This window comes from Narcine bancroftii, chromosome 10 (assembly GCF_036971445.1).
Source record: "Narcine bancroftii isolate sNarBan1 chromosome 10, sNarBan1.hap1, whole genome shotgun sequence".
Lineage (NCBI taxonomy): Eukaryota > Metazoa > Chordata > Chondrichthyes > Torpediniformes > Narcinidae > Narcine > Narcine bancroftii.
This window is the reverse complement of record NC_091478.1, coordinates 12,528,985-12,673,163: the sequence shown is the minus strand read 5'-3', so window position 1 is coordinate 12,673,163 and position 144,179 is coordinate 12,528,985. Positions and strand designations below refer to the sequence as shown.

General features: G+C 39.7%; 2 protein-coding genes and 1 long non-coding RNA gene across 8 annotated transcripts; 1 reads left to right on the top strand and 2 right to left on the bottom strand.

Moving 5' to 3' along the window:
- Positions 1–38,259: 38,259 nt before the first annotated feature.
- Positions 38,260–82,692, bottom strand: LOC138744173 (regulator of G-protein signaling 10-like). Of its 2 annotated transcripts, none has more exons than XM_069899881.1 (5): positions 82,404–82,692; positions 53,250–53,368; positions 50,606–50,692; positions 47,212–47,355; positions 38,260–41,825 (listed from the first exon to the last, which is right to left on the bottom strand). In XM_069899881.1, exons 1-5 carry the CDS (start codon positions 82,453–82,455, stop codon positions 41,676–41,678), a joined length of 552 nt encoding a protein of 183 aa, XP_069755982.1. In that variant the 5' UTR covers positions 82,456–82,692; the 3' UTR covers positions 38,260–41,675. The 2 variants fall into 2 exon arrangements, with proteins under 2 accessions (XP_069755982.1, XP_069755980.1); XM_069899879.1 differs by lacking the exon at positions 82,404–82,692 and adding an exon at positions 81,793–82,152.
- On the top strand, positions 81,727–93,215 carry LOC138744174 (uncharacterized). The gene is made up of 3 exons (XR_011345343.1): positions 81,727–82,016; positions 88,716–88,843; positions 92,349–93,215. It is a non-coding gene; the product is annotated as an uncharacterized lncRNA (long non-coding RNA).
- Positions 93,216–107,116: 13,901 nt separating this feature from the next.
- tial1 (TIA1 cytotoxic granule-associated RNA binding protein-like 1) lies at positions 107,117–142,884 on the bottom strand. 5 transcript variants are annotated; one of them, XM_069899874.1, is made up of 12 exons: positions 142,745–142,884; positions 138,475–138,571; positions 132,009–132,158; positions 130,662–130,716; positions 129,403–129,490; positions 121,807–121,882; positions 116,364–116,472; positions 112,378–112,473; positions 112,200–112,284; positions 109,264–109,387; positions 109,016–109,158; positions 107,117–108,773 (listed from the first exon to the last, which is right to left on the bottom strand). In XM_069899874.1, exons 1-12 carry the CDS (start codon positions 142,867–142,869, stop codon positions 108,653–108,655), a joined length of 1,269 nt encoding a protein of 422 aa, XP_069755975.1. In that variant the 5' UTR covers positions 142,870–142,884; the 3' UTR covers positions 107,117–108,652. The 5 variants fall into 5 exon arrangements, with proteins under 5 accessions (XP_069755975.1, XP_069755976.1, XP_069755977.1 ...); XM_069899875.1 differs by having other exon boundaries at positions 132,009–132,107; XM_069899876.1 differs by lacking the exon at positions 142,745–142,884 and adding an exon at positions 133,768–133,891 and having other exon boundaries at positions 138,475–138,562.
- Between the last annotated feature and the right edge of the window lie 1,295 nt (positions 142,885–144,179).

Sequence of the window (144,179 nt, the reverse complement as noted above, 5' to 3'; positions counted from 1 at the left end):
TTGGCTGAATAACAGGAAGTGATGGAGATTGAGAGTTTGCTCTCAATGTCAATAAGACCAAGGAGCTTATAGGAAAGGAAGGTTGAGCAACTGTGCACCTGTCTGCATTAATGGGATGGAAGTGGAGAAGGTTAGAACTTTCAAGTTCAAGGGAGTCCATATCTCGGAAGAGCTCTCCTGCAGCCAGCACATCAAGGCCACATGAAGAAGGAACACCAATGCCTCTACTTTCTATGAAGTCTGAGGAGATTTGGCATGTTGTTGAATACTCTTATCACATTTCTTTGGGTGTTCTGACTGGTTGCATCACAGCCTGCTTTGGTCATTCAAGTGTCCAGGAACACAGAAGGCTGGAGACGGTAGCAAAAATGGCCAAGTCCATCGCAGGCTCTGACGTCCCATCCATTGAAGGCATTTATGCGAAGTGCTGCCTCAAGAAGGAAGCCATCATAGAGGATCTCCGTCACTCTAGTCACAACTTTTTCTCGCTGCTACCTTCAGGGAGAGGGAACAGAAGCCTGAAATGCTGCACTTCTAGGTTGAAGAACAATTTTTTTTTCCCCAGTGCTTATCAGTCTCTTGAACCTCCCCTTCCTACCTTAGTCATAAACCACTCTGAAAGCACAGAAAGACCTGTCGACACTATTGAAACATTAGGTTCTTTCCCTGTAACTATGAATATTTATTATCTATCTTTGTTTTATATTTATTATCTCCTATAACGTAATCTGATATATACTATTGGATTTGTTTATTTTTAACAAAGTACCTGTTTGGATGAAGAGTAGGAATTTCTGTGCAAATAAACCTTGTATGACAATAAGCTCCTTATCATTAGCCCATGTCCTGTAGATTTCGACACCTGTTGTGAGGGAAATATTTCCTTCGGTGTACCCTGTCTGTAGCCTGCCTAATTTTGTATATCTCAATCACATCCTCCCTCAACTTCAAGGAAAACAGTCTCTCCTCATGAAATACTCCAACCCCAACAGCATGCTGGAGACCTCTGTCCAGTGCAAGCATATTTCCTTCCCTCCCACCCCCAACAACACAGTAACTAGAAGTGCATGAAGTACTGTGGTCTAACCAACTTTTTAAAAGCTATACCATAATCTCCCTGCTGACATATTCAATGGCCTGGTCGATGAAGACATTGGCCAAATCTGCCTTCTCTACCTATGTTGTCACTTTCAGAAATCTGGAACGTATGCCAATATCTCTCTATTCCTCACTACTCACTAACAGCGTGGTTTTTTTTTAATGTCCTACCCTTTTTCAGTTCACTAAAATGGCATCATCTTTCACTGATCAGATTAAATTCTGTTTGTCGTCACTCTGCCCTTTTTAACCAACTTCTCAATGAGACCCAAGACTACCCCCTTCACATCACCAATTCATGGCGACCTTGCCCAGAAATCCTTTTTTGGAGCCCATCCAAACACATTTCTGACCAGTCACATCATCAAAGAGCTCTGAGCAAAGTGACAGAAGACCACGACAGAAGTATTTATATCTTCTTATCTAAATCAACTTTCAGCGTGATGAATCACACCAACTTCTCTGTACCATTGTCCATCCAGCTGGGCCACATTCTTACCTGTCCAGTTGTAACCCATGAATTCCCTCTAATGAGTCCTCTTCCTGTGGTTTCACCATCACCCCTGTATTCCCCAGCCATCTGTCCTTCAATCCTTATCTCTTCAGCAGCAGGCCCCAGAAATTGGGCAGCACCAGTCAATCTGTGGACTCCCAATACTTGGCTTTACCTCACCACGACTTTGCTGTTGTTCCTTCACGATATCAGTTGTAAGAATTAGAATCAGAAGTTATTGTCATGAACAAGTCATGAAATTTGGCGTTTGTGGCAGTACCATAGCACAAACGTTCATGTCAACCACTTTACAACAGTAAATAAAAATAATAGTGCCCGTAAAGTAAGGCAGCGTCTTTGGTTCGATGATTATTGCGGAATCTGATGGCAGCGGGAAGAAGTTGTCCTCGTGTAACTGAGTGCTCGTCTTTAGACTGCTGTATCTTTTTCCCGATGGCCTGGGTGGTGGGGGTTCTATGAGGACAGAGGCTGCTTTTTTAAGACACCGCCTCATGTAGATGTCCTCAATGGAGTGAAGTTGCAGGCCAAGTTAACAACCCCCGGGATTTTTTTTCTTGTCCTGAGAGTTGGCGTCTCCATACCAGACAGTGATGGGTATTTGTCACAGGACAGTGGAGCAGCAGAGATTTGGTGCTTAATGTTCAGTCCTTCCCCTGGCCGTCGCCGGCAACTTAATCTGAAGTGTGACGCCAATGCAAGTTGAGGATGGCAGTTACCGACAATTTCATTCCTGCGCTTCAGTGATTTCTCAAATAAACCCTTGTTATCAGACCACGCATTTCTAACTCTCTCATTCTACACTCTCCACTCCCCTGCACACTTAGATTCACTAACTAAAACATCAAACAGTGTAGAATAGAAACAGGCACCTCCTGTTGACTGTGATGGCAAATTTTCAATTTTTAAAAAAAAATTTAGACCTAGAGCACAGTAACAGGCCCTTTCAGCCCACGAGCCCGTGCCATCCAAATATATCCAGACCTATACTCCCCAGTACGTATTTGAATGTTGGGAGGAAACCATGGGGCCTGGAAGAATCCCAAACAGACACAGAGAGAATGTACAAACTCCTTACAGACAGTGCGGGATTTGAACCCTGGTCGCTGGCACCGTAATAGTGTTGCACTAACCCACTACACTGACCGTACTGCCCTTATGCTATAAGTGTGCTGCATTATTTTTACATTTAAACTGCACATGATCCACTTCCTACCTCTTACACATTCCTATCGTATCTGCTTCCACCACTCCCTAAGCAGCATATTTCATGCACCTATCACTCGCTGTGTTTTTTTTTTAAAAAGGCTCATAAATCTCCTTTAAACTATTCCCCTCTAATCTTCAACGTATGCCCTTTAGTACTGAAATTTCACCCTTGGAAAAAAGACTGCCCATTGAACCTATCTATGCCTCGCTTAATTTATAAATTTCCATCAAGATGGTCCTCCACCTCTGACGGTCCAGAGAAAACAATCCAAGTCTATTTCAACATTCCCTTTTAACTAATGCACTCTAATCCAAGCAAAGTCCTGGTGAACTGCTTCTGCACCCTTGTCAAAGCCTCCACATCCTTCCTGTAATGCAGTGGCCAAAACTGTTTAATAGCACCTCTGTTTTTAGAGTACCCTTTCTCATTTTTCATTATCACTCTTTTATGTCACTGTAACCTCCTTATCCTTCTGCATATTATCTTCACTCATTCTCTCGAGGGTCTTCTATCATCTCCAAATAAAATTGCTTTCATTTGCTAAATAGCGAGTTTCTGAAATTCATTCACATTTGGTTTAAGATCGTGTTCACTTCTTCTCAGGGGGCTGCAATATATTGTCATGCTTTTATACAGAGTCTGGTTGTGTTCTTGGTGTTTGCTCCAGAGCCAATGGGCATTTTAAAAGAAACATTGGAAAATACTCAGCAGGTCAGAGATCATCCACAGAAGTGGAAGCAGTGATGTTTCAGATGTCGTCATAAGTGGAGGTAAGTCGGTTCTGAGAAGCAGAGAAAAGGGGGTGGGGGTGGGATGGAGAAACCAAAAGACAATGTGTGATCGGGTAAAGGGCGGAAGAGGTTAAATGAGAAATGCAATGGTAAAGCTCGTTGACAGCGAGTGGTATCGATGATTAAGGGACTGGAAAAGTATTTTGAAAGGGGGTAGTAACAGATCAAGAAAGGGGAGAAAATCAAGATTAAAAATAAGCTGTGGGGTTTGGAATTCAAATGCTGGGAGTACTCAACAGGTCAGGCCCCATCTGGGGAAAGGGAAACAGAGTGGACCTCATCCTGACAGGCTGAGAACTTTGCAGCATTTTGCTATTTTTGTGAAAGACCTTCAAATGTGAATCATAGCTTGAAGTTGCCAAAGGAAAATAATATAAATACTGGAAAATCAGTGATTGTAAATTTACTGTGGCTTATTTATTTTGAAGTTAGCTAATTAGAAGTGTCAGGCGGAGGCTCCATGTAGCTTAAAGCTTCTTTGATAAATATCTGAATAATAACATCAATTCTCCGTTGTGTGAGGTAATGCATAGAACTGCTAAAGTGCATTAACAAGTGCCAGGATGTTCAAGCAGATACTTTACATCATGGTGCAAATTTGCATTTCATTCTGGAAAATTTACAAATGTAAATTGTAGTTCTCCTATTTCCTTGGCATGACTTCATTTTCACCAAAGGGAATTGAGCCTCCTGCAAATGTCCATTAAAATAACAAGGGCATGGCTTTTTTAGGCTTGCATCCCTTGGTTACAATGCCACATTCAAACATGACATCAGCTCCCAACCAACAGCCTCACTTTGAGAACCAAATCAACTACCTGATTAAAATAAAAAATGTACTTGGCATTGAGGGCATGCAGTGTCATGTTTCGAGGGAGGTGGGTTTTCTGTGCGAAGAGAAGTTAGACCTCTCTTCAGTGGAGTTTAGAAGAGTGAGAGGAAATCTCATTGAAACTTACAAACTCCAGGGCTCAACAAGCTTGATGCAGGAAATATGGCTTTCCTGGTTGGAGAACTTCAAACCCAGGCGGGGGATGGAGATGGGGGGGTTGAGGGGGTTGCAACAGTCCCGCATCACTGGCGAGCCGCTTAGCCCGAGAAGATCATTTATTTTTACTCAGTGGGTGGTGAAATGTTAGAATTCTCTGCCCCAGAGGCCTATGGAGGTTTATTTAAAACAGAGATCTGCAGTTAAGGGATGCAAGAGAGATGGGAATACTGTAGTGCAGGGAAACAGCACTGTGGTAGAGACAAGCCATGATCTCATTGAATGATGGAGCGGGCTTGAAGGGCTAGATGGCTGACTCCCCTCATATTTCATATGTTCCAGCGGTCTCAGCACATTGCAGTTACACAGGCCATACCCTACTTTGCTAAAATAAACAGCACATGTAATCCAAGACATCAAAACTGAAATATTTCTCCAATCCTGTCTGCAATAGTCATTCAGCCCCTACTGACCTTTGTTACTAATTCACTGGGTCTTTTCATAAAATTCCTCTGCCAAGCTGCATTTCCCCAGCAGGCTGTTTCTACTAACTCATCAAAGTCCCTCGATCAGCCTGAAATTTAATGCTGGAAGTTTGGTGTGACTGTATGACGTTGACCTCCATTACAATAAATCACTTGTCTGAAGCTTGCAAATCTTGTTGAACCTAATTCCAATTTGAACTTGCACCTTGAGTGCTCTGCCTTGATCATGCAAAGTCAGGGGTCATAGGACATTACCACATGGAACCCGGCCATCAAATCTGCACTGACCCATTTTGCATTAATCCTAGGTTGAATCCGTTTTTAATTCTCTCCACATTCTCCTCAACTGCTCCCAGATTCTACCCACTCACATACACACCATGAGATATAGCTCATTAATCCACCAATCTGCATATCTTTGAGGTGTGGTAGGCACATGGCCGTGGATGATAAACCGCAGAGATTTGGTTTAAAAGTTGGACGGCACAATAGTGTAGCTCATGGAGTTGATGTTGCAGTGTCGGAGACTAGGTTTCAATTCTGACATCTGGTGCTGTCAATGTTGTATTTGTACATTCTCCCCACAGATCGCTCCCTCATCATTTGTAATGTGCATTCTCAAAATAACCCATCTCAAGGCATTGGACAAATTAACCAACCCCTACTGTTTTAACATTGCTTGGGATGGGCTCTTTTGAGAATGCTTTAAGAATCACCTTTTGATTAGTTCTGTTGAGAAACACATGCAGGTTGTTTGTGTGCTGTATGACTCCGAATCTTCCTTGACTTGATCCACCCAATCTATGTTCAAGTTAGTGACCCCCATGACAACTGCCTTTCCATTCTTTCATGTGTCAGATATTTCTTGATTAATCTTAACTTTGTTTATGATGTTCTTGTACTGGTCCCACCTCCCCAGAACTGGTTCCAATCTGACACCCTCCCTCCACACTACTGCTCAAGCCACGCATTCGTCCTAGCTCTCCTGCTATTCCTACTCTGACTAGCACATGGCATGGGCAGTAATTCTGAGATTACTATCATTGAGGTCCTTTTTATGTCCTGGTTCCCTAACTTAGACTTGTAGGACCTCATTCCACTTTGTTCCTCTATCATTCCTAAATGTTCACCCTCCCTTTCAGAAAGCCTTGCAACTGCTGAGAGACATCCTGACCCTTCTTCCCAAATGTGTCATGCCTGATGGGGAGAAGGCTGAATACAATATTACCCTGCCAATATGCATGGCAGGCAGATCCTGGTATCCATTAGTGCACAACATCCATTTAATCCCAATGCTGTCAAACTGCAGCTGAAGGTGTTGGGAAGGAAATACACTGCATCAGAAAGGATCCCCCTACTTAAAGGGAACCTGCTGTGATTACCAAATACTTAGTTGCTGATTGAGCTCCACCAGGTATTCCTTCAGTTTGATGCTTATTGCTTCTGGCCTTCTCTAGTGCTGGTAACGTCTACAGAGAATAACAAAGAGAATGCAGCATGTTGAACATGGAAGAGACTCCAGGAGCTCAAATTACACTGAACAATTTTTTTCAAAAGGTTTGCTTCCTGAAATAAAATTTGGGGATTATGACAGACAACTTCAAGATTAATACAATAATTTCAGATTTGCTGTATCATGTAGCAATAAATTAACTTTTATTGAATTTAGGATGTTTAATCGCATAATGATGTTGACACATTGCATTTCTTCAACTGACCTAAAAATATTTTGCCACTGATTTTCATTTGTACTCGGCATCTGATGCCTCTCGCATCAGTGGCCAACAATAGTCAGTCAGCATTGATGGATTCCACTTCCACTTTTCCATTGTCACAATGTCCGTCACTGACTGCACCAAGATCAGCTGGGAAGAGGTCCAAGTGCAGGAAGTAAATTTTTAATGACATGTTGGACTTCATGTTGTATGCTTAAAGGAGAATTAAACTATGACAGAAAATCACAAAAAAAATTCCATCTAAAAAAAAAAATGTGGTACATGATTGGAAAATTTTAAGGTGATTTTCATGATTAGCAGCCCAAAATCCATAAAATACACCCAAAAGTGTTCAGGAAGTAAAATCTCTGTTGTCCAGTGAAGGTTCTTCAGCAAGCAATACTCTCTCATACTGTTGGCAAAGATTGATTGATGGAGATTCTTCAGTACACTAAGAATCATGCAATCCAGCCACAGGGAAGTGCTTTGCTTTCAACTTCCATGTGTCTACGGATTTCAATCCAGACTGGATATATTTGCATCATCTCCAGTTTTTGCCACATTGTGATGCTTTGGAGAAGCTGAACTTGCATTATATTCTTAGGAAGCCAATGTTTACTTATTCTTTGCCAGAGAACAGTAGAGAGAGAGAGAGAGCGTGTGGCTGAACCAGTTTTTTGATATCCCATGTTTTAAGTTCCTGGGAGTAAGCAGCTCAGTGACTTGTCCCAGTCCAACCATATTGATGCAGTGGCCAAGAAGCACACCAGCACATCTACCTCTTCAAAAACCTGGCATGTCGCCTTCATATCCCTTCACGACCTCCACATTGAAAGCATCCTACAGGGTGCATCATGGCCTGGTAGGGGAATTGCTCTGCCCAAGGGCACAACAAACTCAGGACATCACACAACCCCCCATCCCTTCCCCTCCACTGACTCCACCTATAACTCCCACTGCCTCGCAAAAGCAGCCGGCATGTTAAAAGATTCAACGCTCTCTGTCCGCACATTTTTCACACGTTCCCCCACCCCAATCAGGAAGAAGATTCACAAAGTGTGAGATCACGTATGACCAGATTCAAGAACGCTTTCTTTCCCACTGATATCGGATTCCTGAATCAAGCCCAAAATAGTAAAACTAGCTCCATAACTAAACTCACTCTGTAACTCTGTACTTTTATATTTTGTCTTACTCGTTGCACTATGTACAAGGTGTCTACTGGCCTGCTCACGAACAATGATCGCTGCATCATGGTTTATGTAACAATAAGCTTGAACTTGAGGTTAAATTCCTTCAAGAAGGGAAACATTGCTTTGTGTCCCCCGACAGCTGTGTTTTCTCTCTCAGTTTAATGGGATGTTCCCAGATCATTTGTTCGGGAGTCACTTACCAAATAAATCCACCATGCTTCTATATCTACAATTATCCAAGTTACGTTCATGAATCATACATTTGTAATTTATTAATTTCTTCCGTCAGGTGGAGTGGGGTTATTTATTTGTGACCTTGGAAAATTTTGGACCATCTTTTATTAAATGGATTAAATTATTATATTTATGTCCTACTGCTTCAATTCTTACTAATCTACAGCAATCAAAACCTTTTAATCTTCCACTGGGTGCTCGTCAAGGTTGTCCTTAAAGTCCATTTCTTTTAGATTTGGTATTAGGACCATTAGCAATTGCCCTTCAGGAATGTAGAGACTTTACAGGAAGGGCATTGAACATAAGGTTTCCTTATATGCAGATGATCTTTTTTTGCTTTTTGTATCTAATCCAGATGTTTCTTTACTAAGCATATTATCTATGTTACCTCAATTTAGCCGAATCTCAGGATATGTTGAATCTACACAAGAGTGAACTTTTACCTCTAAATGGTCCTATACCAAGGTATTGCAGCGGGCTGAAAAATGCTTTACAACAGATCGGCTCGTGGAGGTTTGAGTCAGCAAGAACAGAAAGCCCTGAAGTACCGGGCTTGCTGCCAATCATCAGGGATGACATCGTTTCCGGGCCGAGCATCACGAAGGCCGTCGGGAGCAAGGGTGTTCTAAAAACGCGCATCAGTGTTGAGTAAGGCAGTTGGTCTTAACTATAGCAACCGATGAGTTTAGTTCGCCACTAAACAACTACCATATTATAATTTTCCTTTTAAACTTGTGAAGGTTCACTTATCTTGGTATTAGTAGGAATTATAAACATCTTTTTAAGGAAATTTTTTCTATTTTGTTTAATAATGTTATATTATTCCTATCAAGATGGTCACCTTTATCTATTTTTAATGATTGGCCACATTAATTCTATGAAAATGAACATTTAACCTTAATTTTTGTATAGTTTCCCATCTATATCAATTTTTATTCTTAAATCTTTTTCCGATTCATTTGGTTCACTCGTATCTTATATATGGCAAGGAAAACGCCCCCGTTTAACTAAAGTTCATCTTCAAAAGGCTAAAAGGAATGGAGGTTTGGTGTTTCCTAATTTTAGATTTTATTACTAGGGAGTTAATAAATGTAACTTGATCGTTTTGCTACAATTTGATATTTGTGTTGACCACCCTACATGATGGAAGTGGAACTTAATTTTGTTAAGAATACTTCCTTGTTGGCAATTCTAGGGTTTTCCTTATCTTCTTCTTTATACAAACTAGCTGATAACCGAATAATTAAACATAGTTTGAGAATATCAACACAATTTAGAAGGTTTTTTGGATTTCAGAGTTTTTCTCTTGCCAGCCATATTATATCCAATCATCTTTTCCTACCTTCTTTACAAGGCTCTGTCTTCAATGACTGGCACAGATTGGGTATTAAATGTATTAAGTACCTTTTTATGGGCAACAATTTTGCTTCTTTTAAGCAATTGGTATTTAAAAAAAAACATGAAAAAAATGTACCTTCTTCAGTCGTAATTTGGATGATTTAAGACTAGTCCCCTAGTTAAAATCAAGAACGCCTGGGAGCAGGATTTGATTCTTTCATTGTCTGATGGGGTTTGGGACTCCATTTTTAATTTGATTAACACTAATTCCTTTGGTGCATGGCATTGTTTACTCCAATTTAAAGTGGTGCATAGAGCACATATGTCTAAAGTTAAATGATCTTGTTTCTATTCAGACATAAATCCTCTACATGACAAATGATACTTCTTTAATTTTTATGTTCTGGACCTGCCTTGACTTAGAAGAATTTTGGAAAGATTTTTTCAAACACTATCGGTAATTCTTAAGTTAAAATTGGAACCTTGCCCTTTAATTGCTCTTTTTGGACTTCAATTCAAAGCCCATATTTATCTTTTACGTCATTGTTAGCCAGATGTGCAATTTTGTTAAACGGAAAGATAATACTTCACCTAAACATGCATAATGGCTATGAGATATTACAGCCTGTTCAACTCCAGAAAAAAATTATATCTTCTATTAATGAATCAAATGTTAAATTCCAAAAGACATGGGGCCCATTTATAGACTATTATTATAATCTTAAGATTTAAGGGTGTTCTGAAATTTTGGCGCCGTGTTATCCCTCTCCAAGTTGACATCACTTGATTCATACATATCAACTTTTAGCCTTGCCTAGAGGAAGGGGTTTTGAAGTTTTTTTTTGTTGATAAATCTTATTTTATTGTTATGATTTTGAGAATATTGTAAAATCTTTTAATTTTTTTCTTTCATGAATCTTGTAGCGTATTGTATAAGTTGTACTGTTTAATTGCTTATATGAGTGGTGGACTAGCCTCGCCAAACGAACCCAGCTCAGCGCGGACATTGGCGACTTCAGGGGTTTTTACGAGGCTCTAAAGGCTGTGTACGGCAAAGTCCTCCTCAGCGACAAAATCTCCATCCTCAACCGATGGTCAGAACACTTCCAATCTCTTTTCAGTGCCAACCGCTCAGTCCAAGAATCCACCCTGCTCCAGCTCCCTCAACAGCCCTTTAGGGACATATAAGGCAATTGAACAACTGAAAAGTGGCAAAGCAGCAGGTATGGTTGGAATCCCCCCCCCCACCCCCCCCAGAGGTCTGGAAGGCTGGCGGCAAAACTCTGCATGCCAAACTGCATGAGTTTTTCAAGCTCTGCTGGGACCAAGGAAAGCTGCCTCAGGACCTTTGTGATCCCATCATCATCACCCTGTACAAAAACAAAGGCGAGAAATCAGACTTCTCAAACTACAGGGGAATCACGCTGCTCTCCATTGCAAGCAAAATCTTCGCTAGGATTCTCCTAAATAGAATAATACCTAGTGTCGCCGAAAATGTTCTCCCAGAATCACAGGGCGGCTTTCACGCAAACAGGGGAACTACTGACATGGTCTTTGCCCTCAGACAGCTCCAAGAAAAGTGCAGAGAACTAAACAAAGGACTCTACATCACCTTTGTTGACCTCACCAAAGCCTTCGACACCATGAGTAGGAAAGGGCTTTGGCAAATACATTCATTGGAGCGACTTCATCTCCAACGTCGAAGTACTCGAGATGGCAGAGGCCGACAGCATCGAATCCACGCTGCTGAAGATCAAACTGCGCTGGGTAGATCACGTCTCCAGAATGGAGGACCATCGCCTTTCCAAGATCGTGTTCTATGGCGAGCTCTCCACTGGCCACTGAGACAGAGGTGCACCAAAGAAGAGGTACAAGGACTGCCTAAAGAAATCTCTTGGTGCCTGCCACATTGACCACCGCCAGTGGGCTGATATCGCCTCAAACCGTGCATCTTGGCGCCTCACAGTTTGGCGGGCAGCAACCTCCTTTGAAGAAGACCACAGAGCCCACCTCACTGACAAAAGACAAAGGAGGAAAAACCCAACACCCAACCCCAACCCACCAATTTTCCCTTGCAACCGCTGCAACCGTGTCTGCCTGTCCCGCATCGGACTGGTCAGCCACAAACGAGCCTGCAGCTGACGTGGACATTACCCCTCCATAAATCTTCGTCCGCGAAGCCAAACCAAAGATTGTAAAATACCAATAAAAATATTTTAAAAAGAAAAAGAATTTCTTCTATTGTGATCACCCCTTGAGGCATCTCAATTTTGTGACATACATGCCGTTGCACACATCCACCACCAGATGGGCATTGGAAAGAGCTTCCACCATGACTAAAGTAATGCATTTTCAACTTTAATTTCTAAACTTGGAAAGATTTGCTTCTGTGCTAATTAAATGGTCAACTCCATATACCAAGGCATCAAATGGATTGTGGTTCTAAATAATCTATTTAGTAAAACCACCTGTTTGTGATTGAAATGGTACTATGAATTGAAATGCTATTCATGACATGATGAAAGGGGTTAACAAAGAAGTCTGAAGACACTGGGATTGAGTGCAGTACAAAAATGTGCTGGAGAAACTCTGCAGATCACACAGCATCCATAAAAAGCAAAAAGTAACCAACATTTTGGGCCTGAGCCCTTCGTCAAGGTATGATTAAAAAACAGACAGGTTCTTGAACAAAAAGATGGGGGGGATGGGGGTGGAGAGAACGTTTGAAGAGGCGGGGGAGGAGTACAGGCAAACCACACATTTAAATGGTGGAGGAACTCAGCTGGTCTTGCAGCGTCCATAGGAAGCAAAGATATATTACTGAAGTTTCAGTCCTGATCCCTTCTTCAAGGTATAAGCAAAGATCAGGCAGGCATCTCAATAAAGACAGAAAGAGGAAGGTGGAAGAATGGCAGGAGGAGGTGTAAAGACCCACAGACAAAAGGTGTTAATTGGATATGATAAGAGGAATGTTAGGAATTGGTTTTGGCTCTGTGAAGGAGACAAAGGGAGAAGAGAGACACAGAACTAGAGGAAAGGAGACAGGGGAAGAAGATGGAAGAGGGGAGGTTTAATGGATGTTAATGTCATCTGACTAGAGGGTCCCCAGGCAGAAGATGAGGCGTTGTTCCTCCAATTTGCAGGTGGTCTTAGTCTGGCAGTTCACGAGACATATGGACAGACATGTCAGCAAGGGAATGGGACGGGGAATTTAAATCAGTGGCACTCAGACACCTCCTTTCATTTACCCCTCCAACAGGACCCCACCAAAAAAAGAGTTCTGTAATAGGTAAGAGGACATAGGTAGAAGGGTAAAAGGGAAAAAAGGATGAGGTGATAGGGGTAGAAGAAGGGGAGGGATAAGGAAAAATAGAGAGACCCTGGAGAGGGGTTTATATGGTTACAGCTGATCATTACTACACCTTAAATGCTGAATGCTGTTTTAATCTCAGTGCCCTGCTGGTTGTTCCAACAGAGGGCGCTGTGATTGGCATTTAAAACTGGCACTGCTGTCTGCAATCAACTTCTGCTCCTCTGGAAGCAGTGGTAAGGTGCTATGAAAGTTTCTCATTCAACTGGAAAAAAAATTCCATACATTAGAACTCCGCCGAGGGATTGAGAATTCATTACTTATGGGAGAGAATGATGGCATGTACAATCCATCTCAAATTGTCCCTGAGCTGAGGCAATTTAGAGCAACTACCAATTTATTTAAAGACACATATAGGCCAGGCTGGATCGCTGCTGTTACTATTTTGTTAAAATTTCCTGACTTATTTAATTGCTTAAAATTAAATTCCCCCTTGCTATTTCTACAGGTGCACTGTGGAGAGCATTCTGGCTGCTTGCGGAGATGCCAGCACTCAGGACAAGAAAAAAAAATCCAGAGGGTTGTTAACTCAGCCTGCACCATCACAGGCACCAGACTTCATTCCTTCGAGGACATCTACAACAGGCGGAGTCTTAAGAACACTGCCACTATTCTCAAGGACTCCCGCCACCCAGGCCATGCCCTCTTCACTCTGATACTATCGGGGAAAAGGTACAGGAGCCCGAAGACAAGCACTCAGCAGCACAAGGACGGCTTCTTCCCCGCTGCCCTCAGATTCCCGAATGAACCACAGATGCTGTCTTTTTATTTGTAAGGTGGTTTATATAAATGCTGCTGCAAAACAATGAATTTCATTACATGGTCACGTCAATGAATTCTGATTCTGACTGTGGCGGGATTAAAACTTGCATCTCTGGATCAATGTCTCAGAACTCTGGCTGCTTTGAACCCTGATTTCTCACAGAAGATTGTTGAAGCAAAAATCAGCTATTAATTGTCACTTGGAGAAAGTAACTAAACAACAGCTTTGATATTATGACAAGAAATAGGGCCTACTTTAACATAGATTATGAATCTACAATTTCCTTTTCACCATTACCTTTAAATCCCTTCCAGACCGAAGAAATGAAAGTGTGGACGAGAAAACCATCTTTCATTGTGAGGACCAAAGGGGCTGGAATATTGATTTTCTGTCATGATGTCCATTTCTTAGCCTGTTTCCACAAGGGCAACAATCAGTACTCGATCATTGCTGAAGGAATAATGGACGTTGAATCGCGGCAAAGTCAAGGAGAGGAGCAACAAATGGCAGAGAGAGGTGAGTCAAGTTAGGGTTTAAAAAGAGTTAGAAAGGCAACTGAAGGGTAAAGCAGAGTGTTGATTTGTGAGAGTGAGTAATTCAGTAATTAAGATAATTGGCAGGGACAAATAAAAGGAGGGGTAGCTAAAGAGGAGAGCCCAGTATGTGAGTGGCTCAGGGTAGGAGTGGAGCTCTGAGGCTTTGGTGAGCAGAGGCTGAAAAAGAGCTTGCTTGTTAACAGAGAGGTAAAGCCAGATGAGGTAGTTGAATCCTTTAATTAAGTTTAGATAATGGAGTCAGCTAGGGCAGTGGATTGCTCTGGTTGCAGGGTGTAGGAAATCATGTCCCTGTTGACTACACCTGCAAAAGGTACATCCAGCTGCAGCTCCTTAAAAACTGAGTTATGGAACTGGAGCTGGAGTTGGATGAACTGCAGATCATAAGGGAGGCAGAGGTAGTTGGAGACAGGAGTTCCAGGGAGACAGTCACCCTAAACATTCAAGAGGCAGGTAGCTTGGTGACTGTCAGGAGAGGGAAGGAGACTGTTGGTGCGGACAACCTACCATGGACAAGTCGAGGTGGTCATGACTCCAGCACAGAGGCTGACCCCCCCCCCCCAGCTCAGAAGGGAAGGGGGAAAATGTACTACTGCCTATGAACCTGGGTAACAAAATATTGAATTCATGGTATGACAAAGGAATACGATATGTTGATAATTGTTCTATGGAAGGATCTCATGTCTTTTGAACAATTAATAAATAAGAATGGAGTAGTTAAAGGGACATTCTTTTGCTTTCTCCAGTTAAGATCATTCTTAAGAGAAAGATGGGGGTTCAAATTTGGCCCCACCTGGAATTAGTGAGACAGAAAAAATGATTTGGCTACGTTTATATCTAAGGTGTACTTCGCTCTCAAATGAAAGTGCAAAGCCGAGTTTACGGAGATCAAGAGAGACGGGAGTCGCAATAATGGAACGATGCTGGTCTGATTAGTGTGGATAGCATGACGTCAATTATAAATGCAAGATATGGATTAGTACACTATGATTTTATACATCAACTTTATCTCACACCACAGAAATTACATAAATCAAATTCAGAAATATCAGAGATGTAGTTGTGGAATAGAAATAGAAATGTTTTGTACATGCAATGTGGTCGTGTGTGAAGGTGAGACATTTCTTACAGGATATTAATGAAATACTAACCAGGATAACAGGGGTGGCCTTCACAGACAATCCGGAGCTTTATCTTTTGGGCAACTTTATTGTAATAAACTAACTAAATTCCAAATTTCATTTGTGAAAATAAGTTTTAGCTGTGGCTAAGAAATGTTTTGCGATTACTTGGAAATCTAACTCCCCTCTTCAGATAGCACGACGGAAGACAGATGAACAGTTACATACCTATGTGGGGTGGGAGGGAAATTACATATAATTTGAAGAATAAATGTGATGTATTTATTAAAAATATGGCAACCATATTTGGACTATATGGGACCCAAATATAAATAGCTGCTACTATTATAAAAGTATGTGACCTCCTCAAAAAGATTTATTTTTTAAACACAATTTTAAGCCCTGATGGTGTACAGATTTATACAGAGGGAGGGAAGGGGTTGTTTTGTTTTGTAAAAAAAATATAAAAGTTATATATACATATATATTTTTAAATTTTGAAAATGGAAAATATTGATATGTATATTTATAGAAAAAAAATTTTTTAAAGGGAAGGGGAAGAAGAGGAGAGCGATGGTGATTGGGGACTCGTTGGTTAAACAAGTGAATAGGGGATTCTGTGAATGAAATTGTGTCTCCAGGATGATATGTTGCCTCCCAGGTGCCAGGGTCAGGGATGTCTCCAATCGAGTTCATAAGCATTCTGGAGGGGGAGCGTGAGCTGCTGGACATCATGGTCCATATGGGGACCAATGACATAGATAGGAGTGGTGATGAGGTCCTGAAGAGAGAATATAGGGAGTTAGGAAATAAGTTAAAAAGCAGAATCTCAGGGGTGGTTATCTCAGGATTACTGCCTGAGCCTTGCGCCAGAGAGCGTAGGAACAGGAAGTGTGGCAGATGACTGCATGGCTTAAGAGTTGTGGGCTTAAGAGTTGTGGAAGGGGGCAGGGATCAGATTTCTGGATCATTGGGATCTATTGGAGGGGTCCAATATCCTGGCAGGCAGGTTTGCTAGAGCTGTTCTGGTTGGTTTTCGGTTACTAGTAGTATTCCTCAGGGGTCGGTGTTGGAACCGCTTCTTTTTACAATGTATATTGATGGTCTCGATTAGGGATTAAGTTTTCACATGTCACCAATTGGTGGTGGAGTAGGAAGTGTTGAAGAAACAGAAAGGATGCAGAGACTTAGACAGTTTAGGAGAGCGGGCAAAGAAATGGCAGATGAGATACAATGTTGAGAATGTTGTACATTTTGAAAGAGGAAATAAACAGGCAGATTATTATTTGGACGGGGCTCTATGGGGCACTGGTGAGGCCTCATTCAGAGAACTGTGTGCAGTTTTGGGCCCCTTAGAAGTGGTGTAATGACATTGGAGAGAGTACAGAGAATATTTACCGGGATGATTCCTGGAATGCAAGGGCTAATGTATGAGGAATGTATTCATTGGAGTATAGAAGAATGAGAGGGGATCTCATAGAAACATTTCAGATGCTGAAAGGATTGGACGGAGTAGGTGTGAATATTTCCCTTGGTGAGTGAATCTAGATCAAGAGGCATAGTCTTAGAATTAGAAGGTACCTATTTAAAACAGATGAGAAATTTCTTTAGTCGGAGGGTTGAGGATTTGTGGAATTTGTTGCTACATATAGCTGTGGAGGCCCAATCATTGGGTGGTGGGTTGGGGGGGGGGGGGGAGGTTAGAGTTTAAGGAAGAGATGATGGGTATCTAATTAGTCAGAGCATCAAGGGATATGAGGAAATGGCTGGAATTTGGAACTAGATATGAGAACATTTTAGGTCAGGGTGGATTTGCGGAGCAGACTCGATGGGCCAAATAGCCTACTTCTGTTCCTTTATCTCGTGAAATCTTTTTTGGGTTTTGATGAATCCATCAGATATCAATTTCTGTCACATTTTTTTAAACTTCCTGATCAACATGATTCATAACCAAAAAAAAAACCTAACAGATAAACAATGAAAAAAATAGAATTGGTGTATTCAGCAAAATGATAAAAAGTATATTTTAATAGCCTCTTATAATCTTGCAGACCTCTATTAAATCACCTCTCACCCTTCTTCGTTCCAAAGAGAAAAGCTCTAGTCCAACCGGATGTTCCTGTACCAAGTTGTGATGCATCTGTACAAGGTACTTTCTATGTTGCAACGATAAAAGCTGGGAAGGTATATTTGGGTCATGGCAAATTTCCTTCGGCTTCTGCAGAAGTAGGAGCATTGGTGTGGTTTCTTGACTGTAGTGTCAATGTGTTTGCACCAGAACAGATTTTTGGTGATATTCACACCTGAAAATTTAAATCTCTTTACCCTCATCACCTCAGCACCATTGGTACAGACAGGATACTCCAACTGTTTCCCAAAGTCAATTCTCCTTAATTTTGCTGACACTGAGGGAGAGGCTGTTGTCCTGATACCATGCTACCAGACCCTCCATCTCATCATTGTTTGAGATTTGGTCGATGACAGTGGTGTCATCAACAAACTTGTCAATTAGGTGACGGCATATTTGGCCACCTAGTCATGAGTGTATAAGGAGTGTAGTATAGTTCAAAGCCCACCTCACTGACAAAAGGCAAAGGAGGAAAAACCCAACACCCAACCCCAACCAACCAATTTTCCCTTGCAACCGCTGCAATCGTGTCTGCCTGTCCCGCATCGGACTTGTCAGCCACAAACGAACCTGCAGCTGACGTGGACTTTTTACCCCCTCCATAAATCTTCGTCCGCGAAGCCAAGCCAAAGATAGTTCAAAGTAAACTACAGATCAAGAATGTTTCTGTCAGTGAATTAGGGAGTATTTTCATTATACTGAGCTTAATTAAGAACCTGTTCAACATTTCTTGACACAGAGTTTTTCATTGTTCAAATTTGTTTAATGTTACCATTATTTTTTTAAAATTTACTTTGTGTACCCCTTGGTGTGATTCTAAAATTCTGCAAATATGGCAGAGCCCATGAATTCTGTGATCAGTTTTACTTTCTTTCATTGTAGATTCCCAAATACAACCCTTTTTTTTTCATTTAGCCTCATAATTACATCAGAGCTGCAGAGTTCACAGTTTTATAAAAGTGTTCCATTTGTATTACATTTTATTATTTTTCCTGCAGCAACCTCCATTTCCATTTTCACCCCAAACTTTCAGGACAGCAAACTTTTCCCAGAAGCTTTGGCATTTTGTTAAGCAAAGTCACATTTACCAAAGGCTAAACTCTCAGGGTTCAGAGCAGCTTAAAAAAAACATGGTCAGAAATGAGTCAAAGGAAGTGGTTCAGTGATGACAAGCTCAAAGTCTCACTGGATTGTGGGTACCAGAAGGACTGCAGCAGTTCATAAGGGCAGGTTCATCCCCACTGTCTCAAGGGCAAGGAAGGTTGGACGATGAAAGCAAGCTTGGCAGCCACACGCCGATTCCAAACTTTAATCCATTTTTGAAAACGCATGAAATCAAAACCTTGCAATTACTGCTTTGAAATACAATTATAACATTATAGAGTTTATATATGTTGAGGGTAGGGCGATAGATGTGGTTCATATGAATTTCAATAAGGCGTTTGATAAGCTCTCCCACGAGACACTCATCCAGAAGGTCAAGAGGCATGGGATCAGTGGAACCTTGGCTGTCTGGATAGAAAATTGGCTTGGAGGAAGAAGACAGAGAGTAGTGGTGGAAGGGAGGTACTATGTGATTTTTATAAATGATCTGGATGATGATATGGATGACACGAAAATTGGAGGAATTGTAGATGGAGCTGAGGTTGTCAGAGGTTGCAAGAGGACATAGACAGGATGCAGTGTTGGGCAGAAAAATGGCAAATGCAGTTCAGTCCAGACAAGTGTGAGTTGATGCATTTTGGCAGGACAAATCGAAAAGCTGAGTGCAGGGTTAATGGTCGGTTAATTAAGTGTGTGGATGAATAGAGGGATTTTGGGGTTCATGTCCATACATCCCTCAAGATAGTTGCTCAGGTTGATAGGATAGTTTTAAAAGCCTATGGGACTCTGGCCTTCATTAATAGGGGATTGTGTATAAGAGTAGAGAAGTCATGTGGCAGCTTTACAACTCTCTGGTGAGACCACATTTGGAGTATTGTGTCCAGTTCTGGTCACCTCATTATAGGAAGGATGGAAAGGGTGCAGAGGAGATTTACCAGGATGTTGTCTGGATTGGAGGGCATGTCTTATGAGGCAAGGGTGGCAAAGCTGGGACTTTTCGCTTTGAAACATAGAAGGACGAGAGGGCACATGATCGAGGTCTACAAAATAATGAGAGGCAGAGATAGGTTGGACAGCCAATTCCTGTTTCCAAGGGTGGGAATAACAACCACTAGAGGGCACATGTATAAGATTAAGTGAGGGAAGTATAGGGGAGACATCAGGGGTGGGTTTTTTTTAAACAGAGAGTTGCTGAGGCCTGGAATGTCTTGCCAGGAGTGGTGGTAGAGGCTGAAACATTAGGAGCTTTTAAAAGACAATTACAAAAGGAGAGAGTTATGGGGTAGGGAGGATTTTTTATATGGTTTGGCACAACATGGAAGGCCAAAGGGCCTGTATGGTTCTGTAATGTTTTAATGTTTAATATATCATTTGATTATGAATTTAAATAAATGTTGCTGAATATTGATGTTATTCCTTTGGATTTACCTTTGCTAAATTTTCACATCAGTAAACTCCCACTGTTTAATTACAAGGTAATGTAGCCAATAAGGCTGATTTCCCTTTTATAGTCATTAAGTTCAAAACTGTAAGTAAAAACCCTCATTTCAGGATAAACTGCAACACTTCCTTTCTGCTGTTAAAATAGTTCTCCTTTATCAGACGAGCATGTGAATCACTGTTTCTTGCACAACCAACAACTGTGCTCTTTTTTTTGCTTTAGTTAGATTGTAGCATCAAATGCAAATTCTGTTTAAGTGCACAGTTCGTCAACTTGCCCACATTAGGCCCATACCTTTCAAGCCTCTCCCATCCATGTAGTTACCCAAGAATTTATTAAAGGAAGCGAATGTACTTCCCTCTATCACTTTGGCAGCTTATTTCATATGCCACCGCCCTCAGAGTGGAGAACTGACCCTCAGTCCTTTCTAAATCCCTCCCTCTCATGGTATAGTCATGGCCTCTTGTCTTAGATTCTCCTGCTAGAGGAGGAGAATCTTATCTATGTCTCTCGTGATTTTATGGACATCAATAAGTGGACATCAATTCCTACGCTCGAGGGAAAATAGACCTTTCTTATGATAACTCAACTTCCCTTATCCTGGCCACAACTTTGTAAACATTTTATATACCCTTTTCAACTTTATAATATCCTTTCTGTAGCTAGGCGACCAGTACTGCACACAATATTCCAAGTGTGGCCTCACCAAAGTCTTCCCAACACTTGTATTCAACTTCCCGGCCAATGAGGGAAAGCATCCCTAATGGCCTCTCCAGTCATCAGTCTACCTTTTAAATTTTTTAAAGTCTTGACATACAGCACGATAACGGGCCCACGAACCTGTGCCTCCCAATTACGCCTAATGAACCCCTGGTAAATTTGAAGGGTGGGAGGATGCCCACGCAGACAAGGTGAGAAGGTACAAACTCCTTACAGACAGTGCCATCTTTAAAAAGCTAGGTACTGCGGCACCCTCCTCAATACTCTTTTTTTTTAAATTTTTTTTTTTCACACTGTGAACCATATCAATCAAAATACATACAAACATTTCTCCTCAATACCCTTTAGGGCACTGCTGTCCACAGACAAAATCCTGCACTCTTAATACACCAATCCAACTTAAATACAGTATGCATTGATATGCAGAGCCTTAAGTTTGGTCTTTAGTTAATTTTGTAAACTCTAATTAATATTGAACTCAGTGCAGAACATTCAGATGGTCTTCAATAAGATGCCACATAAAGGGGCCATAAAACAAATTTTGAGACATTGTATTGGGAGGGGGATGGAATGGGGGTGGTAAGTCACTGGCAAGCACTAACAATTATTTGACAAAGATAGAAAACCGAGGGCAGGATTAAGCTGGTGGTTTCCAGAGAGGAAGTCTGAAGCTAGTGGAATGCTGTCAGGATCAGTGTGGAGATTCCAGCTGTTCATAATCTGGAATGGTCTGGATGAAGGAACTGAATGTACTATAATCCAAAGATGGGTGACAATACAAGTGGGAAGGAGGATGCAGAGAGTTTTCAAAGGACCGTAGATGAATGTACAAGATCTGAATGTGCCAGGACACGGCAGGTACAAAGTAATGATAAATCATCCACTTTGATCAAAAAGAAATTCCAGTTTTCTTTTAGATGGTAAATGATGGTGTTAAATGGACCTGTGTGTTTATGTCGGCACATCACCCCTAATCAATGTGCAGGTACAGCAAGCAATTAAAGAAGGTAAACCATGCTTATGGTACTGAAACAGTGAGTTGACATGGTCTGAAGACTAGTTGTCAAATCAGAGACACAGTTGGAACCATTGGATTTTTTTTTTCAGGCCAGGGTTTAACTAGCAGAAGGAAAGTTCCAAGAAACAGTACTCTTTGCTGCACAGATTGATAGGGTAGTTAAGAAGGCTTATGGTATTCTGGCCTTCATTAGTGAGGGGATTGAGTTCAAGAGCTGCAGCTCTATGAAATTCTGGTTAGACCACTCCTGGAATATTATGTTCAATTCTGGTCACCTCATTAGAGGAAGGATGTGGAAGCTTTGGCAAGGGTGCAGAGGAGATCTACTGGGATGCTGCCTGGTTTGGAGAATGTGTCTTATGAGGCAAGGTTAATAGAGCCAGGGTTTTTCTGTTTAGAGCAAAGAAGGATGAGAGGTGACTTGATAGAGAGCGACAAGATAATGAGAGGCATAGATAGGGTAGACAGCCAGCACCTTATTCCTGGGGTGGCAGTAGCAAATGCCAGAAGACATCTGTACAAGATGAGAGGATGAAAATTTAGGGGAGACATCAGGGGTAGGTTTTTAAACACCGAGAATAGTGGGAGTCTGGAATGCAATGCCAGGAGTGGTGGTGGAGGCCAAAACATTTAATAGGCACATGGATGCAAACAAATGTAGAGGGTTATGATGTGAGGTAGGGAAGGTGTAGATCAGCCATTCTCAATTAGGGCCTCTACAGCAGCAACCTCCCCCAGAGGCCACACCACATTTAAGTAAAAGCCTTGTTTTCACTGCATGTAACATAATTTTTTTTTGTGCAGTTTGTAGGAGAGAAGTACGGAAGAAACCAAAACTTGACGAGTTCACATGGGAAGGGGCGCATAATCTTTGAGCAGAATCCTTCAGGGGTTGGGGGTGGGGGAAAGAGATAACATAACCTTAAAAAAAAGGTTGAGAATGGCTGGTTTATATAGGCCAGCACGTGGGCCAATGGGCCTGTACTGCGATATAATGTTCTATATTCTACCTTCTATTAATACTCCATTGTTGTGAAATATTTCTCAATGCAAAGTCCGATAATCTGAATTGTAAGAAAAATAACTAAAGCTGTAGTTTTATTTGGCCATAGTGGGGTGCATCGTAATAATGGTGAAGGAATTTTAGTACTGACAGGGTTCATTTGTTTAACCTCAAACCTTGTATCGTCTCCATGTTCCACTGAGCTTGTAATAGTTACGATCTCCTTCCCACACAGCTCTGAACAAAAACGCAAGTTAAATGACTTGTCAGCACATGTAGGCCCGTTGAAAGAGTGGTCTCTTTCACAGATCATTCCTCAATGAGCAACAACATGTGTTAACAGGTATTCTGAAATCCCAAAACCACAGCTACAATTTGAGGGTTTGGCACAAAAGCTGCTGATCATAATAAATATACTGTATCTGCCAAATACCTTTTGTTTAGAGGTGGAGGTTATGTATTCATTGCCTCATGAGGTACATTTCAAACTTCTGTAAAGCAAATTTAAGCACAGAAATTAAATTCATTCATGAGACGCAAGTATCACTGGCATGGTGAACAAGCATTGCCATGCCTAGTTACCCTAGCAATGAGCTACCTTCTTAAAATATGTGGTGTCAAGGAATGATACAGCTTATACTTCAGGTGCCAGCAGCGCACGTGGGACTGGAGTTCCACAGGAAGCCCAACAAGTTCAATGGTGGCCAGAGATTGACAAGTATCAGAGGTAGTCAGTACTAATATAACCACAAATGCAAGAGCACATTCTTGATCACTTTTTTGGTCTGCTCCAACCTTCCCATCAACCCACTCCACACTTCACTAATAAAGCAATGTGTTCTCATTAAAGTTGCGCTCAGTGTATCCCTTAATGTGCTGTCATCCATTGACTCTGACGGCCGATCAAGTCACTTCCCACTGATACTGCTCGACCCAGTGATTTCCTCGCTCACATTGTTTTGTGCTCCACTACAATGTCATACCTATTTGCACAGGTTTGTCAGTTCTTATTTAAAAAAAGTGTATACTTAAATACTTTAATGAACTCCTGTGGTACAGGTAACAAGACAGAATAAGAAAAAGATCAAAAGATGAGACAGCTGGTATTTTACTGTTCATCTATCCAAATCTATAATTACACTGTGATTCCTATGAATAGCCAGCTAATAAATGCGCGCAATAGTTCTCAAGAAACTCAGGTCCTGCAGTGTCCAGAGCTAATACACTTTGACAAAGGGCGCAGGACTGAAATGTTGGTTATATATTTCTGCCTCCTATGGACGCTACAGGACCTGCTGAATTTCTCCAGCACTTTTGTGTATTGACTACAATCACAGCGTGTGAAGACTTTCTTGTTTCATTTCAATAGACCACTATTAATATTTTTTATGTTACAAGTGATTTGGTGATTATAGCTACCAATTGGCCATCATTGATTTTCAATTTTTACAGTGAAATTAAATGGTTGGAACAATACGTTTTCTAACTCTATGCCATGTAGCAACACTGTTTTGTTACTGGTTATTTAGGAATTATATATATATATATTTTTTAAAATTTTTTATTTTTTCACACTATAAACCTCATTGATCAAGATACATACATTTTCCTTTTCAAATATATACAGTGTCGTTTTCTACCCCCCCCCTCTTCCCATCCCACCCTCCCTACCTCCCCTCCCATTCATTTAAAGTTCAGAATCTAAGATACATTAAACCCGTCAAACAATGTTGTCACTCAATAAAAACAAACAAGAAGTTCCACTGAGTCAATTCTTTGCATTTCCTTCTCCTTCTGTCATTTTAGGTGGTAGATGTCCCCGGTAGGTTTTCTCTATTGTGTTTCATGTATGGCTCCCATATTTGTTCAAATATTTCAATATTATTTCTTAAATTATAGGTTATTTTTTCTAATGGAATACATTTATTCATTTCTATATACCATTGTTGTATTCTCAAATTATCTTCTAATTTCCAGGCTGACATAATACAGCTACAGCTACAGCTAGGGCTATCCTAACAAATCTTTTTTGTGCTCCATCCAAATCAAGTCCAAATTCTTTGTTTTTTATGTTACTTAGGAGGAAGATCTCTGGGTTTTTTTGGTATATTACTTTTTGTGATTTTATTTAATATCTGGTTTAGATCTTCCCAAAATTTTTTCACTTTCTCACATGTCCAGATTGCATGAATTGTTGTTCCCATTTCCTTTTTACAGCGAAAACATCTGTCAGATACTGTTGGGTCCCATTTATTTAACTTTTGATGTGTAATATATAGCCTGTGTATCCAGTAAGGAAATATATTTTTGAAGTATTAATTTAGATGTTGGAAAATATGCACAGATAGTAGATGGAAGACAGCTCATGGTCTCTTCATCCAATCCAAAAAAATCATATCCTGTCCTAGTAAAATGGTTTGAAATGAGGTTTATGCTCTGTCAAATAAAATGATTCATGTCCTATCACACCGAATTAGTTGTGATGTGGCTTGCTCTTGTCCTGCTCTGGAATTCTGAAATATGACGTGTTTTGTTTTCTCAAGGTGGATTGAAACTTGGTGAATATTCTCACACACAAATGGAGCAACAGTTGAAGCAGATCATGGGGCATTGGATTGGGAGAAGTTTGAAAAATGATATTTCAATGAGTCATGCTGTCCTGGAGAAAGGAAATCTCCATTTAATCAGGATTCTGGGATGACTAACAGTACAATAGGATGATTAAAAAAAATATTCAGGTACTTTTTATATATATCTATATATATTTGTATCATAGAGTTGTAGAAATTTATGGTGCTAAGGAAGGCTATTTTGTGTAGTTTATATGACTCCTTAAGTAATAATCTCAGAAGGTTTTAAATGTAGAGAGGGTTTTCAGGCAGTGACTTCCAGCCAGAGTGAAAAAAATATTTCCTCAATTCCCCTCTGGGCTTTGCATTACTAATTTAAATCCGTATTCCTTAGTTGCCCTCTTTTCTGCTACGTGAAATAGGTTACTCCTATCCACCATGTCTATGAATCTCATAATTTTATGCCATATCAATCAAATCTCTTCTCATTATCCTTTGTTCTTGTGATTCTAGTTCTCCAGCCCTGCAACATCTTTGAAAATCTCTTCAACAGTTTCACATCCTTCTCGAAATGTGATGACCATAAATGTATATAGCAATCTATCTATGACCAATGGTTTTTACAATTCTAGCTTGATCTTTTTGCTCTTATATTTCTATCTTGATCAACAAAGGTTAGTATCCCATTTGCCTTCAAAAAATGTTTTTTTAGACATATAGCATGGTAATGGGCTATTTTGGCCCACGAATCCATGCCGGCCAATGACACCCAATTAACCTACACCTCTGGTGCGTTTTGAAGGGTTTCGAACGGGAGGAAACCGGAGCCCCGGGTGGAAACCCACGCAGACACAGGGAGAACGTACAAACTCCTTATAGACAGCGTGGGATTTGAACCCCATTCCAGTCGCTGGCACTGTAGTAGTGTTGCACTAACCGCTACGCCAACCGTGCTGATCAAAATCTTCAGGGATCTGTGAACATGCATTTCAAATCCTTCTGTCCTGCTGTATTTTTTATATCCTGTGTCCCCGTTCCCTTTTTGTACTGCCCAAATGCATAACCTCACACTTCCCACTTTGGGCTACTTTCTGCCCAAACTAATTTATTGATATCTCCTTGCAGCCAAGAACTTGTCTCCTGTCAACCAATGACCAATTTTGAAATCATGGCCCAACCGTGTCATTTTGAGTCCTGCCTTTGTCCAATTCATTCGTACATACCTAGAGCCTAGTATTGAGCCTTGCATAACCTCACTTTGACCATTTGTTTTCTGTTTTCGCACCAGTGAGCTAATTTTTGATTCAATTTACCTTTCTCTTGTAACACAGGATTTTAGTTTCCTCATCAATGTTGTGTGAGAATTTGTCAAATGCCTTACTACATTCCATAAATCCTATGCCCAACCCTAACTGTTTCTCCCTGTAACTTTAGAAAAATAAATCAAATCCATCACATATTCAGGCAGGGGCAGCCAAATTTACTTATTGTAAGAGCCACATATGATAAGCTTCAGATGTTTGAGAGCTGCAAGACATTTAAAAAAGTATAACCTACACGTTTTTACACTTACATGTATATTTTGTTACAAATTTTAAGAAATATATGTTCATAATAATATTTACGTATGTAGTTTTTAAACTGCTAATTTGTGTTAGTTTCAGGAAGTACACATACCAAATATTTTCAAAATCCTGGCAGCCTTTGTGGAAATCTCTGCCCAAGGAAGCAGTAGAGGCTGCCTCATTAAACATATTTAAGACACAGTAAGATGGATGTTTGCATCATAGGGGAATTAAGGATTATGGGGTAAAGGTGGAGCCATATCCACAGCCAGATCAGCTGTGATCTCACTGAATGTAGGAGCAGGCTTAATGGGCCGGATGGATGACTCCTGCTGCCACTGGTCTGTGCAGGTATCTGCACCATTGCAGGGTCCACAACTGAGAGCATGATGCAGGAATCAACCTGATGCAAAGTTGCCTCCTGCACAGGGTGAGGTTAGGGGACCCACAAATCTGCTTCTCCCCATCCCACTCTCCACTCCCCTCTTCCCAGTCACCAGCAGGGTGGGGGAAGTGGAGGATGAGGTATGGAGCGGACTAACCTCTGCTCTGCCTGTGACTGACTCTCCATCTGCGGGGCCAGGGCTTGCCCGTGGCTACTGACAGGACCTTCACAGCTGCTGCCAGCTCCTTCCTGGTTTGGTGCCTGGATGAGATCCTCATTGGGGACCCTCTCCTCCTCATGTCTGTCATCTTGCTTCCGCCCACCCCACCCCCTAGAGTGCCTGTACAGATACCCTATCTCTAAAGCAAGCTATGCCTCAGCATCCCGACCTCCCTGCCACTCTGCAGACACTCCTAACGTCGGCAGCACTCTACTTTGGTGTAGCTCGGCCCTAGCGAGGAGAACCCAACTCCGGCATTCACTGCGCCCTGTGCAGGGGCCGTTCCTCCAGTGCCTACTCCCTCTTCCCCCTCCTTGTCGTGCAGCCCAGGCTGTGGTTGTCCCAGGACCCTCTGGTCTGGCTCCAGGGATTGGGAGTATCCCAGGGCACCTTCAGAAGCACTAGTATCTCATCCAGCTAGCATATTTCCACAAGCTGCACGTTGCATGTCAATGAGCAGCATGTGACTCATGAGCCACAGTTTGCCATCCCCTGCACCAGGAGCTAGGTTATCCAGGCTCAACAACTGCAAACTCTAACCCTAACCCACCTGTATTCTGTCTGGGTGCTCTGGAGTAGATTAGCTAACCTTCCAAAACCAAGAGGTATCTCACAAGGTAGAGCAAATGGGTCTCAGGCATCATATCCAGAAGTCCATTCTGGCATAACTTGACCGCTTACTAATTTAAAGTGTCTCTGCTCGAGATGTTAAAATTATGTGCATTTTTGCAAGCATATTAAAATACTCCAGTATTAAAAATACTCAAAAATAATAATTAGGGCGACACGGTTAGTGTAATGATTAACTCAATGATGTTATAGTACCAGCGACCTGGGTTCAAATCCAGCAGTGTCTGTGAGGAGTTAGTATGAAGGTTGTAGCTGGACAGTTTAAAATAATAATATTTATTAATAATATAACAGCTTAATTAAACTTAACCCCAACTAGGCATGAATGTGAGTGTGTGAAAGAGAGAGAGACCCAAACCATTACAGCTTAGGCACAATTCTGGAAAGTCAAAGTTCAGTCTTAAGATTTTTTTAAAATCAGACTTTTAAACTGTTGTACAGAAGTAATTACAAAGTAGGTGAGAGAGACTGTGTGATCAGATTGCTGAAAGCTCATGAATCCTTGTTGAGTGGCTTCCAGAGAAATGTCTTTTCATACGAATGATTGTCACAACTCCCCTCTTCCTTGCGTAGGAGAAATAAAATGTACGACTTCCACGATGCTTCCAAAACCCAGGCATGAGTCAAATGAAATGACCATCAGAATGGTCATGATCCAAATGCAGGAATGATCCTGCTTCCTTTACCCAGATATGAGTTAATCAAAATGACCATTGCAATGGCCCCAGTGGGTCAATACTTCTCCTGACAAGAACTAGCAAAATTGTCCATTTCACACAGTGGCTTCTCCTTTGTGCATTTGCTCATTAATGAATTTTGCCTCTTCAAGAGTCCGATCACATAACTTTCAATCACATCTCACTCACCATCTGTTTCTCCTGAATAAACACCATTTTTCTTTTGTCTTCTTCCAGAGCATTACTTTGCTTATAGTCAATATTTAATGGTTCCTTTCTGTCTGTGAAAAGTTTTGCTGTGAAAGGTTTGCAACCTGTGTTAACCCTTAAAGTGACACTCACAAAAAACAGGAGCTTTTAATAAGTCATATTAGCAAACATGAACACTGGTCTGTGTGGAGACCCAGTGATTAGATAGTCTGTTACCTTCAGAACCAATCAGCAGAATTTAGCACCAGCTATTAATGATAGATGCTGAGGATTTCATGGCCCTATTCACAAGGTGCAGGAATGATCCTGCTTCCTTTACCCAGATATGAGTTAATCAAAATGACCATTGCAATGGTCCCAGTGGGTCAATACTTCTCCTGACAAGAACTAGCAAAATTGTCCATTTCACACAGTGGCTTCTCCTTTGTGCATTGGTGCACTTATCTGCCAATGGTCTTTCAACCAGGTGGCACGGTTTGCGCAAAGCTGTTACAGCACCAGCGACTCAAGTTGGAATCCAGCACTGTCTGTAAGGAGTTTGTACATTCTCCAGGGGCTCCAGTTTCCTCACACCATTCAAAACATACCATGGGTTGGGTGTAATTGTGCAGCACGGGTTCATGGACCAATATGGTCTGTTACCGCATTTAAATTTAACCATTAATGTTGAAATTGATTAACTGGTTAAAGGGAAACCCAAGTGAAAATTTGTTGTCTGCCTAAAAAAATATTAATCATTGCTTTTGAAATTGCTTAGTAGGAATTTTGAGACATTGCGAGGTTATATAAAAAATTTCACAACAGAACTATTTTTTTCAATATTACGAAGTTTGGATATAGAAAGCTGTGGTTTTGAACATTTTTCAGTTTTTTTGCTGAATCGGGATTGTATTTTGCTATTTAATCAGTTACAATCACTACATTCTACATATAAACATCTATCTGATCTACCTAATTTACTTATCAATGAGCAGGGTCCATTGTATCATTGAATCCATTAACATACTGGCAGAATTCCCATAGTGTGTGTTTAAGATTCCCTCCAAGCTATAATGAATAAAATATTCCATTATACCAGATGTGGGACAGTACAAAGAACGAGCAAAAAATATGCCTGAGATGTTTATCACTGTTTATTAATAATGTCTTGTGTATTACACAATAACATCTGTAAAAATAAAATTTGAACCTTATTTATCCAAAAAAAGCAATTTCAGCTTCAGTAAGCACAGACAGTGGGCACAAGCAGTTCATTCTGCAGCACATCTCCAATGAAAGACCGATTCTGGCTTGAGCTCAAAACCTCCTTCCATCACTACATAGTTTAAAAGTTCCCCCTTGTGCTTGACAAAGGCCCAGACAAGAATTCTAAAAACAACAATGTCTACAGACTTGTAGTTAAGATGGGAAGATTTTAATCAATCATGTAAAGTCTTACGCCAATGATTAACACTAGAGCAATTGGAGGAATGTTTCAAACAACCTAAAAATTCTTGAAGAATAAGAAAGAAATATGTTGCTCTGTTACTATCTTAGACATCCCACTAAACATTGTTACTCTCTTTAATTATTCCTAATCCAATGAACAGATCTTGGAAAAATCAATCTAGTTAAATTAGATAAAATGTCCAGAGGAAAGATCTTGATGCACAAGTAAAGCATGTCTGTTCCAATACATGTTATTAGTAAGATGGCTCCCGAATGACATGATTATTATGTGCAGCTACTTAAAACTAGCTTTCATTCTTAAAGCAAATAACTCTTCCTTTGTGCAGTACTTAAAGGTGCTGAAGGAACTCAGCAGGTCATGCAGCATCCATGGAAACCGATAGGCAGTCAATCTTTCAGGCCTGAACCCTTCTTCAGATAAGTAGAAAATCACATAGACATCCAAATAAGAAGGGAAGGGGGAAGAGTACAGGCTAATGGATGATTGGAGGATAATGTGGGAAGCTGAGAGGTGATGGGTTAGGGGCTTGGGGCTGAGAAAGATGCTCTCTGAGAGGAGAAAGGAAGGGGCTGGGAGCTAGAAGAAAGGGAGTCAGAGCAATGAGGAAACAGGGGGAGGGGTTTACCAGAAATTGGAGGTTGATATTGATGCTGTCTGGTTGGAGATTGCTCTTACCCCTCCCACCTGTATTCACCTATCACTTGCTATGTTCCCCCTTTCCCTCCCTCGTGTTCTTACCTGGGTGTCTGACTGATTTTTGCACTCTGGAGAAGGGCTCATGCCCAAAACATCAACTGCCTATTGCTTTCCATGGATGCTGTATGACCCTCTGAGTTACTCCAGCACCTTTGTGCACTGCACTATTTTCCCAGCATCTCCACATTTCTATTTTATCTTTCCAGATAGTCAAGGATGACAACACAGAAGAGTGGAGAGCAAACATGAAAAAAAGACAGAGAGAAGTAGAGACTATAAAGTCTGATAACAGCACTGGTGTACATTTTAGTTTCTTTCATTGGAAATTTTTACTGCTCTTGAAAAATATTAATAAGAATGGGCAGAATAAATGTAAATTCATGAAAGAAGAAGCGTGTCAAACTGGTGCCTTGTAAATTGTGGGAAGACACTGGGGCAGGAGAAGGTAAGCCACTCACTGCAAGATAAGACTGTCTGACTTGCCTTAGGATCTACAGAAATTACATGGTTGGTCTGGTTGAGATTCTAGGTGGTGGTGATCCCCAGGATGTTGATGGCAGGAAACCGAGAGATGGTAATGTCATTCACTGTTGGTGGTAAGTAACTGGACCCTCTCCTTGGAGATGGCTATTGCTTAACATTTTTATGGCATTATTTTCCTATTATAAACCTAAGCCTGATTGTTGTCCAAATGTTGTTACATGCAGGCAAGGCAGTGAAACTTTGTCCAGAATTGAACTTATTTAATCATCAGTAAAGATGGTTTGACACAGATTCTCTGCCCACTTCTGAAGGCCAGAAGGGTATTAATGAATCAGCAAAAAATGTTTGAAATTAATGGCAATTGGAATTCCTGTGGCAACGTTTGGGGACTGGGATGTTTGACCTTCAACAACCATACCAATCTTCCTTTGCAGAATGTACAACACAAACAACTGGAAAACTAAATGCTGTTCGATTGAGGTTCTTCCATGCTTTTGTATTAAGACCACTCACTCTCACCTGATTTCTGTAATTCAGCTATTTGGCCCAAATGTTCAGAGCAAAACATGAACCGGCAGCTGGTGAGTTGGTTTGTGTTGTTTGCTGGCACTGTGGAGAAGATCATTCATCACTTTACTGATGCCTGCAGGAAAACTAATTAGTCACATTGGATTTGTCCCAGTTTTGCGTGGATAGGGAATACTCAAATTATTTTTCCATATTAATGGTTTGATGCTAGTTTTTTTGTGCTTTGGTAGAGGTAGACTAATAATGGAGCACAATTCTTCTGTACTATAGTCTGCATGTTGTGTGGTCCTCTAATCTTGGCTATTTCCAGTGCTGTCTAAGTTTTTGATGTCATGTGGAGTGAATCCAACAGGTTGAAGACTAACTTCTCTGATGGAAAGGATCTCAAGGGGAAGCAAAGATAAATCACCCACTTAGTACATCTGACTGAACATACATACAAAAGCCACAGCTTTGACTTTAGCTCTCACAATTGGCCTCTGATAACGGGGATATTCCTTGAACCTTCTCCTCGTGTAAGGTGTTTTCCTGTCCAACACCATTTACAAGAAGTGGGAGAACTGTAGAGCTCTGATCTGATGTGGTGTTACTTGGCCCATTCCTTTGCTTGAAGTACTTACACCAGTCCATAGTTTCATTGTCTATTTCAATATGACAAAGTAAGAAATAGGCATTAACGCTGAGGTGTGAAACTGCTGGAGAAACTCATCAGGTCTTGCAGTGACAATAGGAGGTAAAGATATATTACTGACACTTCGGGCCTAAGCCCTTTTTTTAATATTTTTTTTCACACTGTGAACCATATCAACCAAAATACATACAAACATTTCCCTCTTAAATATACACAGTGGCATTTTCTCCCCTTTTTTTCCTCCCCCCTCTAAAACCAATAAACATTCAACATATACAATAAAACCATCAAACAATGTCATCACACAATGAAAAATAAACAAAAAAAATGTGTCATCTACTTTTACACACTGGATCAAGTTGTTTTGTGTTATCATCATTTTAGGGGGTGGATGTCCGAGGCAAGCCCTCTCTGTTATGTTCCATGTATGGTTCCCAAATTTGTTCAAATAATGTGACTTTATTTTTTAATTATATGTTTTTTTTTCCAATGAAATACATTTATTCATTTCCATGTACCATTGCTGTATTCTCAGGCTCTCTTCCGATTTCTTTTGTGCTTCATCCAGTTTGAGGCCCAATTCTTCGTATATTACTTAGAAGAAAGATCTCTGGATTTTTTGGTATGTTGCTTTTTGTGATTTTATTTAATACCTGATTTAGATCGTCCCAAAACTTTTTCACTTTCTCACATGTCAAAATTGCATGTACTGTTGTTCCCGTTTCCTTCTTACAGTGAAAACATCTATCTGATAATGTTGGATCCTATTTATTTAACTTTTGGGGTGTGATATATAACCTGTGTAACCTATTATACTCTATCATATGTAACCTTGTGTTTATTATATTCCTCATAGTTCCAGAACATAACTTTTCCCATGTTTCATTTTTTATCTTTATATTTAAATCCTTTTCCCACTTTTGTTTGGGTTTATAGGTTATTTCAACATTTTCCTTCTCTTTCAGCTTAATGTACATGTTCATTATAAATCTTTTAATTATCATTGTGTCTGTAATCACATATTCAAAGCTGCATCCTTCTGGTAATCTCAGTCTGTTTCCCAATTTATCCTTTAAGTAAGCTTTCAGTTGATGGTATGCAAACATTGTACCATGAGTTATTCCATATTTGTACTTCAATTGTTCAAATGTTAATAAATTATTTCCCAAAAAACAATTTTCTATTCTTTTAATTCCTTTTCTCTCCCATTCTCTAAAGGAAAGGTTATCTATTGTAAAAGGGATTAGCTGATTTTGCATCAATAATAATTTTGGTATTTGGTAATTTGTTTTTTCCTTTCTAAATGAATCTTCTTCCATATATTGAGTAAATGATGCAATACTGGTGAGCTTTTATATCGTATTAGCTTTTCATCCCACTTATAAAGTATATGTTCCGGTACCTTCTCCCCTATTTTATCTAGCTCTATCTTAGTACAACCTGATTGTTCCTTTGTCTGATAAATACCTTAATTGTGCTGCTCTATAATAATTTTTAAAGTTTGGTAACTACAAACCACCTTGGTTATACCTCTCTGTTAATTTATCTAACGTTATCCTCGGTTTCTCCCCCTTTCCATAAAAATTTCCTTATTATTCTCTTTAGTTTGTTCAAGAATTTCTCTGTTAAGGGAATTGGTAATGATTGAAATAAGTATTGTATCCTTGGGAAGACATTCATTTTAATGCAATTTACCCTCCCTATCAACGTTAGCAGTAATTCTTTCCAATGTTCTAAGTCTTCCTGCAATTTCTTTATTAGTGGCTGATAATTTAATTTGTACAAATGGCTTAAATTATTATCTAGGTATTGGATTGCTTGTGTTTGCCATTTAAATGATGATTCTTTTTTAAAATTCTGTATAATCCACCTTACTCATTGACATCACTTCACTTTTATTTGCGTTGATCTTGTACCCTGATATTTCCCCATACTCCTTCAATTTCTTATGTAGTTCTTTTATTGATATTTCTGGTTCTGTTAAGTATACTATGATGTCATCTGCAAATAAACTGATTTTATACTCCTTCTCCTTTATTTTTATCCCTTTTATTTTATTTTCTGTTCTTATCAGTTCTGCCAATGGTTCTATTGCTAAAGCGAACAGTGAGGGAGATAAAAGACATCCCTTCCTAGTTGACCTACTTAATTTAAATTGGTTCGATACATATCCATTTACTGTTAAACCTTCGCCAATGGTCCATTATATAATGCTTTAATCCAATTAATATATTTTTCTGGTAGATTGAACCTCTGTAATACTTTGAATAAATAATTCCATTAGATTATATGTAATTTGTTTGTCCTTTTTCCTTGATGCAAATACAGTTCTTTTAGCTTGTTCTGTTTAAGTTGCCATGCTAATATTTTGTGTGTTTTTTCTCCAAGTTCATAATACTTTTGCTTTATTTTCATTATGTTCTTCTCCACCTTATACGTTTGTAATGTTTCGTGTTTTTCATCCCTTGGTGTTAGTTCCTTTTCTGTACTTACTATCTCCCTTTCCAACAGTTCTATTTCCCAATTGTAGTCTTTTTCATCTTAGTTACATAACTTATTATCTGCCCTCTAATGATCTGCCCTCTAATGAAGGCTTTCATTGCGTCCCATAATATAAATTTGTCTTTCACTGATTCCGTATTTATTTCAAAGTACATTTTAATATGGCATTCAATAAACTCTCTAAATTCCTGCCTTTTAAGTAGCATGGAGTTTAACCTCCATCTATATGTTCTTGGTGGGATGTCCTCCAGTTCTATTGCTAATAACAGGGGTGAATGATCAGATAGCAATTCTAGCTTTATATTCCGTTTTCCTAACTCTCCCTTGAATATGGGCCGACAACAAAAACATATCAATCCTTGAGTATGTTTTATGCCTACTTGAATAATATGAGTATTCCTTCTGTCTTGGGTGCTGCCTCCTCCATATATCCATAAGTTTCATTTCCTGCATTGATTTAACCATAAATTTAGCCACTTTATTCTTTTTGCTAGTCTTTTATCCAGTTTTATCCAACATTGGATCCAAATTAAGGTTAAAATCTCCTCCGATCAATATATTCCCTTGCGTATCTACAATCTTCAAAAAAAAATCTTGCATAAACTTTTGATCCTCTTCATTAGGTGCATATATATTGAGCAAATTCCAGAATTCTGAATCTATCTGACACTTTATCATTACATACCTCCCTGCTGGATCTATTATTTCCTCCTCTATTTTCATTGGTACATTTTTATTAATTAATATAGCTACTCCTCTAGCTTTTGAATTATATGATGCTGCCGCTATGTGTCCTACCCAGTCTCTCTTTAATTTCTTGTGTTCCACTTCAGTTAGATGCATTTCCTGCACAAATGCTATGTCTATTTTTTTCTTTTTTTTTCAGGAAATTTAATAGCCTCTTCTGTTTAATTTGGTTATGTATTCCATTAATATTTTATAGTCTTATAATTCAACATGGCCATCTCATAACCTGTTTACACCTCATTTCCGCTTCCTCACCATCCCCCTTTTCATCTGTTTTCCCTTTTTAAACTCAATGTATGAAATAACATTTAAAACATAAAATACTTCAACAATCCCCACATCCAATATTCCCTTAGCCCCAAATGTTCCCCCCCCCCTCTGAGTTGCCCCTTATCCCTTGTCGGGCAACCACAACTCCCCTCTCCATTTGGATTGCGAACCTCCTCGCAAGCATCAATTGATTTCGGAGTGACAGTTATTCTCTCCCACCCAACCCCCTCAGAAGACTTTTTTTAAAAACACATATAACAAAGTTTACCCTCTTTTTTTTCCCCTGACTTCCCTTCTCTTTCCCTTCTTTAGTTCTGACATAAACATTATTTTTACATCTTTTTATATATTTTATCACCATTCTTCATTCTTGTTACAACTCTTCATCTCTCCTTCTTGTGCTTCCTCCGGATCTGAGAACAGTCGGTTTTGCTCCCCAGGGATAAATATTTTAAGCACAGCTGAATGTCTTAACATAAATTTATAACCTTTTTTCCATAGGATCGATTTTGCTATATTAAACTCCTTCCTCTTTTTAAGAGTTCAAAACTTATGTCTGGGTAAAAAAAATATTTTTTGACCCTTGTATTCCAATGGTTTATTGTCTTCTCTAATTTCATTCCTTGCCCGCTCCAGTTTATTTCCTCTTGTTGTATATCTCAAAAATTTTACTAAAATGGATCTTGGTTTTTGATGTGTCTGTGGTTTCAGAGCTAGTGTTCTTTGTGCCCTTTCTATTTCCATTCCTTCCTGCATTTCTTTCATTCCCAGGACCTTCAGGATCCATTCTTTTATAAATTCCTTCATATCTGTGCCTTCTTCATCTTCCTTCAGGCCCACTATTTTTATGTTGTTTCACCTACTATAATTTTCCAACATATCAATTTTCTGAGCTAACAATTCTTGTGTCTCTTTAACTTTTTTATCACTTTCTTCCAATTTTCTTCTTAAGTCATTCTCTTCCATTTCTACAGCTGTTTCTCGTTCTTCCACATTTTCTAATCTTTTCCCTATCTCTGTCATGACCACCTCTAATCTATTCACTTTATCTTCCGTACTTTTCATTTTTCTTTTAATTTCACTAAATTCTAATGTCAACCATCATTTTAATGCTCTCATTTGTTCTTGAAAAAAAAACTTTATCTATATTCTGTCCATCTGTTTTACCTTCTATTTCTCTGTGCAGATCTTGGTCTTCTGTGTCTGCACCTGCGTTTGTGTCTTCTTCTCTTCCTTGTATCTGTGTCTCTTCTGAATTTCCTGATGAGTTGCTTGTCTCACTTTGCTGGGCTGCTTCTTGCTGTTGGTCTTCCTGCTCCTGTTCTTCTTTCATTTCACTCCCTTTCCTGTCGCTTTCCTCTTCTTCCAGCTGAGAGCCCCGGTGTCGGGCATCCCTCAGCTGGTCGCGTTGTGTTTACCCGCTCCTCGGCTGAGCACCCCTCCTGTCGGTGTTCTCCTTAGTAAGCGCACTTTTGTTTGGCTCGGGGAGCCATTTTTGCGGTCGGGGGGGGGGGGGGGGGGGGTCGCGACTCTGCGGGGTCGTCACCAACCTCGGAGAATGGGCTCTCTTCTCTGTTTCTTCATGCAGGTAAGGCCTTCTTTGGTACCATTTTCTTTCTTTTCTCTACAACTTTATCTTTTATTTGTTATGTTTTGTGTTTCTTGAACTTTATATTTTCTTCACTTTATTTCTTCTTTTCTGGAGAGGGCTGGTATTCCCCTACTGGCCACTACTCCATCACATGACTCCCCTCGGGCCTAAGCCCTTCTGCAACCACAGTGCAGAACAGTTAATTTCCTTTAAACCAAATACATGATAAAATACACATGCATTGTCAGACTGTTATTAACTTCAAGTTAGAATATACTTGGGTTTTCCCCGATGTAATTAGCTCAGTATCAACAAAATCTTCTTCAGCAAGGCAACATTAAATTTAATACCCAAATGTAACATGGACTTATATACAGATACAAAATTAGTTCGACAATATCAAAACATAGGTGCAACTTAACAAAAAACATTTCTCAAAGTCCTCCTGAATTCAGTTTTTTGGAAACCTTATGCAAACGTTAAGCAACATGCAGGGCTTGACACAAATCTTTACTTAATTATTCTCTACACTAATTGCAGTATATTGTGTTTGAAGCAATTGGAAAGATTTTTATAGATCCATTGTCAGATTACAACAGGACACTATGCCATTTAATGCTCGTAGGTTTCTAGTTTCAATTATCCACAGAGTTCCTCATCACAGCCAGGACTATTAAGTACAAAACAAGAACTTGTTAATGAAGAAAGAAAAAGAAAATTAAAGTAAGCTTGTGTATCACCCAGTAGTTCATTCGAAAGTCATGTTGATAGATGCCACATAACTTTCAGTTAGGGCATGAAAGAGAGGAGAAGAATGCACAAAATAATCTCAGCTTTTCATTGCTTAAATCTGAATCTTACTTGACCTGGTCATCAAAAGGAGATTTGTCAGTAATGAAATCTAAAACAACATCGACCTTCATTTAAAATTGACCGTCAGAGAATAAATAAGACCAAAAGACACAAGGCCAGAAATGGACTATTTAGCCCATTGAGTCTGTCCCGTCATTCAATCGTGAGCTGATCTATTTTCCCCACTCAGCCCAGCTTTCCACTACCAAGCCTTCCCCACATAACCTTCGATGCCCTGGCGACTCAAAAATCTATCAATCTCTCCCTTAAATCACCCAATGACTTGGCCTCCTCAACTGCCTGTGGCAGCAAATTCCACAGATTTACCACCCTCTGGCAAAAGAAATTCCTCCACATCTCTGTTCCAAGTGGATGCCCATCAATTCTGAAGATGAGCCCTCATGTCCTAAGGCTAAGCTTTCATTCTCACCAGCTACACATTTCCACAAGCTTTTAACAATGCCAAAGAAAATTATAACATTAGCTTTATCATAATATGAATATATTCCATATGTAACACATATATTAGGCAGTGCATCATTGCCCAAATATCTTTCTGAAATGGTATAATGCAAACCTGCTCCAAATATTTCATTCAGCATTAGATGATTATATTTGAAATCTCTTCAATGCATTCAACAGTGTCTTACGTGAAAAGCATTTTTGATTTGTTATAGAAATCACTGCAAAGCATCAAATAGGTAATACCAGCTGTGGTAAAACACAAAAATCTGCAGGTACCATTAATGAAGTAAAAGTGTAATGCTGGAGGAACTCAACAGGTCACACAGTGTATCTGTAAGGATGAACTTGATGCCTTGATGAAGGGCTCAAGCCTGAAATGTTGGTTATATATCTTTATCTTTGCTTTATAAAGTACACTGACCTGCTGAGTTTCTCCAGCATTGTTTTTACTAATATCAGCTCTTCAACCACAGCTCATGAACATTGAATGCCAAAACGAGATATTCTCCACTAAGATTCCAGCAGTGGCAAAAATTGAGGCAACAAAGATGCAAGTCTGCTGACTTGACCATGTAAATGTAAACATCGAAGGATTGTTACAAAAATATCCTAAAGCCACACAAGCAAATAATAATACTACCTGTGGTTGTTCAAGTTGATGTGCAATTATTCAAAGATCAACACTTTCGAAAGACATTACCTGATAGAAAAGCAGCAGAAAATAAAGGAAGGCTCAGGTGAAAGATCACCCTAACACTACATTATATATGCAAATAAATTTTCAATGCACACTTCAGCATGAGTAACCTGTTGTTTGTAAAATGGCCATCATATTAATGGATAATGCTGCCATGTGGCAGATGCTGAAATTATTTAGGCTCTTCAGTATTTTTTTTCCTCCCATTTTTTTTATGTATGAATGGAGTTTACTTGGAAAACTGCTCCACGTCATTGCATTGTACTGCAGAGAAGAAACACTTCAAATTATGAATCCATATCAGCAACTAGGAGGGAAATATCATAAGTGCTTTACCCTATAGCCTTTGGTTTCTTTACTTGTATTTGCAAAGGCTACTTCATTCAAGCACAACATCAAGGTAGATGACAACAGGTCGTTTCAACCAAATCTAAAATGTTGTAATTGTTAAAAGCTCTTTTTGCTTTTACACAGCAATTCACATTCCTGCAAATCTGAAGAATTGGGTTCACTGCGTTCATAATTCTGAGAAGTACAAATGTAAAACATCGTGCTGTGGGAGATGAATGAAGACAGCAACTGAAAATTTGTAATGACCTAAATTATCCTTGGCCTTTGCAGCTACTAATTTCATAAAACTTATCAGAGATGAAACAAGTTCAAAGTAAGAGCACGCTGTGAGCAAAACACCCTGTTGTTCATGGAGATCACTGGCTACCTGTTTACTGGAACAAATCATTCACTCTCTCTTTAATTCAAATTATCTTTTAAAAATGGGATAAACTTGCAAAATAATTATGTGAATATGAAGATCCAGAATCCAAATTATATTTCTTCATCTGTTATTTTAATTACATTTAATCAGATTTCTCCAATGATTTTTTTTTGGCTTCATTGTAACCCTACACACTGACTTGGTTAGACAGGCAGAGATAATCAAAAATATTTTGCAATGATCAATGTAAAATATAGTCTGCTTTATATCTGTCTTATAAGTACCTCAGTCATAAACCTAACTATGCTACTTTATAGAAACTGACAACAGCACACATCTTTTTATAACAGGCATACGTACAGCAGATAATGTAATAAAGGTATGGCATATTTCCATCAGAAGTGCTGAACATCATTAGAAAGAAAAGGTACCAGTAGTGTATGCATTTATAGTTTATATTCTGTGTTTGACTCACAGTCTACTACCCTGTCCAGTTTAACATTCACCTAAACACTCTATTGTTTACAATTTGCTCCTTTTACTGGCAGTAAAAGGAGCAAATTGACAACAGTAGAGTGTGAAGTTACACTTGCATTTCTGAATGAGATTTTTTAAAGTAATTCCCAATTCAAAATTGTGAAGCAAACAAAAGCAATGATTGTCTTCATTTGTAAAGCTCAAGCCTAAATGCATTCACAGCAACAGGTGAGAATAGCGGTATAAGACAGTCTTAGTACCCAGCAAATCAAAATCCAAATAGGTGGCTTTCCACATTGGAGAGGTTGATGTGAACCTCTCATCCTGAAATGTGAATGTCCTTGTTATCAGCTTCGGTTCTGCAGTTGTGTGTTGATGCACCCTGGCCAAAAATGTTCAGCATCCTCAGAAAGCGAGTAAATGCACCCCTTTCTTCAACACAGTCAACTTTTAGCCAGACGGGCATCATCAAGATCCATTAGCAAATAAAGCAAAGAAAACACTCGGGTGAAGCTTTTCCTGATTTTCGCTATCGATTATAAATCCTGGATGCCCTTTTTGGTACAGATTCATCTACCTCTTGTGAGTTCTTTGCTCTTTCTTCCTGCTGCTTGACTTGTTGGCATAAATCAGATTTCAGGAAACGATTGTAACTGTCGTACTTCATGAGAGTAAATATCTAAAGGATAAAACATACAGTGCATCAAATAACGTGATCATCAAGCAGGACATATCTATTTCCTACGCAGTTACGTCTCACTGAAATGAAGCCATATAAACTAAAAATTGTTTAAAATTTCGATTTAAATTGGAAATCATCAGTTGTTCCTAAATCCTTCTGATTATTGAAATGCCAATATTGGTTTGTTCCAAATCAGACTGTTTAAATTAACCATCTCATGTGCTTCTAAGATCCTCAACACAAGATAAATGCAGAATGGATTTTAAAAAATGTAGTCTAAATTTTGTTTTCAAACAATAATTCTTCATTTCAGGAGCTATTTAATTTTTTTTAGACATACAGCATGGTAACAGCCCCTTTGAAGGGCGGAAGGAAACGAGAAAGCCTTCGCAGACACAGGGAGAATGTACAAACAGACCGCGCGGGATTTGAACCACAGTCCCAATCGCTGGCGCTGTAACAGTATTGCGCTAACCACTACGCTAACCGTTCTACCCTAGGATATTTGGGCTTTAAGCCCATGTTGCATCAACCTGTCTGGTCACCGTGCATGGCTTTATGCCTTGGCTGAGATGTTCCAAACATTATGGCACTAATGCATGTCAATGGGATTAATACATGTTATTAATCTGAAGATAAATAAACAGCTTTAAGATGACGCCTGCAGTAGCAGCAATGTACTAGATTATATAATTTTCAGTACCAGCTTTATGTCTGCAGCTCAAAGTTGCATAGAACTTTGTGGTGCATAACACACATGAATAATTTCACATAATCTAAGTTTTAATGTGCAATGAAGTTGAATTAAATTACAATTTCTCTATCCATAGATAATACTTTTCTTAAAATAATTCCTCTGACCAAATAGAAAACAGTTATTCTACGTATTTGGTTTGCACTTGCAGCGGGTACATTAACAATGTTCAGAAGGTATTTAGACAGATAATATAATATGAAACGCTTAGAAGGAAGTGACCAAATTCAGGCAAATGTAACAGATGTCAATTTGGTCGGTGTGGACAAGTTGGGCCTAAGGGTATGTATGATGCTGTATGGCACTTCCAAATAATAGTTTTCTTTTTTTTTAAAAAACCAAACCATTTAAAGGATAAGATCAAAACATGAAGTAGTAATGATCAAAATCAACATGAATAGATTTTTAAAAAATCAACCAAAATGAGACAGGCAGAAAACGCAGTCCCAGACCAGGGAAAATTAACACTAATTTCTTTGTTAATACCATAGCACAACAGAATTATTATAGATTTCTGTTCTTTTTTCTCAACTTTGGATCCCTAGTTCTTAAATAATCATGGTTAAAAAGAGCAAAGCATCAAATTCACTGAGATTTTCTTTTGTTGCAGAATTGCCAACATAAAAGGGTGTTAAGCAAGAAAGAACTCAAAGTTAATGCACAGTCTCACCACTTCAATGTGTTCAGGGCGTGAATATTCTGGTTTTTATTTTGATTTGTTTCATGGATGTATTTGTAATTTTTTAATTTGTGTTTGGCAAAAAAGGTTAATTTTGATTACTTGATAAAATTTCCAGTCAAAAATATGCATCAATTTTGTGTCACCGAAAGGTAAGAATGTCAAAATAACCCCAGTCGTGGGCTGATAATGACATGTCTGTACACCAGTACTGCAAGCTCCATGGTGAAGCTGGTTCGTGACCTCAATAAAAAGATAAAAATGCTGGGAACGGCTCAGCAGGTGACGCCGCATCTGTGACAAAAGAAGCAGGGCAATGTTTTTGGTGAAGAATCCCTAATCGGGCCTTGATAAATGGTCCTGGACCTGAAACAATAACTCTTTCACTATTCACAGAGGTGTTTGCTTCTTTTTCCAGCATTTTCAGGTTTTTTTTTCCTCTTTCTATTTTCCCTAACGTCAGAGAATTTCAATGTGGGACCATTGCCACTTCTTGGATATGGTCACAGGTTGGCCTTCGCTCTATTTCTGGGGCTCTATTCAAACTCACAAAAACATGGGAGTTAAAACCAGTCAGCTGATAATACAAACTCCCAGGAAATGAATATAGCATTGAAAGTAATCTATAATATCCTCTTTTTTTTCTTTTACATAGTCTGTTCAATCCTTGGTTGAATATTGGCGACAATTCACAAAGTATCTGCTTTGTCTCACCGCCTCCGTGATAAAATAGTCATTTTCTTTCACATAATTATGTTGGCCTATTCGTTTCTTACTCCACTTCTGACCATGCTATTTACCTCTTTGCCTTCACCCCACTGACTTTAGCGTTCCACAGGAAAATGCTCAGTAGTGAAATGGGCATTTTGAAAGCCATCTGCTGCCTTCTGAAAGCAAAGTGTTACCATATATACTCATGTAATAGTCAACCTCCCCTCCCCCCCTTCACTTTTGGCCCAAAAATCACGAGTTTTCCATGTTACCCATATAAAAGTTGACGCCCCAACTGCCCGCCCATCTGAGCTCCTGGTGGCCCGACTGCGAACCTTCACCTCGACTGCCCATTCATCCAAGCTCCCAAAACCCCAACCGCCCACCCATCTGAGCTCTCGAATGCCATGGTCACAGAGTCTCTTCTGGGCCCCGTCTGCCCAGCCATCCAAGCTCCTGATGCCCCAGCCACAGACTCCCTTGTAGGCCATGGTTGCCTGTCCAGCCAAGCCTTCCGATAACCTGCCCCATCAAGGTATGAGCAAGATGTAGGCAACCGCCTGCATAAAATAGTCGGGTGGGGGGGTAGGAGCATAATCCCACAGGCAGGTGGTAAAAAGTGGATAAGGGAGGGATGGCTCCGTGAAAGGAGAGGGTACAGATCTGGAGGAAAGAAGACAAAAGGATGCAGAAGAGAGAGACTAGGGATTAGGCTAGCAGAAACTGGAGAAGTCGACATTAATGCCATCTGGTTGGAGAGTGCCCAGACGGAATATTAGGTGTTGTTCCTCCAATTTACGGGTGGCCCTGGTTTTGACAGTACATGAGGTCAAGGACAGAGCAGGAATGGAAGATAGAATTTAAATGTTTGGCCACTGGGAGATCCCTGTCAGTGATACAGACAGAGCGAAGGTGCTCAGCAAAACAATCTCCCAGTCTGCGTCTATTCTCTCCAATGGGAGCACTGGATGCAGTAGATGGGCCTCCCCCATTCACGTGAAATGTTGCTTCACTTGGAAGGCTTCTTGCGACCGCAGGGGAAGGTGATTAATGGGAAGGGATGAGTGGACAAGTGAGTCATGGAGGGAGTGGTTCCTGCAGAAGGCGGAGAGGGGAGGAGAGCGAAAGATGTGTCAGGTGGTGGGATCATGTTGTTAGTGTCAGAAATTAGAGGGTATATTCATAATGTGTTGGATGCAGAGGCTGGTGAGTGAAAGGGGAATCCTGTCTTTGTTGCGTCTGGGGGGCAGAAGAGGCCAAGGCAGATGAGTAGGAATTACAGCAGAAGTAGAGCTAACAAAAAAATGTAATTTGGGTGTTGAGAAAGTAACAATAAATGCAATTTAGGTCTTTAAATATGCCTGGTCTCTAGTTATATTTGCCATGTTTAGGTTAAGCAATTTTTGATGTACGTTATATAAAAGTAAAAATTGACTCCAAAAGTTTTCGGAGAAGATTTCAGCATGTCACAAATTACTTTGCAGCAATAACAACTTAACGTGTCTGGAAATTAATAAAGTAAAAAGGGCCAAATAGTCTGTCCTTAAATAACACTATAAGAAGAATAAATATTGGCCATACAACTGTTACTGTTTAAAAAGTACCACAGGAACTTTTACATCCATCTGAGAGAGCCACAGTCTCAGTTTAATATTTCATCAAAAAAGCATCAGTGCTAGGGTACAAACTTAATACATATTCATGCCTCTCATGGAGTGTGAAATTACAGCCTTCTTACAGAGAAGAGAATAGCCGCTTTCAGGTGGAGTAGCTGGGAGGATGGGGCTCCGGAGCCGCCCGTGGGTATGCGCGAAGCGACGTTCAGGCACCTGAAAGGTCCACAGCGGGGAAAGGCGCCTCGGAGCGAACACCGGCTCCTGTCGACTGCGGCTGTAGTCCTGTCCACTTTCAGGTGCCTAGGGGGAGCGCTCGGAAGCGGAGAATACACCTACCTGAGGAGAGTTGGGTACGTACTCCTCAGGACAGGGTTCTCCGCTTTCAGGTGGCCTCCCAACAGCCTCATATGGGTATTTTAGGCAGCTTTGCATTGGGGTATTCTAGCCACCTGAAAGCGGCTATAGATATTATGATGGTATTGGACCATTCAGGAAAAATTCTGTGAAGAATGGACACTTCAACCTCTAATTTGCATTTGCACGGTGATGTATTACTCCAAGGAATCCAATTCTCTTCTCGAGAAGACAGTAAAATAGGAGTCCCTTAAGCTTGCCCCACCATTCAATATTGTGAATCTTATTCTTTATTCTGATCTTGGCACATTGGTTTCTGGCTCATTTTTAATGTTTAACTTTGGGATTAGGGTTGAAGACCAATTTAGAAATAGTTGGACCTCTGTAAATCATTTTGCTGCTGTTCTCAATATGATTAGCTTATTTTAAAATGTAAAAATATCTACAGATGTTAGAAATCAAAATAAACAAAAAATGCTGGTTGGTCAATAGTGACAGCACGGTTAGCGAAGCAGTTAGCATAATGCTGTTACAACACCAGCGATCAGGTTTCAAATCCCACCCTGTCTGAAGAAGTTGGTATGCTCTCCCCATGTCTGGGGGCTCTGGTTTCCTCCTAGCATTGAAAATATACCGGGGTTGTAGGCTAATTGGGTAACACAGGCTCATGGGCCAAAGAGGCATGCTACCATGCTGTATGTCTAAATTTAAATTTTTTAAAAAGTATCTATGCAGAGAAAAAAAACAAGGAAAGAGTAATCAGGTTAATAACCTTTAACCTGAAATGTTTATTCCATTTCATTTTCTCTTTCCGTACATGTAATTTCACCCTTGTAACTAAAGATTTCTACCCTTTCTAAGCATAGCCCAAACAGGAGGAAACAAGGTGTATTCAGAATACTAGGGAAATTTAAAAAAATAAAACAGTGGAAGATCTGAAACTAAGAATTATACACATGCTGGAAAGGTTTTGTGCTGCATAAATTAACAACTAAGATTCATTCAGAAATTAAACTCATAAATCTGATTCTAATAGTTATTGAAGTATTTGCTGCTTGAGTGATCCTTTTCAAATGAAAAATAAACCTCTGAACGGGAATAATACTGATCTGTAAATTACTTACAACAGTAGATATCCAAGCTAGCATTCATCTTTACTTATAAAGCCTTACTAAAAGAAAATCTGTACATTGTTTCTAAAATTATATATTTTATGCAATAAATACTTGATAAGATCTACCGGTAATAAAAATAAATATTACATGTTACCTGCTCTTGCAGTTTCTGAAACATGAAGGGATGTGGTTGTGCAAGCATACTCTCAGTGAGACGAGACTGTCCTTCCACGTTAACCTGTGTTGCAGCCTTATTGCACAGAAAAGTTTTATATATCTGCTGGGCCTTGCCACGAAGCTGTAATCAATAAAGAGCATTTGAGTAATTAATTCTCAAATATTATGCTTGAATTATAAATACATTAGGCTTGTTGAAATAAATTACAATTAAATTGAATTTTTTTGCTATAATGTCTGATAATTGCAGGAGCACATGTACATTTATGTTTTTTTCGTTTTGTAAATCTACATCAGTAATTTAATGCAATAATTCAGTGCCTGATAACAGCTTTGTGAGGTTTCCTAACTCTTGATCCAATGGTGCCCAACAAACATTTTAGAATTTCTCCATGAACTGTTGAATATGATGACAAGTTCATGTAAAAACATGAGTATCCAGAATTGTGCCAATTTGGTTATATTTTTAATGAGCAAATTATGTGTGAAACATTTCTTTCATGCATCACCTCTTGGTAATTACTGCTGAGTTGATTAGTAATGGCATAATTCACATTAGCATGTGGATGTTTGCCCAGAATCAGCCACAGAGTTAATGATCTCAAACATCCTCCACCGTCAGCAGAAGTTGGAGTTTTTAGGAGAAAGTTACAACCTTCACTTGGACCAAGGAGATCAAGTTCATAGTTCCCCAAAAGCATCAACAGTGATAGAAAAGATGGTGAAGATGGCATGCTTGCCTTCATAAGTCAGGGTGAGAGGGGAAAGAGTTAAAAGGAACCTTTACACAAAGGATGGAGGGTATATGCTACAAGCTGCAAGAGGAAGTGATAGAGGTGTAACATTCAAAAGGTGTTCATGGATAGAAAAGATTTATGGGGATATGGGCTGAACGCAGGCAAATGGAACTAGCTTAATCGGCATTGGCAAGTTGGTCTGAAGGGCCTGTTTCAGTCTCATAGAACTATGATTCTACAAGTTGGGATGCTGTGTGGCAAGCAACTTGACAAAATATTGGTTCAGTCACACTTGGAATATTGCGTACAGTTCTAGTCACCACATTAATGAAAGGTTGCTATTGCAATGGAGTCACTGAAGAGGAGAGACACCATCAGGTTACTTGGCTGGAGGACTTTGGCTGTGGTGAGAGACTGGGTTAGGAAGCTGAGGAGTAATTTGATAGAGCTATATAACATCGTGACAGGCATTGAGATAGGTTGGGTCGTCAGAATCTTTTTCCCATGGAAGGATATCCAAAACAAGAGTAGCTTTGAAGGTGAAGAAAATTTTTTTTAATACAGAGATTGGTTGATATTGGCAGTACATAGTGGAATCAGATACATTCACAATGTTTAAGAGGCATTTATAGGCATGAACTTGAATAGACAAATTATTAGAGAAGATGTGATAAGCATAAATGAGCAAAAGGTCACAGGATGGATGTGATAGGTCTGCATCTGTGCTGCTCTGCGGCTCTATCACAACACAAAGGGATGCAATGGTCTGACACACTGAAGTACACGTGTGGCCTCTCCTTCATGGCAATGCTTTCTGTGGCAGTTCTGAAGAGACTTAATTCTCGTCAGAATGAGAAGCAAGTCTAGAAACAAGTGGTAAGACGAACAAATCTTAATTTGTATTTATTTGAAATCATTGAAACCTGGAATTTTCCACCAGACCCTTTGACCATTTCTCTCTAATCGTCGTTTTGGTGCCATGTTAAGTGTGAGTTGTCCGAGGGAAAAAATGGCATGTGTCACTTTTGTCAAAGCCAACACTAACATTCTCAAATAATGGCTTATAAAAATTAAGAGCCATTGTTATTCCACTTCTACACTAGTTAGTAACGATACTTTAAACAAGGACAGTGTAAATTTCACGAGCTCATTCAAGCAACCCTGTGGTGCCAGTGATTGAATCAAAAAATATTGTATTAAATTACCTATGTTATCTGTCCATTGGCAGGAAACTTTAAATGATATCCACTGTAATTTAAAAGTAATCTTATCTCTGTAATCAACCCATTTCTCATCTCACACACACTGAAGCTGATCTTGCCCAATGGGAAGATCAACTTACAGCTGATATAGAGCAGTTTTTATTAAATTCAGCATCAATGCAGTTCGTTAAATTCAAGACAACTCAAAAATGGGGTTATTTAATTAAAGCATTAACCAGTTCATTTAAGTTCCAATCTATTTTCTACTCATAGAATTCCATTAATTTATGAATTTAATAATTTTAAATATCTTCATTTATTTTCATCAGTCTTGAAAGTTACAGATTTGACAGCCAGCTAAGCGAAGGATGCGATTTAACGTTCTTGCCATGAGATCCACAAAATGAGGATTTACAAATGTCAACAGCAAACACGGGCCTTTGCTTTTTAATCATTTTGTTAACATGCTCTATTCATGAGCTCGCCACTGGCCACCGTGACAGAGGTGCACCAAAGAAGAGGTACAAGGACTGCCTAAAGAAATCTCTTGGTGCCTGCCACATTGACCACCACCAGTGGGCTGATCTCGCCTCAAACCGTGCATCTTGGCGCCTCGCAGTTCGGCGGGCAGCAACCTCCTTTGAAGAAGACCGCAGAGCCCACCCTACTGACAAAAGACAAAGGAGGAAAAACCCAACACCCAATCCCAACCAACCAATTTTCCCCTGCAACCGTGTCTGCCTGTCCCGCATCGGACTTGTCAGCCACAATCGAGCCTGCAGCTGACGAGGACATTTACCCCCTCCATAAATCTTCGTCCACAAAGCCAAGCCAAAGAAGAAGATCTATTCATGAATTTAAAAATGAATGCAATAATTTGCCTTTGTATTTAATTGTACGCTAACTGTGGTCACTTGTTCAAAAATTCTTCAGTAAAAATTAACAAGCCCCCTGTCATGTGAAAATTTAGATTCTTCAGAGTGAGGATCTAATCTCACCTGAGCTGCTCAAAGAATAGGGGATGAAGGTAAAGCACCATTTTATGCAGTGAGAAATGTGAGAAATGTGTCATTCAATTTAGCAGAACTCATAGCCTGGGCCTCTTGGTCATAGAATTTTAAATGTTAGGATAGGTGAACTAGGTGAACAATAGAATAAGGAGATTTGGTTGATCAAAGGAAAGGTTTTCTGGTATCAAATGAAAACAAGTTCCATTACAAGTCATATTCAAGTGAAACTGTTGATGGAAAAGAGATTTCTTGAAACTTTGAATTATAATTCCTGTGCCCATCGAATTTAAAATAATTTTTTCAATAAGATGTTTGATTCCAGAAAAACAAATTGTTCAGGCCATCGATGTATTTCCCATCAATAGTCCTGTTCCCATTTGCTTTCTTTCCTTTTGTCATAAGTAATCTTAAAAAACACCTACCAGATTTTCATCTTGAATTTTCTTGAATTCTTCACAGGCTAACCAGAACAAAACATTTTCTTCACTAAATTCACGTCTTAGAAAATCCTATGAATAAAAGGAGAAAAATAACTCTCACGTTGACTGGAGCTAATTCAGTAGTAAGATTAAGAGTCTACACATTGAGGTTATTATTGAATCTGTCCATCTTATTATTTAGACTTGCTCATTTCAATGTTATATTTGCAATGTTTGATTCCTTACTTTCATGCTAAAAATAATAATTTTCAAACATAATCTAAGTTTGTAATTTTAGTTTCGAAAGATCCTTACAAAACAGCAACCTTCAATCAGCTCTTTAAACTTCTGGCACCAGTCTTAATAGCAAAAGATTTTCAGTTCTTGAGCTTGGACTCCTCACCACAAACATGCTGATGCATTAACACCTATTTGTGAAACTCTTCAAAGTACTCTTCCCATTGTCTCAGCAAAGCCAATTGGATAGATGAAGTCTACTCCTGCATGGCACTTGAGATGTTTGTTGGTGAAATGTGATCTCACAACTAAACCTCCCTCTAAGACATAATTTTATTAACCCATTCCGTAACAACTGATCTCTAGTCAATAACCAAGTAACGACAGAAAGTGATGCAGTTACACCAATGTAGAAGTAAAATAGAGAAGCTGCTTTTGGTATTGTCATAGTGCCATGGACTTGTTCCACAATACACAAAAGAACTGAAGAACACGCAGCATCTTTAGGAGGTAAAGGGTATGCAATGTTTTAGGCTTGAACCCTTCATCAAATTTATTCTGTGTATTTTCTGATTCAACAGTGTACTTGCTTGGCTAGGGCTCAGCATTTTCTTTTCGATGAGATACCGAGTTTATTTTTGTGCACTAGCTGTCTCATCAACAGGATATAAAAAGAAGTGAGGGTAGGGAGTGGTTGACTTAAGAAAAGTTCAGTCATGCCCCTTCATTGACCACAAACTTTGTAGTGTTTCAAGCATGCCAAATTAATGGCTGCATAGTCACATAGTGGCTTCTCAGCCCAAATGAAAAAAACTCATTATAGAATTAAAATCTATTAAATCAAAATTCCCACTCATCTGATCAACCTACAATTCAAAGGTTTATCCATCTATATTGCAAGGCCCTAATTAACTGAGTTCAATCTTGATCCATAATTTTATGAGATGGATATTTTAGAATCTGAAAAACAAAAAGTTTCCATCAGCATCTTTCAAAATTCCTGCCCTCAGGAAACACACACTATTATAAAGAACAGCCACAAAATGATTATTTATAGCATATCTTAAAAAATAGAAAGGAAATTAAATGTTTTGGGAACCAGTGTTAAATTTAAAAATGCACCTGTAGATATTAACTGGACAAACAATTCACAAAGCCCAATGCAAACAACAAGGCAAAATATCTCTCACATCTCAGATCATTGAATCAAATCAAGTACCCTGGATGTGTCATTACTGTTGCGATGTAGAAAATGCAACGATGACTTTGCACCCAGCAAATGCTCACAAACAGCAATATGGTCAGTTAATCTGTTTACTTCAGGATATCTCTCGTATTTTTGAAATAGAAAACCTTTGAAGTCCTTCTGAAAGGGTAGAGAAGACCTCACTCAAAAATGACGAAGAATCCAGAATGGAGCCACAATCTTCTAATTCAGAGGTGAAAATGGCACTTCACTGACTGAGACACAACAATTGGAGCTAAAGCTTAGCTCACTAAAGCAACTTGTACGTTTTTTGCCCAATATCAAAAAAGGGTCAATTTCAAATTCTTCATTGTCCTTGGTACCTGATGACATTTTCCTGAACATAAATCCTCAGTTATATCAATGGTAGTATATTAGAATAATGTTATAAATTAATAATCTAAATAGCTAAACATAATTAATTGGAATGCAAAATAAAATCACAGCACAGTTTGAATTTAAATTCAACTTTTAAAAAAGAAATCAAGTGACTAAAATTAATCTCAAAAAGTGACCATGAAGCTGCCAGATTGTCACAAAAATACAACTGTACAATTGTATCAGGAGATTTGTTTTTCTTACTTAGTCCAGTCCCTATACAACTCTAATCCATGACAACTCTTCATTACTCTTAAAAGTAGCCGCAAATTTCTCAGGGAAAGAGAGGATTGTTAATAAATACTGGCTTAATTAACAAATACATTTTAAAAAACTGTTTGATACTTTTTTTTCTTCATTTTAGATACATCAATTTAAAATTTGGCATGAGACTTCGAGCATAATGCCAGAAGTGGGGTGTCATCCATGTTAACACTGTTGCTTTGTACAATTTGAAGAAACAATGATGGGTCACCAAAATATACCATTCATTTTTTTTTAACCACAGGAGAAAACAGAAAAGCTGTCCATGGCCACATCAAGCATAAACATCCATTTCTGATATTCTGTGTTTCAGAAATCCCAGCAAACCATGAACTGAAAAGGAAGAAAGGAAGATGAGAGAAAAGTCTCTGAAAAACAGGAGAATAAAGGATAAGAACATCAGAAAAGAAACATTTATTCTATCAAAACACTCCATTATTTGAAATGGATGTCAAGTTTTCACTAAAGATATGTTTTTTTTAAATTGTATATATAAATTTAACACATTTAAAATGGACAAACCCTAAAAAGTTTTACTCCTTCTGGATCTTCCAGGAGATGTTCTAGTGAAATGGCCCATTTTGAGATTCCTGATGTACTTGGCTGGCTACAACCGGCATGCACGTCATTATCATGTATTTCTGTAAAACAAAAAGAAACAAAGGTTAATATTACTGTGGCAAAAATACCAAGAAATTTGATTTCACCCTTTTTTCTGATATGCTAAACCCGTGTTGCATATTAACAGCAAAACCACAATCAAATCCCCTTCAAAAAATTGTGGCGCTGGACAAAAATTCATTAACTGTATTGACGCATGGTTGTAAGTTTAAACCATCCAAAAGCAGTAGGTTATACTTGAGAGCTCCCTATGGGTCTAGGCCTAATTGAATGCAGCTTATAAAACTTTTTAACTATGCACCAATCTGAGAAGTACATCAGCCCTTAAAAACACAAACCCCGTGGCAACTATACAGCGGCAATACACATTATGGCAGTCACGGAAGAGACCTGGTATTCTCATCACTAAGGTAAATACCAAGAAGAAAGTCTCGTGAGTCCAGGAGGTGATGGAGGGGTAGCACTGGAACTGCTTCGGCAAGGAGCTTGACAGAAGGTGAGACCAACTTCCAAGTATGAGAGTCCCCATTCTGGAAACTAGGACCAATATCTGACTGAAAGGATAAGAATTTAAATGAGAGAAAAGATATGAAATGCCAATCAGTATTTGATAATTGCTGTTGTCAGGAACTCCTGACAGGACTCTCCCAGCCAAATTCATGGCACATGGTACTGACTTACAATCCAGAAAGGCTTCATTTCAGTCACTCGGCTGTACAGAGTTTACAGATCAATGGAAGAGACCATCATTAGCCTTAGTGACCTTATGCTTGGAAAGCTTCAGTCTGCTTTTATGCTCACATTTATTATTCAGGAACTCCTGCTAAAAGCTACGACAGGACTGTACATGGTGTTACCACCTATAACCAACAGTTACTGATCTCATCAGTGTTATTTCAACCTTCCTATCCTTGCACATTCAATGGTTCACGCTGAATCAGGCCACTGTTTTCCTGTTAGGTACAGTACTTTCAGCTGTAATAACAACATTCCTTTGTCCCTCATTGACCCCGCCAATGAAATTTACGTGTAGGCTTGAATGACGTGCAGTGTGGAGCAGACGTCAATCCAGCACGCTGAAAATAACGATTCTTGTACATACTAATGGCATATGAGAGAGAGAGCGCTCGCTCATAATTGCAGTTATAATCTTAATTCAAGGAACAACTCATATAACTATATAGTTATACATTGCAATGTAGAGCCGTTCACTCTACCAGATATCCCACTTTTGAAATTAAAGGTCAATCGCCCTTAAATTGTACTGCCCTTCCTACCCTTCGATATTTTTTTAAGCACTTTTAATCATCCTATTTTCAACTTAACCAAAATAGTTTGTAACTTTGAAGGATTACTTATAAATCAACTAATGGAAGTTTTCTCTCAATGATATTGGCTATGTTTGAGGGAAAATTTATCTGGTGAAATATAGAGATTGTGTTAACAAAGAGTCCCCTTCCTGTCAGTTGATCTGAAACAATCACTCCCCTTAGATGCTGCTTCACCTGATGAGTGTTTCCAACATTTTCTCATTTTGTTTTCTTTCCCATATTTCCATTGAAATCACTATTGGCCACTTCTTCCCCATTGATTTGGGACATAATAGGCCTTAAAATTCTCTTAGTCACACACCACTCAACCAAATAAGAAGCTTTTTATCAGCTCCCAAGCTGATAACAGAGAAAGGAATGTAGCCTAAAAATGCAGCCCATCCTCTTTTCCCTTCCAGTTACCATTTTAAACTTACATTTTATTATATTCTAATATCTACTTTCTCATAGTTAACAACAGATGCAAAGGTTTTGGAGTGAAGATCTTCTTAGGGAGTAAGAATGCTTTGTAGCAGCCTTCCCTCCCTCCAGTCTGCAGGAAATATTTACATGATGAAGAGCTAGGCCTCGGTCATGTCTTTGGACAGATGCAATGGCCCTCTTGACAGTGAAAGTTCCAAGAGCCTCCAAATACAGCCAGACACAAGAAAAAAAATGAAGAGTTTGAGAGAGTTCTTAAGGGGCAGAAATCAATCATAATCCACCATCAGGCTTTTTTTTCTGCCATCTCCCTCTTCCCCCATGCCCTCCCGACCAGTGGTTAATGTGGGTCTCTCCATCACTTTTTAAAACTGGCAGAGAGTTTCACCCCTGGTCAATTTATTGCTCATAATACATAGTCGTTCAGGAGGAGCTCAGATTCCAAAGTACATCCAGGACTCTCTCAATCTCAGCCATCTCACAACCTAACCCCACTGCTCCCCACCATCTTGTGGCAGTCTAACGAGTGAGCAAGTTGGCAAATCTGGTAGGCGAAATTCTAGGATGCGTGTGAGCTCATATAGTTGCTAAGTGCAAGGAAATGCAGACCAGAATATTTTCCCACTAATGAAAGATCTAGAACTGAAAGAGCCAAATTTGATCAATCTCACATTCACTTTAGGGGTGGCATTATTTACCAATTCCAGGGCTATTTTAAGCAATGAGAATTAAAGTTACGTCACATCCTCAGGATGCTGTAGAATTTTCACAGGCAGTGAAATACATTTCAAATATTAACAAATGAGGAAGCCAAGATGTGCACAAACAGAAAATGAAATAAATAACGAATTAACTCCTTGATTCGTAGTGGCAGAAGAATATGTTGGTCAGAACACATCTCATGTTCCTTGATGAAAAGGCACGTGAGGACTCAGTTTGGGCTTCAGAACAGTGAAGGGGATTCTTCGTACTGCTTTCTCTTCCAAACTCAAAATCACCTTCTGGAACCTATCTTCCTTGCCTCCTCCAATAAGCTGATCAACATTGTCACTGAGAACTAGACCTTTGGTTTCGCTGTCTCACCCATTTCCATCTCCTTCCCTAGTCCATAAACATCCTTTAAGGATTGGAGACACACAGGAGACTGCAAATGCAGGGGTCTGAAGCCAAACCTAATCCACTGGAGGAAGATGGCAGAGCAGCATCAGTGGGAGAAAAAGAATGGTTCATCAATCACAGAGTTCATCAATTCTCCGATTTCAGGTGACTCACAGGTTCCTTTCCCTCTCCTCTGATCCATCAGGTCATCTCGCACACACCCTTTGTACCAACATTTCACGCCCACTCCTTGTCCCAGATTCTTTCCCCTCCCCCATGTGGCTTGATCACCACATACTCCTCCAATTAGTTGCCCTCCCTCTACTGTTTCCTTCTGCCCACAATCCCTACTTTATCTGCTTCCACACATCACCTCCCTTTCTTATCACATTCCATAATCTGCAGCCCTTCGGTGTCTCCACTTATAACCTCCCATCATCTGTCACTCTCTCCGCTCTTCCCTCCCCAAAATGGATCTACCACTTAGCAACTCCTAGCATCACTTCGCCTCTTTGTACTAGCTATCTCCCCTCAGCCCTGATGCAAGGTTTCATCTCAATATTTTAAAAACTATTTTATTTAAATTTTCCATACATGTATTCCTGTCAAAAAAAGAAAGCAAGAAAGAAAGATACAAATAGTAAAGAAAGAATAAAGAGCAGACCTGGTTATCAAGGGATTACCACCTTTCACTTGATTTTACCCTTTTTCAATTTTATTTGTTTATTTATTCCAAGGAGTTAATGAGGTTTGACAATTTCAGGGAAAGCCAATTATAAATTTATATCTGTAAATATGGGTGCCAAATTTTCAAAAATGGATCATATTTATTTCTTGTCATATGTAATCTTCTCAAGAGGTTTACAACTACGAATTTCTGCATGCTATCTTTCCAAACCTAAATCAGAATCTGATTTCCTTGTCACTGCTATACATATTTTGCAATTGATAATGCAATTTTTACAAATTCTTTTTGATAATAAATTCTGTTTCAATTTTGGTGTTATCCCTGAAATTATTACCCAGTAAAAACAATACTGGATCTTGTGGAAATTTAACTCCTGTGACTTGTTCCAAAAAAGTTCCTAACTATCCAAAATGGTCTCAATTTTGGATATGACCATGTAGAATGTAAACAAGTACCAACCTATTGGCTCCATCAAAAACATTGCTTGGAAGGATATGACTTCAATCTATTTAATTTTTGTGGGGTAAGATGTAGTTGAAGTAAAAATTATACTGAACCATTCTATATCTAACATTTATTGTATTTGTCATACTATCTTGACTAGTTCTGACCAATTTTTCTCCCCAATAATATTTAAATCATTTTCTCATCTGTCTAGAATATTTTGACTATCTCTTGCCTTGCCTTTCTTCAGCAGTTTGTTTCAACTCCAGACGCCAGCATCTGTCGTCTCGTCTTGCATCTTTTTCTTGTTCCTCTAACCATATCCTCTCTCTGAGTTCACACCCATCTATGAGATCACTTCCTGCTCCTTTGACCTTTTCTCCCCAAACTACTGGCCATTCAATTACACTTTCTGATCTCTGCTCAGCTCTCTTCCCCTCTTTAAATCTTCAATCTTCAAAAAAGCTGTCCCAACCCCTCCTCTATTCTCATAAATAACCCATTTCTCAAATTTTCTTTCCTCCCAAGCTTATCATGTGTGGTCAAGCAACAATCTTTCTTGAATGAAAACCCTGTTCGCTCACATTCATGCGAATGTGACCATAGCAAAATATTCATCCTCAAATTATTGGCTTCAATACTCTTCATCTTCTGCCATAATCCAGCTGAGTTTCATTGCATGATCTTATTTGCATCTGTCCAGTTACAATGAGTTTCACCTGCATCACTTCTCTATCCTTTGCTCCTAGTTCAGTAACAGTAAAACTTAATTTGTTATCATTTCACCCCTCCTTATTAGTGTATCTCTTCCATCCCAATTATTCCCCTGGGTCCCTGTAGTGTGAAAATTCCAGTTTCTTGCTCACGTATGTCACCGGTTTTCCTATCAACGATGCACATATTGCAGCTGAGTGAAACGCAAAAGACTGCTGACACTGTGATCGTAGGAAAAAAACCCCACAGAAATGCTTAAAGGGCTCAGGCCCAAAAAGTCGGTTATCTATTTTTACCTCCTATGGATGCTGCAAGGCCAGCTGAGTTCCTCCTGCATTTCTGTGTGTTTATACACATATTGCAGCTGCCTCATTTCTGAGCTTTCAAGTTTCCTCCTCAAAACCTACCTTCACAATTAGATTTGAATGTCAGATGCTTGTTCTCAGATTTTGCCCAATGACAGGTGCCTTGGGTTAGTCTTAGAACCTTAAAGATAGTCGATAAATGCAAACTGCGTAAGCGTGAGGCAATGCATAAGGACCATACCTTCAGATTTCTTTTCTCCTCAGAATATGGCTTGATACCACCTGTTGTCTAAATGCACCCATTAATCTGCTCATGAAGCAGTGTTCTAAAAACAGGAAGGATTTTTTTTAAAAAAAATCATAAAACTGCCACATCCCATCTGATTGCAACCACAGTAAATTGTCCTTCCTCTTTGTGATAGTACAGATCTATCTCCAATGTATATAGTGTATATCGTTACAGTATCTAGACTGTGCTTACAGCGATTGGCTGAGAGCTAAGCCACGCCTACTGTCTGGGCCTTAAAGGGTTGTGTCCCTAGCCAGGTCGGGTCATTCCGGACTGGTCAGCCACCTGTGAAGAGCTCCTGTCTTTTGCTAATAAAAGCCTTGGTTTGGATCAACAAGTCTTTGATTCTTTCAACGAGCTCTACACTCTTATTTTATGAAACTAATATATTGCCATTTCAAAGGAGGATGTCGTGATACAATTTTCAAAGCCTCTTGCATTTAATTGTTTGTACTGAAGCTCGTACTTTAAGTTGCAAACATGTCAGTATCTTTCCTCATCTCAACTGTGTTGATATTAAGGTACTTGGCAATAGATTAACAAATATAGAACAGTGTGGCTCATCCGTTTTGACAGAATTTACCAGATGAATTGTCGAAAGATTATCATTCTGCTTTGAAGAAATTATTTCAGTGTTCCATTGTGCTCACTTGAGAAGTACAAATTTACCACTCCAAACTGGCAGTCGTCCAAATTCAAATATACAAGGCAAGTGAAACATAAGCCACTCAAGAAATGAACAGCTGAATATTACTGTCTTGCTCACGATAAACATTTAGCGGTAGACTGGCCAATCACCTCATGGCTGCTAACATAAAACTTAATTAAATATACTGCCATAAATCTGCCAAGTACTTTGAATATTTCTAAAAAAAATCTTATAAATTTTCGATCCATCTTTTGTTGAATATGAAGTTTTGTTTCAAAATATGGTACATTAAGGCTGGCAGAGTGAAGTTCAACAAATACTGTAGATTTTGGAAACCTAAAAAAAAAGCTGAAAACAATAGAAATAAAGTTTCAAGTCAAAGATCCTTTACCACGATTGTCAGTTTTGTTGAAGGTCTTTGGGCTGAAATTTTACCTCTGTTTCTTTTCCCACAGATGCAACCTGATTGGCTGCATATTTCCAGTGTTTTATTGAAATAAACTATTTGCTTCAATTCCAAAATATCAGTAATTGACCGCACATTGGAAATCATGTGATATTATGCAAGGATTCCTCTTCAAAACGTTTTACAAATGTAGAATGCTTTCTTCAAGAAATCCCACTACGGCAAAGCTGATTCATGTCAAGATAGTTCTTATAAATGACCGACATTGGAGGCTCTGGTTAAACTGCAAGGTGAAATTCAAAAAGCTGTGGCCAAGTCAGGCAAAATTGCAGAAAATGGTTATTTTCTGTTAATTGCAGTGATTTGCAAAGGTCAGTAGGCATAGTTGTTTCTGGAAGAAGAAACAGCTTAAACTAGATAAATATTTTATTCCTGCTAATGTTTCTGAGAACTAAATTTATTTTAGCTGCAAAAAGGATCTTTACGTTTAGTAATTTGCAAAAGTATTAGATGTATTTGTGTCTGCATTACTGTTCATTGCTCCATTTTCTTGGCAAGTGATTGTTTTGGTTCAGAGTCTGCTGCAGAAACAGATGGGTCCAAGTTCTGTGTAGACAAATAGCGAGACTTGGGAGTAGGCAAGAGAGAAGTTAGAAAACCAGGAGTGCATTGGAATATTCCAGACTGAAAAAAAATACACAACCTGTGACTAGTGGTGTGCCTCAAGGATCGGTGCCAGGACCATTGTTGTTTGTTGTCTGCGTTAATGATCTGGATGAGGATGTGGTGAATTGGATCAGCAAGTCTGCAGATGACACCAAGATAGGAGGCATTGTGGACAATGAGGAAGCTTTTCAAAGCTTGCAGAGGGATCTGGACCAACCAGGAGAATGGGCCAGAAAATGAGAGATGGAGTTTAATGCAGACATGTGTGAGGTGATGCATTTTGGAAGGGCAAACCAAGGTAGGACATACGCAGTAAATGGTGGGCCCTGAAGAGTGCAGAGGAGCAGAGATCTGGGGAAGGTGGGGATCACAGGTGGAACAGGTTTGTCAAGAAAGCTTTTGGCATCTTAGCCATTATAAATCAAAGTATTGAGTATAGCAGTTGGGATGTTATATTGAAGTTGTTTAAGACATTGGTGAGGCCAAATTTGGAATATCGTGTGCAGTTCTGGTCGCCTATTACAGGAAGGCTATCAATAAGATTGAAAGAATGCAGAAGATTTACTAAGATATTGCCAGGTCTTCAGGAGTTGAGTTACAGGGAAAAATTAAACAGGTTAGGACTTTATTTTTTGGAGCAAAGAAAAATGAGGGGAGATTTGATAGAGGTTTACAAGATTATGAGATGTATAGACCGAGTGGATGCGAGTAGGTTTTTTCCACTTAAGTTGGGGAGATCAATACGAGGGGTCATAGTCTTCTGGTGAGAGGGGAAAGGTTTAGGTGGAACATTAGGGGGCAAGTTCTTCAATCAGAGAGTGGTGGGAGCATGGAATGAGCTGCAATCTGATGTGGTGAATGCGGGCTCGATCTTGAGTTTTAAGAATAGATTGGATACATACATGGATGGGAGAGGTCTGGAGGGTTATAGAGTGGGAGCAGGTCAGTGGGACTAGCGGAATAGTGGTTGGCACAGACTAGAAGGGACGAACGACCTTTTTTTCTATGCTGTAGCTTTCTATAGTTCTATGATATGGGCAGCACATCCACCAAAAGCAAAGCCTGAGCATTGGTTGAAATGCAGTCAAAGAAATGGCACGGCAACAAAGAACAAAACTCAACCAAGCCCAAGTGTGTCCACAAGGCTGCAAACTGTCTGTTTAAGTTTCATACCATGCCAGGAAAAGGGATGATATCATTGCTGGGAAAAAAAGAGTTTCCAATCAGGAGTTAAGATGACAGCTTCTGACTTTCAACAATTAACTGAAGAAAACTGCTCATCCAGCCCTAAAACTAAGATCAAGAGTTGCACTATTTAATTGCATTGGAGCAGTCAAAAGGGGTGGTGTTTTGTTAGAACCAGGTGCCATTGCTGAACATGATGAAAATGATGAGAGATGAAGGGCAGCCATGCAGATGAGAAATAGGAGGGAATCAAGGGATTCCTTGTTCCCTTGTGGAACATCAGAAGGAATAAAGGTACTTGAACAAGTGCCATTGCTCATAATTTTCTTGCAACATCGAGAAGATACAGTAAGAACACAACCACATGTGTGGTCCTATCCAGATGGACTGAAAAAAGGAAATATTGGAGACAGATGGTGTGGTCAATGTCTTTATGAGAATTAAGACAAGAAAGGATACTTAACCTTGGACAGAATCATGTAGGAAATCATTTGTGACGTAGGTCCGAGCTGTTTGTGCACTGAGACAGAGTTAAAAAGCCCGTTTGAAAGATTCAAATAAAGTGCTCCAGGTAATACAACTCAATTTGTGGTTATAATGCATTTAAGGAAATTAGATTTTATTAGATTAGAAGAAGTTTTTAAGTGCAGCAATAACTATACCTATTATTAATTATTATTAAATTATATACCACTAGAGAAAATAACGTACAATTTACGAAATCAACCAGAAAAATTTGATAAGATTTGGAAACCCTATACAGATTTTATTGCTATGAACTTTACCTACAGAGTCCGCCAATCTCCCACCCATCCCGCCCTAATTAGTTCATAGTTTAAGATTATTACGTAAATTTCCAATTAATCAATTTAAAAGATATATATTAATTAGACAGGCTTTTTTTCCTACTTATTTAGGGAGGGGGGGGAGAAACTATGAAATGTATTTTGCATCAGTTATTATTATTCTTGTGATATTGATAAATATTGTTCATGAATTGATGCAAATGAAAATTTAAAAAAAAATGCATTTAAGGATTTGGAAAGGAAAAGAAGATTTGAGATAAAGTGGCAGCGTGCTTGGATGGAAGAGAGAAGGATTAATTTTTTTGAGGCAAGTGATGGCTTAAAAAAAAAGAGGCAGTATCTGAGGAGTAAACTCTTCCCTCTCATTGTTTGTTTCCTCTTCACTTACACGATCTCCAGACATATAAGACAGCAGCACCATCCCTCACTCTCCCCATTTCTAACCATGTCATAATCCTTAGATTTGTTCTCTCCACCTCTTTCCCCATTTCCTGCAGTTCTGAAGAAAGATAATTGACCCAAAACATTAACCCTGTTTCTTTCTCTCTGAAGATGTCTAATCTACTGAGTATTTCCAGAACTTTCTGTTATCTGCAGTGTTTTACTTTTGGGCCGACAGAGAGAAATCTTTAACCTAACTTCCAGGATGAGTTGTTTAATCTGGTATGTAAAATACACAACCAGTGTTTTCACTGGTACACACCAGAATTACAACTAGTTTTACCAGCAGAAATACATGAATTCTACAGCTCAGAAACAGACCCTTCAGCCCTTTATCCCAATCTTCCCATTTGCCTTCATTTGGCCCATATCCCTATAAACCTCAAACGCAGGGAAATGGATTTAAGAGGAGTATGAAATATATAAAAGAATGGTAAAATAACACAATACTGAAGAAAACCAAACTTGCAAGATATTGTCCTAGAAATCAAAGCACCTCAAGTTCTTAAACAATGTTTAAACATTGTTCTCACTTTCCCAGTTCTGTCTATGGGTATTCAAATTTCCAGCATTTTCTGTTTATATTATCACGATCCTGGTGTTTTAAAAAAAAACTCACAAGTCTAAAAATATACACAAGCCATGACTTTTTTCTGAAATATTTAGCGGTAACGAGAGGGCAAGTAAAACAACTTCATGCATGAGTAATGTTCTGATAAATAGTTTGGATTTTGGTTTTTAAATTTGTGCTGCGAACACCAAAAGTTGTTACTAATTTACTTGATAATAACGCGGAGTGCCATTAGCCTTTATGTCATTATCAATGCAAAATCTGTCCCAGTATGTGTGAGGGAAACCAAAAGGTAGGTGTTAAATTCAGAGGGGAAAAAAAATATAAAGACATTTATAGGTAGAGATAATTAATAAACCACAGGAACTCACCAGGGGATTAAAACCTCTGATCCAGATAAACTGCACCCATACATATTGGAAGTGCAAGAAAGACACTATGTCTCACATATATTTTAAAAAATCATTCAAATAAATCAGTGCCAAAGGACTAGTGGATATTGAATACAATTTCAGTATTTCAAAAGGAGACAAGCAATATCACTAGGTAACCAGAGTTAATGTTCTTCTTTGGCTTGGCTTCGCGGACGAAGATTTATGGAGGGGGTAAAAGTCCACGTCAGCTGCAGGCTGTCAAACATAATTAAAACACCAATATCCCTGAGCAGAAAGCCCTCCAAAAGGTAGTGGACACAGACCAAGACATTACAAGCAAAACCCTCCCCACTATGAAGTTCATCTACAGGGAACGCTGTCGTCGGAGGGCAGTGGGCAATCATCAAAGACCCTCGCCAACCAACACAAGCTGTTCTCGCTGCCGCCATCAGAAGAGGTATGGATGCCACAAGTCTTGCCCCATCAGATTCAAGAACAGCTGCTACCCTCCACCATCGGACTCCTCAACAACATATTCAATCGGGAACTAATTAAAGGGCTCTTGTGCACTTTATTGATTTTCTTTTCTCTTCCTGTATTGTAGGGTTTTTTTTACATTTGGCATCTGTTTACAATTCTTTTGATTGTTTACATGTTCATGGTGTGTACAATTTATTTTTTGCACTACCAATTAGTGGTAATTCTGCCGAGCCCACAGGGAAAAGGAATCTCCGGGTTGTATGTGATGTCATGTATGTACTTGGACAATAAATCTAAAATCTAATGTTAAAACCAGAAATGTAATAGAACCCAATAGTATTTAAAATTTAAATTTTTTATATTTAATTTTTTTTTAAATGTAGTCATGCACCACGGTAACAGGCCATTTTGGCCCATGAGCCCATGCCGTCCAATTTACACGCAATTAACCTACACCCCGGTACATTTCAAATGGTGGGAAGTCCCCGGGGAAAACCCATGCAGACACAGGGAGAACGTACAAACTCCTTACAGACAGCGTGGGATTCGAACCCCAATCCCGATTGCTGGCACTGTAAAGGCGCTGCACTAACTGCTACGCCAACTGCGCCTCCCACTGTAGGATTTTTTTTTAAATGGTCATGCTTGGCCAATAACATTTCATTCTCTGAAGTAGCAACAAAAAGAGCAGAAAAATGATAATGCAGAATTGTAAAATAATTTTGATTTTCCACAAGGCATTTAAAAGTTAAACAGGGGAACAAGCTGAGTTCATTCTTACCTTTATTAACCTTCACACTGGAAGTTCCACAATTGATGATATTTTTGCTCATCAACAATTCAGATTCAAATATACAATCACAAGATTTGCCAAGACACCAAACTGGATTAACAATTAAAACAAAGATAGTATGCAATAAAGTACATGTAGACTTAAAACTTATTGAACGGATATATAATTGACAAATTCCAGTGAAGACTAGTAGGAGGTGTTATATTTTGCTGTGAAAATGTTACTTACCCCCACAGAAATTACACCCATACAAACCTGAATTATCAAAGGTGTGTTTTAAGTGTGGTGTCGAGGTTGGTTTTACATTCTACCTGGTTTTGCACAAAGGTGAGGCCCTTCTGGTATGACTTCTGTGACCCTCTAACCAAGATCACAGGAGTTTACTTCCCAGTAGTCCCAGAGCTTTATCTTCAAGGGAACTTTACCATGGTTGGTAGATCATGAATTAATTTTCAAATTAAATTCATAGAAATCACCTTATGTGTGGCCAGGAAGTGCCCAGCAGTAACATGGAAGGTGGTCTTTGGAGATGAACAGCTGCATCCCACTTGAAAAGGTCACATGAAATCTCAGGAAGGGATACACCTTCCTAAAAATCTGGCAGCCTTATTTAGAGCAAACATGTACCTCACCGGCGCCAATATAGGGTTCTGATCACTACTGGCTAGCCGCTAGCCAGTAGACCTCTGTAAAGGTTTTAACACTGTGGTTTACTCTATATGTTTACTCCATATGTTTTACTCTACACACTGACAATGGGATGGTTTTTTGGAGTGTTTCTTTTTCTTCATTCTTTCTCTGTTTAATAGGACTCAAAACGGTCAACCTACCTCGGCTGCACCATTTCATCTGATGCAAGGATCGACCACAAGATAGACAACAGACTCGCCAAGGCAAATAGCGCCTTTGGAAGACTACACAAAAGATTCTGGATAAACAACCACCTGAAGAAACACACAAGATCAGTGTGTACAGAGCCGTTGTCATACCCACGGTCCTGTTCGGCTCCGAATCATGGGTCCTCTACCGGCATCATCTACGGCTCCTAGAATGCTTCCATCAGGGCTGTTTCCGCTCCATCCTCAACATTCATTGGAGTGACTTCATCACCAATTACGAAGTACTCGAGCTGGCAGAGTCCGCAAGCATCGAATCCACGCTGCTGAAGACCGAACTGCGCTAGGTGGGTCACGTCTCCAGAATGGAGGACCACCGCCTTCCCAAGATCGTGTTATATGGCGAGTTCTCCACTGGCCACCGAGACAGAGGTGCACCAAAAAAGAGGTACAAGGACTGCTTAAAGAAATCTCTTGGTGCCTGCCACATCGACCACCGCCAGTGGGCTGATCTCGCCTCCAATCATGCATCTTGGCGCCTCACAGTTCGGCGGGCAGCAACATCCTTTGAAGAAGACTGCAGAGCCCACCTCACTGACAAAAAACAAAGGAGGAAAAACCCAACACCCAACCCACCAATTTTCCCTTGCAACCGCTGCAACCGTGCCTGCCTGTCCCGCATCGGACTTGTCAGTCACCAACGAGCCTGCAGCAGATGTGGACATACCCCTCCATAAATCTTCATCTGCGAAGCCAAGCCAAAGAAGAAAGAAGAAATTATACAGAGGGGTGGGGTGGGGGGGTTGGAGGGAGGGATTCTCTTGATGTTTTGTATTTGATTGCTGATTGTTAAATATATTTAAAATGATAAATAAAATATTACCAAAAAAAAGACAATGTTACTTACTGCATTTAATTAAATTAGCAGGGATAGGAAAGCAAAATATTTTAGCATACAATTAATTAAAGGTTGTGACACACTTTAATAAAGCAAATCAAATGAACCAAGCACTAGAATACTTTTCTGAAGGAAAATAACTGAAAAAAGGTTACGTCAAGGTTGTATCAAACCTTACTCAGAATACATGGAGTACTGCACACAGTTCAAGTTTCTGTATTAACAAAAGGAAGTATTGGTGAAGGTTCAAAAAAGATTCAAAAAGATACTGCCAGAACTGTGAGGTTATATTTATCAAAATTGCCTGATTAAGCTTTCCTTTTCTTCAGAAAATAGACTGGTGGTGGTCTGATGTAAAATGAGGTCATAAAAAAAACAAATTGAGAGTGCAGCAAAAGCTCAACTTGCAAAGTGAAAGAAAAAACTATAGGGCACTAAAAAAGTTCAACAGACAATGGGAAGAAAGAGCCCAAAAGCTCATGGACCACCATGATGTGCACTGAGGTTTTCACCACGATCAACCCCATCCATTACCAAATCACCTCGGGGCCCAACCAACTAATCGGCAAGACCAGAGGCAAACTTATCAAGGTCATTAAGGCAGTCAACACTGGGTGGAAGGAGATCATCGACGATTTCCTCAATTGCAACCCTGTCCTCAAGGTGAACACCTTCAACTTCATCCCAAGATATTGAAAAGGTCACATCTCAATTTAAAAAAACAAGGCCATGGGAGCAGATAGTTTACCTTCTGATGATCTAAAACTCAGTCAAAAATCTATCATCTTGCTTTCCAAATCTGGAAGAGGAGGATGTACAGAGAACATCATTTTCAAGAAAGGAATCATGTTCAACTATAGTAAACACTGAAGGGTCACCCTGCTATCTGCTGCAGGAAAAATCATCAGCGAGGTTATCCTCAATCACCTCCTGTAGCCAAAAGAAGAAATTTCCAAGTTGTAGTGGAGAATAATCCATCTAGGGGCACAGTGGACATCATTGGCAAATAACTTTAAGTGAAATGCAAGGACATTAATAAAGTCTGACTCAGTAATAAGAGAGGTGACTGTAGATCAGGGCCCTCAGATTCAACATACAGTTGCTACACTAACTGCGATGTTGCCCTTGGAACTTTCCATTTATTAGCTCATTCTTCAGCGTTGTCTAGGTCTGACTGCATGCAGACATGGACTGCCTTATTTGCTGAGTTGAGAATGGAAGCAAACAGACCCACTTCTGAATCTATGTTGGATGAAAGGTCATTAAAGACATAGGTGAAGATGGTTAGGCCTTGCAGTGATATCCTGGAGTGAAAAGCCATTACATTGTGAAAGGTATAACTCAAATCACTGGAGTCTTTTCCCTGATGCCCACCAATTTCACTTTACCAAGGTTCCTTGATGCCACTCTCAGTCAGATGTTGCCTTGACATCAAGACTTGAGTCAACAAGGCAATGTTATTATTCCAAAATTTTTTCTGTCTTCTTATTGTAATGTTGTTCCTCACCTCCATGAAACCTCCTGCAACAGTGGAGGAATTCCAGATCAAAGGAACTGGACATAACAAACCAAGATCCCTCCGATCTCAGAACTTGAGCTGATGAATACAGACAATGTTTCTGTAGGTGTATGTTCAGGAGACCAAATGCCAAGTCATCACTGAAGTATATAAGATGGACTATACACAATATTTACAAGACAATGATGGTCTTTCAATCTGTTCCTTCTGTACAAAACTAACCTTAAACATTAAGGTTCGCAGCAAAATTCTTGAAAATGCTGCCTTCCCCTATCCTAGGAGCCATCTTTCAATGAAAGCAATCTTCAGTGTTGAAATTTACTATTGCTTTAAATGCATCTGCACAGCCTATGGTTGATTTGAGAATTTCAAGACCTCAAACTTGGCACAAAATTCAATAGATAATAGATCCAAAGTGATTTCTTGCATCCTTATGCTTCTGAGATTTGGACTACCTACTGAAGAAAGCTCAACGCATGATGAGGATACCATTAATGCTGTTTCAACATATCTTCCAATTCTATTGGAACAATGTCAGATTCATCTCCTCAACCAACATCCCTCGCATTGAGCCATTCATTTACCTCAACTAGATAGACCACATTGCTCTGAAAGATGTACTCCATTCCAACCTTTGTCTGTAATTATGAGACAGGGTTGAAAAACTGCAATCAAAATCAATTCACTGGAGAAACTTAGCGGGTTGAGTAGCATCAGTGGGAGATAAAGAATAATTGATGTTTCAGGTCAGAACCCTTCCTCAAGATTTCCTTATGTACACTCGAAAAAGCACAATTAGCTACCGCACCAGTGATCGAAACCTGGATTTGAATCTCATGCTGTAAGAAGTTTGTACGTTCTCTCCATGTCTGTGTGGGTTTTCCCTGGGGGCTCCGGTTTCCTCCCACCATTCAAAGCATACCAGTTGTTGGTCAATTGAGAGTAATTGGGCGGCACAGGCCTGTTAATGAGTTGCAGGTCTAAATTCAAAATTTAAGCAGATAAAGCATCAGTGCAATAGCCACTTCAAATGATTAATTACAAAGGTTGTGTGATACATCCAGCACTGTCTGAAAGGAGTTTGTATGTTCTCCCTGTATATGCATGGGTTTCCTCCCACCCTTTAAAATGTACAGAGATTGTAAGTTAATTGGGATATTTATTACCATGCTGTATGTCTACATTTTAAAAGAAATTAAAATGAGATTTAAAAAAATTAATGTTATTTTCCTGTGAAATAAGAAAGAAGTAGTACATTCCAGTTACTCGCCAAAGTATCTTTTTTTCAGGATTCATGTCATTTATTACCCATCACTCCTTGTCCTTGACAAAGTAATGTTGAGACAGGTCTTTGAATATACCCCAACATTGCTGTTGAATGAGAAATTCCAGGATTCGGATGCAGTAATGACAATAGCACATTCATCAAACAGACTGGTTTTTCTGGATGCGAAGAGCCTATTGACAGTTCACGTCTCCAGAATGGAGGACCATCGCCTTCCCAAGATCGTGTTATATGGCGAGCTCTCCACTGGCCACCGTGACAGAGGTGCACCAAAGAAAAGGTACAAGGACTGCCTAAAGAAATCTCTTGGTGCCTGCCACATTGACCACCGCCAGTGGGCTGATAACGCCTCAAACCGTGCATCTTGGCGCCTCACACTTTGGCGGGCAGCAACCTCCTTTGAAGAAGACCGCAGAGCCCACCTCACTGACAAAAGGCAAAGGAGGAAAAACCCAACACCCAACCCCAACCCACCAATTTTTCCCCTGCAACCGCTGCAACCGTGTCTGCCTGTCCCGCATCGGACTTGTCAGCCACAAACGAGCCTGCAGCTGACGTGGACTTTTTACCCCCTCCATAAATCTTCGTCTGCGAAGCCAAGCCAAAGAAGATTTATCAGTCAAGGGCAAAGTGTTCCATTATACATCTAACATCCCTTGTAATTCTAGAAAGGCTTTAGAGTATCAGGAAGCAAAGGACTCACCACAGAATAATCCAGCCTCTGATTTGCTCTCATGGCCGTGCTATTGATATGGTGAGTCCAGTTCAGTTTCTGATCAACGAGGATCCACAGGATTTGATGGTGGGGGGGGGGATTCAGCAATATAAAACCATTGAACATCAAAGTAGATTCTGAGAATTAGTCTAGTTGTGGAGGTAATCATTTTCTGCCTGGGACTTCATAGTATATTTTCTCACCTCACAAGGTCATTCAGCCCAGTTAGTCCATGTCACCTCATTTCCCTGTAACTTATTCTCTCTCATAAGCCTCTAATTTTGCTTCAACTAGAAGTAACCTACCGTAGCCAATAAATCTTGTAGTAGATTTTTGGGATGGAAGAAAAACTGGAGCACTCAAGGGCAACCCACAGAATGCACACTCCAAACAGAGAGCATCCAAGGTCAGGGCTGAAGTGTACAGTTGCTACACTAACTGCGATGTTGCCCTTGAAACTTTCCATTTATTAGCTCATTCTTCAGCATTGTCTAGGTCTGACTGCATGCAGACATGGACTGCCTTATTTGCTGAATTGAGAATGGAAGCAAACAGACCCACTTCTGAACCTATGATGGATGAAAGGTCATTAAAGACATAGATGAAGACGGTTAGGCGATATCCTGGAGTGAAAAGCCATTACATTGTGAAAGGTATAACTCAAATCACTGGAGTCTATTCCCTGATGCCCACCAATTTCACTTTACCAAGGTGCCTTGATGCCACTCTCAGTCAGATGTTGCCTTGACATCAAGACATTCTCTTATATCACCTCTAGAATTCAGCTTTTTTGGTTCAGGTTTGATGGTCTGGACCTGATCTGACCTGGCAAAACTGAAACTGTGCATCAGTGCAGTGAGAAGATTTTTGATAAGTGCCAAATGATAACATTCTCAATTATACTTTCCATTATCTTGCAGAAAGTTGAGAATAGTTGTATTGAGTAATAGTGAACTGGATTATCCTCTTTATGTGAACAGGACATAGCCGGGCAATTTTCCATCTTGTCAGATAGATGCCAGTGTTGTAACTTGGCTAGAGGCTCTGCTTGTTTTGGACTAGAAAGTTGCAATTATGTTACATTCATAGTTACTGCACGTCTGTTACTACACATTCATCTAAAGTTCTTTTACTGTTGCCACCGTAGCACAATGTCATGAAAACCTTCTCTTAACTCAGTAATGAACCAGTATCAATTTAGTGGCTCCCTTTCACCACAGCAATTATATCATGTTATTATTACATATCATCAAAACCTTGTTACACAATTTGCAAAATGTGAAGGGACGAAGAGTAATTTGAGAATACAGTGGTAACAAATTAATTTCAATAAATAATTAATATATAAATATTAAAGCATTAGGGTAAGATCACATTAGAAGCAATTCAATTTGATGATCAATTGTTTTATTTCATACTAATTCAAGGTTATATTTCTATTACAGACAGAACGAAGCCGACTGGTATTCATAATTCTCCTCAGTTAACACTTTTTGCTATTGATCTTCCATGATGTTAAAAGCAGAGTTTCAGAGAGATACAGACATAGAAAATGATACATCAACAGCGACAAAGTGTTTTGAGAGGTTGGTGATGAAGCAGATCAGCTCCTGTCTGAGCGGTGACATAGATCCATTCCAGTTCGTCTATCATGGCAACAGGTCTATGCCGGATGCCATCTCACTGGCCCTACACAAAGCCCTGGAACATCTGGACAGCAAAGATGTATACATCAGGATGCTCTTTATCGACAACAGTTTGGCATTTAACACCATCATCCCCTCAAAACTGATCAGCATTCTCCAAGACTTGGGAGTTAACACCCCACTGTGTAATTGGATCATGGATCTCCTCGCCTCAAGACCATAATCAGTGAAGATTAGTAATAACTTCTCCTCCACAATCTCCATCAGTACCAGAGCACACCAGGATTATGTTCTTAGCCCCCTGCTCTACTGAATTTACATCTATGACTGTGTGGCTCTGTACAACAATAACACTATCTACAAATTTGCTGACCATACCATGATAGTGGGTTGTATAAAGGTTGGGGATGAGTCTGCATGTAGGATTGAGATTGAAAACTTGGCTGAATGGTGCACCAGCAACAACCTTGCACTCAATGTCACCAAAACTAAGGAGCTGATTATTGACTTCAGGAAAAGAAAGCCAGAGGTATACAATCATTTGGGGATCAGAGATGGAGAGGGTGAGCATATTTAATTTCTTGGGAGTCACTGTCTCGGAGGATCTTTCCTGGACCCAACACACCAATAAGAAACCACATCAGTGCCTCTATTTCCTCAGAAGTTTGTGGACGTTTGGTATGACATCAGAAACCCTACAAATTTCTACAGGTGTATGGTGGAAATTGTGCTGACCAGCTGCATCGCAAATTTAAAACTGGAGCAGAGGTGTTGGTGTGGGAACACCAACGCGCCTGAGCATAAAGCCCTCCAAAAGATAGTGGACACAGACCAGGACATTACACGCAAATCCCTCTCCACTATTGAGGACATCTACAGGGAATACTGCTGTCAGATGGCAGCAGCAATCATCAAAGACCCTCACCACCTAGCACACACTCGGTTCTTGCTGCTACCATCAGGAAAGAGGTATAGATTCCATAAGACTTGCACCACCAGGTTCAGGAACAGCTGGTCCCCCTCCTCGACCACAAACTCCTCAACCACAAACTCAATCAGGGACTCATTTAAGGACTCTTCCTTGTTCACTTTATTGATTTTCTTTATTCTCCCTGTTTTGTAGTTTGTTTGCATTCGTTATCTGTTTACAATTCTTTTGATTGTTTACATATTCACGCTGTGTGCAGCTAAACTTTTCACTACCAATTAGTGGTAATTCTGCTATACCTGCAAGAAAAAGGAATCTCAGAGTTGTGTGATGTCATGTATGTACTCTGACAATAAATCTGAAATTATGCATAAAGAAAAATTTCTAATGATCCATATACACACATATACATACATACACACAACTATATATACATACACAGAGACGTACATACACATAATTGTATAGGTACAGAGCCCTCTATAATGTTTGGGACCCCTCTATAATGTTTGGGACAAAGGCATTTTTTCCTTTATTTGTTCCTCTGCTCCAGTTTTAAATTTGTTATCAAACAATTCACATGTAATTAAAGTGCACAATCCAGATTTTATTAAAGGCTATTTGTATGTATTTTGGTTTGACTGTGTAGAAATTACAGCACTTTTTATACATATCCCTTAATTTAGGGCATCATAAAGTTTGAAACATTTGGCTTTACAGGTATGTTTAATTGCTTCATTGGTGCAGGTATAAGAGAGCTTGGCTTGCTTCGAAGCTTTTGACCACCTTTGCCATTTTTCAACATGAAGAGCAGAGTTGAGTCAATGAAAGTCAAAGAAGCCATGATGAAGCCGAAAAACAAATATAAAACTGTAAGGGACATAGTTCAAACCCTTAGGATTACCAAAATCAACAGCTTGAAGCATCATTAAGAAGAAAGAGCACACTGCTGAGGTCAGTAATCACAAAAGGACTGGTATTCCAAAGAAGACCTTCACCGCTGATGACAGAAGAATTCTCTTATGTATGTCTGACAGATCATATATATTTATATACAGTATATATGGAGAGAGAGAGAGAGAGACAGACAGAGAGAGAGAGAGAGAGAGAGAGTAAGATACATACATACACAAACACACACATACAATTTAACCAGCCTAATATTCAAGGCAATTAGTTAATAATTAAGATAATACAAGGCACTGAATAACAAGAAAATAGCTGGAGAGGGCCATTTTAATGCTTCAAACCTCCACCACTATTCAACATCATGGCTGACCTACATCAAACCTCTTTTTTGCATCAAGAAAGCAGGGGTGATGTAATAAATCTGAAACAAACCATAAGCTACTCCAGAGCTGCAAAACTATCTGCCTGCACATGGAAACAATATATTTTTACCCAAACAGTAACTGTGAATATTTCTATCTTTATTATATTTATTATCTTTGTCTCATTGCACATCTGATCATTCACACTATTTCTGTTGGTGTATTCATACATACCAAACTTTTACTGCTTCAGTTCGTAAGAATTTCAGAGCATTTACACATCGTACTTATGTATATAACAATAAAGTCTCATATCATATATCAAGGCATTTGGTGCTATTTATAACATCATTCTACAATGCATCAATTACCTTCAGTTTATTTGTAATTATACAATATTATCAACCCTTTACTATTTACAACTTTTGAAAGCTTTACTGACACACAATGCTCACAAAGTATTGCATCCAAATTTATAATCAAGAAGCAATGGAAAATAATTAAAAGAGGGTTAACACTTTATTCTTTGAAAATAGAGTATGAGTAAACTAGGTAAATGAAGGAAATACACCACTTACCAAAAACTGTTTAAGACTTGATCAGTACAGACTCTTGTATCACTAAATAAATAAAATTTTTATGAATAAAATATTAGCTGTCCAGATAATATCCAGCCTCCTAAGCCTACTCTGCCATTCAATTAGATCACGGCTGATCTGATGATAGGCTCATCTCCACCAACTTGCCTTTTAACCATATCCCTTAATTCCCCAAATTTGTAAGTCGATCCAACCTTGTTTTCCTTGGAGTTCACTTAACTAGTGACCTATTGTGGACACACAGCATCTCCTCACTTGTCAGGAAGGTACAACAGACTGAAGCAGGAAAGCCTACCAGCCACCAATATGTCAACCTTCTAATGGGAACTCTATCAAGAGTGTCCTGGCCACCTGCATCACAGTGTGGTTCGGTCGCTGCACAGAAATGCATCGGAGGTCAATCCACAGGACCATAAGAGTGGCAGTGAGGCTCACTGGAGTTTCCCTTTACCCCATCAATGTTATCTACTGGGATCATTGTCTGAAGAAGGCAACGGAAAATCATTAAGGACCACTTCCACCCTGCATTTTTAAAATTTTTTTAAATTTATATTTTAAAAGACTGCGTCCCACTGTATTGGGTGCAGCGCCTATTCACAGGCACGTTCCCATTACAGATCAGCACGGGGGCTTTGACCTGCTCCGTTTCCGACCTGGGCCATTTCACCCCTCTTTATCGCACCTGGTGGTTCTTGGTTCCCCTGGAAGCACCATATGGATATTGAACTTAAGCGGATGCCCGATCGGCATACCCCACAGCAGCCCAGAACTCCTGGCCTCAAGCAGTCCTACAGCCTCAGCCTCCGAGCAGCCGGATAACAGGCGAACGCCACTACGCCCGGCTTCCACCCTGCACACAGCATCTTTCAGCTGCTCCCGTCAAGGAAGAAATACAGGAGTATCAGAACCAGCACCACCAGGCCGAGGACAGGTTCTTCCCACGGGCAGTAAGAATGCTGAATGACCAAAGGAGCTTCTCACACTAACCATCTGAGATTCTCATTTGTACAAAACAATATTTATTTATTTGTATAGATAAAATATTTGTCATGCCAATATATTTATTGTCTGGAAGTGTTGTCTTGTGTGTCTGCATGTTTTGCACCGAGGACTAGAAAACACTGTTTTGTCATGTTATCAATCAGATGACAATAGTCTTGACTTGAAATATTTTAACTGAGGTAGCTTCCACCACTTCAATGGGCAGCAAATTCCAGATTCATCATCCTCTGGGAAATGCATTTCCTCCTTATCCCTGTCCTAAATCTACTACCCTGAATCTTGAGGTTATGCCTCTCTTGTTCTAGTCTCCCCCACCAATGGGAACAATTTGCCTACCTCTATGTTATCACATTGGTCAGGCAACATACAAAATTGGTTTAATTATACACAAAATGTATTTTTAGTCAAAGTGAAATTGAAGGTGTTCTGATCATTTTGGGTATTGTTTGTTAATTGGTTTATATTATGAATTTTAAATTAACATCTAATTATTGCGCATTAAATACCTACTCTCTATGAATGAGAGATATTGATGTGTCATTATTTATCATGCACCCTGGGATTCAGATTGTACTTATTTCAGTTTGATATTCTGTTCATTCAGCACATTGAACATTAAAATTATGGAAAATTATGTTAAATTGTGTAAAAGATGTTCCAGCAAACAATAACTTAAAATTTGAAGCATTCATCTTTTAATTAACATAAATTGAAGCCGAATAGCGATGTTGAGAATCAAAGTACTGTATGCAAATTAAAGTAGCAAAAACACCATGCAAATCCCTTTAGTGGAAAAGCTGGAATTCATCAAGAATTCATTAGTGTTTTGGGTGGGAGGGAGGATGGCAAGAAAATAAATTAAAGTACTTTTTTTTGTATCACTGGCTATGGATATTTGATTAATGTTTTATTCATTTTTTCTTGCAATGATGCAAACAATTAAATTTTTAAAAATTTTTAAATATTCACTGGTGAAAATTACATATTCTCTCACTTCTTATTTTGCTATTCCAAATGGTGAGTTGTTAAAAATAATTGGATTCCTAACACAATTCTTGCAATTTTCTTCTCTCGTAATTTTTTTTTAAAATTAGGCAACTTACATATTCAAATCAGCATGGTTTAACTGATATTAGCAAATGAATAATGCAAAAGCCTTGCATCAATATTCAGCTTTTATTTTGAAATATATTAACAGGTGTAATAATTAGGCGGTGAATTGACAATTTAATTGCATTATGTTTAGCCATACTAATTTCATAGATCCAATGAAAATGTGAGGTTTTTTTTGCCACTTGGCCCTCTTTGCGCTACCATTCAACATGACCATGCTATCTATTCACTTCAGTACTCTGATTCCCCTCATATCTTTGGATTCCTTTAGCATGAAGAAATACATCTTCCACAACTCAGGAGGTGAAGGGGAGATTGGGGATAAATAAGATAGAAATAGGAGAATAAGGAAAATGTTGGATGTTGTAGGAATGTTGTCTTATAAAGAGTTGAAAATAAGAAAACAGAAATGGAAAAGGAGGAAAGGTAATGATGGAAAAACGGAAAGAGAAGATAAACAAAATATAAAAGGGCTACGCTGAACTATATGTCTTTAAATATTAATGGAATACATAACCAAATTAAAAAGGAAGAAACTACTAAATTTAAATGAATAAATGTATTCCATTAGAAAAGATAACATATAGGTTAAGAAATAATATTGAAATATTCGAACAAGTATAGGATCCTTACATTAAATACAATAGCGAAAACCTACCGGGGACAAACATTACCTAAGTTGATGGAAGGAGAAGGAAAGAAAAGAATGGTCTCAGTAGAATTTCTGGTGTAATTATGTTGAATGACAACATTGTCTGACTGGCTTAATGCAACCTAGATTGTATACCTAAAATGGATGAGAGGGGGGGGTGGGGGGGTGGTTTGGGAGGAAAGGGGGGGGGGGGAGAAAAAGTCACTGTATATGTGTGAAAAAGAAATAGTGTATATCATGGCTAATGTGATTTACGGTGTGTAAAAAAAAAATACATCTTCCTCCACCATTACTATATTTAATGACATGACACCCCCCCCCCGAAATTTTCCATGATAATTCCTCAGATTTATAATCATCATCTGGGAGAAGGTATTTCTCATGATCATGGTTCTAAATGGCATGTGTCATATCCTGAGGCTGTGACCCCCAAGTTAGGACTCTCTTGTATTTGGGGACTCCATATTGCACACAAAACGCTACATTGGGTTTGATGATACTATGAATTATTGTCATATACATTGTCATGTGCCGAAATTCTAACTTGCTGCAAACAAACAGGTAAAGAAAAGCTGTGATTGAAAACTCATTAAATTAAAATACGCAAGAGAGATAGAAATATTCAAATAATTCTAGTGCAATAAAAAGTGACTTGCAATCGTGGAAACAGTATTTTTGTGATGTCTGAGCAGTCTATGATCAGTGAACAAGAGTCTGATCACTGTTGGAATGAAACTGTGATTGAACCTAGAGATGCTGTTTTTCAGGCTTCTGTACCTTCTACCTGAACATGGCAATGAGAAGAGGTGTGACCAGGGTGACGTGCTTACCTTATGATGTTGGCTGCCTTCTTGAGGTAGCATCTCACATGGATGTGTGCAAGAGATGGGAGGTCAGAGTGGTGGACCTCTGCTTACTCTCCTCAGCAGCTTCTGCATTCCTAGGCAGTCAAATTCCCAAAACCAAGCTGTGATTAAACCAGCCAGCATACTTTCCTCAGTGCATCTAATGAAGTTTGATGGAGTATCCAATAACATGCCAAATCTCTTTAGATTCCTTAGGAAGTAAAGGCATTGGTGATCCTTCTTCTCAGGTAAGGACTTGTGAAATATAGACTCCAAAGAACTTGAAAGTTCTTCTCCTCCTCCATCCCATCAATGCAGACAGTTGCATGACCCCTCAGCTCCCCTTCCTAAAATCAACAATAAGCTCCTTGGTCTTGGTGATGTTGAGGAAGATTGATGTTCTGACATCACCTAACCAGGCCCTCTATCTTCATCCTGCATCCTCACACTTCATTTCCAGTTATCTGGCCAACAATGGTAGTGTCGTCAGTGAATTTGTAGTTTGAGTTGAAACAGAACTTGGAATACAGTTGGGGACAAAGCACAGAGCCTTGGCATGCCCATGTTGATTGTCACAGAGGAGAGGGTGACATTACCAATCTGCACTGATTGGGGTCAGCCAATGAGGAAGTCTCATTTAGGATTTCTATAGCTGAAGCAAGATATCCTCATTCCTCTACTTAACTCCAAAAGTATCTTAGCTCCTGTTACTTTGATTTCAGCAAATGTACAAGGACACCCAACTCTTGTTGCACCTTCCCTTTTCCCAGTCTATCACAATTCAGATTAGTCTTTCTGTTATTAGAACAAAAGTTGATCTCACATTCGTCAACTGTTAATTGCATCTGCCATGCATGTTCTCACTCACCCAATTTATCAGTCACATTGGAGACTTTTTGCATCCTCCTGACAAGTCGTATTCCACACCCACCCCTCGAGAGATGTTGCATTTAGATCGTCCAGCAAATTAGTCATAAATATTGTTCTAGAACCACACTAGTTACTGGCTGCCACTCAGTACAAAGACCCAATTTTGCTATTCTGCTTCTTCTGACAAAAAATTCTCAAATGACAGTATGCCATCCAAATCCCATCGGCTTTGATTTTGCGCACCAACCTTGCATACGAGACCTTAACAAAGGTTTTCTGAAAATCCAAAACGTCCACGCGTTCTCTCTTTTTAGTCTATTATTAGTATCTCAAAATATTCTCCAGTGGAATTGAAAATAATAATTGAGAATGTCACGAGAAGGTCAACAGCATTCCTTCCCCTAGGGTCTCTGGCTTCACTCTCTCTATTGACCTAAGTAATCCAGTACAATTATTATAAAACAAAGATTATTTCACTGCAATTGTATCCGTCTTGTCAGCGATTCAGCTACAATTTTTGGAGTGCATCCTGAAGTGCAAGCAGGGCCTTAATTTTACTGCATTAAGGACAATTGAAGGCAAGTGGCTTTGGGTTTACTATGTTTGTGATCTTGTTAATTAAAAAAAGAGACAAATTATTTCAAAAAAGGGAATTTCCTAATTCATATCTGATGATTAAACAATTTATTTTTTTTTTAATTTAGACATACAGCACGGTAACAGGCCAATCTGGCCCATGGATCCAAGCCACCAATTTACACCAACTAACTGGTGGCCATGGGGAAAGCCCATGCAGACAAGGGGAGAACGTACAGACTCCTTACATATAGCGCAGGATTTGAACCTCAGTCCTGATCGGTGGTGCTGTAAAGGCTTTCTACTAACCGCTACGCCAACCGTGCCACCCAGTTTCGTTTTTAGTTTAAAAATAAAATGCTGGAGAAACTCAGCAGATCAAACTGTGTACTTTATATAGCAAAGATAAAGATAGATAACCAATGTTTTGGGCTTGAGCCCTTCATCAAAGTATGAAGGCTTGCCCCCAAACAAAATGGTGGGGAAGGAGCAGAGTCCCAAAGGCAGGAGGTAATAGGTTTTTTTACTTCAATCGCGGTGTCTGAAAACTTCATTTTTAGTTTCATATTTAGAAAAAAAAGTTACTTTCAGAAAGAACTGTATTTTTCCTTTCTTTTTGCACCGTTCTGACTTTTGAACTTTGATTTTAACCTCAGCTGCATGGTTTGCTGAATGGAAGGGGACTGGAACTGCACACTCGCTTGAACAAGCCACATGGTCAACACCGGAACTATGATCTATTTTTCACAACCAGAGTGAACTGAGCAACATATTTAACAATGGCATTCCTTCACTTATCATATCTGTCAATTGTAGCCTCACAGTGCAATATCCAGGGGGTGGATTTGGGGATGCCTCAAACTTAAAAGCTTAGCAAAATAACCTCATAGGGCTGTAAAGCACTGGGAAGGGCGATTCACTGATTTATCCAAATGTTTGCGGAGGAGCTAGTGGAGTTGTTCAAGTGAACCGGTACAGACTTGAAGGGCCGACATGGCCTGTTTCCGTGCTGTAAACACTTATATGGTTATATGTACACAGGCTGGATATAAATGCTGATATAAAACAAGGAGGAAGGAAGGAAGGAAAGAAATGGATGGATAGTTAACTAGATGTATAGAAGAGATGGCAGAGGCCGACAGCATCAAGTCCACGCTGCTGAAGATCCAGCTGCGCTGGGTGGGTCACGTCTCCAAAATGGAGGACCATCGCCTTCCCAAGATCGTGTTATATGGCGAGCTCTCCACTGGCCACCGTGACAGAGGTGCACCAAAGAAGAGGTACAAGGACTGCCTAAAGAAATCTCTTGGTGCCTGCCCCATTGACCCCGCCAGTGGGCTGATCTCGCCTCAAACCGTGCATCTTGGCGCCTCACCGTTCGGCGGGCAGCAACCTCCTTTGAAGAAGACCGCAGAGCCCACCTCACTGACAAAAGACAAAGGAGGAAAATCCCAACACCCAACCCCAACCCACCAATTTTCCCCTGCAACCGTGTCTGCCTGTCCCGCATCGGACTTGTCAGCCACAATCGAGCCTGCAGCTGACGTGGACTTTTACCCCTTCCATAAATCTTCGTCCGCGAAGCCAAGCCAAAGAATAGATGGATAAATACATAAATAGACAGATAGATAAATAAATGATCGGCAGATAAATAGATGGATGAATAAATAAATGAATAGATAAATAAACAAATGGTCAGCTGTATAGTGAAAAAATAAATAAATAAATAGACGGGTCAATCAATAAATGATAGATGGATAGATAAATGGATACACAGACAGCCAAATAAACAAATAGATTGTGTGTGTACTCAATTATTTCTCCCATTAGGCAGGACAAAGACATAAAATCCGGCAAAAGAATTCCGATGAGCAGGAAGCCAGCAGATTCCCGAGTGAACCAGACGCTGCCTTATTTACCCCCCCACCCCCCCTTTTCCTTGCTCTTGTCGGGATTGATTTTGTAAGGTGGTTTGCCGCAAAACCACGAAGTTCCCGACCCTGAATTCTGCTAGCGCCTTCACCCTAACCTCTTCTCAGAAACGACGGATCCGAGTGCACGACTCTCCGGTGCCCACTGCGGTCCACGGGAAACAACCCGCTCTCCATGGCTCCCCTTTCCGACGAGGCTGGGCTGGCCGCCGCACAAGTTTTCTTCGGGAAAGAGCCACTTGACGGAGCCAATCGGTCAAAGTCGCCTAAAATGGCTGGTCCGTGAGCCTTTCTCGGGGCACATGGTGCTGGAAGCAACGCGGTGAGGAAATAAACTGGATCTCCTTGGGTGGGGTGTGGGGGGTCCCTACAAAGTTTTGATTCCAACCGAGCTCTTCCCTTGCTGCCAGGTACTTTTTTCCCCATCATTTAGCTCTCGGGAGTCGGCACCGTGCACAAGCCCAGGCGGCTGAACCCGTCGGCGGCCAACTTCTTCCTTCTAGATCGCCCGCGCTTTGGCACCAGCGCTGCCCCCCCAACCCCGGCACGGCGCGCGCTGCCTCCCCCGGGGTTCCGCGGCTTGCCGCCAGCGGGCGAGGGCGATCGGCGCGAGAGGGTGTGGGGGCGCCGGGTTGGACCGGGCGGGCGAGGGACTGACTGGCCGAGACGGGGAGCAGCGGGCGCGCTTGGAGGGGCGGGGTGGACCTACCTGAGGGCGGCCGCTTGCGGCTGAGCCGGCTGACAGCCTTGGACACGAACATGATCCCGGCCGGGACTGTGCGAGGGGAGAGGAGGTGGGGGGGTGGGGGTTGGCTGAAGGGAGAACTCCTTCGCTCCGGGCAACTCTCGCCTCTGCAACGGAGTCACCGAGGCGCAGGAGTGTGCATCTTCCTCCTCCCAGCCCCCCCCCCCCCCCTCGGCGAACAAGTGTCAGGGGCTTCCTGCAAGTTCAGCCCTCGCAACTCATTGACACCCTGGCTGCTACTAAAAGAACAGGAAGAGGGAACAGTCAGATCAAAGAAAGGAAACGCCAAGCCGTGTCGGCGGATCAAGTGCATGAAAGCATGTGCATTCCCTTCCCCTTCTGCTCTGCACGCAGCCCACTGCTCTCTGCCAGGTCCTGGGTGCATGAGAATCTGCTGTGGTGACAGGATCAGAGCCAAACACTCTGGGAAGATAAACTGGGGAAAGTTCACACTTCAAAACTGATCTTATTTGAAAGACTGAAGCACTTGTACCCACAGTGACTTTGCAGAAGCTGTGAAGATTGCCTGTGCAGATTTCACAAAGAGGTGTCAACTGGATTGACTTCTGGAAAGCAACAAGCAGGGGACATGGTGGCTATTGATACCACTTTGCTCAAAGGTCACTAAAGGCGTCTTGTCGACCTCAAAGGAAAACACAACAGATGAGCCAGAAGTCTGCCTCCCATTGTTTGCTGTTTTTCTTTCACAAGTGAGAGGGTGGCAAGGGCTCTCTGGCAGTTTGAGGGGGGGGGGGGGGGGGGACTGAACAGGGTCGGCCTGTGTGAACTGAAACAGAGGCTCCAAGGTGGAGGTCGGCCTACTCTTGTGTGTCATGCAAGAGAAAATGAGCTGTCTCGTGTTTCTCTGGCAATAAGGGGGACAGAAAGGAACTCTGTGGTCGCCTGAAAGGAAGAAAGAGGTCATCACCTGGAGAACCCTGATGGGGCAAGTTTCATCAGCAAGACTTTGAGATGACTAATGGTGCTACCTCAGTTGCAGAAATCCTGGAACCCCACATCTCTCTCTGCAGAACCTACAAGAACCTTCCCGAGCGGTCAAAGCCTGGTGAACTTTATACATGTTAAATTCTGTGCACTTGGAAGAATGAGAAGTGAGATTGGACTGTGAACCAAATAACTTTCTTAAATTTACACACACCTTACACTATCCCTCAAAAAAAGAAAGGCCGATTTGAAATAAACTCCAACGGGTGATCAGCAGGGAGAGGTTGCACAAAGAAATCAGCCTTGGTCCAAGAAGCTCTCCAATGAAAGTTGGCAGCATGAAGCCATTTCTGCACAGTCACAGAGAATCAATCGCCCCTCCCCAATCTCTAAATCCTTTATGCTCCTCCTCCAACCTTCAACTACCTTCTCAAGATAGTTTGCAATGGTTCCAAGTGTCTTACCATCAAATGCCAGCAAAGCCCCTAAGAATTGAAAAAAAGAACCTGTCAGCCTCGTCTTCTACTCACTTTTCCACCATTTATCTATCCACGTCTTCTTCCAATGTTTCTTCTTGTTTTCTTCTTTGCTTTCCAGTGGCCCCCAAGCTTAGATCTTCCAGCAGTCTGAAGAATAAAACATTAGCTTTGCTTACTAAGATGTGGAGTACAAAAGTGGGGAAAGTTATTAAATTATTATTCCTGTAGCTCAGCTCAATTCAAGACCACAAATGGGATACTGCAAACAACATTGGTGTTCTGTTTAAGGAAGGAACAGAACAATGTATTGTCTTACGAGAAAAGATAAAATGGCCTGGAGTTTGGAAGATATAGGTCAGCACATCATCAAGGGCCCGTACTGTTCTCTCTTGTTTTATTTTCTAAGGGGGAGATTATTTCATTGAAACAAGTTCCTGTGAGAGCTTGACAGGATAGATGCCAAGAAGTTGTTTCGAGTATTTTTCCAGGATAAATGGTCAATCTTTTAAGGAATTTAATCTTTCAGAGGGTTGTAAATGTTCAGACTTCTCTTCCTGAGAGAAGTTGAGTTGTGGAGTATGATCAAGGATGAAACAGGTTTTAAGGGGAATTAAGGGTCATGGGACTTGGGATGGAAAGTGTAAATGAAGCCAGTGATCAGATCTTCCTATTGAATGGAGGAGCAGGCCTGTGGAGGGATGAGGATCTTGTACAGGCAAAATAGATTTAGATCACTCTAAACTTCATCGATGAAAACTGTTCAAAATTGTAACGATCACTATTAACTTACCCTTGGCCATCACTTTAAAAGGAAAATGAGACCAAGATTTATTTTCATACATTCTTGATAGGCAACAATTCTGGTCTCATAATTTTCACACCAGTGTTTCAATTTCCTTTTGCAAAATGATACTCCATGTGATCAAACTACAGCATAATAAAAGTTTACCATAACTTTGTACTTTTCTATTTTCTCCCTGTAAAAATAAACCCAGTGCTGATTGCTTCTATTACATAGTAGGCATGTGGTTTGAATTATTCTGTTGATAACAACCTGGCCTACTTTTTTAAACCTGCTTCCAATATAATACTTCTCAAATTATAATGTTAGTCTTTCTGGAGCTCAATCCAGTTGTCAGCTGTTCTATCCCATTCTGAACTTATTTGTTTGATATCTTTGTGCTAAATATCAGCGAATATTGTGGCAAAGGTCCTGTTCCTGATCTCTATTTTCAGATAATATAACCCTTCCAATATGGTGGCTTTCATATCCTCATTGCCATGTGTTTTACAGCCATTGAATTACTTGAGCTTTTCATTTCATGGCATTGTTCAAGTAATGTGCACAAATGGATGTCAAGAAATAAATTGTTTATGTAACATTGGGGAGGGAAATCAAGATTGGCCATATCATTGAGAAAATATGTTGAACAATATTAAAAACTGTAATCAGTCAAGTAGGAGGGCTTCGGTTTAACTTTAAAATAAAAGCAACCATAACTTTTAGCATTGTCTGCTAATGGCAAAAAGGATTCAAGAATTGATGGCTGATCGTTCAGTACCAAGCCCATTAATTGGCATCATAATAGCATAACCGGAGTCGGAAATTTAAAGCTATCGGTATTAAGACTGATAAAAGAAGGAAAAAAAACTAATTTAAATAAAGTAAGATTATTTCATTTGTGTTATTTTATATCATGTACACATAATCTTTCTATGAGCTTCAAAAATATTAATAGCATCCCCTAGGACAGGAGTTCCCAAACTTTTTGTTCCTCTGTACCCCTTGGGCATTTTTGTAGGTTCCCGTGTACCCCTAAAAATTAAGGATTAAAAAAAGACATTGTGCAATCTGACTGCAGATTACAACACCATGTATTGTCCAGTAGTGGTTTTTCTCTCAGACCCAATGTACCCCTTGAAAAGTGCAAATGTACCACTGGGGGTACATGTATTCCAGGTTGGGAACCCCTGACCTAGGACATTTCTTTAGGAGAGCAAAGGCTGAAGGAGAGGTAACATTAATGTTAGTATTGTCAAAGGGAGCTAAATTGTAAGTTAGACTTAGGCTTTTGTAAAATTATGTCAGGCAAGATTAAGTCTATGGTTGCAGGTTACTTAGCTAAAATATTATAGATTTAACAAAATATGTAAAACAAGGGAAACATAATATATAATGATTTTAGTAGAAATCTCCTCCCAGCAGTCCATGGATTCATTGATCTGATGCAAGGGAAAGAACATGCATTTCCTTGGAATTAATAATATAAAAATTTAGATCACTTGATTCATTTAACAGCTCCACATGGCACATGCATAGGCAAAAAAACACTTAAGCTGTATTCCTGGAGAATTAGTATAAGTTCTGGAGATGTTGGGACCTGTAAAGGCCAGGTGAGGTGCACCAGATTCTGCTGGGGTCAATAGCCCCACAAGTAGGTTGGATGGTGCTGCAGTGGAAAGTTTAAATTAGCTTAAGACCAGATGGGCAACTGAACATATGAGCAAAGCAGAGCAGGAAATGGCAGGCAGAGAACTGTTGAGAGTTTGGAAAGCAAAGTACATAAAGATAGGAGGTACAAGCTTAAGCTCTGTAACTTAAGAAAATATATCACAAATGGTAGGCATGTAAAAGTCCATCCAGTTTACCAGAGCACTTCTGCGAAGGACATTTGCCATCTTTACCCACTTTGGCTAATGTATTACTACAAGTTCACCAACGTGGTCTACTCTTAAGTACCCCCTCAGGTCATGAGCATTACAGTTGGATGATCAATGTCACAATTCATTATCATTAAATTATTAACAATAGATGAAAATGTACAGTTTGTGCTTAATGATCAATGTTTAATTGCAGAGTATATTGAAGAGAGTGGATGAACTGACACATGGAAAAATAATATTTAGTTTTACAGAGTGTGGTTTTAGGATGAACAAGACTGATAGGAAGGGAAGCCAGTGCCAGGGTTGGTCAAAGAACAAATTACAGATATGAAAAGTGATGAAATGTTAGAAGAATATTCAAATGAGGCCCACACACTACTGAATGTATTTGGCTTGGATTGCCCTCCTCTGTTAACAGAGGACTTTGTTGGTAATAAAGCAAATTGCCCTCAAGACTTACCTGACTTAGCTGCACAAGTCAAAGTTATAAGTATATGGTAAGGAAGCAAATCTTTTGGCTGATTGTGTCCTTGTTGACCCTCAACCACCCATTTACTCCAATCCTGCATTACCCCCATACTGCCATTTTATTCTCACTACATTCCCTGTAACTCTACTCCCCCACTCCACAACTGCCCCAGATTCAACCATTCATCTATACACAAGGGCTATCAGCCTTCCTACCACAAAATCAAACCTGTCAAAGTTTCATTGTTCTATGAACTTATGTTGAAGTGCGAAAAACCTAGTATTAGGAAAGAAAAAGCTCGGCGTACCACAGCATACAGTCAACACATAACTAACAACCTTTCCAGACTTTGAGCACCATTGTTCTATTGAAGCTCAAATAAGCAGATGCCCCCAGACATGCTAAATTGGTGGCTATAAAAAAAACTTGCTCTGTGTTACAGCAGATTTCAGTCAAGCTGCACAAAGCATGGTGTGTGCCCCTGTATAGGCTTGAAGGTGTAGCAAGGTTACATCTTCCCATTTCTGCATTAAAAGGCATCTACTTCTTAAGACTGTCATTATTTAAGGCAGACCTGTGCATACCAAAGGGAGTGGCACCATCAATAACTGATTTAAAGTACTATGTCATTTTATCAGGTTTCTTCAAAGACTACATCTCACAAGAATATATTTGAAAGTAAATTTACACTCTAATAGGGTTAAATGCACCACAACAATTTTCAATTGAAAGGTGATATTTTATCCACACCATGTGCAGTTCTGGTCGCCTAATTATAGGAAGGATATAAACAGAGTGGAGAGAGTGCAGAGAAGGTTTACCAGAATGTTACCTGGGTTTAAGCATCTAGAGTATAGGGAGAGATTGGACAGATTAGGTCTTTATTCTTTGGAGCGTAGAAGGTTGAGAGGGGATTTGATAGAAGTATTTAAGATTATGAAAGGGATAGACAGAGTGGATGTGGATATTGATTTTTAAATTTTTATCTGTAAAACAAATATAAATGCAAATATTAGCAGCATTTTTCATCAGTATTCTGATTGAATAAACAGACACAAAATTAGAATTGAGTAACTGAATTGGCCTTTTTTTTTGCCAGAAATCCCATTCATAAGATCAGCTCACAAAAAAGTATATATTACGATATAGTTTTACAATAATTAATATGAACTGCTCCTCATTTTTAGAGAGATGAAAGCAAATTTTCATACTTGTATCTGTTTTCTGATCAAACTATTTTTCAATGCTTTAAATACTTTATAAGTTCCCCTTCCAAGTCACAAGTACACATGAACTTCTTTATTACTCCACTACCTCCAGTTCATTTTGTCATGCACGACTTGTTTTTACAAAGAGTTTGGCACTTCAAAAGTGTAAGTCCATCAATAATTCTGGAGGAATAAGCTAGCCCTCTGCATCGTCAAAACAGTGCAGACAAGAGCAGGCCATTTCATTTGTATCAAAGTATAAAGATCTGACTCAATGGGCTAGTGACCTTTTGTTCCTGTGGGCAAAGACATTGAAAATGCCTTACATAATTTAGATGTATAATTTCCGTAAGATTTATCTAATTTTAATATTCTCGTCATTTTAAACCAGATGTTGAAATTCAGCTAATATGGGAAATACCTAGAAAACCATAAATGTCAAGTTAAATATTTTTATGTATCGATGAGAAACACATCATATAAATCTGAATTTTTATAATTTTGTTCACAGACTGCACACAGGGAAGACCTGACCTGTTTTTTTTCCCTGATTTGTGAGGAGACCCCCTTTCGCCAAACTGAGGCTACCTGCAAATTGGAGGAGCAACACCTAGTATTCTGACTGGGCACTAACAGATGGTATTAACATTGACTTTTCCATTTTCTGTTAAACCCCGCCCCTGAATCTCTCTCTCTTTCCCGATCCCTCTGGCTTCTTTCATTCATACTTGCTGTAGATACTGCATGACCTCCAGCACTTAGCATACAGTACTGTAGACTTTTCAGTTTAACTACCATCATACTTCCTTTGATCTCATTTCAATCAACCTACTACAACCATATTTTATTTCGGGTTAATTGATTACCCTATTTGCCATCGTTTCCGGGTAATCAAATCTAATTTTTTTTTAAAACTTTATCAAATGATCTGTGGAGTTGAGAAAGATTTTAGGTTTTATTTTGGCTGTGTGGGACTTTAGTTATTTTATCAACTTAAATTTCCTTTTATTCAAGAGTATTCTGATTAATATTTCTAAATAAAAACAGAATGGTGAACTTAACATGAAATTAGAGAAATGAGACATGTGATTTCATTGTTGAAGTTCACTTCCCCTTTCAAGCAGAAACTTGCCTTAGAACTTGGAGCACTTGTTAGTTTCTGCATAATTTCTTTCTTAGTTTCACAGTGTGGTGGCTTAACATAGTTATGATTGGTCTGGATATTGCATCTAGAGCTTCTGATTTTCATATCACCATAGTTAAAATAAATTTCTCATCCCTCAGAGATGGCTTGTAATGTTTAATTCAGCATAGCTTTTAAAGTTGTGGTAAACATTCCATTGTGCAAAATGCTGATGATCTGATGCCTTTAAACTTTTCAAAGCATTCTGTAGTTTTGACTGACTAGTTCAGGCTTGCTCAGCTCACAGAACAATGGCTCAAGTCAGAACATTAACCAGCTGTTAAGTCATTTCAAAAGATTTTTTTTTCAAGACATTTTTAAAGATTTTTTAAACATCTGTAACAACATATCAGCACATTGCCCACAACTATTTTTTTCAAGACATTTTTAAAGATTTTTTAAAACTTCTGTAATAATATATCAGCACATTTCCCACAACTTACTAATTCAATTTTTCTTTAAAGCTAACGGTACTTTCCAATTATTTGTTTTCCTCTAAATCACTCAGTAACAACAATTGATTTATTTTTCTTTAAAACGATAACATTTAAAAAATCATAAACTAGGGAAACTAACAAAAATGGAGTCAAGATTGATCATGTTTGCATGTTTTTCTAATTGAATGTTTATGCACAGGATGTGTGAATCATTGCAAAATTGAGATTTTAAGAAACACTTAAAAGTTTAAATGGAATTCTCAAAATGATACCTCTCCATAGAACATTAGAGCATAGAAACAGGTCCCATCAGCCCTTCTAGTCTGTGCCAACCACTTTTTTTTGCCTGGACCCACTGACCTGCACCCATTCCATACCTCTTCCATCCACGTACCTGTCCAAATTCATCTTAAATGTTAAAATTGAGCTCGCATTCACCACTAGAAGCTCTTTTCACACTCCCACCATTCTCTGTGTGAAGAAGTTCCCCCTCATATTCCCCTAAATTTTTCCCCATTCATTCTTAACCCATGTCCTTTGGTTTGTATCTCACCTACTCTCAGTGGAAAAAGCCCATCTACATTTACTCTGTCAACCCCCCTCATAATATTAAATATCTCCATCAAAATCTCCCCTCATTCTTCTACGCTCCAGGAAATAAAGTCCTAACTTCTTTAACCTTTCCCTGTAACTCAGTTCCTGAAGTCCAGGAAACACCCTAGTAAATCTTCTCTGTACTCTTTCAATCTTCTTGATATCTTTATTGTAGTTAGGTGACCAAAACTGCACACAATACTCCAAATTTGGCCTTGCTAATGTCTTATGCAACTTTACCATAACATCCCAACTCCTATACCCAATATGTCAAAAGCTCTCTTTACAACCCTATCCACCTGTGATGCCACTTTCATGGAATTATGTCCCTGTATTCCCAGAACCCTCTGTTCTACCGCACTCCTCAGTGCCCTACCATTTACCGAGTATGACTTATCTTGGTTTGTCCTTCCCAAATACAACGCCTCACACTTGTCTGCATTAAATTCCATCTGCAATTTTCAGCCTATTTTTCCAGCTGATCCAGATTCCTTTGGAAACTTTGAAAGCTTTCCTTGCTATTCTTCATAACACCTGCAATCTTAGTGTCATCTGCAAATTTGCTCATTTAATTTATCACATTATCATCCAGATTATTGATATAGATGACAGGCAACAATGGTCCCAGCACCAATCTCTGAGGCACACCCCTAGTCACAGGCCTCCAGTCTGAGAGGCAATCATCCACTACCACACACTGGCTTCTCCTGTATAGCCAATCTCGAATCCAGTTTACGACATCACCATGAACACCAAGCATCTGAACCTTCCTGACTAACCTCCCATTTGGGACCTTGTCAAAGGCATTACTAAAGTTCATGTAGATAACATCCACAGCCTTTCCTTTGTCAACCTTTCTGTGGATTTGTGACTAAGAAGGATAATCTCAACCACATTTTTGGAGTCCCATGGATAAGGTCTGAAAAAAATCAACCAGTACCTCTTTAACTGATTGTTATTTATAAAGCCACGAAATATATACGCATTAGCAATTATTTTAGAAAAAAGCAACACAAAAGAATATAATAAACATTTGACAGTGCTCTCTGAATATTAACAAAAGTGGAGTTGTGTACATTTTCTCCCACACCCGATCAAACCAATTGGATCAAACATATCATCCACAAACTTGATCAAATTTGTGTTACATTTCCATTGCTGCAAATGCTGTGGTCTCAAGATGCAGCAATTGTAATCATTTGACTGAATTGAGTGTTCAAATTATATCCAAATTATGCAAATTAAAGGAATTAAAAATGAGAAGAGTAGAAATCAATAGCAACATAAGTGATACATTGAAAGTAACCTGATACACAAACATACAGACATACAGCACAGTAACAGGCCCTTTTGGCCCATGAACCTGTGCCACCCAATTGACCTACAACCTCGGTCCATTTTGAAAGATGGGAGGAAACCCACACGAGGAGAACATACAAACTCCTTACAGAGAGCGCGAGATTCGAACCCAAGTCCCACAGTAACAGCATTATGCTCACTGTGTTGGCCCTTGGTAGATATTTTCTAAGAATAGTGAGGAGAATATTGAGTGCTCCCCATCATTACCCTATTAATCACAAAAATAAGCCTCTTATCAGTAATGCACTGTTTACACAGAGAATGATATTTTCCAGTTCTTTTCCAGAATATTGAAGCATCATTTAGTGATCCAAAAATTACAAACTATAAAGAAACACCCATAATTATTGTTTAATAGACCTCTGGTCCTTAAAAGGATAATTTTGTATACATGATTTGCAACACATTCAGATTATTAAAAAAATTATATTTTAATACTTTTGAAAATTTTATAACATTTCAGTTTGTACTTTAACTTTGTGTATGAATAATTTTGATGTTTAGCTTTTCAAAATATTTAAATTTTTTGTTGACAATTTATGCTTTTTACTTCTTGCTTTGCTCTCTGTAGGAATTCTCCAATGTGATTGGCTCTTTAGCCAACTTGATGGCCTTACTGTTTCCAGATGCCTGAACTTCCTTTGAACAGATACCTGACATAAATTGATGTTGGCTTTGATCAACTTTCTTCCAGACAAGAATGAGCAGAGATACTTTGTTTTAATTATATCATGACCTTTCTTTTTGGACAACCCAAACTTGGTACAGTCTTCTTGTGCACATGCTCTCATTCTCTCAGAGGAAAGAACAATAACACAAGCATGGATTTCTGAATGATCAAACAAACCATCAAAAATGGCCTATATAGGATACAATATTGAATTAACACTTTTATCTGTGAGCTTTAATATATATTTAAAAGTATTAGGGTTCAAAGCACATGAACCTAGTTAAAGCATAAAAGAAGTGTGGAGCAGATGTGGCTTCTGCTCCTTGGATGATCGCTTTTACCACCCTGATGGCAAAGAGAGAAATTCTTCATAAACTCCGCTTACCATAGTTTAATGGTTTTCTCAAACCATGGCCTGTTTGAACTTAGAGAAAATTAGAAGTGCTACATCTGATTCCTCTTAAACTTGAAGAAATTTTGTGCCCATTCATACAATTTTTTCATGAAATAATTTTTTAACATTTTCTTTGATTTATATTCCCTTACTGATACCATGAAGTTTCTCTTTTGGATGAGGACCAGGGTTCTTACGTTTGATGAATGCTGATCCAAAGCTATCCAGTTTGGGTTTTTTTTTTGGCTTTCTCTTCTCCATTAGATTAGTACAAGAGGTTTTACTATCATGTGAATTTTTTTTCTTTGCTTTTTTCTCTTTGATTGTGTATGGGGAGATGTATCCTTATCCCCTCCATCTATTGTATTGTATATTAAAATAAATAAAAAGATTGAAAAAGAAAGATTCTAGATTTAGTGCATTTTTAAGGTGTGCCATTGGTTTATGTTTAATGAAAGGAAAATTAAATAAAAGAAAATTAAATTTAAATGGTTTTGAACATTTATGTTTAGTTTTTACATTTTCCCATTCACTGCAGCTATAGCGCCAACATATGGCAAGATGGAAAATTTAGGCCTGTCACACATTTAATTACAAAGGCAGACAATTATGAAAAATTTGAGAAATTATGTTTTGGAGAGAATTTCAATTTTGTTCTCTGGTAATGTTTTCCAAAGACTTGAGCAACAAAAACATGCAGGTAGCGTGAAATATTTCTCACTCTAAAACTATACCAAATATGTTGGTTTCAGTGACAGAAGGAGACAAAAGCTTCACAGACATCTAATATCTTCATTGACTAATTGTCTTCATTGTAAGTTCCGCCATGGAAACATGATCTGGTTTTGTACCACGTTAACTAAGCACATAGATGTCCCTTCCAGGGTTTTTTTTTCTGCAACATGATGACTTGGAACAATAAAGTTTCTTATGAAGGAATACTCACCAAAAACCAGAGTTTCATTTCTCACTTTCTTGTCTGGTGTCCAAATCAGGAGTCACTGATATTTTTTTTTTAAATGGAGTTTTGCTTTGTCGGGGCTTTCTCTCCAACGTTGCTGCATTTACTTCTGCTGATCATTTCCTTATATTATAGGTAGTGCTGTTTATATTGAACGATGTCCAGATTTGTTCTGAGAAAACTACATTTGAAGATTTAAAGAAAAACTAAAAAAAAATCAGAATTTTCATTCGTCAATTTTTTTTAATTCTCAAAAAAGAAAATTAATCCATCAATGTTGAAACTCCATAATAAATTATGAATTAAGTACATGATAAAAAAAGGGATGGGCAAGAAGATCACAGAAGAGATAATCAATGTTTAATTTGGGTCAGCAATACTTTCTGAGAAATTCATACAGTGAAGAAACTGACTAAATTCCTAGTTAATTACAGACAGTCATAACCACAGTAAATGGGTTGTACAAAGAAAGGCGATGAGTCAGCATGAAGGATGGAGATTGAAAACTTGGCTGAATGGTGCACCAACAACAACCTTGCACTCAATGCCACCAAAACTAGAGATGATTGTTGACTTCAGGAAGGGAAAGCCAGAGGTTTACAATCCAGTGATTATTGGGGATCAGAGGTGGAGGGGGTGAGCAAATTTAAGTTCTTGGGAGTTACTCTCACAGAGGATCTTTCCTGGACCCAACACTCTAATGGCTTCCTCAGGAGCATGTGGAGGTTTGGTATGACACCAGAAACCCTGGCAAATTTCTGTAATTGTGCTGACTGGCTGTATCACGGTCTGGTATGGGGACACCAATACCCCCGGGCATAAAGCCCTCCAAAAGGTAGTGGACACAGCCCAGGACATCACAGGCAAAACCCTCCCCACTATTGAGAACATCTACATCTGTTATAGAGCAACAGCAATCATCAAGGATCCACATCACCCAGCACAGGCTGGGTTCTTGCTGCTGCCAACAGGAGAGAGGTCTAGGTGCCACAATACTTACACCAGCAGGTTCAGGAACAGCTGCTACCCCTCCACCATCAGGCTCCTCAACAACAAACTCAGACACCCTTGTTTGTGCACTTTTATTGATTTTTAAAAAAATTCTCTCTGTATTGCAGTTTGTTTATATTCATTATCTGTTTAGTTATTTATTTGTTTACATGTATACACTGTGAACAGTTGTTTTTTTTGCACCACCAACATGTTAATTCTGCCTCATGAATAATCTGTCAATAAATCTGAAAATCTAAATATGTATTATGCACATTTTAAAAATATTCATGAAAACTGCAGTTGCATTTGGAAATGTTTTTCTCTAGAACTAAACAGTGAAACATCATTTTAAAAAGAGTCACTGGGTTATATGGGATTGAAATATTCCTTTCTCCCCATGATGACCACACCATCCATCTGGTAATAGAACTATTGAGCTTAAAGTGCATTTATCTTTGGTTCCACAAAAAAATGATTTTTCAATAAAAAAAGTTATGATTAATTTGATGTGCATTAATCAAATATCTAATTATAAAAAATATGTACTATTTTGTTCAGTTTTTAAGGAAAAGAAATTACTCTTGGATTTTAATTTACTTAATTAACATGAGAAGTATTGGGTTTTAATACCAATTTGGAGCTAGGTTTGAAATCGTCATTTTTAAAAATAATTACTGGCTTTACCCAACTATTAAATTTATATACTGCAATCAAACGTTTTGCTTGGACCTTCAACACTATAAACACGATTTTTGCGACCTACAGTGGTGTGTGCACAGAGTAACTGTTCCTTCCCATCTCGCTGCCTGTTGAAGTTTGCTAATAGGAAATTAGCATGTGTAATTGACTGTGAAGGGCTTTGCTTGTGAAAGTTTTTTTATTTAAACAACCAACGTTAGTAATATAAATGAGACAAGCAATGACCATCTCCAATAAAAAAAGTTTGGTTACCTACCCTTGATGTTCAGTGATATTACCGACACCAGGCTCCTCAGCATTAACATTCTGGGAATCATTATTGATTGGAAATTCAATATCAATATGTGATTATTCCAGCAGGTCAGAGGCCAGGTACCACGTGAGAAATGACAAATCTCTTGACAGTTTTACAGGAACAGTTCTGAAGAGTGAGGGAAAACTCCCCACTTGCCTGGATGACTAAACTCCAACAAATTCCAGATGTTTGGTGGCATCATCCGGGATAAAACAAGCCCTTTTCCTTGATGTCTCATCCACCACATTAAACAACATTTTTGGTGCCCCAAAGCTGCGATGCATCATCTACAAAATGCACTGCAGTCACTCAGCCAAGCTGCCAGTCAACTCACAACTTCTAACCTGAGAAATTAAAGAGAAACAGGTGTATGAGATGTTATAGGACTTAACGAATTTGCCTCCAAAATATTAACATAGTATGTTTTTAGTACTAAATATCAGTCAATATATTTTTGGATACGCAACTTTTAGATCCAAGTACGATTTTTGTTCTATTTCAAGAAGCTAATTGTGGTGCGCTATCGAACAGAAGCAAACACACAAAACAAAGTCTGTTCAACAGGCTTTATTCGACATAAACTTCCAAGAGCCTGCTGTGAGGAATGCTTTTGCAAGCTCTGAGACAATCTTCAAAGGGTCAGCTCTGGCTTATAGCCCAGCTGATCAGGTGGGGCTTGGTCCATTCAGGTCAGTTGATTGACAGCCAGCCAGGTGTTGTCTCGTCCCCGTGCTCTTCTGCAGGTACAGAGGTCGCCCCCTGCAGTAGGCTGGTAGTGAAGCACCACACTATTGATATCCCCATACACCTTTAATTTTCTGCATACCTTGCTCATTAACAGCCATACAGAACTGGTACAGTTCATTAGTCAGAGATAGAATTTATTTTCACTTCATGTCAGTGTCCACAATACTGTTCTACCTATGGCACTAGTAACAAAATTTTCATTGGTAATCATATTAAATGTAGATTTCCCTCTCTCGGAATGGCTAACATTAATATTTTCTAAATATTACATCTAATGTTTTGGAGATTTTGACATTAACTCCAACTGCTTAAGATTTGAACATGCTTGTTTCCTTACATCATTTAGGAGAGAACTTTAAAAGGATTGGAAGTCCTACTGTACTCAACTGAATCTAGTTTCTCTTAATACAGTCCCTTAGAATCAAGGGGGAGTTCATTCCATTTTGATTTTGTGGAGTCCAAGGTGACTAATTAGACTCTTCCACAGATGGAGTAAGTGGTAGTGGACAGGGCAGGTGGCTAGATTATTTGTAAAGTTGTCGCACCTCCTATTGCTCGGGCAGAGCCTGTGGGTTTTCCTAAAATGCGTTGTTGAGTTTGTAAACAAGATCCCCAATGCTCCTTTTCTACTTTTAATAATCATATTAGCCAAAGACTTGCAGCAGTCAAGGAAATATAGCATTTCTTCAAGGCCTTGAGGACATCTTTGGAAGTGTTAATCTCTCACAATAGAGGCTGGAATACGCCGTTTGCTTTGGGAGTCTATTGATGCGATTGTTCAAAATCACTGGAAAAAAAGACCCCAAAGTTGGGAATGTTGGCCAGAAGATGATGGGTCACTTGTGTCACCAGTGAAGTTTGAGTATTCAGCAGAATAGCATTATCATTAATGGTCTTAAAACAGTTTTAGGAGTTCACAGATATGTACTTAGCATCTGGAAGAGAGGTGCAGAGTGTAGTCTAAGTTTTCTCATTGACACTAAATCGAGTGAAAAAAGCAAATTGTGCAGAGGATACAGAGAGTCTGCAGCGATATAGATAGGTTAATTGGGTGGGCAAGGGCCTGGCAGATGGGGTATAATGTTGACAAATGTGAGGTTATCCACTTTGGAAGTCAGGCAAGGATCCCAATTCAATACAAGCCATTAATAGAGCAGGAATTAGTTAAGTAAGAAAAGCATCTCTGCAATACCTGCCCTGGCACCAAAATTAACAAAATTTAATTGAATACTGTACCAATTTCATCTTAAGAGCTGGAAAATAATTTATTTGTGGGATATGATCCAAAATAATAAGGAAGTGAAGAAAAATGAATGTGTGTCATGCAGAAATATCCTATTTCAATTGATATGCAGTTAATTTATTTGATTGTAGGAGCAAGAAAGTAGTAATAAAAGTCCAATTTGTGCTGATACCACTGTTTTGAAATATTTTCTGTCCGTATTCTGCACAAACACTACTGCATGACATCAATCTTTAATGTCTAATTGACTGAAGTGACAATGTACTGTTCCTACCCAAGAATAGCTCTGATGAATGGATATTATTGGCAAGTACCTACATTACTCTTCATGTCTGTGGGTTTTAAAGTCCATGACTTTTTCAAACTAAGACAACAATATTTTCTTCCCAAGTTATTGAATACAAAACTAACTTTGATAAACCATGATGAATCACAAGATTGCTAATTACACATTTACTTACTATACTATTCTTAGTATACTATATCAAAATACTTCTGTGGTCTTTAGAGCTATTAACACATTTGCAGATTCATTGGAAGTCAACCACATAGGATTTGGGCTGAAAGGCCTGTTCCATGCTTAGTGATTCTTAAACTTGTGTAAACACATAATGGAACATTTTACTTGTTTATTTTTCATTGTGTGAAGACATTGTTCAATGGTTGTATTGTACATGTTGAATATTTATTGGTTTTGAAGGGGGGGTGGGAAGGGGGTAGGGGGTAGGGGGAAAAAAATGACAGTGTATATTTAATGAGAAACGTCTGTACATATTTTAGTTGATATGGTTCACAGTGTGAAAAATTTAAAAATATTAAAAAAAACATATAATGGAATGTCAAATTCTGTACAGAACTGAGTGTCTAGTCAAGGAGAAGACAACAGTACTGGTTGTCCAATCTTCTTGCTCACAGAAGAGATGAAACCACAGCTACAGACGGATGCTTTAAAATTGCCATGGTGTTCCTTGAACAGCAGTGAGTACTCCCTGTTAGCCTTAATATTTCTTCTTCAGCCAAGATCACATGTTACAAGGTTTCTGAAATTTCATTCATTTGTTGACTCTGGGAGCTTGTGGTGTTTGGTTTGACTATAAGGCAAGGGCAATGAATTTATTTTAAAGTTTGTTGAGATATATAGAAGACGACAATATAGAGCTTTCTTCTGCAATGGTTAGGTTTTAAATGAGTTCAATCAACAAATTCCTAGATGAAGTAATAACTTAGTCCAGAATTTAACAGTGATGTTTCTTCAGAACAATATTTTTATACCATATCTAATGTAATATTTAGCTGAGATGAGTTTTCAAAATTATTTGATTAGTTCGGAGTAGTTAATATTAGAGAAGTTAATATTAGATGTGGTTCCAGTTCCCTATAATGGTTGCAGTGTTTCAGATTTTGTACAGTGGATTGCATAGATGCACAAATCACCAGCCCTTGTCTGTTAAATGTTGGCTTCATGCCACACAAACTCAAGAATGCATTCTCGGAGGAAAATACTTTTATATATTAATCCTGCAGGTCTTCGATGACTTGTGTTCCCCTTGCTGATTTTTTAAAAAATTTAGTGTCGTTCAATTTATGCCACTAGACACAAAGACTTTCAATTGACAGTATGTGCTCCACTAAAACAAAAAAATTGTTAAACTATTTGATGAAAATGTAAATATTAATCAATTGACATTTGTTGAGAATCACAAAACAGCAACACAATTAAAAACATTGCTTGGTCTATAAACAGCTAATAAATATTCAGATGAACCTTCAACAAGAACTTACTCCCTTTAATGGGTCACAAGGTAATCACCCTTTTTAAACAATTTCCCCACTGAAGAATATTTCCACCGAGTCCAAAATTACATTTCAGTTTGGAGGAAATGAACCAGACATCATACTCTTAACGTGTGGAAAGAGAATCCACATGATTCTGATTTACTGATACAAATTACATTAAATCCAAGTAGTTTATATACATATATCATTCTATCATTACAAAGTGTGTTTCATTGAAATGCTATAGCAAGACATAACAGAACTACAGTAATGAAGATCATACTGTGAATAAATAATCTATACAGCAAACATGGTGGGGAGCTGGCTGATGGAGGACCTCAGTTTTCTTCAGGCTGACTTCCAGGCCAAACATTTTGGCAGTTTCCGCAAAGCAGGACGTCAAGCGCTGAAGAGCTGGCTCTGAATGGGCAACTAAAGCGGCATCATCTGCAAAGAGTAGTTCACGGACAAGTTTCTCTTGTGTCTTGGTGTGAGCTTGCAGGCGCCTCAGATTGAAGAGACTGCCATCCGTGCGGTACCGGATGTAAACAGCGTCTTCATTGTTGGGGTCTTTCATGGCTTGGTTCAGCATCATGCTGAAGAAGATTGAAAAGAGGGTTGGTGCGAGAACACAGCCTTGCTTCACGCCATTGTTAATGGAGAAGGGTTCAGAGAGCTCATTGCTGTATCTGACCCGACCTTGTTGGTTTTCGTGCAGTTGGATAATCATGTTGAGGAACTTTGGGGGACATCCGATGCGCTCTAGAAAACTGAGGTCCTCCATCAGCCAGCTCCCCACCATGACTACCAGCCCCCCCACATCTCCATCGGGCACACAAAACTCAAAACGGTCAACCAGTTTACCTATCTCGGCTGCACCATTTCATCAGATGCAAGGATCGACAATGAGATAGACAACAGACTCGCCAAGGCAAATAGCGCCTTTGGAAGACTACACAAAAGAGTCTGGAAAAACAACCAACTGAAAAACCTCACAAAGATAAGCGTATACAGAGCCGTTGTCATACCCACACTCCTGTTCGGCTCCGAATCATGGGTCCTCTACCGGCACCACCTACGGCTCCTAGAACGCTTCCACCAGCGTTGTCTCCGCTCCATCCTCAACATCCATTGGAGCGCTCACACCCCTAACGTCGAGGTACTCGAGATGGCAGAGGTCGACAGCATCGAGTCCACGCTGCTGAAGATCCAGCTGCGCTGGATGGGTCACGTCTCCAGAATGGAGGACCATCGCCTTCCCAAGATCGTATTATATGGCGAGCTCTCCACTGGCCACCGTGACAGAGGTGCACCAAAGAAAAGGTACAAGGACTGCCTAAAGAAATCTCTTGGTGCCTGCCACATTGACCACCGCCAGTGGGCTGATAACGCCTCAAACCGTGCATCTTGGCGCCTCACAGTTTGGCGGGCAGCAGCCTCCTTTGAAGAAGACCGCAGAGCCCACCTCACTGACAAAAGGCAAAGGAGGAAAAACCCAACACCCAACCCCAACCAACCAATTTTCCCTTGCAACCGCTGCAATCGTGTCTGCCTGTCCCGCATCGGACTGGTCAGCCACAAACGAGCCTGCAGCTGACGTGGACTTTTTACCCCCTCCATAAATCTTCGTCCGCGAAGCCAAGCCAAAGAAGACAGCAAACAATAATATTCCTAGGTGGTTCGCTGATAACCACAGACCCTCACTTTACCAAGGTGCATTCCGACTCATGCCTACCATTTTGGCCACTCTTGCTTCTGGAATCAGTTAGGCATTTTTGACACCTCTGGCTTTCATTTCCATCACACTTTAGGTTTGCTATCTGCATATTCAATCCCAGACTAATTTCCTTCTCCAATAGCCCCTGGAATACATTTTAGAAAACAATGATCATCACCAAGGTAATTTCTTCTCTCGGTATGATTAAATGACGCAGAACACAACACAATACAGGCCCTTCAGCCCACTATGTTGTGCCAACTCCACAACCATTCCTTACCGCACATGCTTAATCTATTTTTCTGACATCTATGTTTGTGGAGGTTTGCTGTGACATTGGAAACCCTGGCAAATGTCTAGAGATGTGGAGTGGGAAATGTGCTGATTAGCTGCATCATGGTATGGTCTGGGGACACCAATATCCCTCAATGGAAAGCCCTGCAGAAGGTAGTGGACACAGCCCAGGTTATCACAAGCAAAAATTCTCCCCACCATTAAGAATAGCTACAGGGAACACTACCGTTGGAGAGCAGCAGCAATCATCAAGGATCCACATAATCCGCCCCATGCTTTGTTCTCGCTGCTACCATCTGAGGTACAGATGCGCACCACCAGGTTCAGGAACAGCTGCCTACCCTCCATTATCAGATTCAACAATAAGCTCACTCATTTAAGGACTTACTTTTGCACTTCATTTTTTTCCCTGTGTTAGTTTGTTTACATATCTTTATTTGTATATATGTGTATGTTGTGTAGTTTTTTTTGCACTAATAAGTGGAAATCACACCTCACCTGCAGGAAAAAAATCTCAGGGTTGTATGTGATGGCATGCATGTACTCTTGACACTAAGTCTGAATCAGTCTTTTGAATACTGTATCCCTGTTGTACCTGCCTCCACCAGGCACCCACCACAATGCAAAACAAACTTACCTCTGAAATCTTCCTTAAACTTCCTCCACTCACAGATCTCCTATGGTATTTGCTATTGTCACCCCAGGAAAACTATGCTGGCTGGTGCAACCTATGTCTGAATATTAATAAGAGATGGTTACTGACTTCAGGAGGATCCGGGGAAACCACGCTCCGCAGACCATTGATGGTTCCATCGTTGAGTTCGTTGGTGTGCACTTGGCAGAGAATCTCACTTGGTCTCTTAACACCAGCTTCAAGTCCAGCAGCATCGCTACTTCCTGCTAAGGTTGAGGAAAGTTCATCTCCCACCCTCCATCCTCACTGGATTCTACAGAGGATTACTGAGAGCATCCTGTGCAATTGCATCACCACCTGGTTTGGAAGCTGTTCCATCTCAGACTGCAAGACCCAGCAGAGGATAGTGAAGTCAGTGGAAAAGATCATTGGGGGCTCTCTTCCTACCATGAAGGACATCTACAGCACTCAATGCAGGAGAAAGGCAATAAACATTGTAAAGGACTCCACACGCCTCATGTCAACTGTTCTCCCTTCTGCCATCTGGTAGGAGACACCATAGCACTCAGAACCTACGTCCAGATTGGGCTACATATCTCCACCCCCCCCCCCCCCCCCCAGACTCCTAAATGAAGTTTACCATGGACTTTTATTGTATACAAGCTTAAAATTTTACTGTTCAACTTTTAACATGTAAATATTCTCCATGATACTGCTATCTTGTCTTTACCATGTGAGCATGGTGACGACTTGTTTGCTGTTCATACCATCAAAGCCCATTTTCACCATTAATACCTCTATTAAGTTACCTCTCATCCTCCACTGCTCCAAAATGTCCTAGCTCTGTCAACCCTTCCTGGAACCAGGGAACACTACAGCACAGAAACTTGCCCTTTGGCCTTACTAAACTGAGCCAAACCATTTTTCTGCCTATTCCCACAAACCAGCACCCGGATCATATCCCTCCATGCAAGTACCTGTACAAATTTTTCCTAAATGCAAGATTAAGCCTGCATTTACCAATTCAGCTACCAGCCCATTTTACACTCCCACCACTTGCATGAAGTTCAACCCGATGTTCCCTTTAAACATTTCCCCTTTCACCCTTAAACTCTAGTTTTTAACCTCACTAACTCAGTGGAAAAAACCTGCTTGCATTTACTCTATCTATACCTATTAGAATGTTGTATACCTCCATCAAATCTCTGCTGGTTCTTCTGGACTTGAAGGGAATAATGTCCAAACTTGCTTAACCTTTCCCTGAAAATCAGTTCTACAAGTCCTGGCAATGTTCTTTTAAATCTTCCCTGTACTCTTTCAATCCTTCCTCCAGTTAGGTGACCAAAACTGCAGACAATACTCTGAATTTGGCCTCACAAATGTCTCAAACAATTTCAGCATTACGTGCCCACTTCTGCACTCAACATTTTGATTTATGAAGGCCAATGTACCAGTCTTTATGATCCTTTCTATTTGTGACACCACTTTCAGGGAATCGGGTATGGTTTGTCCTTCCAAAATGCAATACTTCACATTAATCTGCACCAATTTTCACCAGCCATTTTGCAGCCAATTTTCAGATCCCTCTGCAAGCTTTGAAAGCCTTCCTCACTGTCCACTAAACCTCCAACCTTTGTGACATCTGCAAACTTGTTGATCCAATTTACCACAATCTCATCAAAATCAATGTTCTGGTTGTGCAACACTCAGCACTGATCCCTGAGGCACACCACTAGCCACAGGCTTCCATTCCAGTCAGAGACAATCATCCACTACCATTCCCTGGCTTCTCCTGCAAAGCCAATATCTAACCCAATTTACTACCTCACCAGGAAGGCTGAACCTTCCCAACAAACCTCCCAAGCAGGCCTTACTAAAGTCAGTCAACACAACCTCCACAGCTTTTCCTTCTTTTCTTAAACCTATGCAGCACAAAGCCATGTTGATATCCCTAATCAGTCCTGGTCTATCCATATTCTTGTACATCTGATCTTAGCATACCTTCTAATACTTACCCACAACTGACGTCCGACTCACCAGCCAATAATTTCCCAGATTTTTAGTCGTTTTAATATAATGAAATGCAAACCTCGCTTGTGGCTAAGGTCAAGTGTATACGCCAGGACCCTGCAATTTCTACTCCAGCCTCCATCAAGATCTGAGGAGGTATCACATCAGGTCCTGGAGATTTGCCTTAAAGCAGCAGGTACCTCCTCCACTTTAATTTTGTGTAGGATCCATGACCTCACTGCTTCTTTGCCTCACATCCATAGACACGCGCCTGCTTCCTGAGAAAATACAAATGCAAAAAAAAAAATGATCTCCCACATCTCTTTCGTTTTTGTTCATTTGAAATTGGGAAGTTGTTCATTGCTGTAATCAGGAGGAATGGATTATGGTTTAAATAATTAATGTTCTAAGTTGTAAAATGATGGCTGCGCCAGTGGATTTTGGCTGCCTGTCGTTTAGAATGGTAACTAATTTATTTATAATTGTATGCTCAGGGCTTTGGATCGATTTGTATTGTTAAATGCGCTATATAAATAAACGACTACTTTTGGTTCCATGCATTGCCAACCACTCTGATCTGCATGAGATCCCATTTTGTCCCTTACTATCCTTTTGCTCTTAATACACCTGTGGAAGCCCTTAGGACTATTTCCCTTGCCTTATCTGACAAAGCAACCTCATGACCTGATTTCTTTTAAGTTTTTTTATTGCACTTTTTTATTCTCAAGTGCTCATTTGCTCCTTGTTGCCTATACTTGCTATACACCTTCTTCACCAGATCCCCAAAATCAGTCAAAAGCCAATGTTTCTTAGGCCTGTTAACTTTGTCTTTTATCTTTGCAGGAACATAAAAACTCTGTACTCTTAAAATTTCACCTTTAAAGGCCTCCAACTTACCAAGCATATCATTGCCTGAAAATAGCCTAGCCTTATCTGTCTTCTAGATCATTTCTCATTTCCTTAAAATTAACCTTTCTCCAATTTAGAATCTCAACCCAAGTCCCATACCTATCCTTGTCCATATGATCACTGACCCCAAGTGTTGCCTGACACACACTTTTAAAGCATTCTTCCTGTTATGAGGCAACCAGAACTGAACAGAACACTCCAAATGTGGTCTAACCATTTTTATAAAGCTGCAACACTACCTTATGGCTTATGAACTCAATCACCCGACTAATGAAGGACAGCACATTATATGCCCTCTTAACCACCCCAACAGCTTTTGCAGTAACCTTGTTGGATCTAAGGACCTGCACCCCAAGATCTGTTCCTCCACACTTAAGAATCATATCATTAACCACATGCTGAGCCTTCAAGTTCAACCTTCCAAAATGTATCACTTCATACTTATCCAGATTGAACTCCATCTGCCACTTCACCATCCAAGTCTGCATCCTGTTGAAACCTATGACATTCTAGACTATCCACACCTTTGTATCATCTGCAAGTGATTTAAATATAACTATCTTCCTATCCAAAAAGCATTCCTACTAAATGAGAGGGTCCAACAGATGACATTAACATCAACTTCTCAGATTTGTTAGGCCCCTCCAGCTCCCTTCCCTCTCCATTCAGACCTATATCCTCCTCCTCACTTACCAGGTTTTTGCTTCTTCTGCCCTCGCACCCATATCCTTTGATCTCTTGGCCTGTGTTCCTCCCCCCAACCCCAATTCTCTCTTCTTTCCTCACCCCCAACTGTTTATTCAGATGTCTGCCTGCTTTTCCCTTTCCTTGTAGGAGACATTGCTCAAGCGCAAAACATTGGTTACCCCTTTACTTCCTATGGATGCTGTGTAACCTGCTAAGTTTCCCAGCACCATTGTGCAAAAAAAAGCAATTTGGTTCCAAAAGGAGGAAAGTAATCTTTTTTTAAAAAAAACATTTGGTCTCAAGTTATTCTGCAGTTTTGAGAAATCTCAACCAGATAATCATATTACTAGTAGAGCTCCTGCCTCCAAGCGAGTGATCCAGATTCAAGACTGACCTTTGGTACTGCGTGGATTTGCATGGTTTCATGTGTCCTTCTGGGCTTCTCCTCAGTATTGGTTTCTTCCAGTATTCAAAGACATGCAGGCTGGCTTGACAGGGTGGAGGTGGGAAAATAATGGAAATACGAGGATAACTAAAATAGGATTTGTGCAAACTATCACCCTCAATAGGCCAAAAGGGACATTTCAACTAAATGGTTTAAAGAAACCAGAGCAACAGATTCAGATCTAAAAAAAAGCACAGAAACTAATTTATACATCACTAAGGTTGAAGAAATAAAATTTAAGGCTTCAGTTTGAAATTTACCTTGTATAATTTTACATACCCACATTACTGCAGTAGGGAAGATATATTAACATACTCTTACGAGTTCAAAAATACAAACACAATAGCATCCAACTAAAATTTAAGAATATTCTCTGAATTATACTAAATTACCACTTCCATTCATTTTTCCTTCACAAATATCAAAATATTTACAAATGTATTGTAAAAAAATAGTGGCAAACCAAACTATAACAATAAACACTCCAAGATCAGCAACAAGCATGAATTGGGCACAGTGCAAGGAAGTTTCTTTTAAAAATACCTCTGTCCAAGAGCCACAGCCACTTTACCTGAAATGACCATTTTTTTTTTTAAATTTTTCACAATGCTTTGCATTCTTGATGCCAGTTGAACCAATGTGCTTAGCAGGAACAATCTCATGCTAACTCAGTCCCTTTTATTAAAAAGTGGTAAAGTTTATTCGAATTGTAAAATGATTAAAATGAAATAGAAATTAGTCCCATTAGCATTTACAATGAATATTTTTTTCCAGCAACTCCCATAATTAATGCAGGTTAGATGATTTAATTGATAAAAGTGGCACACCCCACAAGACAATCTAACAACTGGACATAATGCAAAACTGTTTTAAAAACATTTTTTTTATTTTTTTTTAAATACAGAACAAAGTAATCTAGACACGACAATGTCATTTTCTGCATGTATTCATATCCACCCATTCCACACCTAACACTCAAATGAACAAGCTTTTTTTTTTTTTTAAACAAATCGCACCAACATGCAGCCAAAATATCTTTAAAATTAAGTTTTACAAATGGTACAGATTTCTGCACTGTACCGGCAATTAACAAATGGCACTTTTTACTCTCAAAATTAAACAGTTGGCTTTAACATGATTTTTTATTTTACATTTTTAATTTGCAATTTAAAACACTCCAGTGCAGACAGCCTGAAGAAAATATTCAACCTTGCATGAATTTTATATGGATCAAAAATCTAAATGGTTTAAAGAAACCAGAGCAACAGATTCAGAACTAAAAAAAAGCACAGAAACTAATTTATACGTCACTAAGGTTGAAGAAATAAAATTTAAGGCTTCAGTTTGAAATTTACCTTGTATAATTTTACATACCCACATTACTGCAGTAGGGAAGATATATTAACATACTCTTATGAAACACGGCCATACACTGCATTTTCTGGGAAACTGGCTACATCGGTTCTGTACAAATGAATAGTTTTATCTTTTAATAACCAATGACACAAAGTAGTTAATTGTGATACCTATACAAGAGGACATGCTTTGAAAATTATATCAGTATTAAATGTTCTTTATATAGATATTTACACACGTAACCTGCACCCTAATCCCCTTTCCGTAGATGTATGCACAAATACATCTAAAATAACCAAAACAGTGCAACGGACGCCAGCAGTCCAAATATAGCCAGTGCTCCCTTTGATAATTTCCTGGGTTTCAGAGTGTAGTGCAACCAACTATTCTTATAAAAAAAAGTTGCACCCACCGGCTTCTTCACCTTGTTAGATGCCTGGCGAAAAAAGAACAGACTCAAAGCTGAATGCAGAACTTGAGGCACCTCGATCTTTATCAGTGCACTGGCACTTCTGGATTTAAAATGTTCCCCCTCCCCCAAAAAATAAACAGGAGTGAGTTGGTCGGTGACAACGAGAGAGTCACTTTTCTTCTGGTTACTGAATATCACACCTGGTTTTACGATACAAGGCATTAAAAATCCCATTCAACAGTATGTGTGTAATATTAAGGAATGTTCAAATTAAAAAAAAAGATTGTCAAAAGTCTGGTTGACATTTTCCCACTAACACTGCATTTATTTATTTTTAATTCAGACACAATAGCACTTCATTTTCAAAATAAATTCATCATTCTCAATTACTTTGCTCTTCAAAACCAATTAACAGATTATATTTTCCCACCTCCCCAGCCCCTTCTCATCCCAGAGCAAAAAGGAACTGGGAGATACTTCACATCCTCCATGACTTCAGCTGTGATATAATTTTAAAATATTCAGCTCTAAAATAAATAGTCTATATTTTTTGTTCATGGTGTGAGTGAACTGTGATGTCATTAGAAAAATCTGGGCTCTTCTTTACTTGAGGTAAATAGAACGAGTCCCTGCTCATTGTGTTTGGTAACCTGCCATTCCAAAGCCAGGCTGGTTAGGGATTACAGCGGCACCCTGTCCTTGCGGTGGCTGAGCACTAAATCCACCTACCCACGCTGTGGTCGACTGAGGCTGACTGCAAAGAGACAAAATAAATTTTAGTTATTTTTGCACCTGAAATAAAAATATCTAAGTTACACGACATAGGTTTTTCCAATAGGAAATTCAGAGGATTGGGGCAAGGTACTGGGTACATATACCAGACCCTGGTCTGACGAGGCATTTTCAAAAAAAAAAAAAAAATCACGAGAAGTTTTCCATGCCATGTTCTCCATAAATGAGTGTAAAGTTTAAAACTTCATTTAGTGTATTACTTACTCTACTCCAAATCCTTGTTGATTCCATGTTTGGCCATACATTCCATAAGGTGGCATCTGCCAACCATTGGTTACATACTGACCATATTGTTGGGCATTGCCATACCATTGGCCCCACTGGCCCCAAGGTTGAGCAAATTCCATCTGAGTAAACATAACATTACAGGAAATTAGGTACTTGTGATTAGACAAGTATACTGAGTAGTAATAAAGTCACACATTCTGCTTAGTTGTAAAAGTTCCGTTTACCTGTTGATACTTGTTGGTCGTATCAGTAGTTTCTTTACCCCAATAACATTTAACAACATGGCCTTCAATAGTCGTCCCGTTGACCGACACGATGGCATGAGCAGCACTATCATGTGTGCCAAACCTACAACAAGAGCACGTCAGGTATAAATGTGATTCAGGGATTTGCATTCATTTGTGTACAATGAGTGAAGATTGAGAAAAACTTCTCCATCAGTTCCAAAGCACCATAGGGCTGAGTTCTGAGCCCCCCCCAGCTCTATTCAATTTAACCAATGACTGTGTGGCTTGGAACAACAATTGCACCATTTGCCTACAACACAGTAGTGGAGTGCATAAAGGGAGGAACAGGGTGAGTCAGCGGACAGGATGGAGATTGAAGACTTGGCTGAGTGGTGGACCAGCAACCACCCTTGCACTCCGTGTCACCAAAACTCAAGAGCTAATTATTGACTTCAGGAAAGGAAAGCTAGAGGTATAACATCCAGTGATCATTGGGGGGAAATCAGAAGTGGAGAGGGTGAGCAAATTTAGGTTCTTGGGAGTCACCTTCGAGAAGGATCTTTCCTGGACCCAACACACCAATGGCATCATAAAGAAAGCACTCGAGTGCCTCTACTTCCTCAGGAGTTCGCAAGGTTTGTTATGACATCAGACACGAATTGGCAAATTTCTACAGATGTGTGGTGGAAAGTGTGCTGACCGGCTGCATCACGGTCTGGTAGGAAAACACCAATACTACTGAGCTTAAAGCCCTCCAAAAGGTAGTGGACATAGCCCAGGACATCACAGGCAAACCCCCCTCCCCCCCTTACTATTGAGTACATCTACAGGGAATGCTGCCATTGGAGGGCAGCAGCAATCAAAGACCCACACCACCCAGCACGCGCTCAGTTCTTGCTGCTGCCATCAAGAAAGAGGTCTCGGTGCCACAAGACTCGCATCACGGAGTTCAGGAACAGCTGCTACACCTCTACCATTAGAATCCTCACCAACAAACTCAATCAGGGACTCATTTAAGGAACTCTTCCTTGTGCACTTTATTGATTTTTCTTTTTTATTCTCTGTATTGCACAGTTTCTTTACATTCATTATGTTTACAGTTCTTTTATTTGTTTACATGTTTATACTGTGTACAGTTTATTTTTTGCACAACCAATTAGTAGTAATTCTTTTGCGCCTGCAGGAAAAGGAACCTCAGGGTTGCATGAGATGTCATGTATGAACACTAACAATAAATCTGAACCTCGGACAATCTAGGAGCCTTAAGTTTTTTTTTGCTGTCAGGAATGAAAAACCCCTGTTGGAAAATGGCAATTTGGCCTTTTCAGAAATAGCAACTTTTTAAGAGCAAAGATAGAAACAGTTCCTAAAATGCAGACCATCAACCAAAACAGTTAAACTGGAGGTACATTGGGTCTTGCAAATAAAGGCTGGAGAACTTACACTTAAATGCATTAAACATTTGTTTCATATTTCAATTAACTCCTATTTCAGGTTGGGAGGAGTCACGTGATGGAGTAGTGGCCAGTAGGAGAATACCAGCCCTATCCAGAAAAGAAGGAAAAAAGTGAAGAAAAAGCAAAGCCCCGGACAAACAAATCACAACAAATAAAAAATAAAGGTGTGGAGAAGATGGCACCTAAGAAAGAAAAGCCAAAAACAATGGGAAGAAAAGAAAGAAAGACGCCGGAAGAGAAAGGTGAAGGCCTTACCTGCACGAAAAAGCAGGGACCCAGCGTGGACAGAGAAGCCCGCTCCCCGAGGTTAGTGGAGATCCCGCAGGGTCATGACCCACTAACCGCAGAACTGCAAAAATGGCTCACGGAGCAAACAGGGGTGCGTAACTTCGCGTGCGCAATGCGCACGACAAGGACAACACCGATGGGAGGGGGGACCAGCTGTGGAGTGAAACTCCACAGCACGAACAGCTGAGAGAAACCCGACAGCAGGGCTCCCAGCTGGAAGATGATTTATGGAGGGGGGTAAATGTCCACGTCAGCTGCAGGCTCGTTTGTGGCTGACAAGTCCGATGCGGGACAGGCAGACACGGTTGCAGCGGAAAATTGGTGGGTTGGGGTTGGGTGTTGGGTTTTTCCTCCTTTGTCTTTTGTCATAAACACGAGGTTACGTATGATACAATATAATTGGTTACACAGGCTATATATCACACCCCAAAAATTAAATAAATGGGACCCAACAGTATCAGATAGATGTTTTCACTGTAAGGAAATGGGATCAACAGTACATGCAATTTGGGCATGTGAGAAAGTGGAAAAGTTTTGGGAAGATCTAAATCAGGTATTAAATAAAATCACAAAAAGCAACATACCAAAAAATCCAGAGATCTTTCTTCTAAGTAATACAAGTAAAGAACTAGGCCTCAAATTGGATGAAGCACAAAAAAGATTTATTATGATAGCCTTAGCTGTAGCAAAATAATGTACAATGTCAACCTAGAAATCAGGGGAGCCTGAGGATACAGCAATGGTACATAGAAATGAATAAATGTATTCCATTGGAAAAAATAACATAATTTAAAAAATAAAGTCATAGTATTTGAACAAATTTGGGAACTGTACATGGAACACAGAGAGGGCCAACCACAGACCTCCACACCCTAAAATGATAGAATGAGAAGACGAAATGAACTGACCCAGTGTGCAAAAGTAGATGACACAGTTTTCTTGTTTATTTTCATTGTGATGACATTGTTTAATGGGTTTATTGTATTGTACATGTTGAACGTTTAGTGGGTAGGGAGGGGGGTGGGAAGGAGGGAGGAAAAAGGGGAGAAAATGACACTGTGTATATTCAAGAGGGAAATGTTTGTGTGTATTTTGGTTAATATGGTTCATAGTGTGAAAAATTTAAAAAAATTTAAAACACCTATTTCAGGTTTAAAACAAAACAATTGTGGTACACATTGAACCTACCTGACAAAGGAGTATCCTTTCTCAGGAAAAACTCTGATTTCCATAATTTGTCCAAATGGTGAGAAAGTCTGACGCATAAGTTGTTCTAAAAGATGAAAGATTGTAAAGTGTAGAGCAATGTTAATACTTAATCATTTTATAAACATGTTATCATGTATTAAATCATGGCTGATCATACCTGTCAGACCTGATGATATACCTCCACAGTAGACTGTACAATTTGAAGGACTAGATTGACCAACTACTTCTTCAAATCTTAGCTGTTTAGAAGTATCTAAAAAAGGAAAATAAAAATCAATTATGTGCGCACATTATTTCCATGAATATGAAACAACCATAATCAACATGACTCACTGACAAATTGCTCTGCATTCTAGTTAATCAGAAACTCAAAACAAGCCACAAATACTGTGCACAGTACACCTCCTCAAGGTGAGGATCAGTCAAAAGCCCAGGCATCCTCCACCAAGTGATACAACCTCCTGATACCCCAAATTTTTTCTAACAGCTAGCTACAAGTCAGGAGTTTGAACAAATACTCTCAACTTGCCTGCATGAGCAGAGGTTCAACAAAAGAACTTGACACTAACAAAAATAAAATTTGACTGGCATCTGATCAGTCATTATTAATTCCTTCCACTACAGAGAGCACCATGCACAAAACAGCGATTATTGAGGTTACTTTGAATGCACCAAAACCCATGACCTTAACCACCAAGGCCAAGGACTGAAGGTGCATAGGAACTACACCACTTACAGATTACTCTCCAAGTCATCTGTAACTCTGCTTTGAAAAGATACTGTTAACTTTTTTTTTTTAAATTGTTGACATGGTATTCCCTACCCACCAGAACTGAGAATACCTTTGCCAGGAGAATGGCAAGCAAGGTCTCATGTGGCACACCAGCACCTTCTAAAGGACAATTAGGAATGGTCCATCAATGTTGGCCTTGACAATAACTCAAAATCCAGTCCAAAAAATTTAATATATTTTTAAAGTCACTGATAAAGGTGCACTAAGCAAAACCACACAAAGAATAAGGGGGAAAAAAAATCATAATTCAACAGTCCGTCATGATATTTAGCTGTTACGTGAGCGAAAGTGATCATTCCTCATCTCAAGTGTTTCACATGATAATCCTTACAATCACTAATTTTAACTAATTCTCAAAACAGTGACCACTTGATGTCATCTCCAGCCTTGCACTGTGCCTTGCCCCAAATCCCTATAATTTTTTATTCATTTTCTCCCACAGAGGCTTTCATCCACCCCATTATAAACCATCTTAAAATATCAACTACATTTTAAAACCATTCAAAGAGCGAATTTTGTTCATTTCCTAATAACAGACATAATCCTGCCAAATCAGTAATGTACTTTAGTTATCTTTGTGAGCAGCCAAAACTTCTAACAATATTCTATGCTTGGGTCTGATTCAGATTCACCAAATGATAAAATCCACCATTCCATCAGGTTGTCAAAATGTAAATGAGTTCCATGAAATGCAAATGACACAATCCTCCATACCTTCTATTCCCTCCACCAGATTTTTGATAAAAATCAATGTGTATTTTAGAATTCTCTATCAAATGCTTTTCCTCACGTTTTCTATTTACCATGCCTCATGGTTTCAACGCCTAGGATACAAATCAATCCTATGCAGGTTTGCAGGACTTAATATTCATTCAGGTAACGTCCAACCGCATATACGTCCGTCGTCCCATACGGTTAGAGGTCAGAAATCTTGATCGGAGTACAGGATGTAGCAGACGTAACTGGGCATATGCAAAACTTACCACACGCAACATAGATCTCATTTCTTTTGTATACAAAGGCTCATGTATGCAGGTACTGTACTTTCTATCATGGCTCCCAATACAGCAAAACAAGTACCAGTGATAGCAGCACCAAGAGGCAAAGTAGTATCGATTTGGAAATGAAACGAAAGGTTATTAAACACAAAGGTGGAAAAACAATGAATGCCATTGCTTGCGATTTAGTCATGTCGCACTCAACAATCACGACGATCCTCAAAAAAAAAATTCTCCAAGCTGTTAAAGGATCGGCTCCACTGAAAGCTACAAGGCTAAAGAAAATGTGAGAGGGAACTAGATCAGATGTGGAGAAATTGCTAAATGATGTGGATTGAGGACCAAACACAAAAAAAAAAGCAAGTCCCTCTTAGCACATTGACAATCACGGCTGAAAGGCAGGACCAGACTATGACAGCAAGTTTAGTGCTAGCTTCAAATAACAGTTTGCACTGAATCATGTGAAAGCGAGTGGAGAGTCTGCGAGTGGTGATACGAAAGCAGCAGAATTTGTTGAAACCCTACATAAACTAATTGTAGATGGAGGTTATTTGCCCCAGCAAATTTTTAATATGGATGAAACCTCCTTATTCTGGAAGCAAATGCCTGAAAGGACCTTCATCCACAAGGAGGCCAAGTCAATGAAAGGCTTTAAGGCTTTTAAAGAAAGAGTGACAGTATTGTTAAGAGGCAATGTTTCTGGCTACAAGTTAAAGCCATTTTTTATTTGGCATAGCGAAAACCCCAGGGCTTTCAACAACATTAACAAACACACCTTACCGGCTTACGACAGGAGCAATAAAGAGTCCTGGATGACACATTGCTGTTTCAGGATACCCTTCTCGATTGCTATGCCAGTGAAATGGATAAGTACTGCTTGAAAGAAGGCAAACCTTTCAAGTTTTGCTAATTGTAGGCAATGCTCTAGGACATCCCCCCTTTCATTGGTGGCCTCCACCCCTCCCACCAAACACCACCTCTTTAATCCAGCCAATGGACCATGGGGTTATTGCAGCATTCAAGGCCGACCGTCTGAGGAGGATCTTTACTCTGGATGTTGCTGCAACGGATGACATTGGCAAGATACTGGAGCAGTTCTGGAAGGAGAACGACATTTTCTACTGCATAAGGAACCTTGCTTGGGCCTGGGATGATGTGACCAAAGAGTGCATGAATGGCACATGGAAGAAAATACTGAAGCGACATGTGCATTACTTTCGGGATTTGAAAAAGATGAGATTGCAAGGATTAATAGAGCTGTTGTTGACAACAACCTAAACCTAGATGTAGATGAGGACATTGAAGAACTCCTAGAGGTGGTTCCTGAGGAACTAAAAAAAAAAAGAGCTGCAGGAGCAAGAACGAATCACTGAAGAGGCAAGGGGAAAGGAAACTGCAGAAGAACAGGTGCAGAAAAGGTTCACTGTTAAGGGGTTCGCCAAATTCTTTGCAGACCATAACAGCTTGCTGAAGAGATGGACCCAAACATTGAGTGTTTTTCACTGATAGAGAGGAATGCCCATGCAGTGTTTGCTTAAACAACTCCCCAAGAGCCTCGACCAGGTCCTTCAGGTATTAGAGTATTCATCAATAGAGGTCACTCAACCTGAAACTCGATGAGGAAGTTGAGACCAGTGATGTGGATAATCCTGTGTTAAATGTTTAGTGTTTACATAAAAGCTTAAAAAGTGGAAAAGAAATACAGTTTAATTTAGCGCAAATTCAGTATCTCATACAACTCTGCTAAGTATATACAGTAATATGGTGTTTGCACAACTTCCAGTTTCATTAAGCAGCACATACCTGTAAAGTATCAAAATGGTTGCAATACCAAATGCTACAAGACTACACTGATTTTGTTTTGACCACAATTTAATACTTAAACCCAATGCGTAGCATTAAATTCAGTGCAAACCACAAACAACGAGATGACGTCCTTGAAAGAATACTAGCAATTGCCATCTCTATTTTCTTAAATCCACTCATCTCTCAATATTTAGATCAATTATTTCCTTTAAAGATTTTAAAATTCCCTTTACCTTGAACTGAATGATTACTTAATGTTCACATAGAAAACTGTCACTTAGAAACTAGGTATTTAAATATCTACTCTTTATTTTCTGGCACATTCAATTGAAACTCAAATTTCTGAACACTTATTAACTGGAGAGTAAACAAGACCAAAGTCATTTGATCAAGTCGTTGCAAACAAGTTCCAAAATAATAAAAATCATTTCAATATTGCCATATAATAATCATAGCAACTGGTTTGCAAATCTTTCAGGATTAATACAATTTAATGTAAAACATTATTTTACAAACTACTCAAAGAAAATAGATTCAAAAACTTACTCTCTGGTGCACTTTTTGGAGCTGGTGGTTTACGCGTTGCCCAGTTTGTTCGAATTTGCCGGCCTCCCAACCACTGTCCACCCATGTGCATGATTGCATTTTCTGCGTCCTATGAAGATAATCAGTTATGGGTCACTATGCTCCCCAATTATATCAATCAGGGAGATAAAATGGCAGTGCAAAAGAACAGAGACACAAGAATTAATTTGTGCAAATCTCTTATAAAGAGAGCATATATCTGAACAAATACAATGAGGCATGCTTTTACTGGGTTACTACTGGTCTAAGATCCAAAAATTATTAGTGTAGCAACATGATACTTTGTAATGTTAATATTTATATTCAAGAGTTGGTATTTACATAACGAGGAACTACAGGACTAACTAAATCACCACCTAACAATTACTTACAGCTTTGGCCACACTAAATTCAAGATTTCAAGCAATTATTCAAAAACATACAATATTTAAGTTAGGCTCATAATGCAAGTCAATTACAAGAAACTTATAATTCATAAATGTTTTAACTGATTTGAAGTAATGTTTGCCAATGTAATTTTAAAAATATATAATTTAAAAGTTAAATTTTGATCCCATCACAACTTCCCAGTTGAACCTTTATGCAAGTGTTGGTTAATGAAAGCTATCGGTTGAAAGGGGTCCAGAAGAGATTCACCAGTATGTTACTGGGATTCAGGGTGAATTATAAAGGGAGGTTGGATCTTCATTCCTTGAACTTTGAAAATTAGGGGTGACCTCAGTGGTATCCAAAATCAAAAGTGAATGCTGACAGTCCTTCTCAATAATTCTAGCACTAGTGCACATTATTTAAGGTGAGAGGGAGAGACTGAAGATGGACCTAAAGAGCAAATTTTTCACTCAGTGGATAGTCCGCAGAATTCGAAAAGCGTGAACAAGTAACTGGAATGCATTTTACAGATGCTATACATTCCAGCCACAGTTTACCCAATTCTGATGTCAACCTAAATTGTTAACTTTCCTTTTCAACAAATGCTGACCAACTTGCTCAGTATTCCAGCACTTTGAGCTTATTTCGGATGTCGACGTTTGCAGTTTAAAAAAATTCTCCTATGGCAAGGAGAGTGTTCCTGACAACATGGTTCTTTGTCTTCTCAAGTATTATCTTCACAATTTGGCATGACCACTGTGCTTAAAAAACTAATAAGCCATTTCAAAATTAGGAATCAATTATGCACTGTGTACTAAGAGCAGAAGAAATAAGGCAGAATCTACAACTACATGGCCTGGAACATCCTCATTCTATAATACAATCAAACCAGAGAAACAACCAGGATCAGTGATGAATGTAGAAAAGTATTCCAGAAGCAGCATTAGGCACATCTTAACAGATGTGGTACAAAACAGGTCTACAGCAAGAACTAGGCAATGCCCCAACCCACAGATCTGATTATAGTATTGCACTCCAGTCACCTTTTATTACCAATTTCAGCAGATAATGGCGAATGGGAAACAACTGGTCAGAGACACCCCCAACCTCAGTAAAATAAATTAGCATTCAAGAGCTAAAGAACTTCTGGCTCAACCAATTTGGTTCCATGCAGATCCCTGCAACCAAGATGCCAGTCTGCAATAATCTGCCATTTAGCTACTTACCAGTGGGAATAATCGCCTCAAACCGTGCATCTTGGCGCCTTACAGTTCGGCGGGGAGCAACCTCCTTTGAAGAAGACCGCAGAGCACACCTCACTGACAAAAGGCAAAGGAGGAAAAACCCAACACCCAACCCCAACCAACCAATTTTCCCCTGCAACCGTGTCTGCCTGTCCCGCATCGGACTTGTCAGCCACAAACGAGCCTGCAGCTGACGTGGACATTTACCCCCTCCATAAATCTTCGTCCGCGAAGCCAAGCCAAAGAGTGGGAATATTGTGCAGTCATCAATATTCAATTGATTTGTGATTCCTCCAAAAAGCAGCCCATGCATGCATTCAGTAAAACCTAAATAACAAGTTAGCATGGCCAATAAGCAGTAATTAATATTTGTGCGACAAAAGTGCCAGGTAAAGCACATCTCAAATGTGATAATTTAATCACATTTGCTTGACATACACTGACCCACTCAAGTTCTCCAATAGCCAAGAGATCACTTCTCATCAGAAATGCAAACAGATCAGCTATGCAAGTATTATGGCTACTTAGGTAGATCAGAGGCTGTTACAAGCAATTTACAACCTGATATCCAAAACACTTGCCACTATTTAAAAGGCATAAGTAGAATACATGGACGTCCAGTTCTGTCCAGTGCAACTGAAGCTCGCCAGCATCCAGAACAATGCTTTCCAATTGTTCAGCACCACACTTACTACCCTAAACATTCAAGATTCCTTTATTATGTACTAAAACACAAAATGTAACAATTCACAAGATTTAACTTTTGCCAGCCATAAATGCACACAGAGGTGCCACTTGCAAATAACTCTTCAGATTTGGTTGGTGGATCACTAATTCTCAAATTAAATTCATAGAAAGTAACTTGTCTTTAGAGATGAATAGCTGCATCCCACTTGAAAAGATCACATTGAATCTCAGGATAGGATATACCATCCTAAAAATTTGGTAGCCTTATTTAGAACATATACGAACTTCATTGGCACCAATATAGGGTTATGATTGCTACTGGCTACCTAGTAGACACTGTAAAGATCTTAATACTGCGGTATTATTGTGTCTCCATATGTAATACTGTGTACACACTGGCAATGGGATGCTTTTTTTGTTTTTTCCCTTCCTTCTTTCTATTTACTAGGACATAGAGGGGAGGGGTTCTCTTGATGTATTGTATTTGGTATGATAGTAAATATTTAAAATGATAAATATTGCCACCCCCCCAAAAATGCCACTTCAGAAACACCAGTGTCCATGCATTCACCTCAAATGCCCCTGCAGTTTCTGCAGCGGCACCACCTCCTGTTCAATCCATTGGCCAACCTGAGCTCCCAGATCCAAATGTCCAAAACAATCAGGAAGCTTTCAGAGTCCGAGGCCCTTTCGAGAGCCTTTTTTGTCTTGACACCCTCTCAAATCACGGTGTCAATACCTGGTTCCTTCAAGCAAGTCTCTAGTAGTCTGCAGCTTGGTGCAAGCTCTTCAGCCATTAGCCCAAATCTGGTTCGAGTCCCTCACCGCCAGTAACCAGCACTCTGCAGCCGCTGAACCCTACACTGGTCCCCTGCCCTGTAAGGTTGTCTTCCAGGCTTCTTTTCAGAGGGGTTGTTCTTCTGCCTTGGTCTGCTGAAGTCTGCAACCTTCACAGTCCATTGCCAAACATGGGTGCCATCATCAAAGACACAGACTTCTGGTTTCTCAATGTTAAAGCGCACCACTGGCTCCTTTAACAGGCTGTTTGATGCATGTTCTGGGCTGTCAGCATTACGACTGTGAAGGAAGACCATGTGGAGGAGTGCCGTGCCCACTTCCTATTCTCCCAAGTCTGCACCAGTGCTGCCCCATTATTTATTCATTCCTTTGACTACTATAGATCCAATGTACAACATCTATAAAATGCATTTGTTACACAAGAGCACTCTGCAACCATTTTCACTGAGGACAAGGCACATGGGAATATCAACAGCTGCATGAACTACTTTGCAAATATCATCATTGCTTCACGATTGCTACAACTGACTTATCCAAAAGCACTCCAGAATTACTTCCAACTGAGGGAGTGGTATGTGGTGTTCAATTTGGGAGAGGTAATAAATATTGGTCTTGCTAGAAGCAACCAGATTCTGAAAAATGAATTTAAAAATTGTATTCTACAAATCAAAATATTGAAAGTTGAGCCAATAGATAAAGTCAAGATTTCCAAAACTGAACTTATAAAGCACAGAAAGATGAATTAGTGTAGCAGTTAGCTCAACGTTATTAAAGAGTGCCAGTGTCCTGGGTTCAAATCCAGTTCTGTCTATAAGGAGTTTGCACATTCTCCCCCTCTTTTGCATGGGTTTTCCCCAGGTGCTCTGGTTTCCTCCCACTCTCCAAAATGTACAAGGTTGTATGTTAATTTGGGTGTAATTGGGCAGCACAGATTTAAATGAACAGAATTAACTTGTACTGTGCTGTAAATAGTTTTAAAATCTGCTGTGGGCAATGAATAACAAGATTTTTTCCCTCTGAAATAATGCATTTAATGATAAGCAACTCCAAATATTAATTAGGAATATTAAAGAGCCAGAGGGAATGCAAAGGTGATGGAAGGAAGATTTATATACAAAATCTTAATTTAATATCTTAAGATCTTAAAACAAAACCAGCTGCTACAATCAAGAAAGCAAAGAGTGTTAATTTATGCAAGAGGAATGGAGTTTTCCTTTTTAAATAGATACAAAGGCTTTAGAATAATACAGCACAGAAACAGACCCTTCGATCCAACTTGTCCACGCTGATCAAACTGCCCATCTAAATAGTCCTATCGTCTCGCTTGGCCCATATCCTTTTGTACCCTTCCCATATACATACCCATCCGAGGTCAATGTCATAATTCCCCTACTATTTTCACTGACAACTCATTTCATACATGCACCACCCTCTTTGCAAAAGTTGCCCCTCAGCAGCTTTTTAAATATTCCCACCCCCCCACCCCGCATTAAACCTGTGGGCTCTAGTTAAATTCTTTTAACCTGGAGAAAAGAGCGAGTATTTATAAACCTTTACAAGATCACTCCTCACATCCTATGTTCCAGGGGGAAAAAAATTCTAGCCTATTCAGGCTCTCCCTGTTTTGCAAAATCTTCCAATTCCCAATAATCCATGTAAATTTTGTACTTTTCAGGTTAATAATAACTTTCATAAAACTAGATGGTGAGAACTACAGAATGCTTCGATATGACCATAACTCCATGTACTGCTGTGGCACGTCCCAAATCCTGTACCCAATGCTTTGACTGAACGAATAAGGGCGATTTAATTGGGAATCAAAGATGAGGTCTTTAATTTTAAATTAACCTAAATGAAAAGTGAAAAGGGTACTTTTGCAAGTATTTGGAACACTTGTCTTATGGAATATAAAATTTCTTAAAACCTTGAAGTTTCTATTTTTTCAAAATTAGAGGTGAGGAATATATTTCACTTTCCCCTCACACTTTCCTGGGTTGCTGGCGCTTTACTGGCATAATACTAACCACGGCGTTAATTTATCTTCCAATTGAATCGAATAGCTTGACTCTAAACAATGTGGACCACCCAAAATGAATCAACTCTTGCCTGAAACACAAAGGTTGGGACTGAAAAAAAAAGATGCATTTTAATCTAGTTTTGTGACAAATGAGAAAACATTGAATGGATGACAACCTTGATTATAATGAAGAATGTGTTGCAAGCATATTCTGCATGGTTAGAAAATATGGTTGAATGCATCAAAATGTAGCAGTTTCAATTCAGCAATTTTTTTTGTAAGAACTTACCACTTTACTGTAGAATGACACAAATCCATAACCTTTGGATTTTCCTGTTGCCAGGTCTTTTACAACACGAGCGTCCCTGTGTGAACAGATACAATTGAATGAATAAAAAAATGATAACAACTCCCTTGAACAAAATAAAAAGGAACCACACACACTGTAATGTCAGCACAAGTCATTTTGAAACAAAAAAGGGATTTTTATAATCCCACCGTAACAAAACTAAATGTACTATCCTTTTGTTATAGCTTAACCTTCAGTGCAGCAATAAATAGCAAACATGCAAACTTTGGTATCCTCAGCTTGGTTTCACTGATTATATTGAACTGGAAACCATGAACTCAATAGATTTTTTTTAAGCTCTAAACCTTACTGCCACTAAACTGAGAAAGTGCAGTACAAATACAATTTCCACTTCCTATTTTCCTTAACCATGCATTTCTAAATAGAACCTTTAAAATGCGTGTCCTAGCCATACAGATACTTGAAATATAAAAATTCAGAAAAGAGAAAAAAAAATAGGAATTAAAAGGCATACATCGCCTGTTAACTGAATTCTTTATTTTTCGTGGTATGGTCAATTCTCTACCCTCTTTTTGGACTGTGGGCAGCTGTAAATTTTGAAAAATTGAGACTTTCAGAAATTTAGAAAATGAATATGAAACTAAAACAATACTAACCACACCAGTACGAACAACATTTACATAGGATTCGTAAGCACGTCAATAGGATTGGGAATACGAAATTCGCACTATATAGAGCACATTAAAATGTTAACAATCAAGTCTAATAAATTTATAAAAAAGAGAATAAATAGAAATGAGAAAAAAACTACAACTGAGTTAATGAACTTCCAGTGTGCACAGATCCTTGCAGTTAGCCATGGGGATCCTGTCCATTCTTAACAGCAATTCTGTAAAATAACCAGAATGCTATTACTTTTAATTATGACTTGAACTACAAAAAAGCTGCACATTTCTCCATTATTTTCTGTAGCCGGTGTACAAGCAGTCTTACAGTGTTGTTCTCTTGAAATTTAAACTAACTTATTTACTCGTATTTAGATAAATGAAGTAGATGAGAAGTACAAAAGAAACAAAACATGTTGGACCAAAGCCATTACAATATAATATAAAGGGTACTCAAAAAAGAGTGCAGGCTTAAGTGCAAATAAGCAAGACTATTTTAAGTGTTAATTGATGGCTTCGAATACATTTTGCAATGTTACATATATTGAACCTCACATTTTAAATAATTAAGGTGTCAGGAAGCAGCAAACATTAAAAGATGATGCAATGGCCCTGGCATGCGCTTTGAAATGACATTCTAAAGCCTATGAGCAGCATCTAATGGTAGGAAACTGGTACTACACATCATCAATTGCCCAATTACAAATGAATCTCTGCTAGTTTAGTTATTAGCATGTGATGGGAAAAATGACGAGTTCACAGCTTAAAAATTGTTTTTAAAGCATTTTGTTGCGATATAAAGATACAAATTGGTGGCGAATCAGTACAAATTGGTCATAAATCAGCACAAATTGCTGAACAGCGTAAAATGCTCAATTAGCCTTAAAGATAAGATCTCGCCGTCAACCTCCCCATGCATATTAAGCAAATTGCCCAGTTATTCCCTGCAAGTAAGGTTACAATTTAAAGAGCAAGGAAGGCAGTAAAGGGGAAAAACAACTTCAGAGGAACAGAAAAAAAACAATTGAAACCACTTGCTCAGTCTTTTAAGTTATTTTCTTCAATCTTTTTCCATTCCTACTCAAAAAAATCCAACTCGTGAATTTACCATTTCCCTTCTATAACATTTTCTCAGGTTTCCTATTCGATCCCAACCTGCTGGTTTTCACAAAGTTCATAATCTTCATCAACTAGCACTTCCACCAATATGCATTGCAAAAAAAAGCAGAGCTGAAAGGCACGGAGAAATAAATCTAACTCTGCACTTGTCAAGAGATGACCGATGACCTGCAGTAGCAAGTTCAGAGTCACTTTTATTACTCCAATAAATAATTTAAGTTTAAAACTATAGCAATCATTTTAAAATGTGCACTAATATGGTAATTAAGCAAATAAAGGAAGTGTTAGAAATTTAACTTGAAATTGTATTCCAAATTTGCCAACAATTGTCCCCTCGGTAACCAACCGTGTGACTGCAAGAAATGCTACACTTTTGCCACACCACCTCGCTCACCACTATTCAGGGCCCCAAATCAACTTTGCAGGTGAAGCAACATTTCACGTGAATCTGCAAAAGTAATCTACTGCATTCAGTGTTCCCATTGTGGCCTCTCTACACCAGAGAGATTGAACACATATCAGAAAGATTGTTTTGTTGAGATCTTCGCCCTGCCCACTGAAATAAAAAAGGATGTCACATTGGCCAACCACTGTAATTCCACACACCATTTCTGTGTGAACATGCCTGTCCACGGCCGTGTGAACATGCCTGTCCACGGCCGTGTGAACATGCCTGTCCACGGCCGTGTGAACATGCCTGTCCACGGCCGTGTGAACATGCCTGTCCACGGCCGTGTGAACATGCCTGTCCACGGCCGTGTGAACATGCCTGTCCACGGCCGTGTGAACATGCCTGTCCACGGCCGTGTGAACATGCCTGTCCACGGCCGTGTGAACATGCCTGTCCACGGCCGTGTGAACATGCCTGTCCACGGCCGTGTGAACATGCCTGTCCACGGCCGTGTGAACATGCCTGTCCACGGCCGTGTGAACATGCCTATCTGAGGCTACCCGAAAATTAGAGGAACAACACCTAATACAGGTACACGATCCTTTATACGGACATCGAAAATCTGGAAAGCTCCAAAAACTGGCAAGTGGAGACCGGCGGTTGGGGGAGGCGGCTGTGGAACCGCGGTTGGGGGAGGCAACCGGGCAGCTTGAAGGGGGTGGGGGTGGATACTGCAACACAATTTGGGTGGGCTTTCCGAAATCCTGAAAAATCCGAAATTCGAAACACACTGTCCCCCAAGGGTTCCGGATAAGGGATTGTGTACCAGTATTGCCTGGGCCATGTCCAACCTGACAGCATTAACAAGTCTCTAATTTACGATAAACGTGTGAGAGTGTGCGCGCACCTCTCTCTCCCCCCTCCCCATCCATCTTATTTTAAAAATAAGAAAGAATGGCAGCTCTGCCGGAACTGCTGTAATGACAGCGCTGCCATTGGTGTGGACCTGGGAGAGCTGACTCTTTAAAAAAAAACTTCAGCAACCTCGTGGTCTGTCCCAAAGATGGTGGCATCAGTGTGGACTGCATGCCATGGGGGTTGCAGTTTCTGGAGGAAGTGGCAGTAACCAGGGCAGCAGACCAAAATGGGGCTCAGCAGCTGAATGACATACAGACTGCAGGAGGCTAGCTCATGAGAACCAGGTGTCGGAATTGGGATTCAAAAAGATGCTGAGGGAAAGAAGGGCCTCGGGCACTGAGGGCTTCCTGATCATATCGAAGGTTTGGATCTGGAGCTCAGGCTGCTGATGGTTTGAACTGGAAAGGCTGCAGGAGCACTGAAGGCGAATCCACAGACACTCGGTTGGTGTCTCTCAAGGGACTTTTGGATCTCTTTTTCCTATCATTAAGGGTACCAGCCAAAGCTCATGGTAACTCTTTGCTCTACTCAGAGCTTCCTCTTCCCATCTCCTTACCTTTTTCACTCTTCTACCCTCCAACCTAATATTCATCCATGACGCCTTACACGTTAGCTTAGTGGTGCTCAACCTTTTTCTTTCCACTCACATATCACTAAGTAATCCCTATGCCATCGGTGCTTTGTGATTAGTAAGGGATTGCTTAAGGTGGAACGTGAGTGAGAAGGGAAAGTTGAGAACCACTGCTCTGGACCCAATTGTTACTGAAATATTTTGCTTGAGAAAAATTGTCATTGGCCCATTTCTTTGGAGTTATGAAAATGTGCACATAATGAGTCAATTAGGTACAATTAAAACAGTGATTTTTCAATATTTTCTTTCCACCCACATACCACCTTAAGCAATCCCTTACTAATCACAGAGCACCTATGGCATAGGGAATACTTGAGTGGAAAGAAAAAGATCGAGAACCACTGCATTAGCCTGTACACCTACACCCCTGCCCACTCTACCTCCTCTTTTTATTCCAGGTGCCTACTTGCTTTTACTTATGCCCTGAAGGCCTCAGGCCTAAAACACTACCCTTTACTTCTCATAGATAGGTGTTGCATGACCTGCCGAGTTCCTCCAACACTTGTGTATGGCATAGATTCCACAAGAATTTTTCAAAAATCAGAATGTATTTAACTGCATTATGAAAACCTCACAGACTCTCAACTTTGGAGGACAACAGTTTGGCCTCGCTATCTGATTGTAATGCTGGTAAGGAAACTATTAGAACTGACAACAAACCAGATCCAGACAAACAATCCTAGTAAAATCCAAATTGGTCCTCAATCATTTTTTTATTGAACAAGGCTCACTAAACTTTGTCGCCAACCAAATCTTCATTCATCAATTGAATCCAAAGCTCTACAAATTCAGATCTTCCTTGAATGAATAAAATCAATGCAAGTGCAGCCAAGATTGGCCTCCATTATCTAAAAAATGACAATAATAAACCAATCCAATTTGTCAGAAGACAAAACAATTAGTTATTTTAAGGACAATTCCATAATATTCAATTGCAAACATCCCATTATAACGTTCACTGACAGCAAAAGATTGTGCACAGAAAACAGGACTACAAATAAAATAATACAAATTATCCATCCAGTGAACCACTGATCTGTGAAAAACCAATAGGTATTGAGCCATAAATATTAGCTCCCTTGGCCCAATAGAGGGAGCCCTTTTTGTCTGCCTCATCAAGCAAGACTCATCAGAATCATATTTTGATGCCATATTGCATGGTGCATTATAGATATCTGTGCTAAATGCTCCTATTGCTAAGACAGTACAACTTCCATGCAGTGTCAATGAAACTGTACATAAAACTGTTCAGCAACTCACTAAAGTATCCAATGCAAAATGAATAGGAACGACTAAAAGCTTAAGATTTTAAAACTATTTCATGTCTAATGTTTCAATACCAATTGTTCAATCACAAAAATTCTAATTAGATCCCACCACTACTGAAACAGAGTACATTCAAAACAACTTCTGTATCAACAGAACACCAAATGAATGAGATGTACAAATAGTTCATACTTTAACTATTCTATCTGCAACCACAAGTGTAAATGTTGGTAAAACAGCACTGATATTTGTGATCATTAACTATTATTCAAGCACCTACAAAATGCCATTAAAAATATCATAGCAAATAACAGTCAACATTAACCTACATCAATTGATTAGATGCAACAAAATTCAACTAAAAATACATAAAAACAAAACAAACACCATGCAGTGGATATAGTCTTCAGATGAATTTACTCATACAATTAAAAAAAAAGCAACAAAACGAAGTACCTACATATCCTGATTCTTAGCCATTATATACACTCAAAAACTCACTCTCAGATCTGCCATGATGTGGACAATGGTAAGCATTTCCATAAACATAATTACACATTTTGTATAACTTGAGGCTCAGCTTTGCTCTCATGAACTCATTATGGTAGTTAAAATGTACAACTTGATTAAATGTTAAACTGGTGCCTGTCCAGTAACCCCTGGTATCCAGCACCTATGGGGATTGCTGGATGCCGGATAAGTGAATTTCTAGTTGCTTGAGGTTGGAACCATGGATTGGTGAGCCAATTTCAAACACCTACATTTTTTACCTATTTAATTTCTGTGATTTTTTTTGCCAGTTGCTTGAATTCCAGACATGGGTTTTACTGTATATCTGAAACTTCAGCAGAGGGCAAAAATGTACCAATATATGAACATTATAACTTCCCAAAATCTTTCTTTCTTTGGCTTGGCTTCGCGGACGAAGATTTATGGAGGGGGTAAATGTCCACGTCAGCTGCAGGCTCGTTTGTGGCTGACAAGTCCGATGCGGGACAGGCAGACACGGTTGCAGCGGTTGCAGGGGAAAATTGGTGGGTTGGGGTTGGGTGTTGGGTTTTTCCTCCTTTGTCTTTTGTCAGTGAGGTGGGTTGCCAGTCTTCAGGAACTGAGTTACAGGGAAAGGTTAAACAGGTTAGGACTTTATTCTCAAGAGCATAGAAGAATGAGGGGAGATTTGATAGAGGTATTTAAAATTATGAGAGGGATATGCTTTTTCCACTGAGGGTTGGTGAGATGCAAACCAGAGGACACGGGTTGAGGGTGAAAGGGGATACTTCTTCACAGAAAGTGGTGGGGATGTGGAATGAGCTTCCAGTTTAAGTGGTGAATGCAGGCTCAATTTAACATTTAAAAAGATGGGAGAGGAATGGAGGGCTATGGACTGGGTGGAGGTCAGTAGGACTAGGCAAACAAAAGTGGTTCGGCACAGATTAGAAGGGCTGCAATGTTCTATCATTCTATGAAAAGTTCATAATTGTTGACAATGCAAAGGTATTGAAAGAATACAATGCATATGATGGCATTTCACACCAGCTGAGGGATCAAAGAAAGTTCAATGAGAGCGCAATACCTTTTCAAACACCTCCACAAATTATAAACAAAATGCATCTAAATATTGGTCAAATAACATGTAAACTTTAATACAATAATTTCCTCTTAACTGCAACTTTATACAATGTTATGCTATTCCAGGGCCAGAAGGAGAAAAGCAGGGGATCAGAGTGGAGGGGGTGGGGATGGCGAGGGGAAGGCCATGAGAGGAAAAGCAGGAGAAGGGAAAAGCAGAGGGGAAAGGCCAGAGGGGACATGAAGATTCTGCAGTGACTAGAAGAAAAATATTGGTTCGTTCCATCTTTTGATGGTCCTCTATCTTGACCTTGTCTCAGACTTACTATTTTAACTCTCATTAACGCTATTGCAGTACTCATACTGAATCATTTCTGGAGGTCTGAACTCTTCCAAAATTAATGATTCAAACTTATTCTGTTTTTTTTTTTTATATACTCAAAACCCCAATTCTCACTGATCTACTTCAGTCCTTCTTCAAGTTCCAATTGTTTGGCATCCCTGCAACCAATGCGCCATGGGTATTCTTCACCTCATCAATGCCAACTGTGCCTTCAACAGTCTTGACACTGTGAGGGAAGCACGGGGAGCGAGAGAGCGAGATCTTTTGTCACTATATAAAAATAAAATCACCCAATGTGATTTTAATAGCCAAATTTTGCAGTTAATGTTTTTGATCGACAACTTAAACTCGTACTCAAAAGACAATCTTGTAGAAGTAAAAATCTTTTGAACCTATTACAATACTGTGAAGTTATTGTCTAGTACATGGCAGATCTTACAAAACAGATCTTGTGCCTGCAAATTATTTAATTTTCTGCTTTTCAGTGAAGTGCATAACTAAGTACCAGGAAATCACTGTTTTCCTTATGCACAAGAAATACATTCTCTTCAAATGTCAAATGACAGAATTAAATCCAAGCCAATCTGATTACTTGTCTTCTTAAAAAAACGTTGACAAATGAAGATGTTCAAAAGACATTTGCTGAATTTTGAAGGAACTGGAAAATACTTACGATATTCGACCAAAAGGGGCAAATGCAGATTTTAGATCCTCTGTGCTTATCTCTGGACTTAAGTCACCCACAAACACATGAAAATGATCTGAGAAAACAATTTAAAGCAATGAATGTACATTTTTAACAATCCAATGTGTAATCTTGCATCACATATTCATTTAAAAAATATTTTTTTCTAGTTTATTATTTAGATAAAGTAAAACTTGTAAGGAACAGCTAGTCGATTTATTGTAACTGCTTGTCTGTTTAAAAGTACAAGTACACAATCCTTTATTCAGAACTCTTGAGGGACAATGTGTTCCGAATTTCGGAAAGCCAGATTTAAGCCCACCCTAATTGTGCTGCTATATCCACCCCCACCCCCTTCCAGTTGCACTGTTACCTCCCCCCACCCCGACTTGCGCTGCCAGTCTCTCCCCCTCGCCTGCCCGACTCACGCTGCCGTCTCTCTCCCCACTTGCCGGATTTTGGACCTTTCCAGATTTTAGATGTCCGGATAAAGGATTGTGTACCTGTACCATTAGTTAGAAACATAGAAAATAGATGTAGGAGTAGGTCATTATGGAAACCAAGAAATAGGCCATCTGTTCCAATGAAACATCTTGGAAATGCTTACAGCCAGCAACCTCATTCAGGGTTTTGTTTTTTCCCTTTTCAAATCCAAAGCACATTTATTGCTGATAAATTTACAATAAAATATTGACATTATACATGCTGAATTTAAAGGTATGCATATTAATTTATGACTAAATGTTAAATATTCAGGAGACAAATGAAAACCAAGTGCAATCACCGATCCTGGTATAATTTTATGTTACAGACTTGAACCAAATATTATTCATCTTAAGGGAACAGCTCTATCTGTAAACATTTTCATCTTCATTGTCTTCATCTCCCCACCCCCAAAGAGAAGGAGAAAAAAAGAGGAACAAGCTGTAATTTGGCAAATATTTATTTAAAACAGTAACATCAAATTATTAATCTGCATTAAAAATGCAAATCAAATTCTAGCATTTCATGCCTGAGCAGGTCTCACTAACTCAATATTACATGATTTTACAATGGGAATTTAAAATAATGCATCAGAATGGACCAAACCATTCAATTACCAATTTATCTTCAGTGGCCAAAGCATTGAACCTCTTTTTTCAATGAGCAAATGCAGCTGAACTCTGCAGTCATTGCTGGGCATGCCATCTACTGAAAGAGATCAACTATTATTAGCTTCCAAAAGTATTTCAGAACATTGCACTTACTAGTTGTGTCTTTCTTCTGGCTACTTGGTGTTGTTGCCCAATTTACTTTGACTTCCTAAAATAAATGTTATAATTGTAATAATTAAAATCAACAATTTATATAAACAAAAATGTAGAAGTATCTGAAATAGTGAACATTGTGATTTTAATTCTGCATGATAAAAGATAGAACATTATAAAAACATTAAGTTGCTATGTAGTTTACTCGCAGTCTCTACAATCATACCAGTCATGAGATTTTGCTATTACAGTGAAACAAACAGAAACCAAGATTTCTAGTTATATAAACAGCACACCAATTTGAATTCAGTCATTAATAAGATATGCTACTTTCATCTTCTCCAGTGTTAAGAGAAATAAGTGAATTGATGAAAATTTCAGATATTCATCAATTATTCCTGCTATTAATGTATACGAGAAATGTTACTCTATCACATGAAGTATTTTTAAAGTGCAATACTAAAACATAACCTCGACAAAGCAAATTTACTGGTCCTAAAGTAACCCAATTGCATGTTACGTAGATTGTAATCATCTGAAATATTGCAAATACAATGTACGAGTCTGAAAAATATTGCAGCTCCCTTGATTTTACTTGCATACCAACCTTTAACTTGTGCAAAATGTTTAAAATATCAAATCAAATGCATGATCCCCCAGCCCCTTAACTTGCTGCCCATCCATACTTCACAGCACAAATGGCTGCTCTGCCATCTGATGCTATCACTTTTGCTTGGCTTCAGTGAAATCAGGATTGTGGAAAATATCAAGATTTTAACTGGTAGCTTTAAAGTTCCTGATGAATGCCAATTCTTCACTGCTAGCTACAAAAATCAGAACATCAGCGACAGAAATACGTAGTTTAACAGTGTACTGAGAAATTTCCTTTCTTCACTTCACATATGCATGCATCTGTTTTAATCCCTACCAACAAGTTGAACAAACATTCTCCTTTTATTCTATCCATTCTTTCATCGTTGAGTATTAAAAATTTTTTTTTTCTTTTGTACTTCTGACCAAGGTCCTTCACATGAAACTTTAACTGTTTCTCTTTGCAATGTTGCCTGTCCCACTGAGGATAATGTTGTTTATTCAATTTAAAAACTTAGACTCAATTATAGTGTGTGCACGTGCGCACACATCGGCAGTCAAATACTTCTGAGGCACGTTTAATACAATGTCAAATCTATGTTGAATTTTCTAAAGGATAAAAAAAATTCTGCAAAAGACCATTTAGTGTCTCTATTAATTAACCAAGGAATAAAATAGGAACCCTGGGCATTAAGTTTTGAAACATTTTCCAGTGTACAGCTTTCATCACTCACCCGTTTACGTATGATAGCTTACCTTACCCATTATTTTACGTCCATTCATTGCAGCTAAAGCAGCTGCTGCATCTCTATGCTCAAAGAATTCCACAAAGCAATAAGGATCATTGCTTGAATGCTGCAAAACAGAAAATCCAACAGAAGTGTTCACCCTTCTGCTTGCGGTTTGCTGAGAAGAAAAATTCACGAAAACTTAGTACAAAAGAAAACAAATGAAATACTTACAGATCTACATTAAAGCCTTTAACTTTTATAGCCCATCTGTCCATAAACAAAAACAATTTTAAAGGAAATTACTAAACTCAACATTAAAAAAAAATGTAATCAGGGCTTCCCCTCACTTTCAATGTTATTAAGCCCTCAAAATCATTTCTAAAAATTGCCACCCATTGGCTAACCTCCAAAGCCAAATGCTTTGTGCAACAAGAAAAGCAAATTATGGGAGGGTTTAACTTTTGCAGAGATCTGAGGTAATTGCACTAATCTCTTTTATCAGGAATAAAGCTAACTGCATATCACCAGTGAACAGTTCTGTTTTAATCTGGAAGATATATATATATATATATACACACACATACACATATATATATATATATATATATATATAAAACCAGATTTACAGGTGAAGATAATATCAATAGGAAGATAAAATGGCCAAAGAATTCTATAAATGTTTTTAAGCAAGACAATTCTTGCTTGTAAAAAAAGCACTGGCATTCAGGACAGGATGACTTCAAGTGACCATTAATAAATAACCCCAAAGCCTGGGTTTATTAATATGTCAACTTAACTGTTACAAAATGTAATAAGTAAGAAATGAAACATTTTTCTGTGTTATTTTCGAAAATGTAAACCCATTGATTCAAAAAGTTATGATCTTCAGAGAGTCAAAACAAATACGATTGGATACAATACTGATCATAATGTTAAGTGAATCAATAGGATACATACATTGTTATTCCATTGGTGACAAGAAATGAGCATGGCTCCAAGCTAAACACATTCAGAATCTTGTTCTTCATAATAATGAAGCCTCCAACAATAAAAGTTCACAGTACAGTGCAAAAGCTAAAGTTGTGCAACATTTGGCACATAGGTCAAACATAATTATAGACTTTTCACAGAGTTGGAATCTCCTGTATATGATTTTATTTTTCAAATGCAAGAATACGAAACACTTTAATTGTTAATACTGTATCATCTTAATGACATTAAGGTCAACAACAATTAAACTGGCAGCAAATTCAGTTTAGACCTCGGCTCCAATAGCCAAACTATCAATGTAGAAACACTACTGAAATGGTTTCAATATTGGTGCAAAATTATTGAAGACGGAAGGGATTTTGGTTTACATGCTGTGAAACATCTATTTGTTTGTAAATCAAGAGAACACTGAAAACCCACCAAATAATTATTTGGAAGGAAAACCGACAAACTGTGTAAACAGGAAACAAGAGAAGGTGGAAAACTATCAAAAATTAATCACAGCAGCATGAAACAAAAGAAATTTATCTTATTGTGACCAGAAAGGCATTTTCAGAGTTTCTCTGGGATCAGCACAGGGCTACTTGCTCTTTTTAAAAATTTATTTCATGAATTCTAGGCCCAAATATTGGGAAATGCATGTTTAAAAACATCTTTCAAGGTGGTAACAATACTAGCCAAATGATTAAAAGAACAATGTAGAAATGACAACAACCTAAATAACCTCAAATACTGTGCAGTTACACTCAAGGCAGGTGAGAGTTGAAGGAAGTTATCAACAGACACCAACTTACCTCAGTGTTGTTCTCAATTTTCAGAAGAAATTATAGAGCAGTGGACAAACGTTTGTGCCCCAGTTATCTGTATGAACAATCCAGATAACCCTACTGCACCAAATCTTCAATTTCAAATTTTGTCCTTGAAGTACAAAAATGCCACTGCTTTAAATATAATCCATAACAAAACAATTTGCACATTAAAAGAATTTTTAAATATTTCTCGAGAATTTTTAAATTGACGATATTGTCAGTTCTTGACTAAAGGAAGTACTTCACTATTAAGGATAAATACAAAATTAAAAACTTCTATACAAGGTCAATGCCCTCTTCCATATCTTTTATTATTGTAATTGCGCCGCCAAGTACAGCTCCAGCACAAGCCATAAACTTTTTGGCAACATCCCTGCTGTTAGTTGAAAAATAAGAAACAATGAATACAGTTCAGGTACATAATCCTTTATCCGGAACCCTTGGGGGACAGTGGGATTTTAGCCCACCCGAACTGTGCTGCCGTATCCAGCCCCACCCCCTTCCAATCTAATTTCCGCCACCCCCCCACCAATCGACTCGCGCTGCCAGTCCCTCGCCAGCCCGACTCGCTCTGCCGTCTCCCTCCCCACTTGCCAGTTTTTGGAGCTTTCTGGATTTTAGATGTCCGGATAAAGAATTAAGTACCTGCACTGAGAATTTAGGTGGTGTCAGAACTACAACCTGTTCTAAACATCAACAAGACCAAAAAGCTGATTGAGGATTTTAGGAAAAGGAGGCCAAGAAACCACACACCAGTTTTCAATGATGGGACAGTGACGGAGTGGGTCAGGATCTTAAAGTTCCTGGGATTCAACACATTGAAGGACCTCTCCTGGAGCCTGCACATCAAGGTACTGTGAAGAAGGCACACTAATGCCTCTACTTTCCAAGAAAACTGAAGAGATTTTGGCATGTCATGAAATACTCTATCAGACTTCAACAGGTAGACTAGAAAAGACTGGTAGCATCACTGTATGGTTTAGTAATTTGAGTGCAGAAGCCTGCAGAAAGTAGCAAACACAGCCAAGTCCATCAAGCGTTCTGACTTCCAATCCATTGGAGACATCGATCAGGCTTTTGAATCTCCCCTTACTCTAAATATAATCAAACTTTTCTGGACCACAAAAAGACCTCTCTGCACTAGTGAAATGTCAATAAATATTTATCTATCCTTTATAATCATATATTTTGTACCGGGATCATTTAATGTACATTTGTGTACCTGACCGTAGCAAGAAAGAATTTTGGATCATGTGTAATTGTACATGGAACAGCACAGGCACTTGGGAGATGCCTGGTGATAATCATTTCCCAAGCTCTTAACGATCTTTTCCATGCAATACTTAGTCTAACACAATAATAAAACTTCAACCACTTCAGTGAAGCATCTTAATGCAGGAATTCATAATTATCAAAAACTGTACAATTCTAAATCCTTGATATGCAAATGGAAATGGGGGGTTCAGATTTGAATGTGGCACGTAAGTACAAAAGGTGCATGGAATGCTCGTCTTCACTCGCTGAAATATTGAGTATAAAAGTAAGGAAGTCATGTTGCAGCAACATAAAACTTTGGTTACGTTGCACATAGAGTATTATGTACAAGTCTAGTGACCCGATTGCAAGAAGGATGTGGAGGCTTTGGAAAAGGTACAAAAGAGATTCACCAGGATGTTACGTGAGCCATAAGAGGTTGGAGAAACTTTGGTTGTTTTCTCTGAAGCATTGGAGATGAAGGTGTGACCCAACAGAAGCTTATAACTCTATTAGAGGCATTGATATAGTAGATGTTCGGAATCTTCAGTGCATGATAAAAAATGTCACAAACTAAAGGTCATGTTTAAAGTGAGAGAACAAGTTTAAAGGAGATGGAGGGAAGTTTTTTTTTTAAATTACAGTAGGTGCTTGGAACAGGCTGCCAGGAGCAGTGGTAGAAGACGACACAAGATTACTGTTTAAGAGGCTTCTGGATTGACGTTAATTTGCAGGAATAGCGGGATATGCATCATGTTTAATTTAGGGATCACATTCAGCAGACATGCAGGGCAAAGGAGCAGCTTCCGTGCTCCTATGTTCCATATTCTTTATCCGACTTGCGGGTACTCATTGTTAGACTTTAGATTTTATTTACAATCCTTATTGCAGAGAATTAGGCTTTTAACCTAGGTTGTTACACATGCTTGGTGCGGAGTTATGGCTTCATTCAGGCAAGGGTGATAACCTAACTCCTAATACTCCCTCACAATTCCAAAAAGTCTAATAAACTACTGGAATTAAAGGAAAGCTCCCTGTCACCTTGGACATCTATCCCTCATTACAGCTGGCGCTGTAATAGTGTTGCGCTAACCACTACACTAACCATTATTTACAAAAAACTGAGCTAGGTCTAAAATTAATCTAATTACATTTACACCTTAAAAGTGTAATTCAACTCAAACTTGGACTCCGACCACTCAAAAATTAAACAATTTTGTGGAAAAGATAAGGAATGTGAAAGCAGAAAAAAAATACTGCTGTCAATTTAAAAGACCCAATATAATCACTTCATTTCAATTCACTTCAAGCAATGATGCGATTTAAGAAACAAAAACTGCAGATGCTGGAATTTTGAGGAAACAATGAAGCTGGAGGAACTCAGAAAGACATGCAGCATCATGGGCAGAACAAAGTCAGTCAAGATTTCAGGGCGAGACCCTTCATCTAGTGTTTGTTACCTACATATGCATTTATTTTACTGAAGGACCAAATTGAAAAAATAATTCAAACAGTCTGGGTGGCTGTGTTGCATTTTATAGTACTGCCATGCAAAAACTTCAATATCTCTCTTTCAATTAACAGTAAAAAAAAAGGTAGGTTAATGCCAAATCACAACAAGCCCTTTAAGAATAGATTTAGTCATACTCTCTCCATTTTCTAGCTTATGGAGCTATTCTCCAAAGTCAATGAAGACCATACAATCACCCCAACAGGAACATTAATGAAATGACTGCTTTATGTTGTTTTCCTGTTAATAATGAAGCAACAGGGTCAACATTTTGTACTTGTAAAATTCAGCCAGTTCATATTCTATTTTCTTGGTGGAAGAGACACTAGTTATAATGCATTGATGTCAACTGTTAATTACAAAAATATCTTAATGACATTTGTACATCATTTAGCGAGAGAATGTAACTCGTCTCTCAGCCAAAAGCAATGCAATTTATTGGCATTAAGCACCCAAGAAATGAGCAACTGTAAAAGACAGAATTAAATTCAATAGTCAGTGTGGAACTTGCCCACACCAACCAAAATGTCCTCCTCCCACCGGCCAACATTTAGCCCATATCCCCACCAACCTATCGCATCTATGTATCTGTCCAAATGTTTCTTAAACATTTGAAAGTGTCAAGTGTCAAAAGTAGCTGCTAAAACTGATCCAAATGCTCCAAATTAAGCCAAATTAACAAAAGAGCACCTGGAAACATTTATAGGGGAAAAATACTTTCATACCTCAAGGAATCATCCATATCATCTGAACCTTAACACTACTGCAAAAGCATCAAAGTCTATATAAACACACTTCCCTGCACCATGGCTTTTCTCTTCCTTTTATATTTACATTTTCTTTCCTCTTTGTGGCATCTTATCCATCTTAATTTGTATTTGTGGGTTTCCACAACGGAGAAAAAGCCATAAGCAAACATTTCATTGCATCTGTACATTGTACTTCTGGATGTGACAATAAATTCTCATTCTTTATCCTCTCACTTGAAGCCAATATACAGCCTTATCTCAAGACCTATAAATAAAGCAGATCATGCTGGAAATGTTCAATGGCCAGGCGACACATGTGGAATAAGCACAGATGATATTCTGGATTATATCTGTTCATCAAAAGTTCTGATGAAAGATCACTGACCTTTAACATTTGACTATTTCTCATTGCAGATATTAAGATTTGAAATAAGATAGAATGCAGGAAATACTCAGATTTCCTATGTCTGTATTTCTAACATCTACATCAACACCTCCCACATTTTCAACCACTGATGTAAATTATTATTACAAATATGGTTCTAGTTCTCGTTAAAAAAAAAGCACAGATCAGCTAAATATCCCACCTGTATTTCAAGTTAAAACACAAAAAAATCCATGTTGGTTAAGGGCTTTCCAAGAAGCATTACTATTGTTGAAGCCAAATTTTTAAACAGTTTAAAATTATCTCATGACCAATTTGATATCATTTAGTTTTCCACAACATACAATTTGAACACATGCTTTGTGCTGCTACATTGGTGAACCATCACTTCAGGGATGAAATCAAACCTTTGCTGCATAACAGAAATAATTGATGCAACAGGATATGGTCCTCGGGAGTGATCGTATAACTGATCCCCTTTTTACACTAAAAAGTTCCGTTATTGCCATATACACAACCCATTTCTGGAAGCCGGTTTGCTTGTTCACACAGAAGAAAGTCAGGTCGATGATTCTTTTATAATGCTTCCCAAGGCAAAAGAGGTGGGATGTGTAGTACAGCCCTGCTTCGTCTACGACACTACCTACCTTGGTGGATAAAAGCTGGGTAAATTCAAGAACACCCCCACCCCACAAATCTGCCTTCAACAAATTCACACAGGTTGGCAAAGCATTCGAAACGCAGATAATACTGGCTTGAATCCTGAGTATAAGGGATAAATGGTTGGTTCTTACCTCTGTGATCATTTTGCAACTTTTGCATGGACCAATCTGACTAAAAAGTTGAAGAATGAGGGCTTCAGTCACATCTCTAGAGAGGTTACCCACGTACCTGTAAAACAATAATATCTTAATGTTACTACTGCTTGCAACTTTCACATTAGTAAATCTTTCTGCAGTTGCAAAATTATTTAATCCACAAGAATAATTTTGGCAGATTGCAATGTTCCCAACTAAAACTTGTTCTAGTTCAGTTGGTCCACTGAAATGAAGATAAATGAATCATTCCACCTGTTGTACCTATCACTCAAAGAGATGTTCTATACAAGGAAACTTCTAAAATTCAGCACTACAAAAAAAACAGATTTATGTTGGGGTGGGGATGGAAAAGAGGCTGAAATATCCTGGACTGGGAAAGTGGCAAAAATAAACCCTGATCCACTAAAATGCTGAAATCTGTACACAAAAAGTCTGTGGCACCAATAACATACAAAACTCAACGGCCACCCCAAGTTCTCCATTGCTGATATTTCAATATCCCCTCCCATCCTCAGCCTTTACCATTTCCAGACTATGACCTCATGGAAACTAGCAAACACTTCATGTTTCACCTGGGTTGTCTACAGTCCAAAGCTATGAACATTGAATTTTCCAATTTTAACTATCTCTTGTCTCCTGATTCACCTCTGGACTTCACCTCTCCCACCTCCCACTTGTTGTCCCCTTTCCCACCACATTCTCCCAGATCCCACTCATTTTCTCCCTCCTCTTGGTTTCATTGACCCCACTCCATTTCATACCGTGCCCTCCTGATTCCATCAAAGTCCCAGTATCTCCTTTCCAAGAGATTCTACCTGATATCCTTTGTTCCACTTGTCAACAGCTGTCTCCACCACCCATCCCAGCTCATCTTTTTCCCTTCTCTCTTTTCTGGCAATTTTTGACACCCAATCCCACCCCTTCCAATTGGTCCATCACTCTTCACCCCTCCCTGGTTCACCAACCCCCAGCAATTCTTGTCCTCCTGAAACTACTTCCCCTCTCCAATCAATCTTGATGAATGATTTCAACCCAAAATATTAACATCTGATCCCTCACCCATAGAAACCAAAGGTGGGTGAATAGATTGGATGTACCAAATTCTCCATCTGCTGATATCATAGCAAAAGATCATGGGAGATGTGTGGGGCAGAAAACAAAATACTGACCACAGGATGATTTTAGTACAAAGTGTACTAAGCACAGCAAATGTATTGGATGCATTCTCAGCTACAGTGACTAAACACTGCAACAAAAAGACCAAGTGACCACTCTGCTGAGATGGCCAAGTCAGACTAGCAAATGTAGACAGTTGGAGGAAAAAAATAATCAAACCAGACAGAAAAGGCAGACAAGCTCAGAGGCATTAAAAATGTGGAAAATGGGCAAAGAAGGACCAAAAAGACCATGATAATTGGCCATAAGGACTATCTGAGAAATTAATTTTCTTAATTGTGATGAGGCTTCTTCTACAGCAAAGAAAGCACTGCTGGATAAGCAGCAGGATCTGTACAACTGGAAAAAAAACTATAAAAAAGGAAATAAAAATGAAAGGTTTATTTAGAGAGTCATGATGGCATCTCCATCTTTAAAGCAAAAACTGCACATTCCAAAGCAACCATTTTGCAAAAGAAAAACACAACTAAGGAATCATCAGATTTTCTCTAAAAAAAAACTGAAAACATCCATCTCCATGTCTAGTTTTCCAGCAGGGTAGGATTTAATGAACTTGCCTTTACTGTTGTGTATATTACTTGAGAGTGCTGACACCACTAGAAGTGAAATTTGTTTCTGACTAATAGTTTTGGGTCTGAAAACTGATTAATTGTATTAAAAAACACTTTACAATAGAAGAAACAAGTTTTAAAAACTAATTCCCCCTCTACTCAGTGCTCAACCTACCGATTTCCTCAAGATTGTCTTTTGTTACATCTTTCCTACCTTATCTTTAGTCCTCAATGCGAATCTGATACCTAGTCCTACAATTGCTCTTTTTGGATCAACTAAGACAACTGATTTGAATTTCAATCCCACGTCATCTCTTTGCCTCCTATTAATTGCTAGATGTTCAATAAAAACGATGAGGTGGAAAGATGCTGTTCCTCCTACTCGTATTCGACGGCTATCTGATTTGATGGCACGCTGAACTCCGGAAAAATCAGATGTTCTTCTATTGCATTGAATTTAAATTTCCTTTATTTATTTTTGCAGATTATAAGATTACTTTGATCTTAACTTTTGAGTTTGTGGTTTTTTTTAAAAAAAATGTAATTAAATTCTGATCACTTCAGAAGGAAAGGGGTAGAATTGGTAGGATAGTATAACATTTACTTTATATTTTAAAAAATCTCTCATTTAGTTCTCCCCTCCAATTTCTGACCAGGCCTGAGTCTGCTTAGCTTCCGAGATCAGACAATCCCAGGCACATTCAGGAATATTAGGCTTCTCCTCCATCTGTGGCTGCTCCGCCATCTTCCCCTACAAATTTTCTGTACCCTAATGTTATAATTGTTTACTGCTTCCCCCCATCCCCCTCCCCTACTCGGGACCCCTTCAAATTTTCTGTACCCTAATATTATAATTGTTTACTGCTTCCCCCCCTCCCCCTCCCCTACTTGGGACCCCTTCAAATTTTCTGTACCCTAATGTTATAATTGTTTACTGCTTTCCCCCCCTCCCCCTCCCCTACTCGGGACCCCTTCAAATTTTCTGTACCCTAATGTTATAATTGTTTACTGCTTCCCCCCCCCCCCCTCCCCTACTCGGGACCCCTTCAAATTTTCTGTACCCTAATGTTATAATTGTTTACTGCTTCCACCCCCTCTCCCCTACTCGGGACCCCTTCAAATTTTCTGTACCCTAATGTTATAATTGTTTACTGCTTCCCCCCCCCCCCTCCCCTACTCGGGACCCCTTCAAATTTTCTGTACCCTAATGTTATAATTGTTTACTGCTTCCACCCCCTCTCCCCTACTCGGGACCCCTTCAAATTTTCTGTACCCTAATGTTATAATTGTTTACTGCTTTTCCCCCCCCCCCTCCCCTACTCGGGACCCCTTCAAATTTTCTGTACCCTAATGTTATTGTTTACTGCTTCCCCCCCTCCCCTACTCGGGACCCCTTCAAATTTTCTGTACCCTAATGTTATAATTGTTTACTGCTTCCACCCCCTCTCCCCTACTCGGGACCCCTTCAAATTTTCTGTACCCTAATGTTATAATTGTTTACTGCTTTTCCCCCCCCCCCTCCCCTACTCGGGACCCCTTCAAATTTTCTGTACCCTAATGTTATTGTTTACTGCTTCCCCCCCTCCCCTACTCGGGACCCCTTCAAATTTTCTGTACCCTAATGTTATAATTGTTTACTGCTTCTCCTCTCCCCCCCCCCCCCATTTGACTGTTTCGATATTGAGTTTATATAGATTTTTCTTCTACAACCTTTTTTCTGTATAATCTTTGACATGCGTGACCTTTGACGAAAGGGTTCTATTTCTGTAAGGGCTTTTGCTCCAAACTCCCAGGAATTCTTCACACAAGCAGGACCAGAGAGACGCAGTTTGAAGGGTGAACTAAAATCCGGCCAGAAACACTGTGCAAGCACATGAACTAATTTCCAGGGGAAATCACAGAGTCGTGCATGCAACAGGAGCAGAGCCCAAGAAGAGCATTTTCCCCGCCGGTTTAAAAAAATAGCGAGTCTTACTCATCACGACATCAAACTTTTTTTAAAAAAAAACCCACTAAACTTTGCAGGCGATCAAAAGAGGAGAATGTGCTTCCCCAAGCTCAATATATGGGCCTCTTTCAGCCTAAGGGGAGGTGTCAAGAGGGTGAGAGCTCCAGTTTTATTGATTGAACCCGAGAGTGTTGGCCAGGGCCACATTGAGTCCATTGTTCGCCGTGAGGAAAGTTTTCCCTCCACTCGGCCCCACCGGGCCAGCCTGTATCCGGAACCGTCCGCTCCCGCCATCATCAACTTAGGGGAGGGGGGGGGAAAGAGTCGCCAACTCTCCACTCATCCCAAAACTAATGCGGTGGCCGGAGAGGCCCGGGCGACCTGTCCCTTCCCCCCACCCCCACCTCTCCCCTCCTTCCCCAGTGTTAGGCCTCACCGGGGGGCGGGGGGGGGGGGGAACCCAAATCCTCGCCATCTTCAGCCGCCAGCGCGCGGTCGCTGCGTGAAAACACCCCGCCCCGCAAACCCGGCGAAGACAGGCAGATGCTCTTGACTGAATGATTTAACTTACAGGGTCCGCGGGTATGAGTCGTCGTCCATGTCGCCCCCCAGAAGCGGCGGCCGCCGTTTCGTCCGCGCCGAGTCAACTTTAAAATGGCGGCGAGCGAGCGGTGAGTCAGCCCGTGCGCTGCGCATGCGCGGCCGCCGCCTCTTCCGTGACGTCCCCGCTTCGGCCGACGGCGCGTCCGCGGCCTCGTTTCCCCCCCTCGCCTGTCGCCAGGGCCGCTCGTCGTCATCATCTCCCTCCTCGAAATTCCAACGGGTTCCCCCATAATCCCAGGTCGGCGGAGCAGGCGTGCACTTTTGTAAATTATTCCTATGGCCCAGGCGCGTTGCCTGAGCTACCGACTGGCCGGCGAAAGAGAGACCCCCTCCATCCACCCCCCCCTCCATCCACCCCCCCTCCATCCACCCCCCCCTCCATCCACCCCCCCCTCCATCCACCCCCCCCTCCATCCACCCCCCCCTCCATCCACCCCCCCCTCCATCCACCCCCCCCTCCATCCACCCCCCCTCCATCCACCCCCCCTCCATCCACCCCCCCCTCCATCCACCCCCCCCTCCATCCACCCCCCCCTCCATCCACCCCCCCCTCCATCCACCCCCCCCTCCATCCACCCCCCCTCCATCCACCCCTCCCTCCATTCACCCGTCCTCCATCCACCCCCCCTCCATCCACCCCCCCCCTCCATCCACCCCCCCCTCCATCCACCCCCCCTCCATCCACCCCCCCTCCATCCACCCCCCCCTCCATCCACCCCCCCCTCCATCCACCCCCCCCTCCATCCACCCCCCCCTCCATCCACCCCCCCCTCCATCCACCCCCCCCTCCATCCACCCCCCCCTCCATCCACCCCCCCCTCCATCCACCCCCCCCTCCATCCACCCCCCCCTCCATCCACCCCCCCCTCCATCCACCCCCCCCTCCATCCACCCCCCCCTCCATCCACCCCCCCCTCCATCCACCCCCCCCCTCCATCCACCCCCCCTCCATCCAATCATCCATCCACCGCCACCCCATCAACTCACCCACCCACCCACCACCACCCCCATCATCCACTTCCTCCATCCACTCATCCACCCACCCCCTCCATCCACTCATCCACCCACCCCCCTCCATCCACCACCCACCCCCCTCCATCCACCACCCATCCCCCTCCATCCACCACCCACCCCCCTCCATCCACCACCCACCCCCCTCCATCCACCACCCACCCCCCTCCATCCACCACCCACCCCCCTCCATCCACCACCCACCCCCCTCCATCCACCACCCACCCCCCTCCATCCACCACCCACCCCCCTCCATCCACCACCCACCCCCCTCCATCCACCACCCACCCCCCTCCATCCACCACCCACCCCCCTCCATCCACCACCCACCCCCCTCCATCCACCACCCACCCCCCTCCATCCACCACCCACCCCCCTCCATCCACCACCCA

Excerpts from the sequence above, each read along its gene's own strand:
- tial1 (XM_069899874.1), bottom strand. The coding sequence starts at position 142,869 with ATGCGCAGCGCACGGGCTGACTCACCGCTCGCTCGCCGCCATTTTAAA. Across the intron at positions 121,883-129,402 it reads GCCCCTTTTGGTCGAATATC|GGACGCTCGTGTTGTAAAAG; the intron begins GTAAGTATTTTC and ends CTGTTCACACAG. Across the intron at positions 109,388-112,199 it reads AAAGGATACTCCTTTGTCAG|GTTTGGCACACATGATAGTG; the intron begins GTAGGTTCAATG and ends CTCTTGTTGTAG.
- LOC138744173 (XM_069899879.1), bottom strand. The coding sequence starts at position 82,123 with ATGATGGGGAAAAAAGTACCTGGCAGCAAGGGAAGAGCTCGGTTGGAA. Across the intron at positions 53,369-81,792 it reads TCCGTCGTTTCTGAGAAGAG|AAATACATGATAATGACGTG; the intron begins GTTAGGGTGAAG and ends TTTGTTTTACAG. Across the intron at positions 47,356-50,605 it reads AAATTCAAGATGAAAATCTG|CTTCGTGGCAAGGCCCAGCA; the intron begins GTAGGTGTTTTT and ends TATTGATTACAG.